The sequence below is a fragment of the Podarcis gaigeae genome (genome assembly GCF_964106915.1).
Source record: "Podarcis gaigeae genome assembly, chromosome: Z".
Classification (NCBI taxonomy): Eukaryota; Metazoa; Chordata; class Lepidosauria; order Squamata; family Lacertidae; genus Podarcis; species Podarcis gaigeae.
This window is the reverse complement of record NC_139691.1, coordinates 3202739-3345788: the sequence shown is the minus strand read 5'-3', so window position 1 is coordinate 3345788 and position 143050 is coordinate 3202739. Positions and strand designations below refer to the sequence as shown.

Genomic DNA, 143050 nt, shown 5'->3' with positions numbered 1-143050 from the left:
CTCATCTAGATAGACCCCTTTTGGCTTGATTCAGCCAGGCTGTGTTCTTAGGTGGGGGTTCACACAACTAAATAATTCTTCATATACATAAAAAATAACAAAAACATTTCGTTGTCTCCAACTAAGTTCTCGACTCAGAGTAGAACCACTGAAATTAATGAACCTCGGTTAGTCACATCCATAAACTCCAATGGGTCTACTTGGAGGACTATCACTGGACGCAATCCATTTCCTCTTAAAGGCTAATTTTCTACATGCGAGGATTCTTGTGTATGCAGTGGTGGTGGTGCTGCATGTCCCAAGAATAATTTAGCCTAAACAAAGGTTTTGTGATAAGTTGACCCCGGTGGGGAAATGCAGCTTAAGGATTTTCTCTTCCAAAACAGCGCCTCCAGCTGCCTGCCCAGTAACCCAAAACCTGAGCTGCAGCTCGGTGGTACAGCGGTAGAACATTTGCTTTGCATGCAGGAGGTTATAGCTTCAACCCCAATCATTTCCAGGCTGGGAGAGAACCCTGCCTGAAACCTTTTAAGAATCACCGGCAGTCGGTGCACACTGTAAACTATTGGTCAGACTTGGTATAAGGCAGTTTCCCCTGCTCCAGAGCCCACAAGTCAGCCCTGTGCACTGATTTCCAGTCTTCAAAACTATCCAGGAAATGTTCTCTAACCCATCTGACTACCAACTTCAGCTGAACTCAAGAAGGGTGTCACTAGCAATTTAATAAAGCAAGTTCAGTTGGAGCCCTAAGGACATTTCACAGCATACAGGACAACTCTATGGGGCTGAGGACAGCTCAGTCCATCTGCCTCCCCAGTATGTGGGGACAGGGCTGAGACCACCCCAAATTTTGAGGTGCCGGGTCCTGTCGGGCCTTCCCACTGCAGCAGAGGGACTTGTTGGGCCTTACAACCTCCTTCTGATGTGTGTGACATCACACATGTTGCATGTGTGATGTCACACACGTATGCCACACAGAAATCAGTGCCTCTATTTCACAGGGACCAAGTATCGTCACAATCAGCTCTCCAAGAGTTATGAATAAATTCCTTTGTTTGTTTTTAAAACTGCCTTCAACCTTCAGGTTCATTACCAGCAAGGGAAGTCAAACCATTCAGACGGCAATAGGGCCCAGCGCTGGTGTGACTTGCTCCTGCAATTGGGGAAGCGGGTTGCAGGGGGAAAGAGAGAGAGAATGAACCAGCTAACTGCCCCAGTTGTGCACTGACCAGAAATGGTTCGCCACTGTTTCTCCTGCTTCAAAACCCCCCACCTTTTAAATGTGGTGGTAAGGAAGTTGGCTTGTAGCTCAGTGGCAGAGCACCTGTTGTGCAAGCAGACGGTCCCTGTTTCAATTCCTGGCAACTCCAGGTAAAAAGATTGCGGGGGAGGAAGAGACCCTTCTCTGCCTGTGGTCCTGGAATGTCACAGCCAGTCAGGGTACAAAATACCAGGCTAAAGAAGTGAATTGGTTTGATCTGGTTAAAGACAGTTACTGTACATATGTTAATCCAGTGCTTTCCAAAGTGGGCAGGGGAATAATTGCGGGGGTGGGTGGTGGGTGAGGGGCTAAGAGGCAAGGTCGTACCTCGGAGGTCGAACGGAATCTGTTCCGGAAGTCCGTTCAACTTCCAAAACGTTTGGAAACCAACGTGTCAGACGTTCGGGTTCCAAAGAAAGTTCGCAAACTGGAACACTCGCTTCTGGGTTTGCGGCGTTCAGGAGCCAAAACGTTTGAGTCGCTAGGTGTTCGTCAACCAATGTACAACTTTATTCTGAACAACGCTTTTTATAAAGTAGGGGACATTAGGGATGAGTTCATGGAACCAAGAGGCTGATGGCCTGAAAAAGTTAGGGGACCAATGAATTAACCCCATATTCATCACCCTCAGATGAAACACGACTTTGCACTTGCCCCACCCGCCCCCACCTCAAACCAGAGCTTAGATTGGATGCTCCTCAGGGCAGAGAGCTGTTTCTGATGCTCGGTGTACTGAGTTAAATACTTGGCTAGTTCAGATGACAACCTTGAGCTAGGCTGAGAACTTTGAGAACTTAAAGAAAAGTCATTTGACCCAGGGCCAGTCTGCATATATATTGGCCTATTTTGACCTCTTTTTCTTAATGGTGATTGCTCTTGCTCAGGCTGCACGGAAAAAGCATTTTGGTTCCAAAAATTCATTCTGATTGTGCAGATAAAACAGAACTGATAGAATTCTACAGCATGTGTCGCTAGTGTTTGGAAACAGTCCAGATCCAATGATCCCCAGATGGTGGAGATGTCAGGCACCATCCTGACACCCAGGCATCTTCACTTTGTCGCAAATGCACCTGGCGCTGGCTAATTTCGAACACCCCTTAAATAAATAACAATTCACCAGGCAGCGACCACACAGAGGAACTCCACTTAATGGCTTCAAAGCCTCATGCTTTCGGCTTTCTGACTGGGAAGAGAGCCCACGGAACAAACACACAGTGTGCCTTTAACAACCCACACGAGCTGCCCTGGCAGAACTGGGCAGGACCCACTGCTGCAGTTACTGCTGCTTCAAGTAAAAACAAATCCACTTTTGTCCTTGCTGCCAAGCCAACTTTAGCAAACACCCGCACACACACCTTCATAAAAACAATAACCAAACAAAGGGACTCATTTCAAGCTGGTGAATACTTTCAAATCTCTACCATCTTTGCTATTTATTTCTAGAGCACTTTTCAGAGGTTGCATGCAAAATAGCAACACATAACATACATGGACGTGCAAGGGCCAAAGTGCAAGATACATGGACGTAGAAGGGCCGAAGTGCATTGTAAGAGCATACAATTTGCATGCAAAGAACCCCAGGTTTAATCCTTAAGTACGTTCAGGTAGGAAGCAAATACTTTCAAGGTAAGAAATAGTATCACCTTCTTCCACCTTGGTCAGGCCCACATGCAGTCCTGTGTCTGGTTCTGAGCACCACAGTTTAAGGAGGATATTGACAAGCTGCAAGGCGTGCAGAGGAAGGCAACCAAGATGATCAAGGGTCTGGAGAGAAAGTCTTAAGAGGAACAGTCAAGGCAGCTGGGTCTGTTTAGCCAGGAAAACGGGAGACTGAGAGGTGATATCTGAAGGGTTGTCACATGGAAGATGGAGAAAGCTAGTTTCCTGCTGCTCTGGTGGGTATGACCCGAACCAATGGATTCAAATTACAAGAAAAGAGATTCTGACTAAATGTTAGAAAGAACTTTCTGGTGCTTTGAAGGTGGTGAACTCTCCCTCATTAGAAGCTTTTGAACAGAGGTTGGGTGGGCATCTGTGAGATGCTTCCAGGGTAACTAGATGCATTGCAAATGAAAAGTGATGCCCTCTGAGACCTCTGGATTGCCCAGAGGAAGTCTGTAGACGTAACTAGTAGTTCTGGCTAAAAGAGTGACTGCGGGGCAGGGGGCCCAATCCACCACATACGGCATACTGGGTCCAGAAAATCCTCTTGGCATCTCATCAGAGTAAGCTCTGCTAGCCAGATTTTGGTTTTATCCCCCTCCCCAAAATTCAACCTATTTTTTCATCTAGACCAGCAAATGCACATTTTCAAAACCAATCTGTGTCATGGTCCTGGGTCCCAAGCTTATTAAACATCTAGCACCAGCTTACCAAACTCTGACTATTGGAATAAAAGCAGGCTTTGTAAGAACAGAAGAAGAAGGAGAACACTGAGTGGGGTGGAGGGGCTGTTTGTACCAAGACCCTGCTCTCAGCTGCCCCTATCAAAGTCAAAAGCAGATGGTGCAGAAACTCCTTAATCTTAGAGTTTCAAATACGTATCTTTTCATAGTGCCGCCCCCCACTTTAAAAGTGGGAGTGTGTGGGGCCATTGGCAAGGTCAGGGATATAGCTGATTACTATTTTTATGGAGAGAAAGGGATTTTAAGAGTCAGGAAGGCACATTTGCCATTCCTTGTAGCTCCTGTTAAAAGCTATTATTACAATTAATTTAATAATGGCTTTCTAAACTTCTCAATGTAATTAACACAGGGGTGCCCAAACTTTTTTCAAAGAGGGCCAGATTTGATGAAGTGAACATGCATGAGGGCCGACCAAAGTTCTTAAGCTTTTTTGGGGGGGGGGGGTTTTACCCCAGGAGGTAGACTGCCACGGGGGCTAGATTAAATCGACTGGCGGGCCGGATTAGGACATGCCTGAATTAACACATGGGATTATTAAAAACAGTTAAAAACACAAGAACAAATACATTTCAACCAAGGCTAAACCCATAACCAGAGGACACTCATGGTGAAGACCCATTCATGCAGCTGGGATGAAAACCTGATGGAACAAAAATCTGTCTCACTTATTCTAGAGAGTGCAGATAGTGGGCACCTGCAGTATCTCAAACAGGAATGCCGTTCCACAGGACAGGGGCTGCCACACTAAAAGCCCTGCTCCGAGTTACTGCAAATTTGGCTCCTGATGTCTTTGGAGCTTGCAGGAGAAACTCTCCCACAGACCACAGCGATTCACTGGGTGCATAAAGGGATAAGGCTCTCTCTCAAGCAACCTGGTTTGTTTAGAGCCTTGTAAGTTAGTAACAACACCCTGAACTTGGCCCGGTCGCAAATTGGCAGCCATTGAAAATCTACAAGCAATGGTTTATTATGCTGGTGATAGTAGGGCCCCACAATCAACCTTGCCTCTGTATTTTGTACCAGCTGCTACAGCCTCCAGACCAAACTGAGTGTAGCCCCACTTAGCTCCCTGAGCCTCCAGTCGCTCTCTGGTCTCCAGGGAGACCTCTCAGCACGCCCCTGCTTTTTCTGCTTGATGCTATGGACCTCTGGAGAGTAGGAACAGCGAGGGTGGGGGAGGCTTAATTACCCACTACGGTCTGGAGGTGCCCTCCCTGACTGTGCCTAAGCAGATGTCCACTCGGTGGGAAGCTGGAGAAGGGCCTTGTCTTCTGTGACACCTGCAACATAGAAAACACTCCATACTGGGATTCAGCCAGCACCAACAGCTGGGTGTTTAGCCACCCACTAAAACCTCCTCTATTCAACCAGTGTTCTTCCCCTTGACCCACTGCTGCAGGCTCCTAAAATCACAGAATCGTAACGGTGGGAGGGACCCAAAGGGCCATCTAGCCCAACCCTCTGCAATGCAGGAACCACAACTAAAGAATCCCTGGCAGATGGCCACCCAACCTCTGCCATCACCCTTGGTGTTATTAAGACCTTTTGCTTTTATTTGAACTTTTTTGCTGCTGTAATGTAAACTTCTTGGGTATTTTCTGAAACAGCAATATAAAAATTCTTTTAAAAAATATTATTTCATTGCTGCTACTACTACATCTTCTTCTTGCACTTAAATCAGGAGTCCTGACTCCCTGATTTCTCAAGTATAAGGAAACCCCTGAAAAGTCTCCAAGCTGAAGCTTTCGTGTGGCCTGGCTGTTGCTGCTGCAGCCTGTCCTGTCCTGATGCATTCAGTGCTGCACCTCGGTGCTGGAGGAGAGAGAGAGGACACGGCTGGCTGTCGCAGCTGGGTGTGTGGCTGAATTCACTGTGGAGCGAGCCCCAGGGTCCTTCTGGGAGAGGAGGCACCACAAACAGTGACAGCACAGCAAGGTCACAGCCATCTCACCTCTGGGATGCAGGGCCAGGCCAGGCCAGACCCTAGGTGCTCCCTTCAAAAGGCATCAGAAGCACAGGCTGGACTCCCCCCCCCCCCCCCGCTGCAACCAGGCGCTCTCTCAGGAGGCCCCCATCACATTCACCTGCTCTCAGGGCATACTGGCTCTTTTCCAGTGGCGGCTCCAGCATTCCATACAGTCGTGTAGAGTTGGACGGCACCCACAGAGTCATCTAGTCCAACCCCTTGCGATGCAAGAATTCACAGCCAAAGAATCACTGACGAGGCCACTAGCTTCCAAGGGAGCCCACAGTCAAACAGCTCTTACTGTAGTAAGGTTCTTCCTACTGATTAACCAGAATTGCCTTTCTTCTAACTTGAATCCACTGGTTCAGGTCCTACACTCTGTAGCAAAACAAAACAGGCTTGCTCCATCATCTATGTGACAAGTCCTTCAGGTATTTGAAGATGGCTATCCTATTGGTCTCCTCTTTTCCAGGCAAAAAAAATCCAACTCCCTCAACTGTGGGTCTTCAGGCTTGGTTTCCAGACCCTTGGTTATCCTGGCCTCCCTCCTCTGCCAGCTTGTCAATATCCTTCTTAAACTGTGGTGCCCAGAACTGGGCACAGGACTCCAGGTGTGATCTGACCAAGGCGGAATAGAGCAGTGCTATTACTTCCCTTGTCCTGGGTGCTAGACTTCTATTGATGCTGCCTTGAATAGCACTGGCTTTTTTGCTGCTGCATAACACTGTTCACTCATGCTTGGAGGACCCCTGCGAGAGGTCCCACTCCCTGGGGGTCAGTGTTGTCTCTCAGGGGGTCAGTGCGCTCTTTGAAGCAGATCCCAGGGACTCTTGCAAAAAAGGCCCCCCTGCTGGGGTGTAGCTGTTACTTGGCTAGTGCCCAACCCTGCAATGTTAACTCCACCACACGTTTACCAGCAAAAATATCTCACACAGAAATTAATTAGCACCTAAACCAAACTGCAAACACACACACACACACACACACACACACACACACACACACACACAAAATTAGCTGGATTTGTAGACATCATAGAGCTGGAAAAGGTGCAGAAAAGGGCAGCCCAAATGATATGAGGGGCAGAAATAACTCCCCGATGAGGAAAGGTTACAAAATTTGGGCCTTTTTAGCTAAGGGAAAATCAAGCAAGCAAAGCCAGGGGCAGAAAGCACGAGAGAGATGAATACAGATAAGCATTCGTATGAAAAATTGGGGAGCTAGAAAGGAGTTTTTGTCCATCTCTCCTAATGCTGGAACTCGGGGACATCCAATGAAGCAACTGAATCTTGGACAGGCAAAAGAAAGGACTTCTTCACGCAGCACATAGTTAAACGATGGAACTCCCACAGGAAGCAGTGAAGGTCACCAATTCAGATGGTTGTAAGAGAGGATCGCACAATTTCACTGAGAAGGCTAGCCATGGCTTCTAGTCACAATAGCTGTGCTCTGCCTCTGAAGTCAGAGGCAGTAGCACATGGGCAGGCAACCTAAGGCCCGGTGGCCAGATCCGGCCCAACTGCCTTCTAAATCCAGCCTGCAGATGGTCAGTGTGTTTTTACATGAGTAGAATGTGTCCTTTTATTTAAAATGCACCTCTGGGTTATTTGTGGGGCATAGGAATTCCTTCACCCCCCCCCAAATATAGTCCGGCCCCCCACAAGGTCTGAGGGACAGTGGACCACCCCCCTGCTGAAAACGTTTGCTGACCCCTGCAGTAGCGCTTCTGAATGCCAGTTCCTGGAAACCGCAGGAGGGAGGAAGAAAAGAACCACAGAACTGTAGAGTTGGAAGGTACCCTGAGGGTCATCAGTTCCAACCCCCTGCAATGCAGACTAGATCTTGCATGGCAGGTGGCCATCCAACCTCTGTTTAAAAACCTCCGCGGAAGGAGAGCGCACCACCTCTCGCGGATGCAATAACGCACCAAGTCAGCAAACAGAATAAAAACCTACCAATAGGCAGAAAACCCAATATAGCAGTAGGCCCCTGTTGCACCCACAAAGGCAATGTGTTGCACAGGAAGGCTCAATTTCTACACTGCAGCTAACGCTGGTAAATACACACACAAACACAAACACAAACACACACACACACAAATGTGGGCAAAAGGGCACCTTCACATTCTACTTTTGCAATGCTGAGCAAGTTGTAGTTATGTGTTGTGTGAAGAGGAACTTCCTCTCACCTGTCCTGAATTGACTGCTAATTGGTTTCATTGATGCCCCAGCTAGGTTTTAATATTATCCCTCTTGGCTTTCTCCACACAACGCATAGTTTTACTTACATCATGCACCTCCAGCCTTCCACCGCAGGCTTACTCAACATTCTACACCCCACACCTAAACCGAAAAGTGTCAAACATACCCCTGAATCATTTTGCTCGCTCTTTCCTACAATCTCATTTTTGATGCAGGGCAACCAGAACTGTATGCAGCATTCCAAGTGCAATTATTTAGATTTATATAATTCTGATACTGGCAGGTCTCGTTCCTGGTCAGTCACCACCAGTTCAGACCCCACAAGTGTGTAAGTGAAATTAGGGATTTTTTGTGTGTCTTAATGTGCATCACTTTACACTTGCTTACAATGAATTGCATTTGCCATTCTACGACTCATTCACCCAGTTTGGAGAGATAAGACCACCTCACAATTCCTTTTTGCTTTAACCACCACGAACTATTTGGTACCACCAGGAAACCTGGCCACTGCACTGCTCACCCCTAACTCTGGATCATTTATGAAGAAGTCAAAAATCATAAGAAATCAGATCTCTGGGCAACAAGGCCACCATGTATTCTTAGCTGAAGTAGAAACTGAACCTCTTTCGGTGATAATGCCTCTTTATCTAACAACATGGGCAAGCTTGAACATCACTGGGCAATTATGACCACTGGTTTATTCCAAGAGAATAAATTATGGGAATAGTTCAGTCAGCGGAGCATGAGACTTAGTATCAGGGTCGTGGGTTTGAGCCCCACATGGGACAAAAAGATTCCTGCATTGCTGTGGGTTGGACTAGATTGCCCTCATGGTCCCTTCCAACTCTACAATTCTATGATCAAACCCTCCTAGAAGCCGCAGTCAGACTCACAAGCACCATTTCCACATTCTAGCTGTGTGGAGTTATTCAACGACAAAACCAAGGAAGTACTCAGAACATGCTCAGAGGTACTTTCTCTGTACCACCCAGGCCCCAGCAACAGATTCCAACCCTGAGGGCCTGGCCCCAGTCTACTTTTGTTTTGTTAACAAGCTCTCCGCAGAGTTAATCACCCCAGAAGCAAAATATTGCACTGGCTACCTAGGAAGATCTGGGTTCATCCTGCAAAAGTCCTTCATTAGAATGCACATATATTAAAGAGAAGAAAGGAAAATCAATGCCCCTTGCTGCCTTGCTTCAGCAGAGGATTTCAGCGCAGTGACAAGAGAGCTGAACTAGGAAATGTGGCAATACCCCAGACTCAGGCAGGACGCAGGTAGAAACCACTGGAAGAAAGGCCAACACTGAGCTTTAGAATCTCTTTTTAAATACCAAGGCTGAGCCCTGTCCTGTTATTCAAGTGCCCAGTGCAGATGCACAGAGCTCTTCTTCCTAACCCGAGACCCCTATACTTTGGATCAAATGGAAGGTCACAGACTCTTCAGACAAATCCAGCCCCTTTAAAAGGTGTTGGTGGCGCCAACTCAGAGGTATCAACGTAAGTATGAAAAGTGGCAGGCTACTTTTGCCAGGGGGCGGTTTGAGAAGGGCTTTGTCCCTCGTCTCCCCCACCCCACTTCCCACAATCCCCCCTTCTCAAAACAGCCTTCCAGCAAATCTGGTTGCCGGCTAAAGTATTGTGGGACAAGATAGACCCCCCCCCTTCTCAAAATGAATACTTACACTTGGCGGCGTGGGGGTGAAAGGAAGGAGGAATCTAGCAAGGGTCAGGATAAAGCCCCACTCATTTCCCACCTCTCTCTCAATCTTTCTCATATCTAACATCAAGCAAAGCTGCACTGGATGGTTTGACAAAGCAGGGAAAGAAGAGACTTTAAAAAATAAATGGAAAGGGAGGGAGGGAGGGAGACCTGACCCACATAAGATTGTCACAGTCAAGGAATTTGGGGGGGGGGGGCGGCGGAGCAATGAGACCTGGCTGCTTGGGCAGGTGGCACGTGGGAGATGAGTCAGTTAAGAGGCACCCCAGAGCAGGGACCCACAGCTGGTCATTTCTCTCCAAACAACATATGGAAGAGGATGTTGATAAATCTGAGGAGGGGCACACCTGCACCATGGCTATGCACAGGTGAGAGCTGCAGGAGCTTTTTTGCAAAGGTGGTGCCCACAGCAGAGACTGGGATGGATGGATGGGTGATAGCAGCCTCCCTGCCCCCACTCTTTATCCTATATTGTTTATAAATAGACCACCTGACAGGCTTTGGAGGCCAAGCAGCCACCAGGCCGCTGTGCCGGCAGAGGGAGGGAAACAGATCGCAGCCAAAATCTCAACCAAGGCGGCCATGGCATGCCACAGGAAAATTTCCATAGCCTTGCGCTATCCTGCTCTGTCTCGGGACAGGGCAACTGCCTGGGATCTGGGCTGGTTGTGCTTCACTTTTGGAAAGGAAACCATAGAACCTATGCCTCCATATTGTTATATATTTTTATTTTTAGAAGGCCAGGCAACTCTGAGTTGTAAATGAAAGAGGGAGAATTATATATCCCTCATTAAAAAAAAGGCACTCTTAAGCCAGATCAGCAGTCCATCTGATCGGTATTCTGCCAACAGACACTGGCCAATCAAATGCCCCAGGGAGGCTCACGAGCAAAGCATGATGGGAATATCTATCCCATGCTGCTGTTGATGCCCAGCAACTAGTAACTAAAAAAATTTACTCTCTCTGGTAAAGGAGGCTGGAAGGTTATCATAACCAGCAGCTGCTGATATGACTATTCCTTTTAACCTTTATTTAAAGAGGCACATGAATTTTACAAGCAGTCAAGATTTCCTGTGGCAAGGAGTTCTGCATGCCAGCGAGTCTAAATATAGACCCAGTCTAGGGGGAAAACTGGATTTAAATCTCACCTTAGCCTCCATCCTCATAAAATGACCCAACTTTTAAAGGTGTCAGTGAAACTATCTGAATGATGCACCCTAGTATTCAATATAAGGGACCCAAAGAGCCCCATTCAGACACTGCCAGGCTCTTTAAGGAGGCAAAATGTTATAGGGCAGCCCTACAGCCTTCCTAAAAAATTAAAACTTATTCTCGCCACACACACAGGGGGTGGCACTGCCCCCAAAATAAGAAGATTCCTAGATTGGGAAGGGATGCCGAGGATCATCTAGTCCAACCCCATAATGCAGGAATATGCAGCTTTCCCATATGAAGATCAAACCTACAACCTTGGCATCATCAGCACCACGCTCTAACCAACTGAGCTAAGTAACTGGAATGCACCCATTACATGCTTCTCATACCTTTTACACAGGAGAGTGGGGTAAAAATGGTTGGATACGATGTTTTATTTTTTTTTAACCCACAAATATTTTAAGAGAGATACATTTTGAACTGTGCAGTTAGTAGATACCCCTCCCCAAAACAACCCCATCTATCCCTTCTTTTGAGCCCCGTAAGCACCACAGGGCAAGCTGTTCCACAGGTTAACAATGTGTGGTGCAAGGAAATGCCTTCTTCAGCCCTGTTCACCTTTCTGCCTCACATTTAGGAGGTGAAAAGTGTGTGTGTGGGGGGGGGGGGGAGAAGCAAGGAGAAATCACACCCCAAATGTGGATGCAATGTTGAATGACCACATTCCGAAACTGGAAGATTCAACCTCACCAACCTTTTGCAGGTTAATCCACAACAACTGCAAGAAATAACTAAAAATTAGTGGGGGGGGGGACGCAGGGTCTATTGAGGAAACAAGGAGCCCCCCTAGAACACCCAAAACAGCACTGAGCTCCTAACCACCTCCAAATTAAGGGGGGTCCTTCGACTATCACTTCACCCCTCTCATTTTAAAACAGGAGCATCCAAGGCAGCGTGGAGATAGAAGCATCATTACAAATTTCATTTCTTGTAGTCAAACCAGAATTGGGGGGGGGGAGCGGGGGGGGCGGCGGAAGGTGAGAGACCCCTGTCCCAAACACAGGCTAATCAGAAGGGGTGGCTTTCTCTCAGCACCCCATTACCCCACTTGCGGCCTTAATAGAGTTGTGGCTTTTTTAGGGGAAGGGTCTTTCCTAACCCCAGTAGAAAATTGTCTTTTTTTAAGAAAAAAAAGCAAACCATACGTGCTCACAGCCTGCCCGGTCCTCCGGGGTCCTTGCAGCCCCGGTGCTTAAAAATAAAAGGAACGGTGTTGCGGGGGGTGAGTTCCAATCCTGCCCGCCCACTCCCACCAGCATTCGAGTCCCAGGTCTTTGAAGATAACTCTTCCCCCCCCCCCAAAAAGAAAAGAAAACCCTTCAGCCAACTCCACCCGCACAACCCCCCCCGGCCCCCCCCTCTACTAACCGGACTCCGTCGCTTGAGGGTAACATTCTTCCATAGCAAGAGATACAACTGGTGCAAAAACCCCATCTTGGCTGCTCCGGCGAGGCATCAGCTGCAAAGCATTGCGGGCAGCGGAGGCAAATCGGTGGGGAGAGAAGTTGGGGGGCACAGCCCGGCCTACCGAGAGGTCTTCTGAGCCGACGCTCCCCGGCTCCCCCCGCCCGAAATTGAAATAAAAGCCGGCTTTTGATTCAGCGGCAATAGCGGCGGCCTGACGAGCTTTCGGCTTTGTCTCCTGCAGATCAGGGGTGGGAAGGAAAGCGGATATTATCAGGCACCCTTTTTAAAAAAATGGAGCGGGGCTGGGAGGACTGGGAATCAGTCTTTTGCAACCCGGTGCAAGGCAGCAGCAGCAGCAACAACAACAACCCAAACAGACGACCCCGCTAACATGCAATTGAGAAACTGCCGGTCCATTTCGCTTTGCAAGGAAGCGGGGCCCCTGGCTATCTCCCCTTTTCATTACCGAGCACACATCTGCCTGCCTGTGCCTGCCAGTCTCCGGTTTTCTGCTGCTGCTGCTGCTGCTGCTGCATTGCCTTGCGAGCCTCTTAGCCCGCCCCTATCCCAGCGCCAGGCCCCGGCCTCTTAAAGAGGCAGCAGCAGCTCCGGCTCGGCTGGGCGGGGGCACGGACTCCGGGAGAGGGATAAAGGAAGATTTGCGCTCCTGGATCACCGAATGGATTACCAGCCGGCGTCACCCCCCTCCGCCCCGACAAAGACCTGGTGGCGGGAGAGGAACAGATTGACTCTCACTCTGCAGCCCTGTTTAAAAAGCATTTCCTGCAGATACCCGCTGCTCCGCCGCCCGCTTCTCCCTCTCTCCTGAAAGATTATATGTCACAATTAATCTGCTAATTAAATAACCCATCCTGCTTCTGATGGCGTGGGATGCTGCACAAGGAAGCTTCTGCCCTAATAGGGAATGAGTTCGCATTTAAGGTGCTAGAACCTTTTTAGGTTGTTGTTGAGGTAGAACCACGGCCCCTGTATAAAGTACCAGGACTCCTCATCGCCTTCCAAATAATCCTGGGAACTCTAGTTTCTCCACCCACAGAGCTACAATTCCCAACATCCTTAACGAAGCACATACAGTGGTACCTCGGGTTACAGATGCTTCAGGTTACAAACTCCGCTAACCCATAAATAGTACCTCTGGTTAAGAACTTTGCTTCAGGATGAGAACAGAAATCGAGCTCTGGCGGCGCGGCGGCAGCGGGAGGCCCCATTAGCTGAAATGGTGCTTCAGGTTAAGAACAGTTTCAGATTAAGAACAGACCTCCAGAACGAATTAAGTTCTTAACCCGAGGTACCACTGTACAGTTTCCAGGGTTGCGGGGGGGGGAGCAGAGACTTGTGCTTTGAATTTAATGTGCAGATCCATATTTAAGCTTCTGTGCAGGTTTGGGTGTGTGGTACATGATAGTGTTGCTCAGAGTAAACCCATTGAATGGGCATGATTCACTTGGGGTTCTTAGGACAAAAGAATTTCAGAAACAGACTTGAAAGAGAAGTTGCTGAATTACAACTTTTCACTAAACTGAAAACTATGGAGAGACCTGGTCTGAATAGAGATATTGGATTCCTGTCTCATATGCTAGTCATCTGCATACGATCCCTTGTTTTTTCCTGTAGGAATAATTGCAGTCCTTAACAGTCGTCAACAGGTTTATCATAACCATTGAGTCAATCACCCATCTCCCACTACCCTCCTGAGAAAAAAACAAAACACCCACCCCACCCTCCCACTATATATAAGGGTCTGGTGACTTCCGTTTCAGTGTATCTGAAGAAGTGTGCATGCACACGAAAGCTTAGACCCAGAACAAACTTAGTTGGTGTCTAAGGTGCTACTGAATGAAGGTGAAAGAGGAGAGTGCAAAATATGGTCTGAAGCTCAACATCAAAAAAACTAAGAGCATAGCCGCTGGTCCCAACACCTCCTGGCAAATAGAATGGGAAGAAATGGAGGCAGTGAGAGATTTTACTTTCTTGGGTTCCATGGTGACAGCAGCCACGAAATTAAAAGACGCCTGCTTCTTGGGAGAAAAGCAATTACAAACCTAGACAGCATCTTAAAAAGCAGAGACATCACCTTGCCAACAAAGGTCCGTATAGTTAAAGCTATGGTTTTCCCAGTAGAGATGTATGGAAGTGAGAGCTGGACCATAAAGAAGGCTGATCGCCGAAGAATTGATGCTTTTGAATTATGGTGCTGGAGGAGACCCTTGAGAATCTCATGGACTCCATTCCGAAGGAAATCAGTCCTGAGTGCTCACTGGAAGTACAGATCCTGAAGCTGAGGCTCCAAAACTTTGGCCACCTCATCAGAAGAGAAGATTCCCTGGAAAAGACCCTGATGTTGGGAAAGATGGAGGGCACAAGGAGAAGGGGATGGCAGAGGACGAGATGGTGGGACAGTGTTCTCAAAGCTACCAGCATGAGTTTGACCAAACTGTGGGAGGCAGTGGAAGACAGGAGTGCCTGGTGTGCTCTGGTTCATGGGGTCACGAGGAGACGGACATGACTAAACGACTAAACAACAACAAGGTGCTACTGGACAATTTTTGATTTTTTAATATATATTTTCAGTGGGTTTACTTTTAAATATAGCTGGGTTGCATACACAGCTCATTCTTAATGTTGCTGTACTTTTAAATTAGAATCATGTACCGGTAACTGTTGAGTTGAATTTACCCAAGGATTATCCCGTCCAACCCCCTGTAATTGTTGTTTAATTGATAAGGATGATAATTTATATTTATAATACTGGTTAATGTTTATTTTATTAGGAATTCTAAATTAATAATACTCTAAAAGGGAGTTCTTTTTTGGGGGGGGAACCTTTTGAAAAACTGCACCCATTATAAATATTAATTTAAAACCGAAAGCAGAACCAAATCCCAGCCAGCATGAAAATAAATGTAGCATCCAAATGCCTCATAGCAACCTGCTCACACTCTGCACTGGAAGAACCAGACTAATGGAAATGTGGGAATGTCTCTGCCAGGCCCTGGGATAACGTCGCAGTGAGCATCATGCAAGCCTTCCTATCTATTAGTACATTTCATTATTTGCTTCTCACTTGTGTCTACAGATGCTTATCCTCAACGCAGCAGAGAGGAAGAACAAAATTCAGCAATAAACATTCACAAAATGATGATGATGGAGGTAAAACATGTTTTTTTTATTTGTTCCTGATATTATGGTCATTTGGGGATTTATGGACTGCCTTGCACTTCCAAAACACAGGCATTTGAGGCTCTTCACAGCTATAAGTGACGCTGGCATCCTTTTCTAAAAGTCAAACTCTCCCCCACTGCTGTAGGGGGAGAACATTCAAGCTCCGTCTGTACTACCAAAAGCAACCTGGTATTAAACCAGATTCACTGTCACAACTCTCTCCCAGTTGAGAACTGCCAGATTTGAGATGGTTACTAGTCATGACAGCAGTGTACAGCCTCTAGTTCTGTAGCCTCCAACATGGCACCCACTGGGTACCACAGTGACCTCACATATAGCTTTTGGGGACCCACCAAAACCCTCTGCCCAACACTATTTCTTCTTAATTGAGTAGGTTGGTGTGTGGTTTGGCCTGAGTCCCTCTTTTTTTGGGGGGGGGGTAGGGGAGAGGAAGGTGTTCTTGTTTCCCCCTGTGCTTGCTGCTGTCTATTTGTTTTGGACGTGTGGGGTGTTTTGCCTGCTGTAAGGGAGTTGTTCTGAGCACCATTGCATTGCATGTATATCCCACTTTCTTTTCCAACAAGCTCAAGGTGGCGCACATGGTTCTCCCCCTCCTCATTTAATCCCCATAATAACCCTGAGGCAGTGGCGCAGCGTGGGGGGTGCAGGGGGACCGGCCGCACCGGGCGCAACATCTGGGGGTTAGGGTTAGGGGGCGCAAATCCACGGGTTAGGGGGTGCAAATTACTTGCCTTGCCCCGAGTGCTGACAACCCACGCTACGCCACTGCCCTGAGGTAGGTTAGGCTGAGAGGCAATGACTGGTCCCTCAAGGTCACCCAGTAAGCTCCATGGCTGTGGGGATTTGAACCCTGGTCTCCCAGGTCATCATCTGACACTCTAACCATTTCAGCATCCTGGCCATCACCATTTTTCCTTCTGTGAAATGGGTATTTTGTGGTGCACACAACAATTCCTTCAATCCCTTCAAACAAGGACAGTTGTTTAGGTCTTCATGTCCATTATCAGAGGTACCGCAGAATGGATATTGTAGAGTTAGAAAAGGGTCAGAAATGGGTAAACAAAAATATCAAGAAGATGGAACGATACCCCTATGGACCTATGAATTTGGACCTTTTTTTAGTTTAGAGAAAAGGTGAGTAAAATGTGACCTGATAGGAGTGTATATAATTAAATGTGGCATGAAGAAAGTGAACAGAAAAAAGCTCTTCTCCCTCTCAGTGCTAGAAACCATAGTCAACCAATGAAGCTGAATAGGGGAAGTTCAGGACAGATAGAAGTCCTTCTTCACACAGTGCATATTCCAACTACAGAACTTGCTCCCACAGGTGGCAGCAGTGGCCAGCAACTTTGGATGGCTTTAAAAGAATATTAGAAAAATTCACAGAGGAGGAGGGTATCAGTGCCCACAGGCTAGCTAGTGCTATTTTTCTAGAAAAAAGAGGTGCCAGAATTCAGCATGAAGGCCTCACTCATTCTCTTGTAATGGCAACAGCCAGTGGCATAGCGTGGGTTGTCAGCACCCAGGGCAAGGCAAGTAATTTGTGCCCCTAACCCGTGGATTTGCGCCCCCTAACCCGTGGATTTGCGCCCCCTAACCCTAGCCCCCAGATGTTGCGCCCGGTGCGGCCGGGCCCCCTGCACCCCCCACACTACGCCACTGGCAACAGCACCCACCTGACAGGTGCCAGAACTGAGTTCCAGGTGAGTTCCAGCAAAATATAAAAATAAGAAAGCCCTGCCACTAGCCATGATGGCTCTGCTCTGTCTCCACTGTTAGAGACAGCAATGCTTCTGAATACAGTGGTACCTCAGGTTAAGTTCTTAATTTGTTCCGGAGGTCCGTTCTTAACCTGAAACTGTACTTAACCTGAAGCACCACTTTAGCTAATGGGGCCTCCTGCTGCTGCCGCCGTGCAATTTCTGTACTCATCCTGAAGCAAAGTTCTTAATCCGAGGTAATCTTTCTGGGTTAGCGGAGTCTGTAACCTGAAGCGTCTGTAACCCGAGGTACCACTGTATCAGGTATCCACAGGAGGAGAGAGGACTCTTGTGCCCAAGTCCTGCTTGCTGGCTTGACATTGGCCACTGTGTGGACAGGATGCTGGACTCAGTGGGCTTTTAGCCCGATTTAGTGGGGCTCTTCCTAGGTTTTTATACACTATACTCTAAACAGCAGGTGCTAGGAGGAAAGAGAGGGGATGGATGTCTCTGATTAATCCTTGACTAGGAACTTTCTGGACTGGAGATATCCAGCAGCAGCTGGAAACCAGGTGGATATTTGATCCAACCCAGGCACTTCTTAAAAATAATCTTCAGGTCATACACGACCTTCACGTGTTTCCTCCAGATCTTGGGCAGCCAATTTAGGGCAGTCACAAAACATGTCCTCCCAGCTGCTATTCCCTCTGGTGGTTCAGGCGCCCAGCTGAAGTGCTGGGTCAGGTGTAAAAGATCATGTGCAGAAGAGACTTTTCCTCCAGGGAACCAGAGAGTGGGCACCCTGGGGAGTGGCCCACCTGGGCAGAGAATGATGGATATGGCCGGGATGTTGCAGCAGGCAAGGCCAGCTGTGGTGGCTTTGCGGTGGCATTTTGCTTTTTGTGCTCTGGAGGGAGGGCTGCAGAAGGGTCAGCGTGAGCGCAGCATTTTTGTTCTCATTGGGGAATCTGATAAAGAAGAAATTGCATCTGGCAAAGATTCACCCTCATGAGATTAAACAATGGTACTACAGGATAAGGAGGGGCATATCTCAGCAAGTTTTCAAGGGTTGCCATTGCAAACATGCTTTCCTCCTTCACGCACCCCCCAGAAATGTCATTTTAAGAACTTTTGCTGTAGTGCCATCAGTACGCATGACCCTTTTAACAGAGCAAAAGGGAATAGTTCTCTGCCCCAGGAACTTACAGTTCAAAATCCGAGCGCCGAGGAAACAAGGGAAATCAGGGGTAAACAAAGCAAACGAACAAATGCAGAGCCAGTTTTTAGCACTCTTTGTGAAAAACAGGGAATTCCCCCCCCCCCCACTTCTTTCTCGCAGGTGGCGCTCTTGCCAATGAATTTGCCACTTTCGGCTTACTTTTGTTAGAGCTGAATGCCAAATTCAGGAACAAGAGCGCCTCCTGGGGGGAATGGTAGGAAACGCCGGTGACCGGCAAAAGAATCACGACACTCTACTAACTATTAAAAACCCGTCTGCTTCATCTGGACGATCTGACCAGGACCGTCATCAAGGGTCAACATTTTAAGGGCAGTTGCAGGGAGGAAATATTGCTCCAAAATGTGGAACCCGCTATTAATCTGAGGACGGTGATTCAAGTTCTCTCTCACGTCTGAAATTCATGAAACTTGCTTTATTCATGTCACAGTTATATCCCACCTTTCTCTCCAACAGGTGCAAGTTGGTGTACATGATCCCCCCCCCCACAATTTAATCTCCACAGCAACCCTGTGAGGTTGGCTAGGTTGAGAGGCAGTGACTGGCCCAAGGTCATTCAGTGAGCTTTGTGGCCAGGTGGGGATTTGAACCTTGGTAACACAGAGCCTAGGACTTGCCGATCAGAAGGTCGGCGGTTTGAATCCCTGCGATGGGGTGAGCTCCCATTGTTCAGTCCCTGCTCCTGCCAACCTAGCAGTTCGAAAGCACGTCAACGTGCAAGTAGATAAATAGGTACCGCTCTGGCGGGAAGGTAAACGGCTTTTCTATGCGCTGCTCTGGTTCACCAGAAGCAGCTTAGTCATGCTGGCCACATGACTCAGAAGCTGTCTGCTGACAAATGTCGGCTCCCTTGGCCTATAGAGCGAGGTGAGCACTGCAACCCCAGAGTCGACCGCGACTGGACCTAACGGTCAGGGGTACCTTTACCTGGCTCTCTGACACCTTTTAGTGTTCCCTGACTTCTCTCTTTTTCTTTTCACAGTGGCAACTTAGAGCTGGCTGCTATACAGTGGCGTAGCGTGGGGGATGCAGGGGGGCCCGGCCGCACCGGGCGCAACATCTGGGGGGGCGCGCTCTCACTCGCAGCTGTCTGCCCCTACTAAAATCCATGGGTTAGGGGGCGCAAATTACTTGCCTTGCCCCGGGTGCTGACAACCCACACTACGCCACTGCTGGGATACAAATCTGGTGGGGAGTTTTAAGCCTCTTTTTTTAAAAAAACAAAATAAAACCCGTTTTTTAAAAGCCTGCTATTCTTTTGCATGCACCTCTTCCAAACACCCTCATCATAATATTGGCATTAGTGGTCATGAACCTTTTAAAGAGCGGGGGTGGAGCTGGAAGTCTAAAAAACTCTTGTGGACACTACAAAATACCCATTACACAGAAGAAAGATTGGGGATGCTCAGACTCCCCTCCCAGAAGCAAGCAGAACACCTAGAACTTCAACCCTCACAAAAGCTACTCTTCCCCCACAAAACCCCCCCCCCCCCACAAATTCCAGCTGTATTGGGCATGGTCCATGGGGTCACAAAGAGTCGGACACGACTAAATGACTAAGCAACCACAATCACCATGAAGGTCTGTATTTTCTGTGCTGTCTTTATGGTATATGGTTTTATTTATGCATATATACAACCTGCATCTTGGCATTCACATCCCAAGAGGGTCCTGTTCCTCTCATCGCGGCAGCCTCAGATTTCAAGAGACCCCAAACATCATTTCTGGCCCTTTGTGCAGCAAAAAGCAGGCTGCCTTCCTCCTGCTCTGGCTTGCAAAAGCGACATTTCCTCCCTAACCATGCTCGCTTACCTCACTGCCTACTGCAATTCTAGAAACTCCCCCCCCTCCCCAACTCAGGGATTGCTTTTTGCTAATTACCCACAGCTCAGGGTGGGGTCTCCCTGCTCTGTGTCTGCCTTGTTGATGGCTTTCTTGACTGGTTAATGACTCTGCCCGTGCCAAGGTGATTCCCTGGTCAGGAAAACAAGTCCAGTCTTTATTTTTACATTGCTAAATCCATTGATTAAACCCCAACATTTACTATAGCCAGGAATTATGGAGTTTTAATGAATCCAAAGATTTTAGGGGAGTCTTGTCCCCACCCCCCAAACTTTTAACAATAATAATAATGGGGTGGCTAGCATGCCTTAACAGGCCCCACAATGTGTGTTTCTGAGTGCATTCTGCAGATACTATTGTAATAAAAAATTAAAGGTCTTATATATATAATAAATGTTCATAAATGTACCAACCAAGCACGTGCATAGATGTGTGGACCGCATGTCTGGAGCAGCACAGGAAGACCGTCCTGAAATGATTTTGACTGCCAAGCTGACCCAATGTTTTCTCTGCAAGGAGGGAGGGGGTGAGGGAACCTTCCCATTGTCTCAGGAATTGGGAAATCACCATCTCAAAGGAATGGCCAGGCTGCCAGGAAAGGCATTCAGATAAGGCATTATCAGATAACCTGGAAGACAGGAAAAACAACAACATTCAAATTTCTGTTGTAGACCACCTTTTCCGTGATGTAGGTATGATGTTTGTGGGGGGTGGTCTTGGGTTGCACCCTTCTGTGATGTATGTATGATGTATGGAGGGGTGGTATTGAGCTCCAGGGAAGGCAATTTAAAATGTAAATATAAGGGCAGGCACACCTTGGTTCGGGGTCCTCCTCCTTTCCGGCGTGTGAGGGGAGCACCCTGTTGCAAGAGCTTTAATAAAGATCAGGCTTACTAGCTGCTCTGCTTCTCAATATTCTCTGGTTGGCCTTTGTTATTTTCTCCTACCAATAGGGAACCCACTTAAGGACTCTACACGGGCTCTTGGATACCCCATTAGGGAAGAAGGGCAGATTTTGTTTACAACACTATGTTGGGGGCCCCAGTTCACATGTGTTCGACATATGGGATACTTCTATGGAATGCATAGAATCATAGAGCTGGGAGGGACCCAGTGTGTCATGTAACCCATGGGTAGGCAAACTAAGGCCTGGGGGCCGGATCCGGCCCAGTCGCCTTCTCAATCCGGCCCACGGACGGTCTGGGAATCAGCATGTTTTTACATGAGTAGAATGTGTGTTTTTATTTAAAATGCACCTCTGGGTTATTTGTGGGGCATAGAAATTCGTTCATTATTTTTTTCAAAATACAGTGGTACCTTGGGTTAAGAACTTAATTCGTTCTGGAGGTCTGTTCTTAACCTGAAACTGTTCTTAATCTGAAGCACCACTTTAGCTAATAGGGCCTCCTGCTGCCGCCACCACATGATTTCTGTTCTCATCCTGAGGTAAAGTTCTTAACCTGAGGTACTACTTCTGGGTTAGCGGAGTTTGTAACCTGAAGCGTCTGTAACCCGAGGTACCACTGTATAGTCCGGCCCCCCACAAGGTCTCAAGGTCTGAGGGACAGTGGACCGGCCCCCTGCTGAAAAAGTTTGCTGACCCCTGTTCTAGTCCAACCCCCTGCAGCGCAGGAATCTCAGCTAGCTCATCCATGACAGGTGGCCATCTAATCTCCGCTTGAAAACCTTCAAAGAAGGAGAGCCCACCACCTTCCAAGGCAGCCTGTTCCATTGCAGGGGGTTGGGCCAGATGACCTTTGGGACCCCTTTGAACGCTACAATTCTGCGAATCCATGAAGTGCCTCATCTCAGCAACCTCTACATCTGGGGTAACTGATCTGGGTTCCTGTGTTCCCTTCAGAGCTTCTCTGAACGGCCCCATCCAGTTTTAAAACCCAGAGAGATGCTGTCAGTCAGAATAGACCAGGAACAGGGCACTACAGCTTCCCATATGTTTTGGGTCTGCCAACACCTGCCCCCCCCCCCAGCCAGCCTAACCAACAGGGATGGTGGGAGTCTCCTTTCATAGACTAATCTTTTGAAGAAGTTTGGGTTGAATCTGTTCTGTTGTATGTCACAGAACTCTGGCATTATGAGAGAGTGGGTGGGTGGTTGAAGGGAAAATACACTAGGCGTTCTCTCACTCCACAAAATCTTGTGGCTTGATCTAGCACTGCTGCCCTCACCCTAAGTTTTCTTAATCAGACCCACTCCATCTTTGAGTGTTGCCTAAGTTCTCTCCCCCCCCCCCCCACCACCGCCATGTGCTGCCATGCAAGACCAGGCACTGGTTTGGGAGGGTGTCCAACCACATGAAAACGCAATGTGAAGTTTCAGGAAACCGCTGTAGAAGCAGGGTGTGAAAGACGCCAGTGATGAAATCTTACCAAGAAAAAAAGAAGAAGGAAAGGAAAGAGATTGCGATCCCCTACTCAGCTGCTGCTTCCCTCTGCTGCTCTTCCGAAGAAAAAAGGCTTCTTTAAAAAGAAAGGATCCATGAGGTTTCGAGCATCTTATGACAAGGAGGGCAACATGGTAATTAAGCTGTTGGGGGGTGAGTTATGTTGTTTGATGGGAATGCTTCTCCTGATGTTTTTGTTTAGGTGCCTTGAACCCCAACCAGACAGATTGATTGATTTATTTAAAAAATCAAATCAAATCAAAATGAATTGCAATTACTTTTTTAAAAAAGAATAACACAGTTCTAAGAGACCCCCGGGGTTGTTTGGGGTTTTTGCATTTGGTTAACCAAGGGCTAGCAGTTGTGTGCTACTTTTTTAAATATAAATTTAAAGTAGGATTTTACATGGCACTTGATTCACTGCTTTCTGCTGCTTTACTGTCTCTGACTTTTTTCATTTTATGTTGCTATGGCGGGGAGCTCCCTGGGAGAGGGGTAAGAATTTTATCAAGCTGCCTGTTTGCTTTTTTCTTAGGACATTGTTTTTTTTAAATGATAAGCTGAAAAGCTGAAGGAAGGAGAAAATAAATCTCTCCATCTAACTTCAGCTAATCTTGACTCATGAGCTTGACATTCTCAGCCATTCACTGCTTCCTGAACGCCACATATACAAGCTGCCCTCCCCTCCATGTCCTCATTAGTCTACCTCTAGAATGGGCACATTTTGCACACTTTTGAAAACCAGCATCCTTTGCCAAATTTGCAGCTAAGGCTTCAGATGGAGAAACTTTCATTTTCACATCCAAAATTGGAGAGTATTTTTTTTTAAGGTAAGGATTAAAACATTTCCAAATCTTACACATATGGGTTACTTCCGCATTGTTGCTATTTGTGAATGAGATTCATTCACATACCATCAAATTCAGGTTGTGCTATTATAGTTGATTTGGGGTTGATTTGGGGTTATAGTTGATTTGGGCAAAAAAAACCCTATTCCCCTACCCCAAAACAGCACACACCCAAACTTTCATGATAAGGAAAATGATGATGGCGAAATTGACTGGGAAAATCAGAGAACAGGAAGAGAAGAACTTTAAGAAGGAATGGGAATCATTTACAATGTATTTAAGTGAACACCGTAAACAACTAAAAACTTTGAGAGGATTTGAGTAATGCTTATAATGTACTAAAAGTTATGGTAAAAATTGACTATTTAAGAAAAATAGAGAAAATGAGAGAAGCAGGTGAAAAACGGCTGAGAGTGGTCACCGTGGAAGGGCGGAGGCGAGTCGAAGGATTTAAGGAATCCTAAATGATGATGTTGATGTTTAAGGTTTGAATGTAAAGTGGCAATGTAAAACTTACTAAAAAAGATTTGACAAAAAAACGTTAAGGAAAATGATGGGAAAATACACTGGAAAATGTGGGATAACAGCTGCTTTGTTGCAAAATCATTTTACCTCTGCATTAAAAAAAATCAGAACGGATGCTCAATAAATAGCTAAATTCATCTGATCACTCTCTGAAAAAGAATCAGGATGAATGCTCAGTTCAGTAGTACCTCAGGTTACAGACGCTTCAGGTTACAGATGCTTCAGGTTACAGACTCTGCTAACCCAGAAATAGTACCTCGGGTTAAGAACTTTGCTTCAGGATGAGAACAGAAATCGCGCGGTGGCAGCGGGAGGCCCCATTAGGTAAAGTGGTGCTTCAGGTTAAGAACAGTTTCAGGTTAAGAATAGACCTCCAGAACGAATTAAGTTCTGAACCCGAGGTACCACTGTATACAGATCATCTGGAGATGCCCTTTAAAAAGACATTAATAATTGCATTTTTGAAAATTGTGTTAATATCCCCCCTCCCTGTGAGCCTCATGGCTGACTGGGGATTTGAACCCTTGTCTCCCAGGTTCAGCACTCCTAAGCACGACACCATTCTATTATCATATCTACAAGACACCTCCTACGCCAAATTCTCTAGGTGTCATACAAACAAAAAGAGAGTGGAAACCTAACAATAAAAACCACAATCAGCTTGAGAGGCAACTGTCAGAAGAAACCCCAGTGCAGGACCTCAGGTGTAAAACTTCTGAATGTGAAAACTGATTCTTGTCCACTGAGAAATAAGTCCAACTGAGCTTAGAGGGGCTTACTTCAAGGGAAATTGCAGTCAAAACCAGAAACATCGACAGCTGGGAATGTTATTAACAGTACAAAGGAGGGTTAGAATAACTTTTGCTGTAAGGGTGTGGTTCCTTCTACTGTATATAGATTATAGCAGGTGACGGTATATTTTTGGCTGCCGCCGGTATGTTCTCATTGAGCTGTGTCAGTGTGCAATGCTCAGATTGTGCAAGCTCTGCTTTCCTCTTTAGATCTCATGCATTAAAGTGTTTTTCCGTACGATTAAGATTTTGGGTTTGTTTTTTAAAAGAGTGCCCATTAGGCAGGACACAATTATTATTATTATTTGCCAGGAAGTAGGAACTAAGTAGGACCATGGCTTGATTCAGAAGATGCACCTAAACCTTCCCATTCTACACAAAGCCTTCTGCTTGTTTTATGCCAAAATCAGCCTTCACCAAACTGGTGCCCTCCAGCTGTTTTGGGGCCTCGGCACTTAATATAGCCAACGTGTTTCATTAGAACCACCACTTCCTTCCCGCCTGGCCTTCAGAAAGGCAGCCTTCACTTGAAATGTGTTAGCAGGCTTCTGTTTAAAATCTCTGATCCTCAGAGTCTTGGTTTGCAATGGTGCTGATTGCTTGTTGCTCTTCCTTATTGGTTTTTAACCAAATCCTATTGTTTTATCTCATTTTATTGCGCTTGTGAGCTACTTTGGGGACTTGTATGGGTGGCAAGGGCTGTAGATCAGGGAAGGTTGCCGGTTTGAGCCCCGCTAGCCTCTCCAGGTGGGGCTGATACAGACCCCCTGCCGGAAATCCAGGAGAGCCTGGTGGACAATATTGAGCTACTGCCCATCAGGGTAAACAGTACTGAGAAGGATGAGGCCAATGGCCTGACTTTGTATAAGGCAGCTCTCTATAGTCCTAACTGGAAAGCAAATAGCTCAGTAGTAGCACAGTTTGCATGCAGAAGGTCCCATTTTCAATCCTTAGCATCCCAGCATCTCTAGGTTGGGTTGGCGATGCCCCCTACCTGAAATCCCAGAGAGCAGCTGCCAGTCAGTGTAGTCAATACTGAGCTCAGGTGATCAATGGTCTGATGGTATAAGGTGGCTTCTGACATTCCTATGAAGCCAATAGTTTTACAGTTGTCTTTGGAGGACACCATTTAGAAGTCAATTAAAATGGAATTCAGTAGAGATGGAGCCTTTTCTGCAGTGGCTCCCATCCTCTGGAACTCACTTCCAAACGGTCTTATAGCTTTGTATCACATTTTTATGTACTGATACCTCTTGGGTGATACCACTACAGTCTATATACCACTTTTCAGTCCAATGAGTCCCTAAATCAGGGAGAAGCAAATAATCAAGCCAAACAACCAAATGCACAAGTTTTTAAAGAATATATACTTTGCATTGTTGATTGGGGACCCTGTTAACCTGCATAGTCAGCAATGACAGCAGGCATGTCCAAAGTCTGTTTTGGGGGGCGCCCATCCGGTTTTATCCAGCCTCTGTGGCAGTTTATTTTTTGGGGTCAAATCATAAAAAAAGAACTTCAATCCTAGAAAAAGCTCACAAATCTGGCCCTCTTTGAAAAAAGTTTGGGCACCCCTGAATTATAGTACAGTGGGCGCTTGGGTTGCGAACGTGATCCGTGCGGGATGCACGTTCGCAACCCGCAGCGTTCACAACCCGCATCTGCGCATGCACGGGTTGTGATTTGGCGCTTCTGCACATGCGCAAAGCATGATTTAGCGCTTCTGCGCATGTATAACCACCGAAACCCGGAAGTAACCCATTCTGGTACCTCTGAGTTTTGGCGTGTCCGTAACCCGAAAATACGCAGCTTGAAGTGGCTGTAACCCAAGCTATGACTGTAATGCACATGGTGGGAGGAGTAAGAAGGAGGGAAACACTGTCATGTTTCTGTGCCAGCAGTTACTTTCTGAGACCCAGGCATCGTGGTAGAGAGTTGCAGCAAACAGGTCATGAGGCCCAAAGGAAAAGTGAAAGTGTCATGTGTTCTGGTGAGCCCCCACCTGAGTGTAGCAAAGTGCTGAAACAGCAGCCACTGTTCGAAATTGCTGAGACCAGTTGCTTTGCTCCACTTCCCAGTTGGAGTAGAGCTTGTGTACGATGCTCACATGGACAAGTCCAGCTCCCTGGCCAGTTCTGATCCTTATGAAAGGTGTATTCAGCAATGATGTTTTCTTAGTTCTTTTTGCGTGGGTGGAACATGCTCCTTTCTTCTTTCTGGCTTCCTGCTTGCCTTCCAATGCTTTGTTGTTGTTGTTGAGTCGTTCAGTCGTGTCCGACTCTTCGTGACCCCCTGGACCAGAGCACGCCAGGCCCTCCGGTCTTCCACTGCCTCCCGCAGTTTGGTCAAACTCATGCTGGTAGCTAATATGAATTTGAAATATGGAACAGACGGGAAGTTGGGTCTTTAGTGTTAAGACCAATAGATGTTTTATTGTTTGCGAAGAAAATTATGTGTCTATGGTTATTTTTGTAATTTGTGTGTAATTTGGTATTTGTGGTTTTTGTGTGTGTTTTTTCCCTTGTTGTATAAATAAATAAATTAAAAAAAAAAAAAACTCATGCTGGTAGCTTCGAGAACACTGTCCAACCATCTCATCCTCTGTCGTCCCTTTCTCCTTGTGCCCTCCATCGGCGATCAGCCTTCCTTATGGTCCAGCTCTTACTTCCATACATCATACTGGGAAAACCATAGCTTTAACTATATGGACTTGGACTGCTAGGTCCGCGACTCTTTCTTTGATCTAATATGTCAGAGGAAGATGGGCTGAACGCAGTCAGGAGAAGATATGTCATTTACTCAGACTGATTGTCTCATCAATGCTATTAAGTAGTTCACACCACTTTCACACCAAAGCGTTTCTCACAAACAGATGCCAACAACAATAACCATGAATTAAAACTTGAATTAATTTACACTGATTAAATCAGTTTATTTGCAAGTTGCTTTATTTTCAAATATTTCATCCCATGGAACCTGTTTTATTTCCTATCAATTCATAGGATCATAGAATTGTAGAGTTGGAATGGCCCCCAGGGTCATCTAGTCCAACCCCCTGCAATGCAGGAATCTCAACTAAAGAATCCCTGATAGAGGACCATCCAACCTCTGCTTAAGAACATCCAATGAAACAGACCCCACCACCTTTGAAAGGAGTTCATTCCTCTGTTGGGCAGCAAATGTTGTCTAAAAGATCTTCCTAGTTGGAATCTCCTAGTTCTTCCTAGTCAGAATTTCCTTTCTTGCAATTTGAACCCACTGGTTCATGCCCTCCCCTCTGGAGCAGCAGAAAACAACCTTGGTCCATCTTCCATGTGATGTCCCTTCAGATATTAGATATTCTAAACACTTCTATGAGAACTACTGCACTTTCTACACTAATAAACTGGGTGGTTTGTCCCAGTTAGTCTCGAGCCTATGGTTTTCACTGTTTCAGATCTACTCCTTCTTCCACTGAGTTGCTGCTAAACAAATTAAAACCTTGATCAGGAGATCCAGTGATTGCTAATGCATTGGTTAATCCATGGTATGGACTGGCTTTGATTGGATCTCCATATATGTATAGCATACTTGTAAAGCAAAACACTTTGCTATAATCCTTACAAAAATCTTACAGGGTAAATCAGTGCTATATTGCCACTAGGGAAACTGAGTCCTAGAGTCCATCTCTATGTCCCCTCTGGCCACCACAGGAGTGAGTTCACAGTGAGTGCAAAACCTCTGAAGACTTCTTCATTAGTCACTCAGCAAGCATGAGGGATGCACAGGACCCTATTTTTCATTGTAACAAACAAAGAATTTCAACAGTTCATTGCCCTTTCACAAGGGAAGCTGGAAAGAAGAACCAAAAACTTGTTTCTGCATGATTTGGGGGATTCTTCCATCTCCACCATCTTCATTTTCAAAACTTAGACCAGATACCAGACGTTAGGAAAGACCCTCCCCTGTGAAGCTTGCAGAGGTTTTGCCAGCCAGTGTGCGAACAATACTGGACTAGATGGGCAACTAGAGACTGCTGTGGTCTAAGGCAGCTTCTCATAACTTTCTACACAGAACTTTACAAAAACAGAAGCTTCTTTCTTGGACTTGTTTCCCTGGAGTTGACTCTCCTCTTCTCTTCTCTGTTGCAGCATTCTAACGCCCACCCTGACTGAAGGACAAGAAATGCTGACTTTTGAATTCAGGAGAATTAAGCACCTGCTTAATGAGCAAGGGGATGGTGCCCCCTGCCTGCACAATGGCCTCCTACTCCATGATCACCATGAAGAGATTTGCTGGCGCAATGTTCCTGCTTGGCGCTGTGTTCTTGAACTTGACGTTCCTTGCCCAGCCATTCCATAACCCCAGCAGAACTCAAGCACAGAACCATTCCCTGATGGTCCTGATCTGGGACTGGCCTTACGGCCATGCCTTAAATCTCACTGGTGATTCCTGTGCCACACTTTGCTCCATCAAGGGCTGCCAGCTGACCTGGAACCGCAACCTGTACAACCAAGCAGATGTGGTAGTTTTCCACCACTGGGCACTCCAGCACCGCAGATCGCGCCCCCCTGCATCTAAGCCCCACCCAGGGCAAAAGTGGGTGTGGCTCTCCCTGGAGTCCCCCTCACACAGCAAAGACCTAGCCAGGTGGGATGGAGTCTTCAACTGGACCATGACGTTCAGGCGGGACTCTGACATCTTCATCCCGTATGGGGAGCTCGTCGCCCAACCATCAGATGAGGTGGACATCCCAGAGAAATCTGGCCTTGTGTCATGGGTCATCAGCCACCACCACCATACCCAACAGAGAGCGCAACTGTTCAGGAACCTGTCCAAGTACATCAAGGTTGATGTGTATGGGAGGGCAAACAAGAAGCCTCTCTGCCCAGCCTGCCTACTGCCCACCATCTCCAAATACAAGTTCTATCTGGCCTTTGAGAACTCCATCCACCGGGACTACATCACTGAGAAGCTCTGGAGGAACTCCCTCCTGGCTGGAGCCGTGCCTGTGGTCATGGGGCCTCCACGAGCCAATTACCAGCAGTTCATTCCTGGTGATGCTTTCATCCACGTAGATGACTTTGGCTCTGTGAAGGAACTTGCAGACTTCCTGCTCACCATGAATGAGAGCCGCTACCAGAGGTTCTTTGAGTGGAAGAGGAGTTTTGCCGTGAAGCTGTATGATAGCTGGCCAGAGAGGTTCTGCACCATCTGCCAGTGTTTCCCCAGCCTGCCCCAAGGGAAGGTCTACCACAGTCTGGAGAAGTGGTTCTGGAGTTAGCAATCAGGGTGGGCTGAAGTCAGGGGCCTCGCTAGGTGCTTAAGAACCTAAGGACCTAAGAAGAGCCTTCTGGATTAGGCCACTGGCCTATCTAGTCCAGCAATTGACTAGCAAACTCAGAGGTAACTCAAAGCAAAAGTTTGCAGGAAAATGGGATGGTTATAGAAGATACATTCAAAAATACAATAATAGTTTTGACTCCGTGCTAGCGTTCAAGTGACAATGGAAGTAAAAGGAGGTGGACAACAATTAAGGATTTATTATGTTTTCTGAATGTATTGGAAAATCTATACAGAAAGGCTTATTGTTTTGTGTACGTTCAATTGTAAGATAAAATATATGTGTGGGGACTCGACAGGAAGTCAAAAATGAAGAAAAGATTTTGTAAGATAAAAGGGGGAGAAATATTTATTTTCATTATTATCACTATTTTGTGTGTTTGTGTGGGTGTATGTTTTGTATGGAATGTTTGGGAGGAAATAAGACGGTAGATAACAAATAACAAACAAAATATTGATGTATGTAATTTTTATTTCTCAATTCTGTTTTGTGGCAGTATAGTCGTAATGTTTTTTGTAACATAAAATCATTCAATAAAAATTATCATTTTTTAACAAAGAGAATCATTGTTGCCTCTGACTGTGGAGGCAGAGCTGAACCCGCATGGCTGGTAGTAGTCCTTGCAGGACTTGGGGCACATGGGCCAAATTTGCATTTGCTGATTTGTTGGTATGCATGGAAATTTAGGCTAATTGTCAGAGGGAAAGATCCCCTGTAAGCATTAAGAAAGAAAGAAAGGTTGAATGGGAGACAGCAAGGCAGCAGATCTGGAGCCCAGTGCAAAGGACCTAGGGGCCACCCACACATACCAACAAAGCCAGCTGCTGAAATCAATCAAGGAGCACCCTGGGCTTGGTCCTCCTTGTGTCGAGTCAGGATGAGCCTGCAAGAAGAGGGACTCAGGGCCCCATTATTGCTCCACTGTTCTTTTGCACAAGCTTCTTCTGACGTGGCCTGTTTCCAAATCGTTCTTCGTAGTAGCGGCCGTGAGGTCATGCCAGGCTCCTTCTTGGGCAAACCATCAGATTGCTCCACAACTTCCCTGTGCCTTTGTTCTTGCACTCCAAACCCTGCCCGAGACAGATTTCTTGACTCAGCCCTCTCTTCCCAATGCCTGCAAATTGCCTCTGCTTCTTTATTGGATCTGCATCTGGATGAACATCAGAATTCGGCTCCTGACCCAATCTTATCAGGATCCACACCTGTGTGCTTGGCTGCCTGCGGCCCAGCAGGCACAAGCAGGCAGGGGTGTTCCTAACAGTTTTCTCATCTCCGCTCATTAGCTAGCTTGAGCCTGTACAAGACACAGGGGTTTCCTTTCACCCTGTTACTTTAATAATAATAATAATAATAATAATAATAATAATAATAATAATAATAATATTTATTTATACCCCGCCCATCTGGCTGAGTTTCCCCAGCCACTCTGGGCGGCTCCCAATCAAATGTTAAAAACAGTACAGTAATTAAATATTAAAAACTTCCCTAAACAGGGCTGCCTTCAGATGTCTTTTAAAGATATGATAGCTGCTTATTTCCTTCACATCTGAAGGGAGGGTGTTCCACAGGGTACATAACTGTACATGCCTTCTCTCTGTAGGTGGGCAGAATTTTGTTTGCTTCATACCAGGTGGTGGTTGTATGTCCGGCTGGGCACCGTTTTACGTCTTTGCTGCCTAGGTGGCTGGGAGAAAGTTTAGCATTTTGACATCTGGACCATCCTATTCTTAGGGAGCGAAACAAACTCATTGAGAAGTTATTCTGCACACAAAGAGGTTAGGTGGCCATCTGAGCTGTGATTCCTGCCTTGCAAGGACTGGAGTAGATAACAAATTAGGTCTTTTCCAGCTCCACAATTCTAGGACTTGTATACCAAGGTTCAGGTCTTGTACCACCTTTTCAACAGTCACTCTGCGGCTGGCTGAGCCTCCAATGTATTAGAGTAGCCAGGATAGAAGATGAAAAAGCCTCGCTTGAAGAAGCCTCAGGCTGGCAGAGTTGAATCACAAAGTTCATAAGGGTTCAAAGATCTGATACTGAGAACTAATAATATATATATTTCCAGAAGATGACTGAGAACACAGATGGGGGGTGGGGTGGGGGAGAGTGCTGATTAAGCGCTTTATCTCTTCTTTATCTCTGCCATCCTTGTTTAATCTGAAATCACAGAGAGGATTGATCCCACACAGACACAAACTGACCATTTGACACAAATCGCCATCTGACCTAGGTCACAACATTATGATGGAAGATTGGGAAAAATTATGGAAAACTGATTTAAAATTTGAAAATTGTTCCCTACTGAAGGAGAATTAGATGAAGATGATGTACAGATGGTACACGACACCAGTGCAGTTAGGGAAAATGTACAAAACTAGTTCAAATATATGTTGGAAGGAAAAGGAGGGGACATTTTATCATATGGGGTGGGATTGTAATGTAATTTAAAAATTTTGGGAAACGATATACAACAAATTGAAGAAAATGTTCCATTTAACATTTGTTAAAAAACCTGAAGCATTTTTGTTAGGGATTGTAGGGAAAGATCTGCCAAAAAAGCTGAAAAACATCTTCATGTATGCGACAATGTCCGCGAGAATCCTAATAGCACAAGGATGGAAGACTGAAGAAACCCCAACTAAAAAATCATGGCAAGAAAAATTGATGGATTATGCAGAACTGGCAAAACTGACATATAAGCTACAGGACAAGCATAACTGTGACTTTAATGATGAATGGGAACCCTTTACAAAGTATTTGAAGATGCAACAAAGCGAACTGGACTCCTTGGCTGGCTTTGAATAAACATTCACAAACTTTTTATTGATAATAATCAGCTAAATAGTTTGAGGATCTACACAACTTTGTAACATGCAGAAAACAGCATTCTCAGAGAAACCAAAGACTGGAACTGAGGGAAGCCAGGGGGTGGGGGTGGGTGGGTTTTGTGTGGGAGGGTGGGGGAGGGAGGAAAAATGGGAAAAAAATAAGGATGATAATATATTTGGATAATATTTGGATAATACGTTTTGTTTTAATTTTGAATAATTTTTTTAAAAACAAATAGCCATCTGAACCTTTTAATTAGCTGACAATGAATTTAACAGCTCATGTCATGCAAGCAGACTCTCCAAGTGTCTCTATTTTCCAGGGACAGTCCCAGATTTATAGAAGCTGTCCCGGTTTCTGATTTGATCCCGGAATGTCCCACTTTTCCTTAGGACGTCCCTATTTTCATCAGATAAATGTTGGAGGGTACGGAGTTATCTGACTCCCCAAGCCATCTGAAGGCAGCCCTGTATAGGGAAGTTTCAAAATGTTTAATTTTTTAAAAAGGTTTTTATGTATGTTGGAAGCCGTCCAGAGTAGCTGGGACAACCTAGTCAGATGGGTGGGGTATAAATTGTAAATTTTTTTATTATGGAATGAGACACCCCTATTTTCATTGGAGGGTATGTGCAAACCTATACCTGTTGCAGCTGTAAATTTAGTTCTCTGCCACACCTCAAACCTCAGCCACCTCATTAATAGAATAAATGATAGGTAAGGCAATGATACGTACAATTTTTAATATGCAGAGAATAATATGTGCAAATAAATCAGAGAGGGGAGTTGAGGGAAGTCCCAGGTTGGAGGAGGGGGGAGAGGGAGAGATGGGGAGGAATAAAAAGGGGGGGAAATAATGTAATTGACTACTCGGATTGATAATTTGTTCTGTTGAAATTGCGTAATAAAATATTTTTTTAAAAAACAAAAAAGCTCAGCCACCTCATTGTGGCATAGTGTTGTGACTAGGCCCCACGAGCCCAGGGTTCAAATCCCTTGGGAGCCAGTTACTGCCTCTCAGCCTAATCTACCTCACAAGGTTGTTGTTGGGATTAAATGAGGAGGCGAGAGACCCATGGATGCCACCTTCAGGTTCTTGGAGAGAAAGGCGAGTTAGAAATGCAATAAAGAAATAATAAATTGGGACCTCTCCCCTCCCCCACTCTTTCACACACTTCCTCCTCTGCCAACAAACTTCTCTTAAACCCAAATCTCCCAGCTCATTCCCTCTATCCCTCCCTGAGATGTCCCATAGCTTTGGAATGGGAATACCCTCACAGCCTCTTTTGCCACTTCCTCTCCAGCTTCCTGCTGGTCTCACCTGTGCAGGTGGTATCTACACACACACACACACACACGGACCCCAAAGCAATACCCCACGGTAATACAAATGCAAAGGGACGCGGGTGGCGCTGTGGGTTAAACCACAGAGCCTAGGACTTGCCGATCAGAAGGTTGGCGGTTCGAATGCCCGCAATGGGATGAGCTCCCGTTGCTCTGTCCCTGCTCCTGCCAACCTAGCAGCTCGAAAGCACGTCAAAGTGAAAGTAGATAAATAGGTACCGCTCCGGCGGGAAGGTAAACGGTGTTTCCGTGCACAGCTCTGGTTTGCCAGAAGCGGCTTAGTCATGCTGGCCACATGACCTGGAAGCTGTACGCCGGCTCCCTCAGCCAGTAAAGCGAGATGAGCGCCACAACCCCAGAGTGGGTCACGATTGGACCTAATGGTCAGGGGTCCCTTCACCTTTAAAAATAAAAAATAAATAAAAAATAACATAGCTGCTTATTTCTTTGACGTCTGATGAGAAGGCGTTCCACAGGGCGGGACCTACACCTTCACACCTTCTCTCTCTTCCTCCTACCCCTTGCATTTTGGCTGAGCTGCTTCACCTTGGATTACGGTTTCCATGTTAGCTGAGCCCTTCTGTCACCTGGGAAGGCCAAACAGATTAAGCCCCAATCCCTCCAGCCGGTGTTTAGAGAGGAACACAACAGAGTGGCTTTGAAGTGAAGGTTTGTTTAGGGAACATCATAATGCAAGAAGAAGAACTGATTGTCCGATACAGTTTGTTTATCTCGCATAGCCTTTACCAGCCTGATGCTCATCCGCAAAGCATAAGGCTGGCAAGGTCAGTCCTTGTTCATCCAGGCAGATGAAGTTTATGAAGGTAGGAAGAGCCATTAGCTGGATCAGGCCAATGCGCTATCTAGTCCTGTTCTTACAGTGGCTGACTAGATGCTTGTGGGAAACCAGCAAGCAGGATTCTTGCACAAGAGCAGGTCTCCTCTCCTGTGTTTTCCTGCATCTGGTATTCAGAAGCCTCGCTGCCTCTTGACCACGAAGGCACAGCCCAGTAGCTGTGGCTCCTCTCCTCCTCCTCCATGGATTTGTCCAAACCTCCATCAAGGCTCTCCAAATTGGTGGCCATCATTGCCTCCTGTTGGGACGCGGGTGGCGCTGTGGGTTAAACCACAGAGCCTAGGACTTGCCGATCAGAAGGTCGGCAGTTCGAATCCCCGCGATGGGGTGAGCTCCCGTTGCTCAGTCCCTGCTCCTGCCAACCTAGCAGTTTGAAAGCACGTCAAAGTGCAAGTAGATAAATAGGTACCGCTCCGGTGGGAAGGTAAACGGTGTTTCCGTGCGCTGCTCTGGTTCGCCAGAAGCAGCTTAGTCATGCTGGCCACATGACCCAGAAAGCTGTCTGTGGACAAATGCCGGCTGCCTCATCCAGTAAAGCGAGATGAGCGCCGCAACACCAGAGTTGGACCTAATAGTCAGGGGTCCCTTTACCTTTAAAAATAAATAAGATAGCTGCTTATTTCCTTGACGTCTGATGAGAAGGCGTTCCACAGGGCGGGACCTACACCTTTACACCTGTCTCTCTCTTCCTCCTACCCCTTGCATTTTGGCTGAGCTGCTTCAGGCATCTTGGATCACGGTTTCCATGTTAGCTGAGCCTTTCTGTCACCTGGGAAGGCCAAACAGATTAAGCCCCAATCCCTCCAGCCGGTGTTTAGAGAGGAACACAACAGAGTGGCTTTGAAGTGAAGGTTTGTTTAGGGAACATCATAATCTAAGAAGAAGAACTGATTGTCCGATACAGTTTGTTTGTCTCGCATAGCCTTTACCAGCCTGATGCTCATCTGCAAAGCATAAGGCTGGCAAGGTCAGTCCTTGTTTATCCAGGCAGATGAAGCTTATGAAGGTAGGAAGAGCCATTAGCTGGATCAGGCCAATGAGCTATCTAGTCCTTAGTCATGCTGGCTTAGTCATGCTGGCCACATGACCCGGAAGCTGTACGCCGGCTCCCTTGGCCAATAAAGCGAGATGAGCGCCACAACCCCCGAGTCAGCCACGACTGGACCAAATGGGCAGGGTTCTCTTTACCTTTACCTAATACAAATGCAGCTCTTTCTTCTTCATTTGCACTGGGGGCTGTGAGCAAGGCATGGGTGGGGGTGAAGGATGGTACATAGAAGATGCTTCACAAAGTAATATAAGCAGCGCTGGCAGGTCTCTGCCCCGAGGTGCTTACAGCTTCCCAAGCTGTGCAAGTAATGCCAGATGAAGAGCAGCGAGATCCAGGGGTGTGGCCAGAAATGACTGTGAAGACGTTTCTTGGTTTCATCACTTGGACTTCGCTTAGAGGTGAGAACCGTTGAAATAAAACCAATCAAGGAAATAAATCTGATCCTCTCATTACCACAAAGCTGGGGGGGGGGGCAGGGAGGAGAGGAAGGAAGCAACCCTCCTACGCCATGCTCGAAATGAGAGAGCACCTTGCTCAGCAGTGAGACCTGTTTCCTTTCCTGTTTACCCAACATAAACTGACAGGAGCTGGGCAGGAAAAGGAGGGCAGCTGTGCCTGCCCCACTTTGAAAAAAAAACCCACAAGTCTTCTCCAGGGCAGGAGAACACAAGGGCATAAGAAGGGGCTGCTGGATCAGGCCACAGGGGCCCCATCTAGTCCAGCATCCTCTTCTCACAGTGGCCAACAAGGTGACCTACAGGGAAACCAGGAAACAGGACCTGAGCACAAGACCCTCTCCCCTTCTGTGGCACCAGCGACTGGTATTTGAAAGCATTGCTGCCTCAAACTGTGGAGGCAGAGCATAGCCATTGCGGCTGTGTTATGTACTAAGCTTGGATCCTAGAACAATAGGCAAGTAGGATCCAATAATAATAATAATAATAATAATAATAATAATATATTTATTTATTTATTTATTTATACATACCCCACCCATCTGGCTGGGTTTCCCCAGCCACTCTGGGTGGCTTCCAACCAGTGGCGTAGCGTGGGTTGTCAGCACCCGGGGCAAGGCAAGTAATTTGCGCCCCCTAACCCGTGGATTTGTGCCCCCTAACCCTAACCCCCAGATGTTGCGCCCGGCCCCTCCTGCACCCCCCACGCTACACCACTGCTTCCAATAGAACACTAAACTACAATAACCTATTAAACATTAAAAGCTTCCCTAAACAGGGCTGCTGTCAGATGTCTTCCAAAGTCTGGTAGTTGTTCTTCTCTTTGACATCTGGTGGGAGGGCGTTCCACAGGGCGGGTGCCACTACTGAGAAGGCCCTCTGCCTGGTTCCCTGTACCTTGGCTTCTCGCAGTGAGGGAACCACCAGAGGGGGTGGAGATGCTCCTTCAGATATACTGGACCGAGGCCGTTTAGAACTTTAAAGGTCAGCACCAACACTTCGAATTGTGCTCAGAAACCTACTAGAATGCAACAACTGATTGGCTTGCAGGAAAAGCTCCAATCAGGCTCCAGGAGGAAGTTAATCAGCCTATTAGGCTGGTAGGATCGTAGAATGCAACAACTGATTGGCCTACAGGAGAAGACCAATCAGGCTCCAGGAAGGAAGCAGAATCAGCCAATCAGACAGGACTCATTCTGTAAATAATGTACAGTCATACCTCATGTTATGTCTGCTTCATGTTACGTTCTTTCAGGTTACGTCCCGTGGCAAGCTGGAAGTACCGGAAATGGTTACTTCTGGGTTTCGTCGCTTGCAGATGCACAAAAGCACAAAATGACATCACGCGCATGCGCAGAAGTGGCAAATCACAACCCACGTGTGCACAGACGTGCTGCTGCGGGTTGCGCTCTTTTCATGTTGCGAATGGGCCTCCAGAACAGCATAAGATTGCACATCAAAATGTCATATGCCAACAGGAGTGTCTCTTAATCCATAGCTGTCAACTTTTCCCTTTTCTTGTGAGAATCCTATTCAGAATAAGGGAATTTCCCTTAAAAAAGGGAAACGTTGACAGCTATGGGTCTAATGCAAACGAACTGTGTTATCATGTTAACTATAACTTAAGATATCAGAAGGTAAAGTGATATAAAAACATTACATTGTGCAGAATGAAACAGGTGCCAGAAGCAGTCCTCATAGTAAATGCATGGTAAAAAAAGATCAGAGTTAAGCTGCGCTTTATTTGTCCCAAATGTCCCGAGAACTTGGAGGAAGAGACAAGCTTAAGTCTTCCTTGTTTACGTAACTAAAGTCACACTAGACTGGAGTGCTGCAGAGTCACTTTCTCTCAGAGGAGGTTCTCTGTCGCATCTCTGCATGAGTTGCCACCGCCCTGGATTTGCCTCTGTCCAGCTCAGCCTCTGTGCAGTATAGGTTGTTCCGCTCCCTTTCCTACAACTAACATTATTCAATCACTCTCCATGCAAAGATGTTGCAGCTTCAGGAAAGGGTGGCTGCTGACCTCTATGGAGTCAATATTCTGGATTTGTTTCCTTTCAACCACAGCTGTGCCCAGATGAGTATCTCCTGCAGACATGCCAAATGGGGGAGGCTCCTCATTCTTGCCCTTAAATTAATTCAGGGTAAGGAGCACCTCCTCTATTAGCTTGGGAAGTGTTTCTGGGCACAGTGCAGGCACTAGAGGGGGCTGGTGACCCACACAGTTAGCAGATTTCACACAGAAGCCTGCAAATCTAGGCAGCTGCAAGCAAGAATTTCCAGTTTAATATAAGAGCCCTTGCAGCTGGACCAGACCAAATGCATATGTAGTCTAGCTTCCCATTTGTCACAGTGGCCAAGCTGATGCCGTAGCCGAGGGATAGAGCACTTCCTTGCATGCAGAAGGTCCCAGGTTTGGTCCCCAGGTAGGGCTAGGAATCCCCCCTCCCCTCCCCTGCCCCAAGACTCTGATTAGCTGCTACAAGTCAGTGTAGACCAGGCATAGCCAAACTCGGCCCTCCAGATGTTTTTGGCCTACAACTCCCACCATCCCTAGCTAACAGGACCAGTGGTCAGGGGTGATAGGAATTGTAGTCACAAAACAGCTGGAGGGCCAAGTTTGCCTATGCCTGGTGTAGACCATGGGTAGGCAAACTAAGCCCGGGGGCCAGATCCGGCCCAATTGCCTTCTCAATCCGGTCCGTGGATGGTCTGGGAATCAGCATGTTTTTACATGAGTAGAGTGTGTCCTTTTATTTAAAATGCATTTCTGGGTTATTTGTGGATCCTGCATGGTGTTTTCATATGAGTAGAATGTGTCCTTTTATTTAAAATGCATCTCTGGGTTATTTGTGGGGCATAGGAATTCATTCATCCCCCGCCCCGCAAAAAAATATATAGTCCTGCCCCCCACAAGGTCTGAGGGACAGTGGACTGGCCCCCTGCTGAAAAGTTTGCTGACCCCTGGTGTAGACACTGCCCAGCTAGAAGGATGAATGGGCTGCATTCTTAGAGGCATCTTAGAGGCCCCTGTTGGCCAGCCAGCTGCCTCTAGGAAACCCCACAAGCAGGATCTGTGAACAAGCACTCTCTCCCCTCCCGAGGCTTATTCCATGTTATGTACTGAGTTGAATAGGATCCAAACTGCAGCAGTCTGATTGGTCCTAGAACAATAGGATCCAAATTGCAGCAGTCTGATTGGTCCTAGAACAATAGGATCCAAATTGCAGCAGTCTGATTGGTCCTAGAACAATGCAGCAATATGATTGGTTGGCAGGAACCACCCAATCATGCTCCAGATATAAGTGAATCCACAACCTGATTGGCTTACAGTAGAATTCCAGAATTAGCCAATCATGTGCAGCCCATTGTGTAAATAATGTATATAAAGCAGATACTTTGAGGGGACATTCATTCATTCCTCCTCACCACTGTGAGCTGAATAAAGAGCATGAAATCACTTTGCGACTCTGAGTATATTTCATTCCAGCAACTGGTATTCAGAAGTATTGTTGTCTCAGACAATGGAGGCAGAACGTAGCCATTGTGGCCAGGAGCCTTTGATCAATATCCCACATGACATTTGCCCAGTTCTCTTTTAAAGACACCCATCTCCATGGACACAGTTGCTTCCTGTGGGAGTGATCTCCATAGTTTAACTGTGTGGTGCATGTAAAAGGACTTTCTTTTCTCCCTTTCAAATCTTCCAACAATCAGCCCACAAGTCCTAGTGCTATGAGGGAGAAAAACTTCTATGTAGTTTCTCTATGCCATGTTGACTTGTAGCCATGGATAGATAATTTAATGAAGGAGTAAGAATGGGGATGGGACGCGGGTGGCGCTGTGGGTTAAACCACACAGCCTAGGACTTGCCGATCAGAAGGTCGGCAGTTCGAATCCCCGCGACGGGGTGAGCTCCCATTGCTCGGTCCCTGCTCCTGCCAACCTAGCAGTTTGAAAGCACATCAAAGTGCAAGTAGATAAATAGGTACCGCTCCAGCGGGAAGGTAAACGGCATTTCCGTGCGCTGCTCTGGTTCGCCAGAAGCGGCTTAGTTATGCTGGCCACATGACCCGGAAGCTGTACTCCGGCTCCCTCGGCCAATAAAGCGAGATGAGCGCCACAACCCAAGAGTCAGCCACGACTGGACCTAATGGTCAGGGGTCCCTTTACCTTTACTAAGAATGGGGAGGACGAGGGGGGAGGACACTCTTTTCAAAGCTGCACCTTATGGAAGGGAGTCCTGCAGTGTGACTAAGGTGTGGTATGAAGCGCCATCCGTAACATTCAGTTGCAGAATGCATGGTTCACTTGCTCCACCTAATGGCTGGAAATATCTTCTTAGTTCAAGCATCCATCAAAACAAATAGGGCATTTCCAGATTATTGGCAGCTTCAAAGGAGCCTGCAGCCAAATGTAAGACCCTAGTACCTGTTCCACCCTTTCCCAAAGAGATCTCCCAACCCTACAGAATTGATCTGTGTTCCTCAACATGGCACCCTACAGCTGTTTGGGGCTACAGTGTCCATCATTCCGATGAGACTGGGGCTAGTGGGAGCATACCTGTGCTGGCTGGGGCTTTATTCAGCTCTCTAGACCTTTACATCTATTTGATCAAAACAGCAGAACCCATTAGGTTGGGTTGTGGGGGTGCTGGTGGAGATTCAGGGTGTTTGGCTAGGTTAGCCAGGTTCTCATCCCTGTTCAGCTATAAAGCTTACTGGGTGACATTGGACCAGTCACTATCTCTCAGACTATCCTAACCCGGCCCCTGCATGGGTCCTTAAAATACTGGTAATTTTCCTAAGAAAACATATCTTTATGTTTTCCACAGTTTTTCATCTCTCTGAATTATCCAGGTCTTTCGTTTCTTTACAAGTTACAAGTCCAGCTAATGTTTTTATTTGTTTACAATGGCCTCCTCAGTAAATTATGAATTTTCCCCATTCTTTTTTAAAGTCATTATCTTCTTGATTCTTGAGTCTCCCAAGTCAGTTTTGCACAGTCCAACAGTTTGGCTTGCCATTCTTTCCTAGTCTGAACTGTTGGTTCTTTCCATCTTTGGGCTAGTAGCATCCTTGCAGCTGTTGTCGCATACATAAACAGTATTTTCTGGTATTTTGGGATGTCGGAACCTGTAATTCCTAGTAAAAAAGCTTTAGGTTTTTTTAGGCTTTTTGACAAATGTTATTTTAAACATTTTTTTCAATTTATTGTATATCAATTCCCCAAAAGACTTTGTTATCTTACATGACCACCACATATGATAAAAGATACCCTCTTTTTCTTTACACTTCCAACAAATATCGGAGCTTGTTCTATACATTTTAGATTACTTAGTAGGAGTCATTTTCATATAGTGGTACCTTGGGTTAAGTACTTAATTTGACCCGGAGGTCCGTTTTTAACCTGAAACTGTTCTTAACCTGAAGCACCACTTTAGCCAATGGGGCCTCCCGCTGCCGCCGTGCTGCCAGAGCACGATTTCTGTTCTCATCCTGAAGCAAAGTTCTTGACTCGAGGTACTATTTCTGGGTTAGCGGAGTCTGTAGCCTGATGCGTATGTAACCTGAAGCATATGTAACCTGAGGTACCAATGTAATTTTCCTTCTGCATACAACATGCTGTGAATTTCAGCTGTTCTCCATAGCCTCTCCCAATCTGCCATTTGTATGTTATGTCCTAAGTCCTTTGCCCAGGTTATCATAACCATTTTAACCTGTTCATTCTTTGTACGCCATTCTAGGAGCAAGTTATACATTTTTGACAGAGTTAATATTGTTTTCTAGAAGTTCTACAGTTCTTAAGGGTTGTGAAGCTGTGTGTGGTTTGGGAGCTGCACGGTCAGGGAAAAAACAATGCTGTCCAGGGTTGTAAAGACTGCAGAGCGAATAATTGGGTGCACTCTTCCCACCTTGGATCAAATCTATGCTTCCAGGTGTCATAAGAAAGCTGCAGAGACAGCGCAGGATAGTGCCCAGCCTGGAAATGATCTCTTTCAGCTTCTACCTTCTGGAAGAAGGTACAGGGTTATAAAGACTAGGACTAGCCGCCTGAGAAACAGTTTCTATCCAAATGCGATTTTGGTTTTAAACGCAGTGTAAGGTAGTCTCTTTGGGAGTATATTGTATTCAGTTATGGGGTATTTCAGTTTTTAGGGGGTTAACCAGGCTGGGATAGCTGGGATAGCAGGCTTGTTGGGTTTTGAATGTCTGATGTAGATTTTTTCAATTTCGTTGTTCTGTATGAGACAATGACAATAAAGATTATTGTATCGTATCGTATCTGCAAAGAAATATTCAAGAGAGCTTTGAAGGGAGAGTGCTTTGAAAATGCAGATTAGGGAATACCTGTGCTTTCCAGGTGAATGTCTCCCTGGAGAGCCATTGACGCATATAGTTCAGGGGCAGCTCTCCAGATGTGCGGGATTCAAACTTCCATCAGCCCCAGCAAGCAAAGTCAATTATTAGTGATGATTGGTGCTGTACTCTAAAACACGTGACTTGGTGACCCCTAGAAGAGTGGTTAGAGCATCAGACTAGGGCCTGGGAGAGACCAGGGTTCAAATGCCCACTCAGCCATGGAACTCACTGGGTGACCTTGGGGGGCCAAGTCACTGCTTCTCAGCTTAACCTGCCTCCCAGAGTTGTTGTGGGGATTAAATGAGGAATGGGGAGGAACCATGTGCATCAGCTTGAGCTCCTTGGAGAAAAAGGTGGGATAGGAAATAAACAAACAAAGAATTATTATTATTATTAGCAGCTAGCGGCATTGGAAGGGACGCAGGTGGCGCTGTGGGTTAAAGCCTCAGCGCCTAGGACTTGCCGATTGAAAGGTTGGCGGTTCGAATCCCTGCGGCGGGGTGCGCTCCCGCTGCTCGGTCCCAGCGCCTGCCAACCTAGCAGTTCGAAAGCACCTCCGGGTGCAAGTAGATAAATAGGGACCGCTTACCAGCGGGAAGGTAAACGGCGTTTCCGTGTGCGGCTCTGGCTCGCCAGAGCAGCGATGTCACGCTGGCCACGTGACCCAGAAGTGTCTCCGGACAGCGCTGGCCCCTGGCCTCTTGAGTGAGATGGGCACACAACCCCAGAGTCTGTCAAGACTGGCCCGTACGGGCAGGGGTACCTTTACCTTTACCTTTAGCGGCATTGGACAGAGAAGAAAAGGGAAATCTACATGATGGCTGGCCGTAACATTAGTCAGATATCACCGAGCAAAGCAAGTTAGGAGTTGCAGTACCACAGATAGCTTCAGGTGAACTTTGTTTCCCTCCTGTGGTTGCCTTCATCCCCCCACAATGGTGACTTTATAAAGGCCAAAGAGAAGTGGTGAAAAGCAGCTTTGCCTAAACTCCATATTCCTCATCGGAGTGGTAACTGTACAGGTGTTATATTTAAAGAATTGCAATGACTGCTGCTGTTATTTGAATGCAACATTTTTACAGCAATATTTGCATTTTGAAGCATTAATGCCCCAAACTGCAGGCTAAAAATATATGAAATCATCATCATCATCATTGCTGCCCACGTTCCCATCGGGCTACCTGGCTACCTGGGCCAGGTGTCTAACCTGCCTCATTTGATACTGAGACTCAACCTATGTCTCTGTGGCAGAAGACACAAGCAGTTTCCATCGATACCCCAAGAGCTCAAAATGGTTAGATAAAGGCATCCTGTATATTATAGTTGGCACTGGGCCTTCACATGACCCAAAAGTGCACTCTCGAAACACTTCCCAGAATCCTCTGGGCACAAAGATTACTTGGCAGTCGAAATCAAGGCAGAAGAGAGTCCAGTCCCCCCAATATGGAAATCCAACATACTTCCTTAAATACGCTCTTTAAACCAAAGACCTAGAAACCAGCTTATTTTATGAGTGCGAGTGGGTTAAGAAAGAATAAGAAGTCATGATTTGCTTTGAAATTTAGTCCTTTAATAAAACTTCCCCTTCTTTAAAGTAACACTAAGCACAGTCCATATAATGAAATTAGTTTGGAGGAGTCACATGTAACAGAATAAGAAGAGAGAAATAAATCAGAGAAATTGGATATCTCCACCCCCCACCCTGGGCATAGCCCCCCATCCCAGTAAGACTCTGTGTGTGTGTGTGTGTGTGTGTGTGTGTGTGTGTGTGTGTGTGTGTGTGCCTTTTGAAGCTCTTTGCAAATGCCAAACAAGCAAACAAGGAGCAGGTAGAATGCAGAGCCTTCTCAATAGCAGTGTTTGTGCTCAGGATATTTAATACTGTAGAGCTATAAAAAATGTTAGCATACAATCAAGGATCCCTTCCTTCTCTCACTTTATGATTTAGGAACCTGAATGCCCCACAGCTACAGTTAAGACTCTGAGCTGCACAGTCTGGGTTCATACGCCAGCGAGCTGTATAGCTTCAGGCAACTGATAACTTGGAGACAGTGCCCTACTTTGCAGGGCTGTCATGATGGAAAATAAGTTTGCTAAATTCAAAGCCAAGCAATAGAAAGCAGAAGGGACTGTCCCAAAGATGCTATGGGGGCATGGGGGGGGGGGATTTTTTAAGATTCACAAGATGGCTGACCCTCAAACTATGCCCAGGTATTTAAAGGCTTTAACCTGCTCAGTTGGGTGATTGTCCATGCTCCAGCTGTGTGATCTATGTTTCCTTGCGAAAACTGTGACTTTGGTTTTCTCATAGTTTACCACCAGCTGTTCTCTCCTGCAGTATACTGAGAAGTCTTCCATCAACCTTTTAAGGCCTATTTTTAATATAATTTTTTTATTAGTTTTTTTAACATATCATTTTCAACAGTAATTAAACATACTTTTGCCTCTTATTCAAATTTTTGACTTCCATCAATCCTGTCTGAAAATTTTCCAGTTGTATAAATAAATATTTTTTTTAAATTTAAAAAAAAAACATCCTGTCTGAAAATTTTCCAGTCTAATCTCTCAGTATGTATTTCTTATCTTCCCTATTACATTTCAAACTCATAACCAATATCTCTATCTTTTTCTACTTTGTAACACTTCGTATATTTCTCCTTACAAAACTTCTTGCAATCCTACTAGCGTAATTTATTGATTACAGGTGCTCTTCAAATAATTCATATACTTCTTCCAATCTTCTGTAAATCTCTGGTCCTGCAGGTTTCGAATCCTTCCTGTCATTTTGCTCAATTCTGCATACGAATTAAGGCCTATTTTTGTTCGGGATAGGAGGGTCGCATCATCAGCGTATAAGAGCACTGAGATTGGTTTTGTGGCCGATTTAGGAGCATGGAACTCCAGAGATGTTAAGCTTTTAACCATGTCATTGATATATAGGTTAAATAAAGCTGGGGCTAAAATGCAGCCTTGTTTAACCCCCTTGGTGGCTGGTACAGGGCCTATGAGTTGGCCATTTGTGGAGGATCTTACGTACAACACAGTATCTTTATATAGGCCATTAATCAAAAATAATCATCTTTTATCTATACTGGATGTATTCAATTTGGCCCAGAGTCTTACTCGTGAAATTGAATCAAAGGCAGCCTTCAAATCAATGAAGGCTGCATATAAGACCCCACGGGTTTTCTTGGTGTATTACCTTCAGATAACTTTATACTAACCCCCCACACCTTCATCAATACATTTCCATGACAATTTCCAATCCCTTCTGCAGTTTAACAGTGTGGCTCTCTTACACTGTACAAGGGATAACCAGCAATGGTATATTTAAACATCTGAATTAAAAATGAGTCCAGCAGCTACAGAAGGAGCTGTGGATTTTCTCGTGTCAGGGGCTTCCAAGGTAAGAGGGTGCGGAACATCAGATCTCTTCCAATTTTGTGCATTTAAAATTGTATAAAGTTGCCATCTCTTTTCCCCGTAGATCTTGTCTGTCATTCCACGGGCCCAGAGTAAGACGATATTCAAGGTTCCTTGGGTCAGCGTTGTAGAGGTACACTCCTGTTTCAAGCATTACTTCCTTCCCCATGCCAACCAGCTAAACATTAAAAGAAAATGAAGAAACCCAAGTTTCTAGACCTCATGACTGGGGCAAAACTTTAAAGGACCATAGGTTTCTGATGTTGTTGTTCAGGAATGCCTTCGGACCAGGGGAAATAAAACATAAAACAGGTGTGGATATATGAGACTCTCTTTATCCCATGTTTGATTTTAAGAATCTATCCAGGCTCAACTCTTTATAAAGACAGCTTTTGTTAACCAGCTAACTTCTTGATGCATTGGACTACAACTCCCATGTTCCCCAGCCCACATAGCCATGCTGCCTGGGGCTGATGGGAGGTCACAGAATCATAGAATTGTACGGGACAATGAGGGTCATCTAGTCCAACCTCCTGCAATGAAGGAATATTTTACCCCATGCTGGGGCTGGAACCTACAACCATGAGATTAAGAGTCTCATGCTCTACCAACTGAGCCATCCCAGCATGTAGTCCAATGCATCTGGTTTACAAAGGCTGCTTTATGAACTGAGGTCTCTCTCACCCCAGTCTTCTCTTAATTTCAAAACAACGGAGTTACCCCAAAGTTAGAAACCTCATCCTTCCTCTGTTCAGCAAATTAGGAGAGGGAAAACTTTCAAAAATCGTGTTTTCAATTGTTTTGGTTTTTTTGAGTGTCTCAGAATCAGCATTAGAAAATCCCCTCCCCCCCAAAAAAAAATCAGGGTTTGAGGTTTGAACTTTTAGAAGCACTTGGCTCCATCTCAAACACATGAGGAATAGTCCCATTTTGTTTCTTGTGCAACCCAGGGGCATGATTGTCAGAAACAGTTGACTCAGCACCTTATTCCATCTAGCTCAGAACTGCCTACACTGACTGGCAGCAGGGGCTGTCCAGCATGTGGGTCATTCCCAGCCTTACTGGACCCACAATGCTATGCGTTTTTAACCTGGAGCCCTCTGCGTAGAAAAAAAAGGGGTCTCCAGCTGCTTCAGAAGTCACAGTGGACCTGCTCTAGGCAGAACTAGCTGCAAAAGTGATTTTACCAAGGACACACACACACACCCAGCCCCCTGCCAATAATCTCTCACTTATCACAAAGAATGACAGGGGTACCCATCGTCAGTTAGATTCCCTGGCGGTACTGGGGGTTAGTGGGGTAGAAGAAAAGCAATAGAACAGAAGTTGTCGCCCCTGTTGTCAACTAGGGTAGAAACAGGTAGGTCAGCACTACTGTGTGGTGAAAGAGGGGGAAAGAAGCCAATGTTTGGGGCAGCAAATTTGCACTGCTGTCAGGGCCAGCCTGCTCATGAGGTTCAGTGGGGCAGGCGCCTCAGGCAGCAGGGTGGGGACAGCTTGGATGGGTGGCAGATCAGGGCTCCTGAGGAGCGCTCATCTCACCTCCCCCTCTGCTTGTTGCCCAACCACCCCACATCCACGTTCCCACCTGCTCCTCTCTGGAGCAGATTTTCTGTCTTGCCTCAGAACATCCTGGTCCAGGCCTGACAGCTGCACACCCAGCACACAGACACCCAGCACTTTCCAGCTTGGCAACCCCCTCCAGTCTTTCTCAACCTGTGGCTCCCCAGATGTTGTTGAACTACAACTCCCATCACCCCTAGCTAGCAAGGCCAGAGCTCAGGGATGATGGGAGTTGTAGTCCAACATCATATGGGGACCCACAGGCTGAGAACCACTGCGCCTTAACTCAAGGAACCCACTGTGATCACCAATATATTTTATTTGGTTCCTGCTAAAGCCCATAGGCTGGATCACTCCTACCCCCGGCAGTCTGAAATGGCCGGTCAGCCACCTTTGAACTGGGCCTTTAACTTTTTCCTCTTGCTAGCTGGGTGGGTTCTCTAGACTCTAAAGGGGAAGCATCTTTGCCACCGCCACTCCCTGCCCCCTTGCAGACCAGGTGGGGCAATCTGTGAAGACCAGATGCAGTGTTCTCCCCGCACCCAGTGTTGCAATTAATGCACAGTGATTTGATGACTTTAAGGGCACAGTCCCAAGCTTGGGAGAAAGTCCCATCAGTGCAGCAAAGCTTACTTTTGGGTAAATGCACCCAGGATTGCACTGTTATGTTTTAAAGCTGTTCCACTTGCGTTAACTCTCCCTTTCGTCCACAATTTTCTTTATCCCACAACATGGCCATGATAATGAACGAAATCTTGTGAACCACAGTTCTGCACAGAAGAGCTGGAACCTCTGGAGTTCTCAGCAGTCTTAAAACTACAATTCCCAGTTTTATTTGGAAGGGAGACATCCTGAGTGTTAAAGGGGAATTTATTTTTGGCATGTAGATAGGCTTCTCAAAGGGACCATAACTCATCCTAGGATGGGTTTGGACCTTGCTGTAGATCCAACAGCTGAGGACCCAACTGCCTGGCAGATAAAAGCCCAGAAGTGATTTGAAATTGTTTCACTACCATGAATGTCGTTATCCTTCTACATTAGTTTGTCCCCCTTCCCACCTTTAAAATGGGCATTTTAATTTCCTAGGAGTACTATTGGGTAGGAAGGTCAACCTTCCCTTTCAGTCTTCATAAAATACAGAAAGTTGGGGTGGAGGGCCACGATCCCCCAACCATACTGCTCAAATAAAGAACTACAAGGTATATGCGCATGTATTTTTATATATTACAAATTGGAGGGATGACACCACTGGATTCAAAATAGATTTATAGCATTTTATGTTGGGTGGATTCTCATTTCAGGCTTTTGCTCTGAGGGCTGACAAGACGACTTGGCCTCCAGGACAAGGGCCTCTTTCAGGAGCTGGGGGTGGGTGAAAAAGTCAGGGAACTCCCCTTCCTTCTCTCACACTCCGCCTCCACCCCAGTCAACAAAACAGCAAATAGGCATTTCCTCCCACCCACCCCACCCCAATTCACGTGCCCAATCATCTAAATAGTGCTAGGTTGTTGTATCTAAGAGGAGTTGGGGGTTGCAGTGGTAGGAATGAAGAGCTGAAGAGTGAAGCCCCCCCACCCGCCCTCCCCAGAAGCCAATAATGTGCATTCATTTCAGAGATTCATTTGTTGGCGTGGGGAGGGGGGAGGGGAGATGCACATTCGGGCATCTGGAGGTGCTGCAAAGGAGACTCTTTCTTTAGGTAGTGAGGATGTCGGCAGGTTGGGACATTCCTACACATAAGGCTCGGCAGACACAGTCCACAACATGCTCGGCCGGAGGTCATGGGTGCAACTTGGTGGGTGGGGAGTGCAGCGAGGAGTCATCAAACAGAGGGTTCTTCACTTCCATTTCGCCAGTCTGCATGGAGTCCAGGGTGGCGCAGGTGGGGGGGGGGGGAAGAGAAGAGAGAAGATGTGAAAAGCAGGAAAAATTAATTGCCTCAAGAATTGTCATCTTCTCCCCCAACCCCCAGTTTTTTCAGCATTTCCTTTTAAAAATCTACTGCCCCACACTGTTCAGCTGGAAGAGCTCAAGAGTTCTTACACACAACTGAAATGCTCTCTCACAATAGTGCAAGACTTGGCATTTCCCTTCAAGAGCCAGCGTGGTTAGAAGACCAGACCAGGGAGCCAAGGGTTCAAATTCCCTTTTCTGAGGCCATTCCCCTTCACCAATCCTGCTCTCCACTCTCCGCAAGGACTTCTGCCTGGGTGGAAGCTGTCCTTAAACTGCAATCTATAGTGCCACTGTATTCTGCTCTGGTCAGACCTCACCTGGAGTACTGTGTCCAGTTCTGGGCACCACAGTTCAAGAAGGACACTGACAAACTGGAACGTGTCCAGAGGAGGGCAACCAAAATGGTCAAAGGCCTGGAAACGATGCCTTATGAGGAACGGCTAAGGGAGCTGGGCATGTTTAGCCTGGAGAAGAGGAGGTTAAGGGGTGATATGATAGCCATGTTCAGATATATAAAAGGATGTCACATAGAGGAGGGAGAAAGGTTGTTTTCTGCTGCTCCAGAGAAGCGGACACGGAGCAATGGATCCAAACTACAAGAAAAAAGATTCCACCTAAACATTAGGAAGAACTTCCTGACAGTAAGAGCTGTTCGACAGTGGAATTTGCTGCCAAGGAGTGTGGTGGAGTCTCCTTCTTTGGAGGTCTTTAAGCAGAGGCTTGACAACCATATGTCAGGAGTGCTCTGATGGTATTTCCTGCTTGGCAGGGGGTTGGACTCGATGGCCCTTGTGGTCTCTTCCAACTCTATGATTCTATGATTCTATGATTCTATGATTCTATGATTCTATGATTCTAATCCTGGCTCTGGCTTGCCTGGATGGAAGACTGAGGGTTTATGATGGAAGCCTGGAACACAACCCTCATATAATTGAGGAATCACCTGGATTAATAATTAGTAGTCTGTGAATTTAGTCTGGAGGATACCATGGGTTCCTTCCCAGACCTGCAATCCTGTATCTGTGAAGCTATGTTCTGCAAGAGAGAAACTGCCAAATCAGTTTCTTTTTCATGGTGATGGCCTTAGCAGGTCAGCTCAGTACTACTCATCATTCACATCTTGAAAGAGTGAGCTCTGTTGCCATACAGACAAATGGGTGTGCCTTTTCTGAGGACGACAGGCCAAGTGTGAGGGGTTGAGAGTTGTGTGAGTGAGTTTGGGTAGATGCTGGAAGCTGGGGAGACTGAGGCACATCTACTCTGCGCTGGACCCCAAAGCTGTGACTTGGAAACCTAATGAAGTAGCAAGATCAGCTGGGGCACCGATACTGTGAGCCCCTCCATCCTATGCTCAAGTTGTAAAGGTAAAGGGTCCCCTGACCATTAGGTCCAGTTGTGGCTGACTCTGGGGTTGCGGCACTCATCTCGCTTTATTGGCCGAGGGAGCCGGAGTACAGCTTCCGGGTCATGTGGCCAGCATAACTAAGCCGCTTCTGGCGAACCAGAGCAGCGCACGGAAATGCCGTTTACCTTCCCGCTGGAGCGGTACCTATTGATCTACTTGCACTTTGACGTGCTTTCGAACTGCTAGGTTGGCAGGAGCAGGGACCGAGCAACGGGAGCTCACCCCGTTGCAGGGATTCGAACCACCGACCATCTGATTGGCAAGTCCTAGGCTCTGTGGTTTAACCCACAGCGCCACCTGCGTCCCAGGTTGTATGTACCCATAAATAAAACCATGTTTCCTAAAGACACCAATGTTTCTGTTGATTCTCCTTCCACGGAAACTGAACTCTGGGTAAGTGCAGGAACCTCCGGCCACTTCCAACTCTGATTGGAGGTGTGGGTTAAGTGCAACAACAATAATCTATCCTAATTTGAGTGTGTGAACCATTACTCAATAAAACAAGCAGAACTTAGTTATCAAGAAGCACACAGAAAGAGTAAGAAAAGCTGTCAGAGGGCCAAGGGCACTCTGGTGCATGGAAGAGGAAACACTCACAGGAGCAAGGCCTGGGCACTCATAGACGGTGAAGTCTCCATCTTCGTTTTCTTCATCCGATGATGCAGATTCTGGAACTTTGGCCTCCTCTTTATTCCTATTGATGGGGTGGAGGAGGTGAGATGGTGGCAGGGCAGGAAGGGAGAGAGTGCAGCACACACAGACCAGCACACCGCTGCCTTTCACCCCGTTCAGAACACCCAACCCACTCTCCCCACAGAGTTTGGCTACAGGGTCCCTTCTGACCCAGTCCTATGATTCTATGACTCAACACACAGAGAGCCAAAATGTCTTTGGGGGGTTGTGGTGGTGGTGGTGGTTCAGAAGCTCCAGGGGTTAGCTGGAGCCACTCCCAGGTTTTAAAAAAGTCCTGTGTTGAAACCCTGGAGTATCAAAAGCTGCATTTCCAAGCTTAGCCATCTGCAGAACTCTGGCACTCTGACGTGACACGTTTCTGAAACTTGGCTAGGTTTGTTGGGGAAACTCAACTGGCCTTTCTGGGTCAGCCCACAGGGCACCTGGTCCAGTGTTTCACTTCTAACGGGAGCCACCAAGGATAAAGTTTGGCAAGCAGGTAATAAAGTGAGACTGCTCCCCGCTCCCCCTGTCCCCCGCCCTCCTTGACCTTGGCACCTGGTACTCAAAAGTGCCCTGTCTCTGAACACAGAAGACGGCACTTGGCAATTTTCAGGTGTATACACAGACCTTCCATCAATTTAACTATACCTTTCCAAAAGCTGTCATATCAGAACCCAAGATGAGCCCTGCTGGATCAGGCCAAAGGGGGCCCACCTAGGCCAGCATTCTGTCCTCCCATTGGTTACCCAAATGCCTGTGGGAATCCCGCAAGCCAGACCTAAACACAAGAGCCCTCTGCCCCTTCTGTGGCTTCCAGCAACTGTTATTCAGGAGCATTGCTATTATTATTATTATTATTATTATTATTATTATTATTATTATTTGTAAACCACCCTGTGATCTTTGGATGAAGGACAGCATGGAAATATTATTATTATTATTATTATTAATTTCCATGCTGTCCTTCATCCAACGATTACAGGGTGGTTTACAATGCAAAAAGACAAAGCATAATAACAAAAACAATACCCTCCCCCATTAAAAAAACAAACATATTGTTTAATTGGTTAAAGGTCTGCAAGAAGATAAATGTTTTTGCCTGGTGCCCAAAGCTGGTGGCCATCCCTTCCTCCTGTGGGAGTTCCATAATTTAACTATGTGATGTGTAAATAAGCACTTTCTTTTGTCCTGAATCTTCCCAAAATCCAACCAGCCTTCCCCAACCTAGCACCTTTCAGGTGTTTTAACTGCACCTCCTACCCAGCATGGCTGTGCTAGCTAGCAGGAGTTGGTGCAAGCTGCAGTTTGGAGGCTTGCTGGGTTGGGGAGAGGCTGACCTAAGCTTTTAAAAAGGCTATCTGAGCCAGAGGCCACATCACATAGGCCAAAGGAATGTAGAGAGCCAGTGTGGTGTAGTGGTTAAGAGCAGTGGACTCGTAATCTAGTGAACCGGGTTTGCGTCTCCGTTCCTCCACATGCAGCTGCTGGGTGACCTTGGGCCAGTCACACTTCTCTGAAGTCTCTCAGCCCCACTCACCTCACAGAGTGTTTGTTGTGGGGGAGGAAGGGAAAGGAGAATGTGAGCCGCTTTGAGACTCCTAGGGTAGTGATAAAGCGGGATATCAAATCCAAACTCCTCCTCCTCCTCTTCTTCTCCCAAGTGAGTCCACATTAAAAAGACGCTAAAGATGTGGATGCAATGTTGTGGACTGGCTGTTCCAGTTCTCTCGGGCAGAAGTTTTTGAAATGCACCCTCCACAGGAACCCAGACCCAGAACCATGCATGGAAAGGAAGAGGCCTAACTGAGTTTGCTTTTTCCTACTTCATCCAAATGCATGTCTTATATCATGCCTTTTTTTTAAGATTGTAAGCCCGAGGGGCAGGGAATTGTCTCATCAACGACATTGGGGAGCTGCTCTAAGAGGACTTCCCTCTTTTTTTAGGGTGAAGAGTGGGATAAAAGTATTTTAATAAAGCAGACTTCTTGCCACGAGGTGCGTGGAAGCCGCAGTCTGAAGAAAATGCTAAAAATATGGGTGAATAATGGTGCTACTCACTTCTCCATGGAGAGCATCTGTTGTTTCTGGTGCTGGTAGTGGTACATCTGGGCACTCTGTGCCAACTTCTTATCGCCGGGCTTTGGGGAGAGAAAAACAGGCACAGTGTACACAGCATTGCAAGTTAGCCCAAGTTGCAGTGAGTTTGGAAGAAAAGAGCATGCAAAAATCACCACAGTCCAGGCAAGTATTTCCTATTGTGAAGGAGCCAAGTCCAGAGCAGTTACTCACAAAGGGAAGCAATGTGCAGACTCCTCCCTAGGGAAGGTAATTCTTATGCCCCAGGAGCAATTGTATTAACTGCATCCAGTGCAGAAACAGGCAGAATGACTTGCCCCTGCTAGCAGAGATGTATTTGGAAGGTTGTGAGGCCAGAACAGTATAGGATACAGAGATGCAAAGGCAACCCCCTGCTATGGCTAGACAACTGGGGCTCATTATTGCCTGGAATTAGGCATACAGTTCCCCCCCCCATTCCCTTTAAACAGCAAAGAGCATCAAGTTTAGTGCATAGCCAGCAATCAAAGAGGAAAGGACATACTGAGATCTTGTCATACGACGGAGGACCCGGGAGCTTCTGAACTGGGTAGTCTGCTTTCTGAGCAAGGCGTATTTCCTTTTGCAGCCTAGGAAGAAGAGCGAATAATTAGACACACCAGCAGCTTGCTGGATCAGGTGAGAAATCCATCTAGTGCCAGCGGTTCTCAACCTGTGGGTCCCCAGATGCTGTTGGACTACAACTCCCATCATCCCTGGGCTCTGGCCTTGCTAGCTAGGGGTGATGGGAGTTGTAGTTCAACAACATGTGGGGACCCACAGGTTGAGAAAGGCTGAGCCTGTTACCAACAGTGGCCTGCTTTGGAAAAGCCCATAAGAAGGGTTTGAGAGCAACATTCCGCGGTGATACTACAGCACAGCATGGTACCCAGGGCTGCCTTGTTTAGTGCTTAGAGTGCAAGACTTGAACCTGGGAGAGACCAGGGTTCAAATCCCTACATGGCCACTCGTTCACTCTCAGCCCAACCTACCTCACAGGGTTGTTGTAGCGAATAAATGAAGAAGGGGAGAACCGTGGGTGACGCCTTGAGCTCCATGGAGAAAATGGTGGGATGCAAATGCAATGAACAATTGCAGTTGTTGCTGCTCTTAAGCAGCTCCTCATTCTAGCATTGTTATACCTGCATCCCCACCCCTCCTGGTGGTTCCCAAGAATGGTGTTTTGGGGTGGGGGTGGGGGGAAGCACGAAATAAAACTGCTGGCCTCTCGCCAAGTAAAGGTTTTGCATGGGCCTACCTGCACCAGCACACAGCTGCCACCACCAGAGCTGCGATTCCTGCAGCTGTACACACGACTATCATCCCTGCAGAGACACACAGGTGGAAAGTTTGTATAGAGACACACCAGGCAAGGAAGGAAGCAGGGAAGGAACCAGCAGTAACCTCCTGGGATGATGGCAGGTGAAGCATTGTCAAAGAACTTCCAGCATTTTATTTGTTTGCTTGAACACTGTCCTTGTTATAAGTGTTCATACACTGCCCCTCATTGCAGGTGGAAGCATAAAATCCCTACCGGCAAATCAGCAACCAGTGGTGCATTCAGCATTGTGGGACAGTTCTGTGGAACTCTCTCGTGGTTGAGATCAACCAGAGCCAGGGCTTTTTCGGCTGTGGCCCCGATCTGGTGGAACACTCTGTCACAAGAGACTAGGGCCCTGCGGGACTTGACATCTGTCCACAGGGCCTGCAAGACAGAGCTGTTCCACCAGGCCTTTGGCCAAGGCACAGTCTGACCTCCTCTCTCCTTCTGTAATCCTCATAGAACTCTAGCCCAATGGTTGCCATTAATTTGATTCTGAATTGATTTAGAATGAATTGATTTTAGAATGCTGTATTACTTTTATTGTTGTTAGCCGCGCTGAGCCCGGCTTCGGCTGGGGAGGGCGGGATAGAAATAAAAATATATTATTATTATTATCAGAGGAGTCCCCTCCCTATTAGACTTCTGGCAGCTGGAGATGCCCTTTCCACCTCAGCAGACAATTTAAGCAAGTTTTGTAACTCTGTGGTTGAGTTTAAATTGATTTATCTTCATTGTGTCTTTTCAGCTTTACTGTATACCAATTAAAAGCAGCAACATCATCATCATCGTCATTATTATTATTAAACATTTTTCTTTACAAACTTCATTACAATTAAAACCACCAACCAAACAAACAAAGTGCTGTCTTCCAAGACAAATGCACATCCAGCTGTTAAGTTTTAAATGTAGTCACCCACATGACATCAAAACAAACTTGGAAAATATTTTACTTTTCAGGTTAAGCTCGCATCTACAGGCTTTGGCTTCAATCTCAAGAGTTAAGATAATGTCTCCATAGTGGCTCCTGCGACTGAAGTGGAAGAGGCTCTCCTATTGTTAATAAAGGATATAAACTGAGACCCTACCAAGTCAAACCCGTCTTTCTTTGTTATTCCTCTTATCCACCTCCGGTGGTGAGCCAAGCACTCCGGAGGTGCTAAGTTCCACACGGATTGGGTCCAAAACTCTGTGGTGGGAGGGTGAGCCCTCCCCCCCAAGTGGAAACAACTATTTGCCTCACTGCTGTGTGTTTGAAATTTGGATTGATATAGTCTTCCATTGTTATATTATATTCTGCCATATACGGAACACCCAGTTGCCTTGCTGAACCGCTTACCCAGTATGAGAGCGTCATTTGACGAGAGTGAGGTTTTCACTGGAGTACTTTTGACTGCTTCTGTGCGAAGGGGAGGTGTTTCAGGAGGGCGTCTTGCCTGTCCCTTTGGCGAGGACACTGACTTCGACGCACCGATCCTGGGGTGCTTGCCTGTGGGGGCTGGGGTTTCTGTGTAAGGCAAAAACATGTCCACAAAGGTTGCGGTGAGGGCAAAAGATTTTCTTTTCTTCTTTCTTTTTTTGAGTTTTATTTATTTATTAACATTCTTATGTCACATCGGCAAACATTTTCATATTACATCACAAGGCTTATTATAATATAATTTTCAGCATGTATACAAAGCTTATATACCTAAATAAAAGAAACAAGGACAAAAAACTATTCCAAAATCATATATCTACAAACACTTTGGACTTCCTGTCTATCCCGTTCTATATTCCTTTTTTACCAATGAATGTACAGGTGAAGCTTGAAAAATTTGAATATTGTGGAAAAGTTCCTTTATTTCACTAATTCAACTTAAAAAGGTGAAACTAATATATGAGATCGACTCATGACATGCAAAGCGAGATATGTCAAGCCGTGATTTGTTCTACAGGTGAAACCTGAAAAATTAGAATATCGTGGAAAAGTTCATTTATTTCAGTCATTCAACTTGAAAGGTGAAACTCATATATGAGATAGACTCGTGACATGCAAAGCGAAATATGTCAAGCCTTTATTTGTTATAATTGTGATGATGAAAACACCAAATTAACAATCTCAGGAAATGAGAATATTCAATAAAATCAGGAAAACAAGGATTGCAAATAGAGCAAGATTGGACCTCTGAGAAGTAGAAGCACATCTCGCTTTGCATGTCCTGAGTCGATCTCTAACATTAGTTTCACCTTTCAAGTTGAATTCCTGAAATAAATGAACTTTTCCACAATTTTCTAATTTTTCGAGTTTCACCTGTACTCTTATTATTGTATATTTCCTTACAAATTAATTCATGCAGAAGGACAACCCACACGCACCCCTGGATGGTCTCGCCCTATGTGAGAAGAAAGAAAATATCAACCCTAATCTTTCATCCAAGATGTGTGGCGTGGAAACTGGTCCGCAGGAGAGACTTACCATCCTGGAGAGCATTATTCTGTTTGGACAGCGCATCCGCCACTAAATCAACTTCTTCCTCTAGGTTGGGAACACTGGCTCGCCCTAAGAAGGAAGACAGAAGGTATTTGGGGGGCGGGGACAACAAATCCAAAGAAAAGTTATCAACAGATTATTTCATAAATTTATAGACCAAACAACTGCTTAAAAGAAACCCTCACAGTGGTTTACCGATAATCACCAGTAAAAATAGTTTTAAAAGATGCAAAACCTTCAAAAATAATAATTAAAACCAACAAAAAGCTTGACATCCCTTGTAGGGTTGAAAGAAGTTTCGTAAGGAGCAATTTATAAATTATTGTGAAGAGAATTAAGAATAGATGTACTGGGAATTTGAGTTTATAGCAATAACTACAGCAGTAACCAAATGCATAATTAGAAAGACTTTAGAAAACCATCAGTCGAGGTTGAAGGAAGTCTCAGGCTGTGATAGCCGAAAATTTCGAAATGATGTTTAAAAGGATGTTATGCTGGGAAATTATGTGTAAAAAATAATAATAAATTGTTTATAAAATCAACAATAGCCTAAAGGTAAGATTGGCTGTGTTTCTTCCCCAATCGAACAGCCGTTGGACTTGTGGCTGACATGTTTGCATCCTGTTCTCTCCCCCCTCCCCGAGCTAGTGGCATTTCACCCTCGCAAGAACCCTGTGAGGTAGGCTGAGGGCAGAGGTTTGGGGATGTGAACTGGATTTTCTCCCATACTGAAGTCTAGTCTGCTTGCTTCTGGAAGACAGTGGCACATCTAAATGTGAATATGATTAAATATCCAGGCAAAGTTGTGTGTGTTACTTCACCTGGGTTTTTTTGGCATAGGTTCGATCACCACTCAATAAGATCATTAAGGTGGGAGTCTTCACTTATGTGAGGACAAAATTCCAAACCAAGATGGCGGACCAAAACATGACTGGCGTGACTTTTTGCCGTGGTGGGTCCAAACTCACAAATCACACTATCCACACTATCCAATGCAACATTTTTCAGTTTCTAAAAAATCCCGGGCAACACTGGACACACTCTGCTAGGCGGGGGGGGGGGGGGACTTGAGTAAAATATGGGGGAGGGGAGGGCAGGTAAGCTCTGCCCTGCATAATTGATCACATGAAGCAGTGCACATACACCATTTCCAATGGCAATGCCTGTCAACTCGGGGGGGGGCATGGCCCCCTCAAATGTTTTATGGGGGGAAAGACCCCCCAGCCCCTAGGGACTTTTCTCCTATGTTGCTAGGAATTATATAAAGCCAGGCTTCTTTGAAAGGATGGAATTGTAAATCTCTCTCTCCCACCCTCCCTCCCCTCCAGGTCACTTCTTCAAATTCAGTTAGATGCAGTTCCCTGAGTGGCAATTATGATGTTTGCCGGAGGAGCTAAGCGTCCTCAGATCAGAGTGAATGATTGCCAGGGTTTCTTGTACGCAGGGTGTGGGAGGGGGCTGGCATGGTGGAGGAAGGGTCAAGGAGCACCGTGCGCAGTCAGCTGGCTTTGGCATCACATTCCCAGCAGTATTCTTTAACAAAAAACAAGAAAACACCACCTTAATAGTGTAGATGGGACACGGGTGGCGCTGTGGGTTGAACCACAGAGCCTAGGACTTGCCAATCAGAAGGTCGGCGGTTTGAATCCCCGCAATGGGGTGAGCTCCCGTTGCTCGGTCCCTGCTCCTGCCAACCTAGCAGTTCAAAAGCACGTCAAAGTGCATGTAGATAAATAGGTATCACTCCAGCAGGAAGGTAAACAGCATTTCCGTGCGCTGCTCTGGTCCACCAGAAGCGGCTTAGTCATGCTGGCCACATGACCCGGAAGCTGTACGCCGGCTCCCTCGGCCAGTAAAGCGAGATGAGCGCCACAACCCCAGAGTCCCTCATGACTGGACCTAATGGTTAGGAGTCCCTTTACCTTTAATAGTGTAGATGAGAAAAGCCTATATATGCCAGGCTACTCCTAGTAGTAGAGCAAGAAAACTGCTACCTCATTTTCAAAGCTAAGTCAGGGTCTGGTAGTTTCAGATTAGATGGGCCATGTGTTGAGATTCCTGCATTGCAGGGGGTTAGACTAGATGACCCCTGGCATTCCTTTTAACTCTACAATGCTATGATTCCTTCAATCTGCCCTTCAGATATGGTAGGCCACTAATATTATTCCTGGTGGAGAGGATGAGAGATAGCAGCCTGCCTCCTGGTGCGAGAGGTGCCCTGAAGCAGAGCGTGCCTCGCGCCGGGCAGACATCCGCAGCGTCGGGAGCCCTGCAGAAGACTTTTCTTATGTTCTTATGTACTTTCCCACTCTCAAGAGCCCAAAATTCTGGATACCAGCATCCCTTTGCGGGGTGTGTGTGTGGGAGGGTGTCCACTACCCAGGGTACACCTTGTGTCCCATGTAGTCCCCGTGTTACTATTTTTAGAACTCTGTGAATATTTCATGACTCCGGCAAGCTTTCCCAGCTTTTTATTGCTTGGGACATGAAAAAGTGTCTTTAATAATGCAAGCACATAGCACAGAGCACACACAACCGAGGAGACCTGCACTCTTTCTCTCTCTGCCTACAGCTCTAGGGTTGGCGGAGTTAACAGGCCTCTTTGCTCTGAACAACCAGTAGAAACAGACTCGCCAGCCAACCCAGCCCTCGCTCAGTTCACATCCTCAACCCTTGAGGCAACTTCCATCAAAACATCACCAGGATCTCATGTTAAGATTTATTTGCTTGGAAGCGTCCATAAACAGTTTCACAAAAAAATAATAATCTTTTAGCAGTGTACATAAGCACAGTATAAAACAATCACTGGTAGTACACAAATAAGATCAGCCACAATTAAAAAATAAGTGTTGCCAGCTAGATGGTGCGCCCTGGTAAGGTTTGCTGAGACAAGACTTCCAGGCATGTGAAATCATGCAAGGAGGGCCAAATCTGAAGTGTCCCACTCAACCTTGGCTTTATTATTATAATTATTATTAGTAGTATTAGTAGTAGTATTCTGGGTCAGCACTGATCCATGGACCACCACTTTTTAAGAGCTTGCTCTGTTTCATCTCTCTTCCCTGTCCCCCAGTCAGCCACTAGGCTGTTTTGTGAATACGTGTTATGTTCCCACCCCTTAAATGTCTTTTAGACTTCCGCAAACTGCTACCTCCTCCTCGTGCACTTGTGGTGATGAACTTGTTATTATTGTTAGTTCATTTATTATCTGCCCTTCACCTATGTGTTGCAGCATTGAAATCAATATTAAAAATATATAAAACAACTTAAAACCATAAAAACAAGGTGAGGCCTAAAACCATGCCCCTCATGTATTAAAAGAAAGGATACAGAGGTGAGCCTCAGGCATTCTCCGAAAGCATTTGGGACTGAAATGTGGGTCCACCTTCAGATAATCCATTTTGTTTTTCATTTGTGCAATGAGTAAGGGGGAATGAGTTGTCTAGGGCAAGCTGTTTCTCTTGAGACTCCATTAGAAGTTAACCCACTGCATGAGTGTTAAAGGAAATTACAAACAGCGCAGGAACAGAGAAGCCCCAAATCTCCAGCGTTTTAAAGAGAAAAGGATGTGCCACTTGCAGTACATAATCTCCCCGGGTAACTGAAATGCAGTCCGAACACCAATCCGTTAACAACCAAGCTCTTATGTAAGCTCCCATCTGTCGCTGAGAATCATCATTTTGCATGAAGTCATGTTTCAGGCAGGAGATTGAAGACAACAGTGTACAAACTGCATTCCTTTCCAACACTGTTCCTCACTTTTCAAAAGGTGGGTAGGTGGAAGACAACTGTACCCACATGGATCCAGTACATTCACCTGGGACAAATAGGTTCCTTGTGCAACAGATGGCAAGATCTTCAAACTCAATACGCCTTACATTTACAAAACCAGCTTTTGCATTAGGCTAGAATGAATAGCACCAAAGTGCACTGAAGACCTTTTTTTAGTTATCATAATCATCTGCCTAGAGATGGCACTATTACTTAACATGAACCACTGAGTTACAAAACTGGGGGGGGGGGGGACCCTGAGAAAATTAACACTTTCTGCTCTCCCTGGGAGGGCCTATCTAAATGTGTGCCATATCACTGGAGCTGCTGAGGTCCAAAGGAATAAGAAACAGGTCAAATACTGACGCAACAAATGTGTTACTGCAAGGATTTGGACCTCCTCCCCATACATTTTCTAGGTGGAAAGTTTCAGCAAGTTTCTCCATCCTGCAGGAATCCTGGTTTTATGTTGTCATGAGTTACAATTGTTTTATTTGTGTTCACACAAAAACAACAACTCCTTTTTAACACTCAAATGATTCATCTGAGTTTAACGGCTTTCACCTTTCACACCAAAGCATGGAAGCTGCCTAAATGTCTCCCATGGGAATGCAGCTCTGATGAAATACTATGCAGGACAGTGTGGCAGCAGAGGATGGGGGCCTCTCCTCCAAACAGAAAACGAAACAGTAGAGGGCAACATGGACACCAGACTTCTGATTCTGGCATGGATGATCCAGAAACAGCTTTACTGGGTTGAAGCTGCGGAAAGAGAACTGGCAATATTGTTCTGGCTGAGGCTTTCTGCACCCAGCCCTACCTACCGCTGGCTGCCCGTGCCTTGGGGATGCATTGGCCGTCTTCATCCTCAATGAACTGAGAGAGACACGGGCCACAGGAATAAGATCCGGGGAGGCAGAACTCACGCCGCAGCAAAGCGCATTCCAGACTTCGAGGACAAGACTCTGTGTGTGAGAAAGAGAACCCATTAGTAATCTGTATGCATTTTGCACAAAGTTGTCACCCCCAATGCCACTGCTATATAAGACAAAAGCACCACCGTGACCTACAGGTGAAACTCGAAAAATTAGAATATCGTGGAAAAGTTACTTTATTTCACTAATTCAACTTGAAAGGTGAAACTAATATAAGAGATAGACTCATGACATGCAAAGCGAGATATGTCAAGCCTTGATTTGTTCTACAGGTGAAACTCGAAAAATTAGAATATCGTGGAAAAGTTCCTTTATTCCCATAATTCAACTTGAAAGGTGAAACTAATATATGAGACTCATGACATGCAAAGCGAGATATGTCAAGCCTTGATTTGTTATCATTGCGATGATCATGGCGTACAGCTTATGAAAACCCCAAATTAACCATCTCAGAAAATTAGAATATTCAAGGAAATCAGCAAAACAAGGACTGCAAATCAAGCAGGATTAGACCTCTGAGAAGTAGAAGCACATCTCGCTTTGCATGTCCTGAGTCGATCTTATATATTAGTTTCATCTTTTAAGTTGAATTACTGAAATAATTGAACTTTCCCACAATATTCTAATTTTTCGAGTTTCACCTGTAGTGGAGCTAAGGTTACCAGATTCTTTTCAATGAATCCTGAGTTGTTGGTTCTTCAGTGGTGGTGGTGGGGAAGTGGTGCATGATGGTCAGGCATGGAAGGTGGAGAAGGAGGGCTGAGAGTGGCGGCGGTGGCAAGGCTCGGGCAGAGCAATGCCTCTCTTCCCATAGGAGCAGCCCCAATCCCATTCCTACTTCCGTGCAGGCAGGAGGGGGCGGGGATCCCTCAGCTGGGAAGGGAGGCTTCCCGTTGCCTAACTGAGAGATCCCTTCCCCTTCCCCCGCTTGCATGCAAGTAGGAGTTGAGATCAGGGCTGCTCCGATAGGCAGCATGAAGCCTCCCGTCACATCTTAGTTGCTGGGGTCAGGGAAGGTGGAGGCAGCCTGGAAGTTGCATCTTCAAACCCCTGCACTACCATCATATGGTGACTTCTGAGCAGCTCCTGAAGCCAGCAAGACCCAGCTGCTCTGGGCTGCTGAGACTGCCACTGCTGCATTTCCCAGGGACATTAGATGAAATCCGGGGACATTCCGGGGATGGAATTTGTCCAGGGACTTATTTGCAAATCCAGGGACTGTTCCTGGGAAACAGGGACATCTGGTAACCCTAAGCTAAGCCAAACAGAGGCCACAGTGGCTCCAGCCCTCCCACTCCCCCAGCAGATGCAACGCAACTACATATCACTGCTAAACAAGGACAACATCACCAACAGCCCTGGACTGAACTTCATGGAGACTCCATTTAAGAAATCGCCTTAGTTAGTGGCCATCCCGCTGTTGCATAAATTAATGCAACACTGTGGCAGTGAAATGTTGCGTTCCTTTATTTAGCCTGAATCTACCACCCACTTTTTGGCAGACACACCGGCCTCCCAAGTTCTAGTATTGGGGGGGGAGGGGACTAAACCCACTTCCTGCACATCCTGCATTGTATTATAAGTCTCTATCACACACACACACACCATGGATGTCTGCAGGTTTTCCCCAGGAGCAAAGCAAAGCACTGAAAAGGCTGCGGGGAGCAGGTTAATTTCTCAGAAGGAAAATATTAATACCACCAGTACATTTCACCCCATATCTCAGATTCTACAGATCTACAGATACAGTGGTACCTCGGGATACAAATGGGATCCGTTCCGGAGCCCTGTTCACATCCCGAACAGAACGTAAGATGCAACTGAGCGTCTGCATGTGCACGGGTCGCATTTTGCCGCGTCTGCGCATGCACAAGAGGAAAAACCAGGAAGTAACGTGCTCCATTACTTCCAGGTTGCCGTGGAGCGCAACCCGAAAGCACTCAACCTGAAGCGTATTTATCCTGAGGTATGGCTGTATGTATATTTTTCAAAAAATGAAAGCTGGGAATCTGGGGATTTGGGATCGCCTAAGTGGAGGACTTACCCCTCCACTGCCCTGTGTGGATGCCCATTCCTCTTTCCCCAACTAGAATGTAGAGCTTTGCACAACTGGCCTATTCAAAATCAACTTACCCCATGTATATTGGAGGGAAATAGCATGCAATTTTTGTGTGTAGGTGTAACTTAAAAAAAAAGCAAACAATGCAGATTTGGGGGTTGGGGACTTAAGACTGGAAAAATGAAAAAGTGACAGCAACCAAGACTGATGGGATTTGCCATCCTTACACACAGTCACTTGCCACACACCAGCTTAAAAATGCTCCAGAGTCTTCCAGGAGAAGGCGCAACTCACAGGACGCTGGAGCCTGCCCTGACATCCTGCTCCCTTCCAGGAACTGTTTGCTTAAATGGGTGTGTGTGTGTGTGTGTGTGTGTGTGTGTGTACTGAAACTCCCCCCACCTGAAAAGCAAACAACCCATGCCCAGCCTGCCAGCAGAGGGAGACTGTGATGTGATGGTGTTGCCTCAGGTGACTATATTCTTCATGCTGTGGGTTATTGGTGGTGGTGGAGAGAAGAGTAAAGCAAGGAGGGTTTACTATGTACTTCTTGCAAATCAAGGATGAGCATGGGGGTGGGGAGGGAATGTTGAGAATTTGCTGATTGAAAAGAATCAAGCAGCTTTTAAAAAAAATAAAAAAAGGTCACAAGGTGGTAATGCGAGGGGAGGCAACGACACAGGAGCAGTTTCCATCCACCGCAGACACAACCTGGCTGCACATGGTGACTTTGAGCTAGATCTCAGGACCATTGGCTGCTTGTCCACAGGGATGGAAGGTTGGCAGAGGAGAGAAGGGTTTTGCAAAGGAAACCCAATGATTGCTCTTGTTGGCTTAGGTGCTGGGCCGGCATAATGCTGGTGGCAGAGAGATGAAGTTTCCAGTGGGGTGGGCAGGTAGCTCCTTTAGCTGTACACACACACACACACACACACACACACACACACACACACACCCTGGACATCCATTTCACATATCTCCTAGCTGTTTTAAAGCATTCTTTTAAAATTAAAGTGTACAACTGAATAATGTGATAAGTGACTGCCTTTCCTGCCCTGTCTAGAATTTGATTTTATAATGCTGGCCTCTCTCCTTTGATACTGCTATTAAAGAGCAACAGCAGCAAATCCCTTGTTGAGAAGCCTTCAGGGCCAGGAAGCTGCCCAGCCAGAGCACCAAAGAAGTGCTGGTTTCTGTGCTGGAAACCACAGGAGGAGAAAGTTGCTACTGTGCTTGAGAGGTCCTGCTTCTGAGCTTCCCATTGGGACACCTGGTTGGCCACTTTGAGTACAGGATGCTGTACCAGGTGGGTGCCCTTTGGCCTGGTCCAGCCAGTTCATCTTAGGTGAACAGGAGAGAATCCTCACACCCTTCCTCCAGACAGAAGGGATTCTCCAAGCAAAGCTCTCAGGACCCTGCAGCTGGCGCCAGCTTCCTGCTAACAACAAACCTATCTTGCCTCTGCTTTGCCCTCTGGGAGGTTTTGGCGCAGTTCTGCTTTGGCTCCCTCTCCCTCCTTCCAACAAGGATTAAGCAGCAAGAGAGATACTTCTCAATCTAATTAAAGCTCCAATAAGGTTATCGGCTGCCATTTACAGTCTCCGGTTGCAACAGCTACTTACGATGCAATTAAACTCCCATTTGTTGGTGGTTAACAGTGCTGGAAATTTCTAGAAGGGCAGCGGGTAGGAAGGAAGGCTGGCCTCATTTACCAGCACTTGAGGTTTTCGTAAACATGAACTGCTCTGCACATCCTTGGAAAAGAATTAGACACATTTGCCAAGAATTGTTTCCATCAGGTGCCATTAGTCATGTTTGCTATAATGGAATCAGAGCCTGCCTGGCACGGGGGGGGGGGGGGTGACGCAAGATGCCAGGCAGATCTGAGGGTCTAGTCTAGGACCAGCTTGGAACCCCACAAAAACTGCCTTGAGTTCCATACAAGGCAACATTGAAATAAGCAAAGCCTCCACGCTCAGAGGCAGCCCACCTGCAAACATGTCACACTGACTCTCAGCATGGGGGTAAGAACAGGAAACAGGGAAACTTTTTCACATTTCCTCATGGAGAGTCTACTGGGAGAGGCTTGCCAGAGGTGAGAGTGGGCTGAGCAAAGGTTGCGAATCTCACTTTCAGGTAAGGCATAGATTTCTGTGCATGTATGTGTGAGTGTGTATATGTGTGTATATACATACAAATGCACGCCTCCCACCCCTCTATCCTAGCAAACAAGAGGATTAGGTTGACCAGGTTAAGGACACATTCTGTTCGGCCAACAGAACTCAAGGAGGGTGCAGAGCAGGAATTGGTAAGGAGGGATGTGTGGGCCTACACCAGTCCCAAAAGATTAAACAGAGGCAAGGGGACCCAGGTTCAAAACCCAGCTCCAACCCTGAAGCTCACTGGGTAATCACTGGGCCAGTCACTATCCCTCAGCCTGATCTACCTTATAAAGTTGTTGTGGAGATAATAGAAGAGAGGAACAACCATGAACCCTGGTTTTCTTTTGGAGACATGGGCGTACAGGGGAGCAGAACATTAGGAGTATATCCAAGCCTCTGAGTTTCAAATCTCCAACACTGCCGCCTCCTCCTCCTCCTCCTTCTCAGAGCAGAGGTGGTGTGGGAGGCACCTTGCAAAGCATCAGTCACCCTTCATCTTCATTTGCCCAGTGGCACCCAAACACATACAAATTCCTCTATGCGGATTTGTGCACCCCTAAGGAACTAGCGCCCCTATTTGTGCACCCCTAAGGACCTAGACGCGGGTGGCACTGTGGGTAAAACCTCAGTGCCTAGGACTTGCCGATCGTATGGTCGGCGGTTTGAATCCCCACGACGGGGTGAGTTCCCGTCTTTCGGTCCCAGCTCCTGCCCACCTAACAGTTCGAAAGCACCCCTAAGTGCAAGTAGATAAATAGGTACCGCTTTATAGCGGGAAGGTAACGGCGTTTCCGTGCGCTGCGCTGGTGCCGGTTCTCTGGAGCAGCTTCGTCACGCTGGCCATGTGACCCGGAAGTGTCTTCGGACAGCGCTGGCTCCCGGCCTCTTAAGCGAGATGGGCGCGCAACCCCAGAGTCGGTCACAACTGGCCCGTACGGGCAGGGGTACCTTTGCCTTTACCTTAAGGACCTAGAAGGGACGTGGGTTGCATTGTAGGTTAAACCACAGAGCCTAGGGCTTGCCGATCAGAAGGTCAGCGGTTCGAATCCCCACAATGGGGTGAGCTCCCGTTCCTCGGTCCCTGCTCCTGCCCACCTAGCAGTTCGAAAGCACGTCAAAGTGCAAGTAGATCAATAGGTACCGCTCCGGCGGGAAGGTAAACGGCATTTCCGTGCGCTGCTCTGGTTCACCAGAAGCGGCTTAGTCCTGCTGGCCACATGACCCGGAAGCTTTATGCCGGCTCCCTCGGCCAATAAAGCGAGATGAGCGCCGCAACCCCAGAGTCGGCCACGACTGGACCTAATGGTCAGGGGTCCCTTTACCTTTACCTAAGAACCTAGCAGCACCGGTGCAGAGAGGAGGGCTGCTGTCCTGTTTGAAGGCTTCCCATAAGCAACTTGCTTCTGAACATGGTCAGGAACATTACCTGCTAGACTAAATGAAGCCTTGGCCTGTTCCAGCTGAGTTCTTTGAAAACAGAGTTTTTTTGGGGGGTGTTGATGAGTCAAAGCTGCACAGCAGCTCTTTCAGTCGCACAGGATATCCTCCGCACTGCTCTTTGGCTTCAGTACAGCCCAACAACTCTATGAAGCAAGCATGAAACATGCCCATTTCACAGATGGGAAAGGGGTGCCAAGAGATAACTGGCTGGCCAATGGCCAATACAAATCTTACAAACCAGCACAAATTTGAGCTTGGGTCTTCCATGCCTTCATTTATAACAGCCTCCAAATAATTTATAATTCATTGAGCACTATTTTATCAGCCTTGCGTTTTAATCATTTTATTGTCAATTTTCAAACTGGAAGAAAGAAACCCACAACCTTTCAGCAGAGACTGCTAAAAAAAAAAATGGAAAAAAAAATCCCACAAGGACACATGGTCAAGAGGCTTTCAAAAATTTGGCCAGGCAGACTGGACAGCAAGCTCAGGAGCAGTAGGATCGATGTGCAGCACATAGTTAAACTATGGAACCCATTGGAGAGAGTGATAGTGACCAACTGCGAAAGCTTTAAAAGAGGATTAGATTAATTCATAGAGGAGGAAAGGGCAATTGATGGCTCCTAGCAATCTCATCTAATGGTTATGTTGCTGTTCACTACTTGCTCAGGAGTCAAGCCGCACGAACACTAAGGAAAATCAGAACTCCCCCTTCTGCTGCAAATGAATAAAAGAAAACAGTTCTAAAAATTGTCTGCCTGCCTTCCAGAAGGCCTTATATAATGGCTGCTACAAGCAAGCCGAACTCCTGGTAGCAAGGGAGGGCAGGAGGAAGAAACACTAAGAGCTTTAACACAGTCCGGAAAGCCAGGGAGAGGCTGTGACGTCCTTCTGAGGGTTGCAACAGCTAAGAGGGAAGGAGGCAGAGCCAATCCTCCCATCCTGCCATTGTCCCAGGCAAGCTATGTCCCCCGGCTCACAGACAGCAGGTTATCGTCAAAGGTGAAGCCTTGCTAGCACTGCTGTCTTCAAGCGAAGAAGCAAACAAGCTTTACAAAGTGTCTGCCTTCTAAGAAAGAAGCAAGCAAAAAACAGGGGAAACTGACTGAGCTCTGGAAGGCAGGTGGGATGGAAATGTGCCATGCACTTGTTACAAAATATCCGACTGTAATAGTACCACTCTATTCTGCCCTGGTCAGACCCCACCTGGAGTCCTGTGTCCAGTTTAAGAAGGGTATTGACAAGCTGGAAGGTGGGGAGAGGAGGACGACCAAGATGATGGAGGGTCTGGAAACCAAGCCTTATGAGGAGCTGGGTATGTTTAGACTGGAAAAGACGAGACTGAGAGGAAAGATGACAGATCTTCCAGTATCTGAAGGAGCGTCTCCACCCCCATTCTTCTACACGGACACTGAGGTCCAGCTCCGAGGGACTTCTGGCAGTTCCCTCACTGCGAGAAGCCAAGTTACAGGGAACCAGGCAGAGGGCCTTCTCGGTAGTGGCACCCGCCCTGTGGAACGCCCTCCCACCGGATGTCAAAGAGAAGAACAACTACCAGACTTTTAGAAGACATCTGAAGGCAGCCCTGTTTAGGGAAGCTTTTATTGTTTGATGCATTACTGTATTTTAATATTTGGTTGGAAGCTGCCCAGAGTGGCTGGGGAAGCCCAGCCAGATGGGCGGGGTATAAATAAATAAATAAATAAATAAATAAATAATAATAATAATAATAACTGACTCTCTCAGAAGGTGGTGGGCTCTCATTCATTGAGCATTTTTAAGGTTGGGTGGCCATCTGTCATGGATGTTTTAGTTGAGATTCCTCTATTGCAGGAGACTGGACTACATGACCCTCTAGGAGGTCTCTTCCAACTCTACAATTCTGTAAAATTGCTGCAAGCTTGGATTATTGGAATTAGCTAAAAGTGGATTTGAGGTCTACAAATGGCTACTAGTCTGGGTAGCTGAATAGAACCTCAGTTTTCCAAAGCAGTCCACCTGCAAGCCTCTGGCACATAGAGCCTTCTCTATTTTCTTTTTTCAAAAGTAAATGCTGGAGCAAACAAGGCTGTTCTTGCACTGCTATGTCAAACACAGAACTGAAGTGGAGGAACATGAGAGTCTTCTTTCTGAAAAACTCCTACTATACAAATGCACACTTACAAATTTTGTGACAAGTATCCGCCCTTACCCCACCCCAAAGAAGGTAAAGTGGATGCTAATCTTTTAGATATTTATCAAGTGCACACACAAATTAACAAGAATAAAAACTAGGACTCTCCACAGTAAGTTGGAACACATCTACTATAGCAGGGGCCACGCCTCCAGTTCTGCACTAAAACAACAGTTGCACCCCAACTTTGTTTTAAAAAGACATGGCCGCTCCATTTTTCAAAGAATTAAAAATGTGTGTGCAATGTTTAAACACCACTTGCGACGCCTCAGCCGGCTGCAAAGAGGCTGTGAGCTTAAAACCCAGGGAACTGAGAAATTAAACAACAGGTTTGCAGGTTCTCACAGAGGGTGTTCTCAGCTGTGCGGCAGCAGTTGGACACGTCAGCCGAGTCTGTTTTACACACACAGGGGAGTAAACAAGGGCCCGCCAACCACGGCAAGGAAGAAAGAGCTTTCATCAGATGGCAAGTAGAAGGGGTGGTATTTGAGATCGGAACACAAATAACAGTTTTGGTAACTGTGACACAAGGCTAGGTCTCTTCGGCCCTCAAAGTCAGAATCTGGGCATTGTAGGTATTTAGTTGTATGTCGAGATTGATATATGAAAGTTGTACAACTGGGGGCTGGAGGGAAGGGGATGTGGGATGTGTCCCCCCCCTTATTAAAAATGCTCTTTTTTTAAGAATCTGGGCAATGGGGAGCTGAATTTTGCAGAGAAACTTGGGTGCATTATTTCTGCCTTCATCAACTATGTCCCAAACATCTGGAGGGAACCAGGCTGGGGAAGCCTGGTATATTTTATACACTTTGCTCGGTTGCCAAGTCAGAACAGGCTTTGAAAGCACATATTGGCAGTACAGTGGTATCTCTGGTTGCGAATGGGATCCATTCCGGAGCCCCGTTCGCAACCTGAGCGGAATGCAACCTGCTTCTGCGCATGTGCGTGATGTCATTTTGCCGTGCGAGTGGCATAACCCTTTCTGGTAGTTCTGGGTCGTTGCGGGACGCAACCTGAAAAGACGTAACCCGCAGTGTTTGCAACATGAAGTATGACTGTACAGTGGTACCTCAGGTTACATACGCTTCAGGTTACAGACTCCGCTAACCCAGAAATAGTGCTTCAGGTTAAGAACTTTGCTTCAGGATGAGAACAGAAATTGTGCTCTGGTGGCGCGACAGCGGCAGCAGGAGGCCCCATTAGCTAAAGTGGTGCTTCAGGTAAAGCACAGTTTCAGTTTAAGAACAGACCTCCAGAACAAATCAAGTTCTTAACCCGAGGTACCACTGTACTTAAGACAGCCCCAGAAATATTTGGCGGTGCAATAGGAAGCACCAGTACTTACTTCCAACAACCAACTTGGGTTGGATTGCATACCTCAGAGGGTTGTGTGAGTGGCGGCCCTCCTCCAGGTGCCTCTGCCATCAGAGGAACAAAAGCTGCAAAGCCAGAAGCAGGCCTTCTCTGGGGGGGGGTGATACTCCAGTTGTGGTGCACCCTCCCCAGAACAGATCCTACCATTAGGTAAAGAGATGTGACTGCCTTGGGCACCTGATATCGAGTGTCATAAAGGACAGTCAGTTTGCGGAGGGGGCGCCATTTAATTTATTATGTTTTTAAGTCAGGGAGAACAGCCTCGGGTGCAAAAAAATCACTTGACCGAGCCTTGGACACTCTCTGCTTGAGGTTGTTCCATTTGCTATCCTGCGTCAAGCAATAACATAACCTTGTACCAGCTGCACCCCGGGACATTTTGCCTGGTGGGACAGTTTTTGTTACCTCTCAACACCAGGGAACCCTCTTTTTCATTTTACCAGGACTTCCAAGTTCAGTTTCAGTGAGATCATAAAACCATGTGAAACTGTTTAGGAGCGCAGCTTCTGTTTGGCATGCCAGTTTTTAGTGTTGCTGTAATTTGTACCTAAAGGGACATGGGTGGCGCTGTGGGTTAAATCACAGAGCCAGGGACTTGCCGATCAGAGGGTCGGTGGTTTGAATCCCCGCGATGGGGTGAGCTCCGGTTTCTTGGTCCCAGCTCCTGCCAACCTAGCAGTTTGAAAGCACAAAGTGCAAGTAGATAAATACCGTAGGTACAGCTCCGGCGGGAAGGTAAACAGCATTTCCGTAAGTTGCTCTGATTCGCCAGAAGCGGCTCAGTCATGCTGGCAACATGACTCGGAAGCTGTACACCACCTCCATCGGCCAATAAAGCGAGATGAGCGCCGCAACCCCAGAGTCGGTCACAACTGGACCTATTGGTCAGGGGTCCCTTTACCTTTAATTTGTACCTATTTGTATTCCCTCCTCCATTTGATAACCGTGCCTACACCCTCTAGCCCCCTTCCCCCACACCTGGCCAACCCCTCCTCCCTCTGCACCTGACCTGCCAAGCCACTCTCTGAAATGCCTACCCCCCTCCATTAAACCTCGCTGCAGCGACATTTAATGGAGGGGCTGCTGTGAAATGCCTTACCCTCTGTTAGACAGATTGCCTGGGCTGCCTGTCACCCACGCTGCTTGCTCACGCGCTGCCCGTAGGTGGCCATGCAAACTGTGGCATGACGACAGTGTTACATTTTTATCTTATGTATGAAGAAGTGATGAAAGCAGGCTTGGGGAACAGCAGAAAAGGGTGTTCTGTTCTGAAGTGGAGGACAACCTAAACTGGAAAATAAACTTGGAACACTGATTGCACCACTGAGAAAAACAAGGACATAAACAGATCACACTCAGGGTGTGAATGTGGGTGTGCAAAACTCCCTTCATCCCTACTGCTCTCAAGTTCCATATGCACTCACAACGCCAGCAGTCTCTGCACACTCATGTAAGCACTGCCACTTGCTTCAAGCAGTGAAATCCCCAGCCTCTTGAATAATTGATCCGGACACAATTTGTACTCAAGTGTCCCCATTTCAGCACAGTTCAGGGTACACAGAATCCACGGATCAAACCAGACTGTTTTAGGAAAACCCTTAAGGTAACATCCAAATAACTTTCACTCAGGCGCTCTGTTGCACAATTTTATCACTTCTGGACCTGGGATCAGGGAAGGAATCTCACATTTATCTTCACTTATTTATTTCATTTATGTACTTACAATGTTTGTATACCAACCAATAAATTAACCATCTCTATGGGAAGATTCGATGTGTTGTTCTTTTTTAATGGATTTTATTTTTCTGATTTTTCTTTTTCTTTCTTTTTTCTTTTTCTCTTTATTGTGAAGTGTTGTTTTGTTTTTGTTTAATATGGTGTTCTTACTTTTTCCTTTTGTAACCTTTAAAACCTTAGTAAATATTTTTTTAAAAAAAATAACCATCTCTAGGTGCTGATCAATACAATTCACAAAATCAACCTCCCTCCCTCCCTCCCTCCCTCCCTAATGAACAAAGCAAGCAAATCACCACAGAATAAGCAGAAGAAATAAAACCAACAAGCCATACAAAGAAAGTACTAGAAGACTAACCCCAAACAGCTGGGAAAATATAAAGTTCTTCCCCTGATGCCCAAAGAATGACAATGTGGGTGCCAGTCCACATTAGGGCATGACCAATAAAGTCCTCTCTCCAGGAACCCATCAGTCATTCCATTTAAAACACTGTGGTGCCACTTCAAACCGTCATGGCTTCCCCCAAAGCACCCTGGGAGATGCTAAGGGTTGTTTCTCAGCTCTGCTGAGATGCAATTGCAAAGAGATGCCATTCCCAGAGGGGTTTAACATTCAACAATCCTCTTTCCAGGAAACTCTGGGAATTCAGGTAAGGGAACAGGAGTCATCCTAACAAGTCACAGGTGTGAATGTGGCCTCAGTGGGACTTTGGTCTGATTCCGCAGCCAAGTTCCTCTTCTGCTAAGCTCTCTTAAAATAGGGCCTGGGAACACCTGTGACTGAGAAGGCACTGCTGCACTCATTGCCCCCGACCACCACCAATGACACAAAGCAGGAAGGGTGACCTTTTCCATTTGGCTCAGCCACCCGTTTCTTTGTTCTTTTGCAAGGCCCTGAGCAGCTCCCATTATAAGCCCTGCTCTGCCAACGGCAACAGTCCCACTCTCTCTCTGCCATGTAAGCAGTGTTGAATTATTGATGGTGTTCTCCACAACTCTGAAGAGCAGCAAAAGAGCAAAACAGAAATAACCCCCATCAAGGTAACCTTCAGAGCTATCAAAGCACTCTTTGAAAGGGAGAAAGCAGCCTAGCCTTTGACACTCATTGTAGTAGCTGAGTAGCTGCATTTGTTGTTGGTTTTTTGTTTTTAAAGGTTCTATCTCACTTGCATTTTCAAAATAGGAAGCAGCCTGTGAATTCATAGGGCTTTGGGATGCCTCCAGAGAAATCCACGGTCAGGGAATGACAGCAACAGTCCTCACCTGGGGTGGGGCTCCCCAGCCAGCTGGAATTCAGGGCTATGCTACCTCTGAATGTAGAGACGTGGGTGGCGCTGTGGGTTAAACCACAGAGCCTAAGACTTATGCCGATCAGAAGGTTGGCAGTTCGAAACCCTGCGACAGGGTGAGCTCCTGTTGCTCCTGCCTACCTAGCAGTTCGAAAGCACACAGTGCAAGTAGATTAAGAGGTACCACTCTGGCGGGAATGTAAACGGCATTTCCATGTGCTACTCTGGTTCTCCAGAAGCAGCTTAGTCATGCTGGCCACATGACCCGGAAGCTGTATGCCGGCTCCCTCGGCCAATAAAACGAGATGAGTGCTGCAACCCCAGAGTCGGTCACGACTGGACCTAACAGTCAGGGGTCCCTTTACCTTTACCTCTGAATGTGGAGGTTCCATTTAGATGTCATTCTGATGCTCAAGAGGGAAGAATCAGAAGGTTTGGTGGAGCCCCGAGGTTCACAGAAGTGAGAATCTTTAAAGGTGTGGGTAGGAACTAGAGGAATCCCCACCCCACCCCAAAAAGTACAATGGTTAGTAAGTGCACAAAAGAAACTCTTTCACGCAGTGCATAGTTATACATTTGAACTCACTCCAACAGGAGTTAGTGGTGGCTGCCCATCTAGATGGCTTTAAAAGAAGATGGGGCAAATTTGTGGAGGAGATATGGCTGTCAAAGGCTGCTAGCTAGGATGGCTCTGCTCTGCCTCCACAGTCCAAGGCAGTAGTGCTTCTGAATGCCAGTGTCTGGAGTGCACAGGAGGAGAGGGAGCCCTTGTGCTTAAGTCCTGTTTGCAGGTTTCCCACAGGCATGTGGTTGGCCAACGTGAGAACAGGATGCTAGACCAGGTGGGCCACTGGCCTGATCCACCACCCAGGCCTCTAATGAATGAGATGTTGTGCCTCGGGGGGGGGAGGGGGAGGGCACTGCTGCCTAACCAGAACCCTAAATAAGAGTGCTCTATGCTGCATCATTTTGTTGCAAATCCCACTCCTTATGACTAGTAAAGCACTGATGAGTAGGCAAGGATAACAGTTCACTATGGCTATTCCTTACTTCCCTTCAATACACAAGGATATATTGCTCCTGAACATGGAAGCCCCATTTGGGTCAACCTGTTTGCAGGCTCAACTCCAGCCACTGGAGAACGAAATGAGCCGCTGGTTTCCAAGCTAGCCCAGCTGCAGCTGCTCTGGTGAAGGTCATGCTTCTGGATCCCAATATCTCTTTTGACTCAGCTGCTCCAATATTTGCTCAGGCTCATGAAATCTGCTCATGATTTCATGAAATTCATGAATACACATGAAGCTTTGCACAACATTTCCTCCGTTGCAACAGGAACTGTTCCTACCCAGGAATGAAATATACTCCTGTTCCTTCCAATTACGGGAAGTGAGACAGGGAGAAAGTTACTAATTGCAATCCTGCTGCCTCCCATTAAGGAACCTTTATCACATTAGCCACCCGCTCTTGTAATAATATGGAGCTGGCAGCCCATCATATAACAGCCTGGGAAGCATCTTTGTCTGCCTGCAGCCACAGAAGGAAAGAAGTCGCCCTCACGCCCAGGACAGGCCAATGGACCTTCCTGATCCAGGAGCCCCTCCTTCTGCGATCCCATAGCAGCTGAATCACCCACTCTCCAGTCATCCACCAACTGCATGTGCATTTATTTTATTACTCATTTGAAAACACTGACACACAGTTTCCCCAGAAGTTTCAGCATGGCTGTTCCAGCCACCAGCCACACAAGCACAACACAACAGCAGCACTAGTACAGCAGCACTTCAGGAAGCAGCTGTCTACCAGGCTGAGACCCTCCCTGCCCACAGACTGTCTCACCAGAGTGGTGCATGCTCTGGTTATCTCTCACTTGGACTACTGCAATGCGCTCTACATGGGGCTACCTTTGAAGGTGACCCGGAAACTACAACTAATCCAGAATGCGGCAGCTACACTGGTGACTGGGAGCGGACGCCGAGACCATATAACACCAGTCCTGAAAGACCTACATTGGCTCCCAGTACGCTTCTGAGCACAATTCAAAGTCTTGGTGTTGACCTTTAAAGCCCTAAACAGACCTGGCCCAGTATACCTGAAGGAGCATCTCCACCTCCATCGTTCTGGGCTTGTTTTCACTTCAGGTCAGGGAGATGAAAATTTTAAATTACGAAGCCGTGCATGCACACTGCATGACATGTTCGTGTCATGTGCACAAGCCACACAGCATGCCCTGCAGTGTGCGCAAGTGATGTCAGCACATCACATGGCATGTGCGCATGGCAAGTGCATGTCACATGGTCACAGCCCCCTCAACTGCAGGGACAAGCTGGTACACTTGGTTCAGATCCCAGTTTCTCTAGGAAAGGTTTGGCTTTACAATTATATGTTAGTTGGTAAAGCACAGGGGCACCAGCTCCTGGGGACCGAGCTGTTTTGGGCCCCCTCAATGTCTTTTTTTTGGGGGGGACACCCTCCCAATGATGGAGGAGGTTGACTGCAGAACCAAGCGTGGCACAGCTTCAGCGACCGGCTCCTCCTCCTGCCACAAGGAGAAGGAGGGTGGAATCAGCCTCCCACCAGTGGCAGAATCAGGAGAGGGGGTGGCAGAGCCACTGGCCACTGAAGTCGCCCGTCCCCTGTGTCCGGCTCCGTCCCCAGCTCCTCCTAACACCCTGACATCACCCACCCCCAGTCGCCCTCACAATTGGGTGCCTCTGGTAAAGCTTGAGACTCATCTCAGCGATGTGGGTTCCCATGTTGGACAAAAAGATTTCTGCATTACAGGAGGTTGGGATAGATGACCGCAGGGATTCCTTCCCAGCCTAGAATTCTAAGATTCTATGAATTCTGTAGGCAGCCTTTCTCCTCCTTCACCCTCTGCCAGCCAGCGTATGCAAAGCAATCCATGCATCACAGGCAAGCGGCTGCACCCTTTCCTCTATCCCAGGTGCCTGGGCATCGCTGGAGCGAAGCCACAACTCACAGCAAAAGAGTTATTACTATTATTATTATTACAGTTTATATCCTGCGCTTCCTCTCAAAAGGAGCCCAGAGTGGCAGGCACGGCAATAACAATTCTTTTTTAAAAAAGAGAGTTGTAAAACATTCTTTAAAAAGTTAAAATATAAATGCAATGTGGTAGAGGGTCTGCAGCAATGGTTCACACACTGTTTTGGCCCCTCCCCCTCCCACCCCTGGTTCCATAAACTCTCTCTCAGTGCCCGCTACCCTATACAAAGCTTAATTCAGAATAGCAGTTTGCAGCATCCACAACACAATCAAATTCAAAACAGTAACATCTGCACATGTATTTGTTCTGGAAAACAGCATTTTATGCTTCGACACTGTTTTGAAAATTTGTTTTGAAACCAGTAACCTTTAATTGCACGTTTATTCAAAATCCAATTTAAATGATTTTCTTTGATCAATACCTGATGAACTTGATCCAGTGATGCCAGTGTGATAGTCATTTGCACCTCCAGTGCCCCCTGCTACCCGCTTGCTTCTTAGAGCCCCACTTGAGGATCCCAGGGGGAGGGACCACGCGCTTTGGAAACCACCCTAAGGTTGGCTGGGGGGAAAGGCTGAGCTTCCATAACCATCATCAGGCAAATAAGACAGCAGTTTATTTTTCTATATATTTCATTGCATTTATATACAGCTTCACTGTACAGTGGTACCTCAGGTTAAGAACTTAATTCGTTCTGGTGGACCATTCTTAACCTGAAACTGTTCTTAACCTGAAGCACCACTTTAGCTAATGGGGCCTCCCACTCCTGCCACGCAATTTCTGTTCTCATCCTGAAGCAAAGTTCTAAACCCGAGGTACTATTTCTGGATTAGCAGAGTCTGTAACCTGAAGCGTTATAACCTGAAGCATATGTAGCCTGAGGTACCACTGGGGGGGGGGGGGAACAAGCTACACAGAGCAGTTTATGAAAAGACAGCTGTTGTAGTTAGGTAAGTGTCTTCAAGTATCACTTTGGTCAATGACTAGTTTTTTTAATTCAAAGGGGTTATGATTATAAACTCATTTCAGCTATGCTGAATAGCTTTGGCTTTGTTATTTGCCCATAACAAAAAGTACTGAAAAGTACAGCTGCTATCATGGCCTGACTGCCTGGAGTATCCTCCACACACTTTAAAAATGAATGTTATCACTATGGCAATTAATTTTATCCACTCTGCACAGCAAACCCATAGCCTGGGCAGACAACTTGTGATCACTGTGCGAAAGAAAGAAAGAAAGAAAGAAAGAAAGAAAGAAAGAAAGAAAGAGAAGAAGAAGGGGAGGGGGAAAAACATAGATAGGAAACTGAATTGTGCACCAAATGCTACGCATTACACAATATGGGCAGAAACACAATGATTACTGTTAGCAGTAATTTCATTTAATAATACACACCTTTCTGAACTCAGAACATTTTGAACTCAGAGCAAGCAAATCAGCAACGTTCATGTAATTAAAAACAAATTAGGTAACACACCAAGCCCTGATCCTGGTACCATTAGCTCAAAAACATTAGCCCCACTCCCTGCCACTACCGCCAAGCCTCTGCATTAAATAACTTAATCTCTCCTCTTCAAATATTATATCCAGTTCATGTAAGGGGGGTGGTGGAGGGGGAAAATATGAGCTCTGTAGTGCTCCTAAAGCTGGAGATTTACAGTAGCTGGGAATAAACACTAAATCTCTTTCTTCCTCAGCCGAAAAAGGCACCTATAGCTAAATTCACACAAGGCAGATTTAGAAGCAGATTATACTCTAATGCTCCAAAACAGGCAGGAAGAGGAGGCCCTTCCACAGATTCCCTCTTAATGAACAAGGCAAGACTGTACCCCCCCTTCATCTTTCCTGCCAGGAAAAGCCCACACCACCCCACAAAAAAATCAGGCACTGATGTTTCCCTAAAAGCAAGGGAATCCCCTCCTACATAGTCCTGGGGGGGGGGGGCAGGGATTTGAGATCCTTTGCAGCTTTCTGACAGTACAGCACTGCACATTCTCACACCAGTCATGCAGGTTGCTGGGTGACCTTGGCCTAGCCTACCTTGAAGGGCCGTTGTGAGGATTAGATCGGGAGGAAGGAGAACTGCTTGGCAGGAAACATGCGGGTTGCAAATAAATCTTTGTATGCTTGTGTTGTAAAATCGATCCACAGTGCCTCATCAAAAGAAATCCCTAAATTGAATCCCTACTTGTGTGGGGGTTACATTCTAGGCCCCTGTGCGCATAACTGAAATTGTGTAAAATGGGGAGCTCCCTCTAAACACCCTCTCTGCCACTCTCTCTTCAAGCAATACCAAAACCACTGTGTCCAAAATAACTAGAATTGAAGCTCTGGGGCCTGCAAAAGGCTGGAGGACAGGCAGGAACCTTGAGACTGCTGCTGCTGCTGCTGCTATTAGCTGGGAAGGCTGAAAAGTGTTAAAAAAGGTTCTGCTCTGCCTCCAGTCTGGTTGGGGCTTCCTCCACCCGCACCAACATCCTCTCCGGGCTCCAGGGAGAGTCTCCTTGTGAGCCACGATGACTCTCTGAATCTCTCCCTCCCTTTCTGGGTTTGAATTATTTATTTTCTGGCGCTGTGCATACACAAAGTCACACGTAAGCTGATTGCACCTAAGTGGGTGAGGAGATGCCTGTAAATAAAGCAGGGCTTGCCAGAACAAGGAAAATCAATGTTTTAAAGGAGAGAAAAAAATAGGTTGGGTCTTATAGTAATGAGGTCAGTTTACAGATTACATGAAGTCAAGATAGGGCCGCAGCCCAGTTGCAGAGTCTCTGCTTTGCATGCAAAAGCTCCCAGGTTCAGACCCTAATGGGAGTGTTGCCTGTCTGAAACCCCAGAGAGCCCCTGCTGTTCCGTGTAGTGGGTTGGGACGTCCTGGTGGTCTGCAGGCTGACCCAGGTGGGTTATTATAACAAGAGCACTACCGCCATGCAAACATATGGTAAAAGTGTATGTTTCAAGGCTGAGTCCAAGATGGAAATGTTTGGCAAAGTTACTCCCTGGTGCTGAGAAATCAAGGTAAAAAAACGACTGCTGCACAGTTCTATGATTGTCTGACTTAAAACAGATTCCAGGGGTTGTTGTTTTTTTTTTTTTTAAAAAAAACCAACTGGTTTACTCTTGTGCCTATTTATTACATATGGTACCCAATGGTGTATGTAATAAATAGGCACAAGAGAAAACCAATGCTGTGTGGGACAAGGGTGGTGCTGTGGGTTAAACCACAGAGCCTAGGGCTTGTCGATCAGAAGGTTGGCGGTTTGAATCCCCGCGACGGGGTGAGCAGCCATTGTTCGGTCCCTGCTCCTGCCAACCTAGCAGTTTGAAAGCACGTCAAAATACAGTTAGATAAATAGGTACTGCTCCGGCGGGATGGTAAACGGCGTTTCCGTGTGCTGCTCTAGTTCGCCATAAGCAGCTTAGTCATGCTGGCCACATGACCCAGAACCTGTCTGCAGACAAACGCCGGCTCCCTCGGCCAGTAAAGCGAGATGAGCGCTGCAACCCCAGAGTCATTTGTGACTGGACCTAACGGTCAGGGATCCCTTTTCCTTTACCTTTACCCAATGCTGTAACCTGCTCCTGTGACCTTAGGGTGAAGCACAAGACATAAATTTAAATAGGCACATAAAATTAATCATCATTACATCCAGCCCAGTGGACGGGTCAGTGCTCATATACCCATTTTTTAGTCTGAATCCCCACCCCTTGCACTACACACACAAAAAGAACAGACAGTTTCCCCTTCACAGTTCAAACCAGGTGCCCTCAAACTGAAAGCCAAGTCATACACATTGTGGTTTCGCAAAGGTGCCTTCACCTTCGGCACAGCACAGATCTCCCAAGGCTCAAAAACATCTTCCCCCAACCTGGTGTCCTGTCGTCGTCCCCGTCCCCATACTGTTTCAGGCTACAACTCCCACCAGCCTCTGCTGGCTGAGACTGATGGGAGTCGCAGCACAAAATATCTAGCCTGGAGCACCAGCCTGGGAAAAGGCTGAGCTAAGATGCATGAGCCATGCAGAATCAGAAGATGCTTTCAGGAGGCAAACGGTGCTCAGAGGCAGCTCAGGAGCCAGGCTACAGATGCTCGCCTTCCACACACAATGAGCTGTTCTTGCGTGATTCATGCAGCCATAAACCCTGGTTCCCACCGCCACATGGGGTATCAGCAAGAGACCTAGTGCAGCCTTCTCCTCCCGTGCCAGGCCACCCAGCCCACTTCCCTCCCCACAGCAGATGCTCCTGCTGCCCAGCTCCACCCACCTGTGCCTCCCTCTGGCAGGTGCTCTTGCAGAAGCCAGGCTCCTCTTCTGCGTGCAAGACAGATAGATGCTCTATGAGGCAATCCCAGAGGCTGGAGAAAGAGCAGGGGAGAGGACAGGCAGAGAGGAAGGAGCAGCAGAAGAGAAGGTTTTAAGAAAGAGAGAGAGACCGGGAGCCTACACCTCTGTCAGCTTCCATTTGACTTGTCTTAGAAGGGTTTATTGTGGCACAGGCCTCAGAAGCACAACAGGAACAAGGATGAGTGAGAGACAGGTGGTGTGGTCTAACCAGGAGCATAACATGGGGTGGTGCTGCCAGGAGGCTGTGGCCCCAGATGCACAATTTTTGAGGGCGCATGAACCAGGAACCCCTATGCAGGCGCCCCCAGTGCAGCCCAGCCCGGTGCCCCTCTCCATCCACCAAAGTCTGCATCGGCTATATGGGCTCCACCCTGTGCGTGTGGGCAGCTCAGTGCAGCTCCACTTTGTTCCAGCAGGGGTGGGGTTGCTCCAGTGGCATCAGGCGTGAGGGCTTGGCTGGCACCTGCCCTGCACCCAGCATGCATGCGCATGCCCAACTCAGGCACCGGCAATCAGCACTACGCCACTGGGTCTATCAAGGAGCCTGGGTTAAAGTCTGCACTCATTACTAATGGGGAAAGAAAAACAAATGTGCAAGGCCAACAGCGAGTGAGACCAATGGCTTACCTAGCTCAAAATTAGGAAGTTTGCAGGCTAGTACTGTTGTGGGCTCATTTGCAAGGCTGGAAGGCAAAACCTTGAGGTTTTCCAAGGGTTGCTTCAAAAGCTTGATTACTGAAATCATCTTTTTTGCTTTTTGTATCAAAGCTAACACCACCATCGCCATAGGATGTAGGAAGCTGCCTCATCCTAAGTGAGGCTAGCTCAGTGTTGTCTACACTGATGGGCAGCAGAGGCGGAGCAAGGTGAGTGTGGCGGGTGTGGTGTGCTCTGGGTGCCATCTTGACGGGGGTGACATTCTGCCCCCCCCCACCCGCCCACAACTCCAAGCCTACAGTGAGCTGGGGAAAGGCGGGAGCTGCAAAGCGGTACGCAAGGCAAGCCTTAAGGTCCACAAATGACAACAATTGAGGTCCCAAGCCTCAAGGAGGTTAGATTGGTCTCAACTAGGGCCAGGGCCTTTTCAGTACTGGCCCCAACTTGGTGGAACGCTCTGTCACAAGAGACTAGGGCCCTGCGGGACTTGACATCTTTCCGCAGGGCCTGCAAGACAGAGCTGTTCTGCCTGGCCTTTGGTTTGGACTCAGTCTGACCCTTATGTCTTCCCTCCCCTTACGGTTTTGATCTATGGGCTACTTTTAAAATGAGGCTGCATTTTTAAATTGCATTTTAACCTGTATTTTAAATTGGGTCACCTCCACATTATGTTTCTATGGTAATTTTACTGGTGTTGGTCGCCCTGCATGGAGAGGCCATTGGGGACTGAATCTGGAACCTCCTCTACCCACTGAACTGTGGCTGTTCCATTAAACTCCCCACCTACTTTACATGGTTGTTACATGCCTTACATCAGGGGTCAGCAAACTTACTGCGCCTCAGGCCGGTGTCTCCAGCGCCGATTGAGCAGCGGGCCAGAGGGTGGGAGAGCACGTGCCCATACGCGTGCGCACATGCTATTTCCAGCGCACTTCCGGGTCGGAGGAGCACCGGAAATAGCTTGTGCGCATGTGCATGGGCCTCCTCCACCCCGGATGTGCACCAGAAATAACGCTTGTGCATGTGCAAATAACGCTTGCGCATGTGGACAAGCTATTTCTGGTGCTCCTCCGACCCGGAAGTGGGAAGCCATGCAGTGCCAGTAAGAGCGGGTGGCGGGGGTCACCGCAGACCAGATAAAAAAGTCCCTCAGACCTTATCCGGCCTGCAGGCCTTAGTTTGGGGACCCCTACCTTACATGGTTGTTACAAGGATCAAGTAGGATAACCCTCATGTTTACAACCCTGAGCTGTTTGAAAGGGAGGGTACGATACAAAATACAATGGGTGAAGAAGGAAAACATAAGGAGAACCCTGCCGGATGAGGCCAATGTCCCATCTAGCCTGGATGCAAGCCCCACACTGCTGTTTTGGGCAGCACGGAGCCTGCAGGTTCCCGAGCAACCACGTCACACCCAGTAGAGACACGTGGCTCAGGAGTGGTAAGTGTCAAGCCCCGCAGTGTGGTGCACAATGCCCCCTGCTCCCCCCTAGCTACACCTCTGAAGCCTGCAAGCAGAATTTTAGCACAAGAGCAACACTCTCTCTTCCTACGGCTTTCGGCAATTGGAAGCATTTGGTTGGTCAGTGTGAGAGCAGGATTCTGTTTCCAACGAATTGGAGCATCAAGAAAAAGAATCCAGGAAAAAACATTAGTGAAGAAAGTCAGCCATAAAGTATACATTCAAAGCAGCATAATTAATGGGGAAAGGGGAACACTGTTGAAGAACGGCACATGCCTTAAAAATAAAAATACATTGATTGCCCCTTAAAAGGAAAGGTCTCAGGAGGAATGAATTTGCGCCCCCCCCCCGAAAAAAAATCTTCTCCAGATGCCAAGTATTTGAAGATGCTTCTGCTCAATTGGGTCATATAACCACCCATTCCCAAAAGCTCCCCCCTTCCTCGCCCCCTGGGATTACAGGCCTGCCCTTGAAGCACAGATGTCCAGGATGCAGAGTGCTTACAGCTCTAGCTCCAGATTAGAAACTGGGTTTTCGAAGCAGCCTTGGGAGTACTTCCAGGAAAGGCAACTCCTTAGGGCAGCTTAAGGGATTATTCGAGCAGAGCCAGCCATCACCAGGTGCTATTAAGGTGGTGCTTATTTGGGGGTAAGAAGAAGGGAATCTCGGACGCAGAAGGCCTTGGGCTCCCCAAGCACAAATTTGTCAGAACAGAGCAATCTGCAGAATGCTACTGGGTATGAAGACCTTCTCTGCAAAATAAGGGGTTTCTGCTTGCTCTAGGTTTTTAGCAACAGGGAGTGTTAAATTTTCAACAGCCTTATCAGCGTTTCACCTTGGATGGCTACAAAAATGTCAAAATCATCATCACCACCACCACACATGGAGGTACTTGACACAAAGTTTTCAAAAGGCTGGGGAAGTCCAACATCCAGGCAACTATAAGCAGTTGCTCCTCCATCCCAAATAGATGTCCCAATACTGTACCTCAATGGAAGTGGGAAGGAAAAGGAAGAGAATTTAGGGGAGAATGACCTACACAAGGTGCTCATGGTTTGTCAAATATATGACACAGGAACAGCAGAGGCTGCCCTATGCCAATAGTCCGTCTACACTGACTGGTTCCCAGATATTGTTGACCTTGGGTCCCCAGATATTGTTGGACTACAACTTCTATCATCCCTAGCTAGCAAGACCAGTGGTAAGGGATGGTGGGAACTGTATTCCAACAACAGCTGGGGACCCAGGGTTGAGAAAGGCTGCTAAAGAAAATCTTATCGTTTGAAACCTCAAGTGGGGTGTAAGCACTATGAAGGTGGGATAAAAATATTTACTTAAATCAGTCACAACCAGCCCCCAGAAGGGTAGATCAGCATGGTTATCATTATATTACTAATGAAGATTGTAATATGTCAGGACACCTCCTGTGCTAGTATACTGAGTTTGTAGCCCACGACTTCCCACTCACTGCTCTCAACCACCATGTCAAATCAGCTCACCTAATCAAATGAGGCAGCTGCACGGGGGAAAGGGGAACAGATAGGGGAACAGATATTTTAAGAGACATTAATTAGGCCATCCAGCTTGCACCAACCTGGTGCCTTCCAGCTGTTTTAGACTACAATTCCCATCAGCCACAGCATCATACAACCACTCTGGCTGAGGCCTTTGGGAGTTGTAGTCAAAAACATCCAGAAGGCACCAGGTTGATGGAGGCTGGGTTAGGCCTGGAATCCCCAACCTTCGTCCCTCCAGATGTTTTGGAATACAATTCCCATCATCCCAGACCACTGGTCCTGTTAGCTAGGGATCATGGGTATTGTAGGCCAAAACATCTGGAGGGCCGCAGGTTGGGGATGCCTGGGCTAGGCTATCCTGACCAGGGTTGGGAGATGCTGCAAATTTCAAGTTTCCCCCAGGTTCTCATTTTTCCAATTTAAAGTTCAATTCTCCAGTTTATTTATTAAATTTATAAACTTCATTTACAGCAGAGCTTCCCAAACTGTATGTCACGACACACTAGTGTGCCAGCTGCAGTGTGTAGGTGTGTCGTGCGAATGCTCCCCACGCTCCTTCCGGGGCTGAAAAGGGGTTAGTTTAACCTCTGGTTTGCTAGTAAAACTGAATTACTGTGTAGCAATATGGTGCATGTCTACAAAAGCATTGTAACCAACACGAAGAGTTTGGAAAGCTCTGGTTTACAACATAAAAGTTACATAGTTTGTGATTTTTTGAAAAAAAGTGCTCATGAAAATCTATAAGCATTTTAGTGCAAATTTATTTTTATTATTATTAGGGAAGTTCTTATTATTTAATGCTGTACTGTTTTTAACACTTGATTGGGAGCCGCCCAGAGTGGCTGGGGAGACTCAGCCAGATGAGCGGGGTATAAATAATAAATTATTTATTATTATTATTATTATTATTATTATTATTATTATTATTATTATTATCTCACTAATGCACACATTTGTAAAGAAACTTCCTCTAAAATAATGCATCTGCACATGATATTTACAATAAAATATGCATTTTATGGATATTTCTCTATGTGTAATTCTTTTCATGTTACTTGGCTGCAGAATAGCAGTGCAAAAATTGGAGAAGGGTGAACTTTGTTTCATTCTCATATCATTTCAGAATGCGTGATTTAGGTAGGGTCACCTTTCAATGTGAACCTAATTGAATTTCTCCCCGTTCTTAATCCTGGCCACCCCCCACCCTGGCCATGCTGGTTCATAATAGGTTCAGGATTTTCCCCCTCCTTCCTTCCTACAGCCAGGGGTAGCAGAAGCAAACACACTGCAGAAATTTAGATTAAAGGTGCTTCACTGGTCTGTATCTTTGCCCCCAAAATTTTGCATTCAGTTAACAGGAAAAAAAGTCTGGAGGAGGAAAATGAGGATCTGGCACACTTGAAAGGTAAAGCCCCACAGCTCAACAGCAGAGCCTGCCAGAAAGTATTGGGTTCAAATTCCTGGTGCCAAATGGCTGGCTGAAACACAGAGACAGTGACAGGCCAGAGACCTGGGCTGATGGGCCCGTAATCCTGTTTGCCTGCAGATGCCCAGCTCAATCCTCTGCTTAAAATATCCATTTCATTTCACTGTAATATTGCAGACCCATTGTCCTATCCAAAACGAACCCAGTTTTTAAATATAATACAACAAAATCAATAAAACCAAACATCCATTAAAACACAATGATACAGCAGAATGCAAAACGTCATTGAAGGAACAACAAATGCAGCAGGTCACTTATTTAAAGCTAGCTTGGCTTTAAAATGAAAGACTTCATCATCCAGCTGAAGGTGGAAAGAGGGAGACAGCTTGGAAGACCTCCAAGAACAAGTTCCACAACCGCGGAGCCAACACTGAAAAGCCATGCTACTTTCCCCCTGCTCACCTGATGTCAGAGCAAGGACCGCAAGGGTCATCTCAAAGTCCAGGAATAAAAGAGACACCAGAACGATTAAGAAGCTGCAACAACTCCCCAATGAGGAAAGGTCACAACATTTGAAGCTTTTTAGCTAGGGCAGTGTTGGCGAGCCTTAGAGAGCGAGTGCCCAAGCTGCAACTCAACACCCACTTATATATCGCAAAGTGCCAACATAACCATTTAACCTGCATACTGAGATTTTAGTTTAGAAGGGGAGCCAAACGTGCTCTGTTCTGAGTATAACTTCCATTGTGAGTGCCACACATCACCGACACTTCATTTAATCAAACTTACCTTTGTTGATATCTACAGGAACCTGGCTTAAGGAACTTTAAAGACTGAATCTTCCTTTTGGGCACAATTTGAATGAGTTTTCTGTTTGTGGCTTCTGTAGTAGATCTTGTACATAGCTCTCTCGGTTTTTGGATTATTAATATAAGATTTATAACGTAGAATGGCTTGGTAGCGTTTTGTGTGCCGCTTATGTGCTGCTTACTTTATACTGGTCTGCTCTTACTTGCAGGCAAGTAGGAGTGGGATTAGGCTGTTATGTTAGGCAACGTTGCTGCTTGCATGGGAACAGGAGTTGGATTGGGGCTGCTCAGCTGGGGAAGTGCAGGCTCCGTCACACTTTCCATTGAGGGGTTCGTGGCTGCACTCCCCTCAAGGGAGAAGTTTAAAGGAGCCCCCACCTCCTCATCAGATCCCCTGCAGCCCCTTGAAGGCAGCCAGGCTAAATAGTTTCTGGGGTTGGGGAAGGTAGAGGCAGCTTGGAAGCCGCATCTGAGAGCCCCTGAACCACCTAAGGGCAGCCAGGCGCTCCTCAGCTGAGCTCCCTGATCCCGCTCCTACTTGCGTGCAAGCAGGAGTGGAGGTGGAGATCTCTCAGAAGTGGAGGCTTGGTGCTTCCCAGCTGAGAGATCCCTGCTTTGCTCCTGCTTGCACACAAGTAGGAGTGGCATGCGGCAGCTCAGCTGGGGAGCGCGAAGCCTCCACTCCACTTCTCACTCCTCTCCCATTGGCCCCTCAATGGACTTAGCAAAGAGATTATGTTTCTGCAAGGTCTGGGCCCCTTCCTCCCCATCACCCTGAACCAGGTGATCAGGATACTGCAGACCAGGGCGAAGCACAGAGGCAGCACTTGAACCACAGCCATTAATAATAACAACAACACATGTTCCTTGTCCTCAAATCGTGTCACTCACATGCAAGCCCTGGACGCATTTCTCTGGCTGCAAACCTTTGGCCTCCTGTGAAATGCTTCAGGAAAAGCAGGTTTGGCAACCCGGAATGTTCAAGTCCAGATAAGCGTAAAGAAACATCTGCCCCTGTTTCCTTATTCACAGGGAGGACTCTAAGTTATCTAGGCCAGTACCATCAAAGCAGCAGCCTGATTAAACATATATGTATATATACATATATGTATATGTATATCTAGGTTTTACGCAAAGGGCTTTAAACACTCAGAGTCATAATAATTCTTTGAAAATCACATTTCTCTGAATGTTGCAGTGATGTCCTCCAAACAAAAAATGGGTGCAAACATGCTAAGATGACGTACCTAAAAATGGATACATTGGTGAAAAGAACATGCAGAAATGCATTATTTTACAGGAAACTGCTTGCAAAGATGTGTATATTTGTCAGCACTAAATACAAAAATGTGTTTATTAGGAGAAAGCTGCAGTAAAATGCTGGTGGATGTTCACCAGGATCAGAATTTGTGAACTGCTGGGCCCTAACCCTCTTCTCGCTGGAAATGTATGAATTTACTTTATATGGTGTCCAACCACTAGTCCACCTAGTTCAGTTCTGCCCATATGAACTGGCAGTGGCTCCCCGTGGGACTCCAACAAGAATCTTCCCTCAGCATAGAAGGATCACGCCAGGGAGCGAACCTGGGACATTCTGCATGCCAAGCAGGCACTCTGCTGCTGAGCTACAGCCCTGAAACATATTTCCCTTCCATCCAAAATTCAACTGTTTTGAGAGCCCATTCAGTCCGCCCACAAGACTCAGGCTTCATAAATCTTGTTTGCTTCCTGCTCAGACCCGAGAGGATGCTAGCTGGGAGATCAGGAAACAAGCAAAGAGTGCTAAAAATCAAAACACTCTTTTGAAAACTAAACTGAACATGCAGCTTATCCATCCAGTGGAGACCACAATCAAGCAACATATCGTACAGTTGGGAAATAAATTATTACAGGGTAGCCTGTTTATGGGAAATGGTCTCCCCAACCCCCTTTCTTCTGATATTATCCGAAGTTCTGGGTCAGGGTCAGCAAACTTTTTCAGTAGGGGGCTTGTCCACTGTCCCTCAGATCTTGTGGGGGGCCAGAATATATTTTTGCTGGGGGGGGGGAAGAGAATGAACAAATTCCTATGCCCCGCAAATAAACCAGAGATGCATTTTAAATAAAAGGACACATTCTACTCATGTCAAAACATAGTGATTCCCGGACTGTCTGCAGGCCAGATTTAGAAGGTGATTGGGCCGGATCCGGCCCCTGGGCCTTAGTTTGCCTACCCTTGTTCTAGGTCAGCCTTTCTCAACCTGTGGGTCCCCCGATGTTGTTGAACTACAACTCCCATCACCCCTAGCTAGCAAGGCCAGAGCTCAGGGATGATGGGCGTTGTAGTCCAAAAACATCTGGGGACCCACAGATTGAGAACCACTGTTCTAGGTGCTCATTTGCACAGCATCACCATATGTCAGCCTGGTGACCTCCTAATGTTTTGGACTACGCTGGTCCTCCCTGCAAGGGGAAGTATCCTGGGAGCTGATCCTGACAGGGCAGTGCATCACTATAGCTGTTCAGAAGGTTCAGAAGCATTCTATTTGCTACAGCTGCACTCGGTGCCACCCTTGCCTACAGCCATGGCACCTTGACTCAATGGGCTGTGCCACCCAGGAATGGACAGCAAAAAGACTTTCCCCACAACACCACCACACCCCTCTTAGCAGACGCCTGTGGCACAGCCCCAAAATACTGACAATACCACCTCCAGGCACACAACCTTTGTTGCACCGCCCAGTGCGGCACTAATGCAGCTGCAAGGGAAGCAGTGCTGGCAGGGAGGCGGGTGGGGAACTGACAGAAGACAACTGCAGTGCCTGGATGGACAGACCACCTAGGACAGGGATGGGGAACTCTCATATCCCTGACCATTGGCCATCTTGGCTTCTGGGGCTGATGGGTCCAGCAACATCTGGAAACTTCCCATCCATGGCCCAGGAGATGCTTTTGAATTCTGGTGCTGGAGGAGACTCTTGAGAGTCCCATGGACTGCAAGAAGATCAAACCTCTCCATTCTGAAGGAAATCAGCCCTGAGTGCTCACTGGAAGGACAGATCCTGAAGCTGAGGCTCCAAGACTTTGGCCACCTCATGAGAAGAGAAGACTCCCTGGAAAAGACCCTGGTGTTTGGAAAGATGGAGGGCACAAGGAGAAGGGGACGACAGAGGACGAGATGGTTGGACAGTGTTCTCAAAGCTACAAACATGAGTTTGACCAAACTGCAGGAGGCAGTGGAAGACAGGAGTGCCTGGTGTGCTCTGGTTCATGGGGTAACGAAGAATCGGACACGACTAAACGACTCAACAAGAACAACATGGCCCAGGAGAAAGGCAAGTTCAACCCTCCCACTCAGCCATGAAGCTCACTGGCTGAAACTGGGCCAATCACTCTCTGCCAGCATAAACTACCTCGCAGGGTTGCTGAGAATATGAAATTGAGATTGAGAGAAGATGAAAAACCACGCACTTTGCCCTGAGAATCGGGGGGGGGGGGACTGGGAATAAATGAATCAAAACACATATCAAAAGCAAATGTACTAAAAATAAACAAACCAGTAAGGCATGTCATCAGCTGTGATGTTAAAACTAATATCTCAACTCCTTTACCCAAATCATGGTTACCAGAGTGTCCTTTCACAGGAAGTAGGATACTAATAGGCAAAATGGTTTCAAACCAGCTCAGGTTTCAAATAGTGACCTGTATATGGACGCCATTCAAATGGCCCCTTATGGGCATACCTAAAATAATGCATGCATTATTGATTAGTATTTGCAAAGTTTCCCCTCAATAAAATGTAAACAGGAGGGTCCTTTCTAAATTATCACTTTACACTGCAGCAACATGCACTTCCTGCATGTAGAAATATCACATAAAGGAGTGGGAAAGAAATATTATCTTCCCTGATGAATTAGCTTTCTATAAGTATGGACTTTTTTAAAAAGGAACGAACACAATTGCTCTTCTGAAGTGGTTCAGGCCATTAAAGACTCTTATTCTGAATGTGTGATTTAGTACATGGACACAGGTGTAAAACCGAGCCATTAAGCTACAGTCTTATCAATTACTGTGCAATGGAATGGAAGTGGGTGGAGAATAGATGCGTCCCAGATATGCTCCGCCAAACGCCTTCAAGCTAAGGAAGGCTATACCTATTTAGCTGCCCAAGAATAATTATGTTAATAACTCTAACTCGTCATTTTCAAAACTGATTTAGGGCTGGCAAAGTGTCATCAAGATATGACCAGCTCTGCATGCATTTTGCTCCACTGAATCTGAGTGACTTCTGAGACTAATTTTGCTTGGAACCTGGAATTAGAACAGCAAATCTGCACAATGCTTAACTTGGGGCTAAATTCTCCAGAGCGTTTTCATAATAATAATATAATAATAATTTATTATTTATACCCCGCCCATCTGGCTGAGTTTCCCCAGCCACTCTGGGCGGCTCCCAATCAGTCTTAAAAACAGTACAGCATTACATATTAAAAACTTCCCTGAACAGGGCTGCCTTAAGATGTCTTCTGAATGTCAGGTAATTCTTTATCTCTTTGACATCTGATGGGAGGGCGTTCCACAGGGCGGGCGCCACTCCCGAGAAGGCCCTCTGTCTGGTTCCCTGTAGCCTCACTTCTCGCAATGAGGGAACCACCAGAAGGCCCTCGGCGCTGGACCTCAGTGTCCGGGCTGAACGATGGGGGTGGAGACGCTCCTTCAGGTATACAGGACCGAGGCCGTTTAGGGCTTTAAAGGTCAGCACCAACACTTTGAATCGTGCTCGGAAACGTACTGGGAGCCAGTGCAGATCTCTCAGAACCGGTGTTATGTGGTCCCGGCGGCCACTCCCAGTCACCAGTCTAGCTGCCGCATTCTGGATTAATTTCACAATGACAAACCCCCACAGCTGAGGTCTCAGTGGACATCTGCGCAGCCCTGTTCAGCTGGGGCTCCACTTCCCCCTGCTCCTGCATTGCAGAGTTGGACCCTCTGCGTGCCTTCCACTATCATGATTCTAAGGACCCTTTAATTAGTCAATTCCCATATAGCACCTGGCCACAATCTGGCTCTTAATTGATGGTTTGAAATCCCACCAATTCCTTGCTTGCTTGTTTTTTAATTGCATTTTCAGCTTTCACTTTTAAAAGACAAATAAAGTGGCAAGGTCCTGTCCCTCATCACCAGCAAATATAATAATGAAAAATATGTGGAGGTACCTGGCAAAACCTCAAGAGCAAGAGGGGAGCTGAGCAGGGCTACCTGTGTGTGTGTGTGTGTGTGTGTGTGTGTGAGAGAGAGAGAGAGAGAGAGAGAGAGAGAGAGACTTATTCCATCTCTCTCTTCCCTGTGACAGTCAATAAATTAGGCAAAACAAATTTGCATAATTTTTGCCAATCACAGAATTCAGTTTCTCTTGCAACATAATTCTTTGCGTAGAGGATAGGCAGCCCTGGATGCATGCCAACAAGTCAATGATTCCCGCCCCCCCCTCACTTTTTGCCAAACTGTCAGTTAAAGCAATTTAATTCCTGCTTGCAAAGCGTGTTTAAAATAGCAAAGTGGGGGACAATCCCCCCTCCCCCATTTCCCTTATGGTGTAAGCCAGCAGTGACTATGGGAAGAGGGATTGTTTGCTAAATCACTTTAAGAATTCTAGTTCAGTGAGGGGAATATAGTGGGCGCCTAACAATCTTCAGCACCTTTAAACTACACTTTCAATAATTCTTTGCAGGAAGCCATGACTCTTTAATGTAGTATCGTATTTATTTATTATTTATTGCATGCGCATACTCACTCCACCTTTACTCCAAGGAGCTCAGGTTGGTGTACATGGTTCTCCCCTTTCTCATGGTGCAGCTGAGAGGAACTGACTGGCCCAAGGTCATCCACTAAGCTTCATGGTTGAGTCACAGTCCAGCGGTCTAACCACTACTCCGCACTGCTTTAAATGCCTTGACTGTATGGTGTGACTGGGGCCAGAGTTGCAAGAGAGCAACCCCACATTTTAGCACAGCAGCTCTTCTTAATTTTGCACTATTCCAGGCCAACAACAGCTTTGTCCAAAATTACGTGCTTCAATGATGCAAAGATGGCCTCAGCATTATTATGAAGGCCAAACACCCAAGAGGACACCTAAAACATTTGCTCTAAACTGTCTTCCACATGCACTGCCTGAATGCCTCACAGAGTTGAGCAGTACACCCACAATTTAGGGGATGTCCTGAAGTAGAGGACCTTATGCAATACATCTTGCGCTGCCCCTTATATAATGAAGCAAGAGAACGATTTTTAGCCAGTGTGGTGTAGTGGTTAAGAGCGGTAGTCTCGTGATCTGGGGAACCGGGTTCGCGCCTCCGCTCCTCCACCTGCAGCTGCTGGGTGACCTTGGGCCAGTCACACTTCTTTGAAGTCTCTCAGCCCCACTCACCCCACAGAGTGTTTGTTGTGGGGGAGGAAGGGAAAGGAGAATGTGAGCCGCTTTGAGACTCCTTAAACGGAGTGAAAGGCGGGATATCAAATCCAAACTCTTCTTCTTCTCTTCTTCACCTATAAGGACAAGGTCTCCTGGCCAGAATCTCTCTGACATGATTTTATATCTCCTCGCAGACACAGATATGTATGTGACCTGGCGTGTAGAACTCTTTGCAACTGCCGCTAGGAAAATTAGAGCAAATTATATAGCCAAGGTAGCCACCAACTGTAAAGGAGATGAATTTATTTGACCCTGTCTACATCAAGCTATATTCTATCTTTATCACCAAACTCCGAATATAATTGCACATTGTATGAATTAACATTCTTTTTTAATATGTTAGTGGCCATGTGATACCTTTAGCTTATAAATTTTATTGTTTAATGTCTTAACTTGTATATTAAAGTACTTTTATAGCTCTGTTTAGAGTAGGTAATGTCTTGATAATATAAATGTTTTAAGTTTTTTGTATCAATCCAGTATATTTTCTTTTAATTGTTGAATGATTCTGTGTATATTGTGGCAGACTTTGGCTATGTGCAATAAAACTGAATGACTGAATGACTCACTGGCCTGAATGCCTCATAGAGTTGAGCAGTACATCCACAATTTCTATCACAGAGAAGGGCCGCTGCAAGATTCTAGCATCCTGCCGCCCCTCTTGAGATAATGCTTTCTAGCCACTTCAGGTAAAAGTCAAGATGTGTCAATCCATTGACTGAGGAAAGTCAAGAGCTGTGCAGCTATCTGAAGAGAGCGGCAGCTTCCTCGAGTAAAGGTAGCAGACAGTTCACAAAGTCCACACACCCAAACAGCTGAAGGGTGGAAGTTTATTGCATCTCTTACACAACAACTTCCACACAGTGAGAAAGGAATTCATTAAATTTTCACACTCAAGAACAATCAGTCACCCACCAAAGAGGATGCAGACTGCAACCCTGGCCGATTTACTGCTCTGACTCCACCTCCTTCCAATCACGCCAAGTCTCTTCAAGGGGTCTAAATGGCTGATTCTGCCACACCAGTGCAATGATGGTGACAGTGAGCCTCCCTTAGAGGATGCTGCCCTCTGTCTCTCTGCAGGAGCCTTTGCTGCGGATCAGTAACTCATGCAGATGAACAGCATGCAGCATCTTACAAAGGTTGGGCAACCCTAATCCTGACACACTACTGGGAAGTAGTGCTGCCCAGCACTACGCAGGAAGCATCTCTGTTATCGGGGCATCTGGGCAATCAATCAATCAATCAATCAATGAGCTTTGTGACTTATGTGATGTGTCCAAGGTTGTATTCATGAGAGTCAGAAGTTGCAAAACAAGCTCAGGTGCCAGGAGGCTGAATGTGCAGGTGGTGCCTTTGCCAATCTAGTGCTCTATGGGTCTGTTGGACAACAACTCCCGTCAGGCTTATGCTGGTTTGTGGTGCAAAACATCTGGAGGTGCCCCAGATTAGAAAGGACTGCTATGCTGCAGCATTTGCAGCACAGACAAAGGGGTCTGATTCCTTACCAAGATGAAATGGTAAATTAGCAACAAAAAAATCTACCTGCCCATTATGCACAACAAGAAAAGAGGCCCTCTTTTCCAGAATCTATTTCTTTACTGGATGACACATGGGTTTAGGCACTCCGTCCATCAGAGTGGGAAGGAATGAAGCCTTTCTCCTTTAGTGAACACCAACGGGTGGGGTGGGGGCAGGGTGTGAAATCCACCACTAAGCAGGAGCTTATGCTCCAAGGCCACACATGCAAGTCACATCAATCGAGAAGTAAGGCACAATAAGAGAACTCACGTTAAAAACAACACCAAACAGCCTTGAGGCCACATATCAGTACAGTGGTACCTCGGGTTACATACCCTTCAAGTTACAGACTCTGCTAACCTAGAAATGGGACCTCGGGTTAAGAACTTTGCTTCAGGATGAGAACAGAAATCGCGTGGCAGCAGCAGGAGGCCCCATTAGCTAAAGCGATACCTCAGGTTAAGAACAGTTTCAGGTTAAGAATGGACCTCCGGAACAAATTAAGTACGTAACCAGAGGTACGACTGTACTGTACTTTATAACTTTGGCAGGAGCTATCCAGTCCTGCAGCTAAACTCCCAGCCCCCTATATAAGCCAGTCCACCTCAGAAAGAACTGCCAACGGTGGAATACACCCCCAAGCCACCACTAACAACAAAGTGCATAAATGGCAGCACATAACTAAGAGGAAATTATTCGGACAGGGTGGGGTCTGCCAGACAGAATCAGGGTTGAATAGAAGGGAGGGGGAGAGAATTAAAGCTTCAGAATAGAATCATTAGGAAAATAAAGCGGGGGGGGGGGTCATGAAGGAAATGCGGGGAGGAATGGGATTGAACCCTAGTAAGAGAAATGTTAATTAAGGAAAGGACGGGTGGGGGTGGGGCGTATCTAAAGGAGAACAAGGGGTGTGGAGGGGGGCGAAGGACAAAGTGAACTGGGGCGAAGAGGAAGGTTGGGGGGGTTATTCTGGCTAGGGGAAAAAGTAATGGTGGGGGAGATTAGGACTGAAGAGAAAATCCAGGAGGGGATGGGTGCAGGGGGGGGGCACAGCGACCGGGAGGAGAGAAAGCCCGCAGGCGGGGGAGGCCCAGAGAGAGAGAGAGAGAGAGAGAGAGACCCCCAGAGGGGGAGGGGGCTTACTGAGGAGGCCCCAGGCGAGGGGCGTCAGGAGCAGCAGGCGGAGGAAGGGAGCGGCGCTCATCCTTCAGCGGCTGGCCCGGCGGAGCATCGCGGCGACGGTGGCGGCGGCTGCTTGGCGATGCGGCACAGGGGAGCCGAGGGAGCAGCGCTGCGCTGGCATGAGCAAAGCAGAGCCCGGGCGGGGCCAGCCGGCGGGGAGGGGGCGGGCGCGCGCGAGGGACCAATGGCAGCCCTCCTTTGGTCAGCAGGCTTCGCCCCGCGCCGCCCACCTGGCCGTAGCCGCGAGTGGCCGCAGGTGCAACCGGGCTTCGCAATCGCCCCGGGACGCAGGAGGGAAAGGGCGAGGCGGGTGCCGGGCGCAGCGCGCAAAGCTCCGCCCCCGCCGCCTCTACCTGGCCGCGCCGGTGGCGCTTAAGCCCCGGGACATGTTTTTTTTATTAATGTTTGGCCAATAATATCAAAGCATGCTCTAGTAGTACTGATGAAAAAAAGAAATACTCTCGCCGTTATTTCATAGTTATTGATGATGGTCAATTGCGTAATACTAAAGCATAATCTGTTATTATTTTTATTAGTAGTAGTAGTCATTAATACTATATACTAAATACCCGCACGACTTTTTTATTGCTATTAATGCTGATGGGTTTATTTAATACTAAAACATCTTTTTAATTATTATTAGCCATAAATAATAAAAATGAAATACTCTCCTTACCATTTTACAGTTAATTATTAATTGGTTGGTTAATATTCATACTCTCTTATTATTATTATTAGTCACTGATAATAAAAAAAGAAATACTCCCCAAACTTACAGTGATTAATAATTATTGCTGCTGTTATTAACCATGAATAATAAGAAGCAATATTCTGCTTATTATTTTATTGTTATTAATGATTATTGGTTTTTTATAATACTACAGCATGCACTGTTATTATTATTAGTCATTAGCAATAAAAATGAAATACTCTAATTATTATTCTGTTGTTATTAATGATTATTGGTTGATTAATATTGAAGCATGTCCCATAATTATTATTAATCATTGTTATTAATGATTCAGAAGTTTAAAAATTAGTATATTGCAAAGTACCTAATAACGCAATTCTATTCATGTCCACTGAGAAATAAGTTTGTTCAGTGGATTTAATTCCTTCTAGGTGTGTGTCTATATAGGATGGGGGCCTAAAAGTGCTAGGAACTGTACTACAATTTAAAATAATACTGTTTAAAATTGTGGTTGTGTGTGTGCCAACTTGAATAAAATATTGGGGGGGACAGGTAAGACCTACCCTGCATAATTAGTCATGTGATGCAGTGCACACACACTATTTGAATGGCAGTGCCCATTACCTTTGGGAGGGGCTTTTATTGGGGTGGGCATGAAAACCCCTCTGCCCTAAAAGTTGGCTCCTGTGCTCTGGCTTAAGGTTACCAGATTTTTTTCAAAGAATCTGGGGACACTTTTTTTCTCTTTTCAAAAAAAAAGTGTCCCCAGATTCTTTGAAAAAAATCTGGTAACCTTAAGCCAGAGCACAGGAGCCAACTTTTAGGGCAGAGGGGTTTTAAAAGTTATTAAAAAGACTTGTGTTTTTTTTTAAAAAAGAAGTACTATCTTCTCTTCTGTGGTCTCCTCTGTCGCGCGGCTTCCTCTGGCCCCCAGTCTGCTCTCTTAGAGTGCTAGCCGCCATGGAGTAGGCTCGGATCAGGCCTGGGCTTGGCCACATGTCCTTGCCCTCCCAGAGCTCTCCTACATCTCCTCAGTGGCATTAATAGCTCCCCTCTTTTTTCTCCTTCCTCTTTCTCTCTCTTCCTTCTCCTTCTCCTCTCCTCCTTCTCCCTGCATCAGCTCCAGGGTTTTCCTGGCCCTGGAGCACTGCTGGGCAGTCTGCTGGGTGGCCAGATGCTCTCACTCCCAGCTCGATTTGGGTCATGAGGAGTGTTCAGTGGTTTCCCCAGTTGACGCACTGGGCGTCCCCGGTTTCCCCTTGGCAATGGCAGCAGCGGTCTCAGCAGCCCAGAGCCAGCCCGGGAGCGCAGGAGCTGCCCGCTGCCGTGGCGCCCACCATTTTGCCTCGCTGGAAGTCTCCATATGATGTGTCTTGGGCCACTGAACCATTCCCTACTATTAAATCTACAACACTTAAAATATACTGTATTTTTCGCTCTATAAGATGCACCAGACCACAAGACGCACCTACCGTATTTTTCGCCCTATAGGACACACCGTCCCAAAAGGCGCACCTAGTTTTTTTGGGGGGAAATAAAGGGGGGGAAATTGTTATTTTTCCCCCAGGCAAGGGGCTGGGGCGGGGGAAGCCCGAGCTTCCCCCGACCCCAGCCCCCAGAACAGGCAACTCTCCGCAAGCCGTGGGAGCCCAGTACTGGGCTCCCGTGCTTTGCGGAGAGCTGCGCGAAGTCTGGGTGCGCTGAGCTTAGCGCGCCCAGGCGTCAGCATTCAGGCAACTCTCTGGAAGCCATGGGAGCTGCGCGAAGCCTGGAGAGCGAGAGGGGTCGGTGCGCACTGACCCCTCTCGCTCTCCAGGCTTCAGCGAAAGCCTGCATTCGCCCCATAGGACGCAAACACACTTCCCCTTCATTTTTGGAGGGGAAAAAGTCTGTCCTATAGGGCGAAAAATGCGGTATTTTTTGGAGGAGGAAAACAGAAAAAAAATATTCTGAATCCCTCTTGCTGTTCTGGCTTCTGGGATGGCTGCGCATCCTGCATTCGATCTATAGGATGCACACACATTTCCCCTTACCTTTTAGGAGGGAAAAAGTGAGTCTTATAGAGCAAAAAATACGTTAAATCTGGGAACATTAAATGAAATCTGGGGACATTCCAGGGACAGATTTTGTCCAGGGACAGATTTGTAAATCCGAGGACTTTCCCCGGGAAACAGGGACGTCTGGTAACCATACTCTGGCTAGTCTCATTGACTAGGCCTGTGGCCATCTAGATCCAAAACCCCATGCAGCTGCAGAGCTCACTGGGTGACCTTAGACCAGCCACTGTTACCCTAAGGGACCTACTTCACAGGGTTGTTGTGATGATGAAATGGAGGGGTGAGGGTGAGCCAGTCTCACTGTCCTGTGTTCATTGGAAGGGCCAGATAAAAACAAATTCAGTAATAAGAAAAGGAATGCATTGTTTTTTATTTACAAAAGTGGTACCATTCTGCTATCAAAGGCAAGCTGGGACATTGCTTCACCATCATGGTTACTCACAATGCACCCCACTCCTAAAACAAGAATACCTGCTACATATGAGCTGGCAGCAACTCGAAAACCGCTAGATTGTAGAGCCCGCCCATTCTTAAATCACAGTTCATTTTCCTACAGCATAACATAACAATGCCATCTTATGGCCAAAAACCTCCACACCAGCTTCAGATCTAGAGGTACCTAAAGCCCAACTGGACAAATCCTTCACTACATCTTAACTGTAAGTTTCAAATTTGCCTGAAAGCAATTGCCGCACTGCCCAGAGGTCCTGAGACATCCTTCCCCCACTTTTTTGTTTTGTTTAATTTTATTTATTCAAAGCATTTATACTGTGCACTTCAATTAGGAAAGTCACCCAGAGCAGCTTATAGGTAAGTGGAGATAAAACAGTCCCTGTCTCTCAGGCTTACGGTCTAAAAAAATGAAACATAAAAGGAAAAGTGGATAGCTGCAGCTCCAATCTGGTGGAACGCTCTATCCCAAGAGACTAGGGCCCTGCGGGACTTGACATCTGTCCGCAGGGCCTGCAAGACGGAGCTGTTCCACCAGGCCTTTGGCCAAGGCACAGGCTGACCCCCTCCTTCGGTAATCCTCATAGAACTCTAGCCCAATGGTTGCCATTAATTTGATTTAAATTAATTTTTATAATGAAATGTTTTTAGAATGTTGCACTATTTTATTGTTGTTAGCCACCCTGAGCCCGGCTTTGGCTGGGGAGGGCAGGATATAAATAAAATTTATTATTATTATTGTTATTATTATTAGGGAGGGAAGAGGAAAACAAGTGAACCTGGACACCCCAACTAGACCCACAGAAATGGACCTGTGTTAGTCATGCCCAGCAGCATAGCATGGTTTGCTGGTGCTCGGGGTGGATGCATGCTGTGGCATGAAGGATGAATGGAGTCATCCTTGTGGCAGTGCAGCCCTCACCACCAACACTGCCAGAGCAACTCTAGCTCTGAGCCGCTTTGTGAGGCTGGGATCCGATCTGAATTATTTGCCATTAGGCCAGAAGATGAGTAAGTAAGCCAAGATTTTCCATTGTCCTACCTCCACTGTCTCTTAGCAACAGCCATTCCGTAAGGGTACCTGAACTGGTTAATGTAAGAACAGATGCACAAGTTTGATTTTTGTTTCCAACCCTTCTCCCTCCTCATCCCCTTTTCCTTGTGTGTTGTGTCTTTCAGAATTGCAAGCCATTGGGTGGCCTTCAGCTGAGGAGTGGGGTTTAATAAACCCACATAATTCCCGCCCAGTTTGAGGAGAGGAGGAGGAATCCATTGAAGTTTAACCCTTTTGGAGGACATTTCACACACACACACACACACACACACACACACACACACAAATGTGTTAGATTCATTGTGGGGTTTGGCACATGCAGTGTGCTGGGCCCTGAAAATCCCGCAGCCACCCCGTAGCTCAGAGGAAACCCTGGCTGCAAAAGCCACAGTTTGCATTCCCCTCCACCTCTGCCCACCTTCAGCCTGAATTTGACAATTTGTGTCCTGGGCCTGTGGCCCAAGATGTCTGAGTACCTAGCAGTACTCCTGGCCAGAGGTGTGAGGGGACTCAGGTCCAGGGGTGGGGGAAGCAACCCCTCCAGGTCTATTTGCCTGGCAGGAATGTGCCTTTGAGAGATCCCTACATGTGTAAAAGCCTCTTGGAATGTTAGCATACCACCCAGGGGCAAAAGTCACATCCGTTGCTCCTCCTACTTTTGTCTTTGGCCCTGCCCACCATTGGCATGTGGTGTCACAGGAGGTTGGTGGCTCTGCCCACCATTGGCATGTGGTGTCACGGGACTGTGGAGGAATTGTGGCTCTTGGCGTCTCAGAAAAGGTTCCCCACTGTGAAATTGTAACCTGATTTGTTGGGAAGGATCTGTGGTTGAGAACCTGCTTTGCAGGTGCAAAGTTTCCAGGTTCAACCTCTAGCACCACCAGCTTACATAATAATACCCTAACCCAAATCCCTACTTGGACTTTGCATTTCTTCCTTCAGCCATTCCATCAACAGCATTCTGAGGATTTTAGAAGCGCATTCTTGGAGCAAACCCCAAATCAGGGCATGTCCCCCCACTACACATATGCAAAATGCAAAAGGTATCTGCTTAGGGGAGGATGGCGAAATACGTTTCAGTTCACAGTTGAAATAATTCCTGAACCAATTCATGGGCACAAACTGAAACAGCTGCTGCTGTTGCTGCCCAGGAGGACTCAGAACAGCGCAGAGTTCTTTTAAAAATGTTTTTTAAAATTCTTTTTTCCCCTTTAAAATTTTTGGTTTTGGTGTGGGGGGTGGGATGGATGTTTAGTCGGGTTTGGGAATGTGTTTAATTTTGGTATGTTTGTAATTTTTACTGTTTTTGGTTTGTATTGTTTTATTTTGTGTGTGTGTGTGTGGTGGTGTTGTTGTTTTAGGTTTTATTTTGTTCTTAAGGGGAGGGGTCAGGGCTGCCTGGGAGTGGGTCCCAGCCAACAAAATGGCTGGGGCAGGTTCCACAGGGGGGGATACATTGGGATAACCGATCTCAGTGATCACAGGTAGGAGGAGGAGTTACGCTAAGACCAGACCATGTCATTACTGAGGAGGCAGGTTTAGTCATAGTTTGAGGACTAATCATGCCAACATGACCTTACAATGGGCCGCTCGGGACTTCGTGGAAAGCATGGCCTCCATGGGGCTGTCCCTGAATAAGTCTGGCCCAACTCATAACCGCGGACATGCCTTAGACCTGGTGTTCACCTCTAGTGACGTGGGTGATCTGACACTAAATAAAAATGAAACTAAAGAAGTGCCATGGTCAGATCACTTCCTGGTGCAACTGGACTTCTCCGCGACCCTTCCCCTCTGCAGGGAGGTGGGACCAATTCGGATGGTCCGCCCCTGCCACTTAATGGATCCAAATGGTTTCCAGAGAGTAGTAGGGGATGCTTTATCCCATGTTGATGGCCTTTCAGCTGATTCCTGGTGGCCCGCTGGAATGTGGAGTTAACCAAGGCTACTGACTGTTTAGCTCCAAAGCGCCCTCTCTGATTGCATGGAGCCCGGACAGCCCTGTGGTTTTTCATGGATCTGAGGGCAATGAAACAATCACTGAGACAGCTAGAGCGCTGGTGGCAGATAACTCATTCTGAAGCTGACCGGACATGGGTTAGAGCTCAGTGTCAAGCCTACCAATTGGCGATAGCGACAGTGAAGAGGACTTTCTTCACCGCCTCTATTGCATCTGCAGAAAACAGCAGCAGGAGACTTTTTCAGGTGGTCCGCAATTTAGTGGAACCACCTGCTACATCGGGGCCCAGTATGGGCCACATGATCTCCTGCAATGATTTTACAAATTTTTTTGCACATAAAGTCGCTCAGATTTGGGAAGAGGTAGACTCCACCGTGGGAGCAGGGCTGGGAGTTGTTCAGCAACCACTCAGCAGAGGACTAGAGTCCTGTCTAGTCAAGTTGCGTGGGATCAATTCCAATCTGTTACCTCCAAGGATGTGAACAGGCTGCTTGGATGAGTGAAACCAACCAATGCTAGGGACAAAGGTGAGAGCTAGTTCTGCTGGATCTCTCAGCAGCTTTTGACACCATCGACCATAACATCCTTCTGGACCGTCTAGAGGGGGCACTGTTATACAGTGGTTCCGCTCCTTCCTCCTGGGCCATGTTCAGAAAGTGGTGTTGGGGGATGAGTGTTCAGACCCCTGGGCTCTCACTTCTGGGGTGCCTTAGGGTTCTGTTCTCTCCCCCAAGCTTTTCAACATCTACATGCAGCAACTGGGAGAGATCATCAGGGGGGTTGGCCTGGGCGTTCATCAGTATGCGGATGATATCCAGTCCTACCTTTCTTTCAAATCAGAACCAGTGAAGGTGGTGAAGGTCCTGTGTGAGTGTCTGGAGGTGGTTGGAGCATGGATGGTGGCTAACAGATTGAGGTTGAGTCTTGACAAGACAGAAGTACTGTTTTGGGGGGACAGGAGGTGGGCAGGTGTGGAGGACTCCCTGGTCCTGAATGGGGTAACTGTGCCCCTGAAGGACCAGGTGCACAGCTTGGGAGTCATTCTGGACTCACAGCTGTCCATGGAGGCGCAGATCAATTCTGTTTCCAGGACAGCTGTTTATTAGCTCCATCTGGTACGCAGGCTGAGGCCCTACCTGCCCACGGACTGTCTTGCCAGAGTGGTGCATGCTCTAGTTATCTCTCGCTTGAACTACTGCAATGCACTCTATGTGGGGCTACCTTTGAAGGTGACCCAGAAACTACAACTAATCCAGAATGTGGCAGCTAGACTGGTGACTGGGAACGGTTGCCTAGACCACATAACATTGGTCCTGAGAGATCTGCATTGGCTCCGAGTACGTTTCCGAGCACAATTCAAAGTGTTGGTGCTGACCTTTAAAGCCTAAATGGCCTCAGTCCAGTATCCCTGAAGCAGCGTTTCCACCGCCATGTTCTGCCAGGACACTGAGGTCCAGTGCTGAGGGCCTTCTGGCGGTTCCTTCGCTGCAAGAAGCCAAGTTACAGGGAACCAGGCAGAGGGCCTTCTCGGTAGTGGCACCCACCCTGTGGAACACCCTCCCTCCAGATGTCAAAAAGAAAAACAACTTCCAGACTTTTAGAAGACATCTGAAGGCAGTCCTGTTTAGGGAAGCTTTTAATATTTACCATAATAGACTACAGTTAAGGTTAAGAACTTAGTTTGTTCTGGAGATCTGTTCTTAACCTGAAACTGTTCTTAACCTGAGATACCACTTTAGGTAATGGGGCCTCCCACTGCTGCTGTTGCAGCTGCCGCACAATTTCTGTTCTCATCCTGAAGCAAAGTTCTTAACCCGAGGTACTATTTTCTGGGTTAGTGGAGTCTGTAACCTGAAGCATCTGTATCTCAAGGAACCACTGTATTGTATTTTAATATTCTGTTGGAAGCTGCCCAGAGTGGCTGGGGAAACCCAGCCAGATGGGCGAGGTATAAATAAATCATCATCATCATCATCATCATCAGGGAAATGTCTGGAGTAGTAGCATGCAGCAGTGCATTTTATTAGGCAAGATTGTGTTCAAAAATCTCTATGTTAGGAGAAACGAAACACAAATGCATATGAATTTTTAATGTGTTTTTTAATAAACAAATCACAAACATGCAAAAATGGAGCAAATTCAACATAATGAAGGGAATGAGAAATGGGGAGCAACTGAAATTGACAGGCTCCTTCTTCCACAACACCAGTGAATCTGTCTGGAAACCAGCCCTAAAAGCAATGGATTCTAATGGTAGAAAATATTTTGTCACTCTCCTGATGCTGAAGTTGCTGCTTGGAGGCAAACCAGGGGCTCACAATGATCAATAACTAACTCCTCAGCTAAGCACGCCAAATGTTGGTATCTATGAGATGTTTTTATTTGCTTTTTTTAAAGACGTGCAGTGTTTTTCTTTAAAAGGAAAACAGATGGAATATATCACACACATACATATAGCTGCGTTTTGTTTTAAGAGTGCAGAATATGCCAAGGAGTATTGGGGTGAGGAAGAAACCACTGCAAGCTTGTCTGTTTTGCACCAAGGTCCAGTTAGCCACTGTGAGAACAGGATCCTGGAATAAATGAGCCACATGTGGGGGTGTATTTGATGTAAAAACAGCCAAAATTTGTGAAGGGGTGGGGTGATGTTTTCTCTCTCCACCCCTCATCAAATTATTTCAAATCAAGTTAGTACAGTATATTTAAATGCAGTTTCCCAGCTGCCCCACCTGGAATTTTTCATGAAAAAAATAGTGATTTCCTTATCCTGGAATTGCAGCTCCTCCTTCAGAGACCTTCAACCCACTTTCACCTCCACCTGCACAGTTCAGAGTTTCCAGGAAAGCAAGCAAATACCAATAATAATAATAATAGTTGTTTTAAAAAATCAGTGGTGCATTCCTGCTACCCACATTTACACAGAAGCATGTCCCACTGAGTTCAGTGGAGCTTATGCCCAGGTAAGTGAGTGCTGTTCAGGATTGAAGACTAAACCAGTTTGAAGTCTTTACGATGGGTAGGCTTCAAATTCAAGATTTGTCTTTGGTGTTTTAATTTTGGATGACACTCTTGAATGCAATGTTAGCAGACTACCATAAGAAGCTTTAGGAAGTCAGTTGGGGGCATACATATTGCTGCCTGAGGTAAAAGGCAAGAGATCCCACTCCTGGATAGTTGACTAGAGTGGCTGTCCCATCTTACTTCAACCATGGCAGCATTCTCCAAAGCTCCCATGGGCAGCAAGTTGGCTCAGGGGCCAATAACTTAGAAAGCGACCTTCCATTGAGTCAGGTCACTGATCCACTTAGCTCAGCCCTGTCCGACAGCAGGGGTTCATGCAGGGGACATTCCCAGTCCTATATGGAGGTGTAGCCAAGGACTGAACCTTCTGCATGTAAAGCAGGAGCTCTACCGCTGAGCTGCACACAGGTCTCTCTGCCGCCTCTCAGCAACCCACACCTGCTGCCTCACTTTGCTCAATGGTTGGGTGGCCCTGGGGGAGCTCAAAGAAAGCAGAACCACAGGTGCCCACATCTCTGGTGCAATTTGTGCCACACCTGGTGCTTATCTACAGTGCCAGATTTCAGCCACACTGGTCTGTTTGTAATGCAAAAAGTTGAGCTCCCCCCCAATTCCCCCCCCCCAATATTTCTTCCCAGGGCTGGAGTCTTGCCAAGAACAAAGCATTCATGGTAGATTCAATAAGTCCCTGAGCTTCAATAAGTAACAGATATGCAAGCAGAGCAGAGGAGTGGGTGGAAGTCCAGAAAAACCTTGCTTTCAGCTGGAGTCCTTATTAAAAGAAAACAAGAACAACCACAACCACTCCTTGTGATTTTCACTGGCTCTTCAACAATGGAAGAAAATGAAGGAAGTCGATTGTTCAGACTGCAGCACTCTTGGATGCAAACAAGGGCTTCATCACAAGCCTCAGATGAACAGTTTTTGTGTCCAGAATCAGTCACCATCTCCTCTCCCTCTAGGCTGTAGTTGTGGTTTGGGGTATGGGGCACGTGAGGAATGGGTTCTGATCTCCACAGGGGATCCAAGCCAACAAGCCGTATGGTCAGGCTGGACATTGGATGTGGCCCAGGAAGACCCGCCATCTTCACATAAACCCCACCGTACTGGGCTCCCACCTGCTCAGGACTGCCCTTTACATCATTCCCCGTCCCCTGGTGGATCTCAGCAGACAGAAGATGCTTGCCACAGTGACCAGGATGATGGCAACGAAGAGGAGGACCACGCCAACCCAGGGGCCGTACGCTGTGCCCTTCCAGAAGCTGGTCTCCTCGGCCGGAATCATGTTGGTGAGGTTCAGCATGTATCCCAGGGCCCAGCCGATGGATGTGTCCCCAGCCTGCATGTAAGAACAAAGAAAATGTTGTAAAAAGACTCACACAACTGGCAATGCTTCTCCTGTAGCTACTTCCACTACAAAGCACTCCCTCACTCAAGCACCACAGCGATCAGCAGGTCACCTCTCAAAGCTCCCTGCATCACCATCAAACAACAGGGCTGTGCATGTTTCAGAAGAATTCATGTTGCTAAGAACATAACTGCTTTTTTGCGGTCAGTATACAGGTTACCAAAAGCACAACTGGGTTTTTTTTGGGGGGTGGGGGTGGGGAGGCTCATATTGGTTATTGAAACACGTTGGTTGGAATCTGAGACAGATAGCAAGCAGCAAAAGATAAACTTAGGAGGAAACAGAATGACCATGTTTAATTTAAATATAGATCATTCTCTACCTAGGTCTACATCTAAATTCAATTTATGTGCTTAGGCACACTTTGTGTATGTATTATAGACTTGGGCCACATTCACACCATATATTCAAAGAGGCACGATACTCCTCTAAACAGTGCTGGTTTCTCCCAAAGAATTATTTGGGAGCTGTAGTTCATTAAGGGTGCTGGAAGTTTTTAGGAGACCCCTCCATTCCCCTCAGAGAGCTGCAATTCCCAGTGTTCCACTACCTTCAAGTCCCACTCTGGGAATTGTAGATCTGAGACGGGGAATAGAGGCCTCCTAACAGCTCTCAGCACCCTTAGCAAACTACAGTTCCCGGGGTTCTTTTGGGGAAGCCAGCACTGTTTAAAGTGGGATCATAGAGTTTTAATGGCATGGTGGCCCAGGACTCTTTAGTTTAGAGGAAAGCCTAGTAAGGGGGGACATGATAGAAGTAGATGGGGAAAAGCTTTTATTCCTCTCACTTAACGCCAGAACCCATGGACATCCAATGAACCTGAAAGTTGGAAGATCCAGCACCGATATAAGGAAGTCCTTTTTCACACAGAGCCTAGTTAAACTAGGGAACTCTCTCCCACAGGAGGAAGTGATGGCCACCAATTTGGATGGCTCTGCTCTGCATTGTCAGAGGTAGAAATGCTCCTGAATGCCAGCTTCTGGCAACCTCATGAGGGGAGAGGACTCGTGCTGGGGGCCTGCTTCAGGCTTCTCAGGAGAGGCACCTGACTGGTACCTGTGAGAACAGAATGCTGGACCTGATGGTCCCTTGGCCTGATCCATGAGCCTTTTCTCAGGTTCTTACCTTTTTTTGGAAGGCGATGTTGGGGAAGGTGCTGTTGTCAAATTTGTAGCCCCGCGTGAGGATGAGGTAGATGAAGGTGGTCGCTGAACAGTAATCGGGAAGCCTCTTCTCTAGCCCTGGTGCTTTCTCAAGAAGCTAGATTTACAGAAGCATGGCAGGAAGAGAGGAGGGAAGGGAAAGGGCTTGAAATTCTTCTCAAATGCAAAGCACAGCTCTGCAGGCCACCTCCCAACCTTCTTGGGTCCTGTCCCGCCTGAGGGGAGGGTGTTCCTAGCTCTCACAGGCTACTCCTCCTGTTCAACCCATTCTCCTACCCCAGACTCACTGGCCTGCGGGGTTTCCTGTGAGGAAATGCAGCCATCTGGCTGAAAAAGGTCCCTCATTGCTGTGTTAAGAGCTGCCGTCTAATCTCAGTTATGTCACCCACATAATTAACCTCCCAGCTTCCAGGACATCTCCAGTTATCCAAAAAGGGGCATTGCAGAGCCCTCTGCCCTTTCCTCAATTTTGCATGGCTGTATCTTTTCTTTGTCCCTGTTTTTGCCTCTTTCCTGGTCCTGAAGGAAATCACAGAATTGAAGAGATGGAAGGGAGACAAAGGGCCACCTACATCAACCCCCTGTGATGAAGGAATCACAACAGGTATGGTCCTTGATCCACTTACACTCTGCCTTTCCCCCAAGAAACACTAGGTGGTACACAAGGTTCTTTCTCCATCTCCCTCTCCCTCTCCCTCCCCTTCCCATACCCACACCATTTTGTCTCAACAGCCCTGCAAAGTAGGTTAGGCTAAGTGAGAGAGAGAGAGAGTGAGTCACTCAATGTGAGCTTCGCAGCTCAGGATCCTGCCCCAACGCTATCCCACTGGTCTTCAACTGGTGGGCTGGGACCTGCCAGTGGGTCACAGCCTGACCCAAGGAGGGTCACAGCAGAAATATAAGATAAAAGATTAAGATATGGGTCCCCCAAATGCATGTTTGGGTGAAATTGGGTCCTGGGTCTAAGAAGGTATCTGCACTATACACCATGCTACCCTACAGCTGAAAGTGAAATCTTTTGAAATATCAGATTTCTTCTTAAACTGCCAGGACCTAAATGTCTGGAGCATGCTTCAGTTTGCATTGTAAAAGCCCCCCTTATGAGGAAACCCACCTCGGACCAAGTTGCGTTGCATATTTCGTTAGCAGCCTGCTCCAGGTCGCTTGGGGTGGCCACATGTCTCTTCATTTGCGACTGGATGAAATCCACAGTGTAGAAGAAGGCAGAAAAGGCCTGTTGAGGAGGAGGAGGAAGGAGAAGAAGGTGAGAAGGGTGTGGCATACCACTGGTCGCACTTCCTGGTCATTATAATAATCAATTTCATTTTATTGTTTATTTTTTTTATTAAAAAAGGGACTGATTTACATAGCACCAAGCTAAACCATGGAACTCCTTCCCACAGGAGACTGCAACTTGGATGGCCTTAAAGGAGGCCAAATTCATGTAGGGGCGGGGCTATCAGTGGCCCCTATCCATGATGACTATGCTCTGACTCCACAGTCAGAGGCAGAAATGCTTCTGAATACCAGTTGTGTCAGGGCCGGAGTCAGGTGTAGGTCAGCAACAGTACCATAAATGCTATGAGACCAGTGAAGTTAATTCTTCATTCAAGGAGACAGACCACAGCTCCAGCCCAGTGGTCTCAGCAACGCTTTCTAGGAGGTCTTACCCTGTTGAAGCAGTTGAGAGGCCTAAAGGTCCCCCCCACTTCCCAGGGGCCCACTAGGACTCCTCCTCTCCAGGAACTTTCCCACACAGTCTCAGGCCGCGTCTCCGCACATTGCATTTCTCTGTGTGACCAGTGGTGCAAGCAAATAACATCCCAAATTGTTTAGGGGAAAATGGGGTGTTATTCAAACATTCCCCAGTAGGGGGCAGTAGTTTACAAAATCCCTGAAACTAGAAAACAGAGAGGCAGGTATTCATTTAAGAAATCCAAATGAATGAATTGTTCATACAGCCACAGACCAATAAAAGTAGACACACAAAACAAAGCATGGTAGGAGCCAACTCCTAGGGGCCAAGGTCCCTTCAGCCCCCCAGTAAAATATTTGAGAGGGCCACCACTACCCCCAAAGTTGATGGGGGTTGCCATTCAAATGTGTGCGCTGCATTTTGTTATTTATTGTGTGGATCAGGGTCTCCGCCCCACCCCTGAAATATTTTATTCAAGTTGGCCCCCTGCAAAGCGTGCAGCTATGGTTTAATCTAATAACTGCAGTGTTCGGGTTCACAGAATTTGAAGGAGATTAGAAACTAGGAAAAATATGAATAGTCATGGAAGTTTTGGCCAGATCAGGGTGGAGGGCTGAAGGCTGAACTATGACTTGGAGGTCACTGTTTTCCCTTCCTCTAATGAAAACAGGAAAATGCCTTATACCAAGTCAGACCAGTTAATCTTGCGCAGCATCACCTACACTGAGTGGCAGCAGTTCTCCAGGGTTTCAGACAAGGCGTCTTTCCCAGTCCTACCTGGAGATCCCACTGGGGACTGAACCTGAGACCTGCTGCATGCAAAGCAAGTGCTCTAAGCTGCAGCCCTTCCCCTTAAATCCTTTGCAAGACCCTGATTAATTGGCGGCAAATGCAATGTACTCTGAACATGCCCAGAGGCACCCTTTTCCATCTGCATTTTGTGTATTCTGAATACTGGTCCTGCTATTTGAGCCAAGGCTCAAAGTAGGCCTCCCTTCTCCCATGACATTCCGCCGCCTCGAGCTACTCACAATAAAGTTCCCTGTGACACTTGGCTGGAAGACGTGGTCAAAGGAGCAGTGGGAATAGGGGCACAGAGTAAACTGGAAGAGGCTCTCCACGTGCTGCTGGCACTTGGCTGCGTTTCCAGAGCCACTCATGTTGACGATAGCGGTGGGGAAGTAGCTGGTCGGCTTCTCCGCTTCAGTGCATGGTGAGTCATAGATGGTTGCCGCTGTGAAGTTCTTCCAGTATCCTGTGGGCCAGCAGGGGTTGCTCACCTGGAGAACATACCTTTCGGCCTGTTGTGGGTGAAAATAACCAGTCTGAGTCAACCAACCAAAAACCAGGCCCTTTGGGATTCTCTGGAGTTTGCAAAAAGTAAAGGTAAAGGGACCCCCTGACCATTAGGTCCAGTCATGGATGACTCTGGGGTTGCAGAGCTCATCTCGCTTTATTGGCTGATGGAGCCGGCATACAGCTTCCGGGTCATGTGGCCAGCATGACTAAGCCGCTTCTGGCGAACCAGCACAGCACACGGAAACGCCGTTTACCTTCCCGCTGCAGTGGTACCTATTTATCTACTTGCACTGGCGTGCTTTCGAACTGCTAGGTTGGCAGGAGCTGGGACCGAGCAACAGGAGCTCACCCCGTTGTGGGGATTTGAACCGCCGACCTTCTGATCGGCAAGCCGTAGGCTCTGTGGTTTAGACCACAGTGCCACCCACGTCCCCTGGAGTTTGTACTATCATTGAATTGTGGAGTTGGAAGGGACCCCAAGAGTCACCCAGTCCAACCCTCTGCAATGCAGGAATCTCAACTAAAGAATCCCTGGCAGACAGCCAATGAAGGAAAGTCCAGAGGGAGCCTCTTACCACTGGAAATTTTGTGTTAGGATGGCAGCCTCCAGATGTCTCACCTCCAACCCTACTCCCTTACCTTCAGCACCTTGGACAGAAGCCTCTTCAGGATCTGGTCCCTGCCGTAGCAGAGGAAACTGTGTGTGTAGACCTTGTAGGTCTGCCCGTACAGCCGCAGCACCACCTCGTTGGCAGGTGTCTCGATAGTCTCTTTTGTCTCAAAGGTGATTTGGGTGGAAGCTCCTCCCAGGTCCATGGCGCCCACGGTCTTCTTCTTGGGCTGGACCCACTGTCCAATCCATCCATACTGAATTAAAAGGAACAGGAATGGTTATCTTAAAGGAGCTGCCTTCAAAGCACAGAACTAGCCTGCTGGCTCTTGACTTAGTTTGCCAGAGCACCCGAATGCTCATCTTTTCTACAAGGCATGCTTTTTTCTCTGCATGGTGAGTTTCTCTTATGGGGAACCTGTGCCCTGGCAGATGTTGGTGGACCAACTCCCTTCACCCCTGAGCACTGGGCCTGCAGGCAGGAGCTTATGTGAGTTGGAGTCCAGCAGAACCCAGAGGGAACCCCTCTGGCTTTAACCATTGTATGCAAAGCCTTTGGGGCAGAAACTGTACTGTCGCAATGTTCTGTTCCACACCTGGCAGTGAATGACTTTGGTTCACGTTTAATATAGTAAAAAGGGGTCGAGGAAAGAAAGAAAGACTCTCCTACCTTGATGAAGTTCTCCAGGAGGTAGTTTGCTGTGACCCAGCCAAACACACCCTCATCCTCTCCACTCAGGATCTTCGCTCCACGGAAGTCAAAGGGGTACTGCTTCATAGTGGAGCTCACAGCTGCAAGCACCCTGTCCGAAGCCTCGGGGTCAGTGAGACTGCTCAAAAAACAAGAACATTTGTTTGGATCAGGCTGGAAGTTGGACACCAGTGACCCAAGCAGCCAGCTAGATTCATGGGTGCAGAAACATGGGAACGTAGGAAGCTGCCTTATACTGAGTCCAACCATAGGTCCACCTCGCTCAGTGCTGTCTGCACTAACTGGCAGCAGCTGTCCATGGTTTCAGGCAGGGGGTGTCTCACAACCCTACCTGGAGATGACAGGGATTGAACCCAGAACTTTCTGATTGCAGGGAGGTCCTTCCTTCAACTCCCCCTAGGTAAAGGCAAAGGGACCCCTGACCATTAGGTCCAGTCATGACCGACTCTGGGGTTGTGGCGCTCAACTCGCTTTATTGGCCGAGGGAGACAGCATACAGCTTCCGGGTCAAGACTAAGCCACTTCTGGCGAACCAGAGCAGCGCATGGAAACATCGTTTACCTTTCCACCGGAGCGGTACCTATTTATCTACTTGCACCTTGACGTGCTTTCGAACTGCTAGGTTGGCAGGAGCTGGGACAGAGCAATGGGAGATCACCCTGTGGCGGGGATTCGAACCGCTAACCTTCTGATTGGCAAGCCCTAGGCTCTGTGGTTTAACCCACAGCACCACTTGCGTCTCTCCCTACTCAACAGCAAATAGTGCAAAGCAGGCAAAACTGAACTGGATGGCCAGTGTTGTCTTGTTGCTGCTGCTGCTGTTGTTGTTCATTCATTGCATTTCTATGTTGTTTTATATTTTTAAGGGGGGGGAACCTCAGTGCTGTTTACCACACTGAAGCATCAAATAAAACAATCCAGAATAAAACACTGCTGAAGAAACATTCAGAGCAACATTCAAAGCAAAAGGAAACTAAAATATAATCTAAAAGATTCAGAGTGAAAGGAAGTCAAATATAAAATGAACCTTCGAAACAGCATAATTAACAAGAGAATAAAATATTATCATAAGCATCTTGTTAACAGTTTTGGGGGTCTGCTAGAACCCCAATGCACACACACTGATTGCTCATGTGCACACGGCTTACTCACTGGGCACTGGTGATGGTCAACACCCTTCAAAGAAACTGTGGGCATGAGAAATTGTGATCAGAGCTACGTGTGCAAATGTAACAATTGGATCTTTTAGTGTGGCAGCACCTACAATTTGGAATTCCCTGCCTCTCGATATCTGGCAGGAACTTTGGCTGTGCTTTTCTAAAAACACAGCTACGCCTACCCAGATGTTTACAGAGTTGGTGCAAAGTTTTGATTTGTTTTTTGTCTATTGTTATTTTAACTATTCGAAAGTCTTAAATTGTTGTTAATTTTTCTTATTGACAATTTTATTGATTTATCTTTTTTTGTGAACTGTTTTGCAGTGTTTGTGTGTGTGTGTGTTTTACAATCAAGCAGGGTAAAATTTTCTGAAACAAGATAAATAAAATAAATGTGTAATCCTATGTGGCAGAGATAAATCATGCTCCAAAATAATAAAGTGGGTTATAATTGCAAAATTTAAACACACATGCAAACACACAAGCATGCACGTGATATTCAAAAGTTAAAATGCATGAAAGGGGTGTGTGTGTGAGAGAGAGAGAGAGAGAGAGAGAGAGAGGGAGAGAGAGAGAGAGAGGGAGAGAGAGAGAGAGAGAGGGAGAGAGATACTACTCAGCTGGGCACCTTTTGGTCTAGGACCTGTCCAGAGAGGAAGGAAACAGCTCCCTCAGGGAGTCTAATTTTGATGCTGTGAAGTAGAGCCAAGTGGGAAATAGATCTGATCCATGGAGTACAAACAAAGGATTAGAGCACCTTCAGTATTCAAAGCTTTGGGGCTCAGAAAAAAGGTTTCTAAGATAGTGGGAGGGCCCAAGTGGGGTTTATAAAAATGTGTGTGTGTGTGTGAGAGAGAGAGAGAGAGAGAGAGAGAGAGAGGGAGGGAGGGAGGGAGGGAGAGAAGTTCCTCCCCCGCCTTGTAATACTAGAATTGAGGATCATCTAATTAAGTTGATGGGCAGCAAACGATGGAACTCACTGCCACAAGATACCACTGGCTTAGGTGGCTTCAGAAAGAGACTAGACAAATTCAAGGGAGAAGGAGCAGCCAGTCATGATGGCTGTCTGGAGCCCCCAGCTTTAGAGGCAGTCTACCTCTGAAAGCCAGTTCCTGGGGAGCTGCAGCCATGACAACCAGTGATGAGGATGACATGGCAATGATAGATAGAAGCATGAAAAAATGCCCCGAGATGCCAGGCTAGGCTACGGAGTTCTCACTTGAGCAGTCGCATGCCGGCCGTGGCTCCCAGGTACAGAGGGGTGGCTGCATGCCTCTCCTTCGGGACATCATCCTGGGCCTGGTCAAGACATGCCTCCAAGCTCCGTCCAGCTGCTGAGGGGTCTGCAACGTAGCTGGAGATGCCACCACCTGCGGATTCAACCAGAGACAAAGCCATCATTCCCACTCTAGGGGCACAGCAGGGGATGGGCATTCAAAGGAGAAGGTGGTACTGGTCATGCCAGTTCGCCATTGGTCACAGGGAGCCTCTCTGCAAGTGCATTACCAGCAGCAATCAGCCAACGGCACAGAAAGTCCATCTTCAGAGGAGGCTTCCGTCACCTCCAATCACACAGTGATCGCCACTGAACTCCACAGTGTCAATCGTCTGGTGCCATGGTGACATCAAGTGGTTGGTTGGGTGGTGTGTTGTGGTGGGTGGCCGTATTGACGTAGGCATAAGCAGGAACATAGGAATCTGCTTTGTATCAGCTCAGGCCTTTGGTCTATTTAGTTCAGTATTGTCTACACTGACTGATAGCAATGGGTCTCCAGGATTTCAGACAGGGAGCCTGGAGATGCCACTGAGGAGTGAACACCTGGGACTTCTGCTTGCAAGGAAGATGCTCTACCATTGAGCCATGGCCATCCCCTTGAGATAGTGTTCCAAAGAACATCTGAAATTAGACTTTCTGTGTTAGGGTTCACCCACACTTCCTTTGGTCCCTGGCCTAGAAAGCACATGTCCAAGCAGTTTTCTGCTTGTTCCGCCACTTTCCCTGGGAAAACTCACTATTTGGAGCTGAATTGGAGCAAACGTTCATCTGTGGGGAAATCTGATTGATGTTTGCTCCAATTCAGTGGTAAAGAATGAGTTTTCCCTGGGGGAAAGCAGCGGGACAAGGGGAAGTGTGGATGAGACCTTAGTTTCCTGTTTAGATATATAGATTGCCATAGAACATGGAAAGCTGCCTTATACAGAGTCAGACTATTGGTCTTGTCTACACTCAGTATTGTCTACACTCACTGCCAATAGCTCTCAAGGGTTTCAGGCAGGGAGTCTCTCCTAGCCCTACTTTGAGATGCTAACAAACCACATTCTATGGTGTAAATCTTATATTAATAATCCAAAAATTGAGAGAGCTATGTACAAGATCTACTACAGAAGCCAAAAACAGAAAACTCATTCAAATTGTGTCCAAAAGCAAGATTCAGTCTTTAAAGTTCCTTTAGCCAGGCTCCTGTACATATCAACAAAGGTAAGTTTGATCAAACGTTGATATCTTCGTTGATATCTTATCTTCGTTGATATCTAACCCTTGAACGCAACATCGCCAACACTTCCTTTGATCAAACTTATCTTTGTTGATATCTAACAGGAGCCTGGCTGAAGGAACTTTAAAGACTGAATATTCCTTTTGGACACAATTTGAATGAGTTTTCTACCTTGTCCTCTCAATTTTTGGATTATTAATATAAGATTTAGAACGTAGAATGGTTTGGTAGTGTTTTGTGTGTCGCCTATGTCCTGCTTGCTTCATACTGGTCTACTACGAGAATTGGCAGCATAGGTTCATTTTTTCACTACTTTGAGATGCTGGCAGGGATAGAACCTGCAACCTTCCGCTTGCAAGGCAGGTGCTCTGTCAGCTGAACTATGACTCTTCCATAGGTCACATTGATAGGGAGCCTACATGTGAGAAGATGTAAGCAGAGTGTGTGCAATGATATCGTTAGGAGAATCTGCATGGCCCCAACGCTGGCGGGTGGCCGTTCAGAGAGGGGGCAGGAGGGCACAGCAGCAAGGCCAGGCCAGGCTTCAGGGCCCAGGGACCCCTGGCAGCAGGCAGGGCGGGGATCCATGTGTGGGGTAGCCTGGCTCGCACCCCCTCAAAATCATGTGCCCAGGGCTACAGCACCCCTGGCCCTCCCCACCATATGGAGGGAATGTCTCTGTATAAGCCTGTGTAATTTAGGGGGCTGGGGGCTTCACTTTTGTGGTAAAAGTAAAGGGACCCCTGACCATTAGGTCCAGTCGCAGACGACTCTGGGGTTGTGGTGCTTATCTTGCTCTACAGGCCGAGAGAGCCGGCGTACAGCTTCCGGGTCATGTGGCCAGCAGGACTAAGCCACTTCTGGCGAACCAGAGCAGCGCATGGAAACGCCGTTTACTTTCCCGCCGGAGTCGTACCTATTTATCTACTTGCACTTTGATGTGCTTTTGAACTGCTAGGTTGGCAGGAGCAGGGACCGAGTAGCGGGAGCTCACCCCATTGCGGGGATTCGAACCGCCGACCTTCTGATCGGCAAGCCCTTGGCTCTGTGGTTTAACCCACAGCGCCACCCATGTCCCAAAGTCCTCCTAGCTTTCCCCAAAGCTGTGTAGAGCCAGCATGAAATGGCCAAGAGATTAACTTGTGCCCTTTACATTGCCGAATCACGCCCTGTTGAGCCACCCTCTGGGTCCCAAAACCATTTGTTGGTTTGGCATGGGCAGAGCACCCACCTGGCTCTCTGCCTGGCCTCCCATTGTGACATATTTTATGTTTTGAAAACAAGCACCTGGGCCTTTTGTGCCATTTGCCCAACCGATGCCAGCTCTGGAACAGAAACCACATTGCCTTAAAAAAAGAAAAGGAAGTTGGCACTAAAGATTTCAAAGCAGGTGGGCGAGGCTGGTTCTTTGTCTGGCGCTCCGTGGGAAAAGGGATAGGGAGAAAATAGTTGACTGGCCAACCTAGCCTCTCCTGTGGCATGCCCACTGTACAAAAGCCAGATTGGAAAGCTCAGACAATGGCCAGATCAGAGCCAGCCGCCACAACGCACTCCCAAGGCAGGCGCCACCAGTTTGACCCAACAAGGAACAAGTGCCATATTGCGCAAGATGGAATCCCAGAGTTGTGCTCTTAATAATAATTATAATTTTTTATTTATACCCCGCCCTTCCCGGTTCAGAAAACCGGGCTCAGGGCAGCCAACAACAAATTCAAAATACTTAATTGATGCAACAAAAAATAGCATAAAATACAGTACAAAACATGAATTACAATAAATTCAGAATTCAAAAATCAATTTAGGGGGGAAAATCCATCCAATAAACATTTAGATGATCACCAGGGCTAGCTGGCCAAATTAGTCCCATTTGGGCCAGCGAGGAGACCAGGGGAGAATTAGCTGTGGGATCCCAGAGCGGGTAATCTCCATAAAAAGGGGAGGGGGAGGGAAGAGAAGGGAAATAAAAGATCAGGCTGAATTCGAATTGAAAGCCAGGCGGAATTGCTCTGTCTTACACGTCCTGTGGAAGGAGGTTAAATCCTGCAGGGCCCTGGTCTCCTGGGACAGAGCATTCCACCAGGTTGGAGCTATCACTGAGAAGGCCCTGGCCCTGGTGGAGGATAGTCTGACTTCCTTAGGACCCGGGACCTCTAAACTATGATTATTCATGGACCTTAAGGTCCTCTGCGGGGCAGACCAGGAGAGGCCGTTGTCTACTGCATCTTTGCAAGTGTCTTCCAATCAGGGTTGCAGATAATTCTGCCACATCACTAACTCAGAGGCAATTTGAGCCCTGTTAAGAAGAATAATGATTTCTGACTAGAGTTCCCATTGCCCCTCCATGAGTCACTGCTTTCTCCTATCTTCCCTCAGGTAGAAATGCAGGAGTTTGCTTTCTCCTGGGGCAGGTCATTTTCTGTCACTGCGCCAGAGAGCTTTTCAAGGACAAGAGCAGACCATCGCTTCAATTTTAATTGCGTAATTAAAGTGAGACTTAATTCTGCTTTGAGAAAATAGGTTTCCTTGGTGCAGAAACGATACAGGTGGGTCTGAGCTAAAGGAGGATCCTGTAACTTCCAGGCTGTGGCAACAAGCAGAGTCGACTACAGATCTTTCGTAAGCCTAACCAGCTGACCAGCTAAGATTTAAGGTAATCTGCTTGTAGCTTGCAAAGCCTAGGACCTGCGGTACCTTAACTTGCCAACAAACTGTGACATCCGTTGAGGAACTGAGTGCTGTTGTCTCCAATTACAGACAGAACCCTCTAATTTCAAAATGATTTTTAAAGGTAAGCCTTCAGTCAGATGCCCCAACTCCCCAATTCTACAATACATTCCCATTCTGTTAACAGAATGAGGGGAGCTGCAGTAGGGGTAGAGCGCCCCCTGAAGGCTGGGATGCCTAACTGCACACAAGCCACACTTACCTTCTACATCGCACATGCTGTGCTGACTAACGATCCCAGTGTCATTCTCCTTGTCTGCAGGCCACTTGTACACGAACATGGCAGTGTGGGAAGATCCGGCATCCAAAACAATTCCATACTGGGCACAAACAGAGAAGGGGGGGATGTTAGCTTCAGAAGGAACTCTGGTTTACAGATGGCCAAGCCTTGAAACTCAAAAGGTGACTCTTGACAAGAGGCTTCTCTGCCTCACAAAACCACCTCACAGGGCTGTTGTGAAGATCCAGCAAGAGGAAAAACCCACCTGTCCAACCCAACCAAGAGGTAGCAGGCATGGGGATCAATGGCTAAGTATTATATTTAAACACCTGACAAGAGGAGACAGGATTGGAGTTTATAAAACAATGCATAGCATGGGGAAAGCGCAAAGTTTCCCTCTCTCTTTCGTAATGCTAGAACTGGTGGGCATCTGATGAAGCTGAATGCTGGAAGGTTCAGGACAGATAAAAGAAAGTTCTTTTTCACACAGTGCAAAGTCCAACTGTGGAAAGCCACTTCTGCCCTTCGGAGGAGGTGGAGTTGCGGGCTTCATGGCCCCTCTGGGCGATTGGGGGGATTCCCAGTCGCGGTATCTCCTGGCCAACCAATCGGCTGGCTCTGGGGGTGTGGCTTGCCTTATTTAAAGCTAGACGCAGCCGGGGATCTCCCTCTTTGCCGCTTACCAGCTGTTCCTGCTTTCCCCACCCTATAAAGTTTTCATTCTTAGGAATTTTCCCACTTGGCAAATTGGCACCAGCCACTTGGTTTTCGCCTACCTCGTAGCAAATTGTCACAACTTCCTTGGTATTGGCGGTTAGGCATTGGTATTGCTCTGTAGATGGAAGAGGGGAGGTAGTGCCATCACCTGCCCTGCATATTGAAGGGTAGTCCGATAAAGGATTCCGGGGGGCATGGCCCTGTCCGAAGCCTATGGAGGTGAGGGCCTAAGGCACGCCCCCTATTGATGACCCCGGGGGAGTTCCTAGTTGATGTGCATCAGCAGGACTCCCCCTACTGGTGGTTAACCCTTCCCGGACTTCAAGCAGACAGGCTGAAGTCGGATATAGTCAGTTAGGACCAATGCCTAAGCCAATACCGCTCATCACCTGTAACCAACAAAAATTGTGGCCTTATTTAACCCATTAACCTTAATAATTGTGTCATGTGTCGTTATTTCCACTGGGGGGGGGGACTCGCCACGCAACTCCCTCCTGCAGGAGGCAGTGGGGGCTACCAACCTGGGTGGCTTTAAAAAAAGGAGCAGTCAAATTCATGGAGGAGGAGAAGAGGACTATCAAAGGCTACAAGACACCATGTCTCTACTCTGCCTCCACCGTCAGAGGCAGGAATGCTTCTGAATAATGCCAATTGCTGGGGGACACAGAAGGGGAGGGGGCTTTGGCGCTCAGGTTTTTCCATTGGGGCATCTGGTTGGCCACTGAGAACAGGATGCTGGCCCAGCAGGCTCTCCTTCTCATAATTATTACCGTATTTTTTCGCTCTATAAGACGCACCCGACCATAAGACGCGCCTAGTTTTTAGAGGAGGAAAACAAGAAAGCAGTGCAAAACCTCTTGAGCGAAGAGGAAGGAGGGATCCCTCTTCACTCAAGAGGCTTCAGCGATAGCTGTGCAGCCTGCATTCGCTCCATGAGACGCACACACATTTCCCCTTACTTTTTAGGAGGGGAAAGGTGCGTCTTATAGAGCGAAAAATACGGTACATTTTTAACCACAGTGGAAGAGCAATCTCTGGGTTCAGTCCTACTCCCTGCCTTGCAGAGCCTCTTTCACTTCCAGTTTAGGAGCAAATGGTGAGATAAAATAAAAATTAAGGAAGTTGTGGGGGAGGGGTAAGTATAATTCCTGGGTGGTGGTTATCCCCTAAAAGCCCCCACCCTTACTGTTACGGTCCCTCCCTCAATCATGAAACTCACTGGGTGACATTTAGGACAGTCACTCATTTTCTCTCTCGCCTCCTACCTTGCAGGGCTGATGTGAGGAAATGAAGTGGGTATCTGATGACCTCCTGGGCTCTCCTTCACTGGAGGCTTTTAAACAGAGGTTGGATGGCCGTCTGTCATGAATAGTTTAGCTGTGGTTCCTGCATTGCAGGGGGTTGGACTAGATGACCCCTGGGATCCCTTCCAACATTATGGTTCTATGAAAACTATGCATGCGGCCCCAAGAGCGATGGTAGGATTAAAAATAATAATGAATACATAAAATAAATATAATTTATTTAATTAAATTTGAATTAATTAATTGAATTTGAATTAATTAATTAAATTTGAATTAATTTTATTTTATTTTATTTTATTTAAGGAGGCCATAGGTAAAGGCTTTCCAAATGCACACACAGAAAGGAACCAGGACTTAATGTGGATTCCCTGTGGGCTGGATCCCATTGTGTTTCTCTGAGCAAGGGGAGTAGCCTCTGAGCACATGCAAAGTGCCACCGTCCCTCTTCTGAATACCCGCAGGCAGCTCTCATATACCTTGGTTTAAGCAACCCCTGTCTTTTAAAATGCAAACTGAGCTTTGCCCACACTTAACTGTGCTTCAAGTGCAGGATTTCCATACAGGGATTACAAGGCAGTTACTCACTTCAGAGCTGATATCCCGGACTTTGCTTTTGCCAGAGAGCGTCAGGAAAGATTCAGCTGTCACCTGAGCGGAGAGACCCACAGCTCCTTCTCAAAACAGACCATGGCAAGAGAACGGCAGGGTTCTCAACGGTTCCTGTCCTTTTGACCATCTATGGACTGAACAGCCATTCTATAAATAGGTCCTTTCTTCTCCCTCCTGCTTGCCAAGGCAAACCCCACCAAATGCCCATGAAGAACAGGGAACTGAAACACACAAGGCTTCTGCCGGGGATGGAGAAGGGGAACACCCATCACCAATGAGAGATGCATGAGGAATTCGGTCCTCATGTAAATGCAAACCTGCCCAATTCACATTTCCCGAAGCAAGAAGGGAACTGAAACAGAGCTGAGCATCAGAACCTCTGTTTCCCCAAAGCTTGCAGTGCAGCCTTTTGGCCAATCAAAAAGGCCAAAGTGAAAACCATGCACAAATATGCATATATCAGGGGAAAGTGCACATTAATTCATATTGTAACGTACAAAACAAAATGCATTGTATTAGGAAAACTATATACAGAAATGTATATATTATGGAGAAAGGTGCACTAAGACACTGTTGAGTTTTCATGAGGGCATAAAAAAATTATGCTGCACTGTCAATAATTAACCAATGCAGTCCATACAGCTCAGTATTGCTTACACTGACTGGCAGGGACTCATCAGGCAGGGAGATTCTCCTGGCACTGCCTAGAGAGGCCACTGGAGGCTGAACTTGTGAGCTTTTTATGCAAAGCAGGAGCTGCACCACTAAAGGGATGAAGGGGCAAGAGATCCAGTGCCCACTGCAAAAGAGGGCAGGGCAACAATGCCCCTGAATTGATCCAAACACCTATATTACAGGTGAGGAATCCTGAAGCTAAGAGAGAAGTGATGAGCACAAGAACAGCAAGGGAATAATTGATTATTACTACGACTTGGTGTTAAACTGTTTGGGAGCTGGAGAGCGTTTGCCCAGAGATTGCAGTGCACAGGCCTTTGACACACCAATGCCATGCAACCAGAATGTGGTGCTGAACTTTGATGCATTACTGTGTTTTGATATTTTGTTGAGTGCCGCCCAGAGTGGCTGGGTAAGCCCAGCCAGATGGGCGAGGTATAAATAATAAATGATGATGATGATGATGATAAGAAGCTTGGAGGGGGTAGGAGAGATTCCATTTGTCAGGCAATCTCAGATCCATTCCCAGATGGCAAAGTTCAGCAATGTCTGCCAAAAGGCCGGGTAGAAAGAAGGCAGTGAGACTAGATGACCCTTTGGGTCCCTTCCAACTCTACAATTCTATCATCAAGTGCATTTGCATCAAATCGTTCTCCCTGATTAGAAGAATACATAATGAAATGCACTTGCTTCAAATTGCCCTCCCCACTTAAAAGAACAGCCCTCAGGATTTTGCCACAATTGCATTATTGGCAACTTAAAGACTTACACAGAAAGATAAACTATTATTTATTTAAAAAGCTACCATCAAAGGAACACAGCGCTTAAAAAAAGAGGGGCATGCTAGGGAGCAACCGGAAGCATCTGAACATTTTCTTCCCAGTTAACCCTTCTGCTTCCCCCTTCTCAGAAATTCAGATTATCTGTCCTGTGGGGCATATGGGAATGCAGGAAGAGACCCACTGGGTCAATTTTGCTGCAGTTGTATCAGCTGAACTTTATAAGGCACAGGCAGCAGAATGCTGTTGGCAACTCAAAGTAACCGAAAATTTTAAAAAGGCCAATGCAATTCTAGGCTGCATCAATAGAAGTGTCCAAATCAAGGGAAGTACCAGTTCTGCTCTATTCTGCCTTGGTCAGACCACACCTGGAGTCCTGCGTTCAGATCTGGGTACCACAATTTAAGAAGGATATTGGCAAACTGGAAGTTGTGTAGATGAGGGCAACCGAGATGATCAAGGGTCTGGAAACTAAGCCTTAAGAGGAGTGGCTGAAGGTGCTGTGTATGTTTAGCTTGGAAAAGAAGAGACTGAGAGGTGACAAGATAGCCATCTTGAAATATCTACAGGGAGGATGGAGCAAGCTTGTTTTCTGCTGCTCCCAAGGGTAAGACCCAAACCAATGGATTTAAACAACAAAAAAGGAGATGTCGACTAACCATCAGGAAGAGCTTTCTGGCAATGGAACAGGCTCTCTTGAAAGGTGGTAGACTCTCCTTCAGCTGAGATGTTCAAAGAAAGTTTGGATAGCCACCTGTCAGGGATTCTTTAGTTGTGATTCCTGCATTGCGGGGGGAGGGACTAGACCCTTGCAGTCCTTTCCAGCTCTAAGATCCTATTATTTTATTTAGCCATCCATCAATAAACATTTCTTGGGAATCTTACAGCATAAGATCAGAAACGCAATACTTCACTACTTGGCTGCTCTTCTGTATTCGGGCTTGCTCCCGCGTCCAATGGGCAGGTTTCTTCCAGCCTTTGCCAACTTGGAGTCCCCACCCACCCACACACCGCCACTTTGGACTACATCTCCCATCAGCCCCTGCCAACACAGCCACCAGGCTTTTGTTCATGGAACCACAGAAAACTGCCCTGGCCCATTAAGAAAACAACAACAACCCATACCATCAGCACAAATGTAATACTTGGACACATATTCCTTCCTCCTCTCCCTCAGCCTTCCCCTAGGGGCAGCCATTCCCTCCCTCCCCCTTCTTCTTTCTCTTCTTTTTTCTTTCTTTCTGTTTCCCTTCTTGGTCTTTCTCTTTTTGATATGTTAAGAAAGAGATAAAAGTGTAATATGAAAACCTCAGTAAGTTAAAAGTGATGTTATGTATTTTTTTTTATTACTCTTTATATATTGTTAAAATTGGTTAATTGTAAAGGAATTGATGTAGCAACTACTGTGTTTTTTCCCCCCTTTGTTAATGTTGAATTCTAAATAAAGTATCATATCACAAAAAGAAACAGAAAAGCAAAGAGCCTTTCTGGCCAGCAAGCACAAGCACTTGAGACATAAGTGCTCTACATGAAAGAAACAAAAAGCATTATTAAATGGGAGGGAGATAAGCCTTCACGTTCCAACAAGTAACAGTGCACAATGGAATGAAATAGCAGCTTGTGCTTTGCCACTGAAGGATGGTGTGTCCAGCTCCAAAAGGCAATGAGCCTGCCCCACGGAACCCAAGGGTGCAAAGAGGGCTCTTCTCTGTCAACTAGCGATAAGGAGACCGAAGCCTTGCAAAGCCATCTGGAAAACTCCCTCTCTTGACCTCTCAGGCTAAACCCACACTGCGGAGGCACCTAGAACCAGCTCCATTAGCGGGATTTGGGACAGGGCCAGCTCCAGATTTTGAGATGGGTGGGCTCTTCCTAGGTGAACCTCCCCCCCCCCACTGATGCTGTCCAGTCCACAAAAAAGCTCAGAGATGGCAAGGGTCCTCCTCATCTTCTGGGTCCTCCTATGGTACTTCAGAATAAGAAACAGGCAGTATCAACGAGGCAGTGGCCCCCCCTTTGGAGGCGTGTGCATTGGAAAGTGCCCAGTGGTGCCAGCTCATGATTGCCAGCCCTCATTTGGGGCTGGCACTCAGTGGCAGATGGCATGCTTTGCAAGCAGAAGAGGTCCCACGTTCAATGTCTGCTCTCTCTGCCCACCGCCCTGGAGAACCACTGCCAGGCAGAGCAGGGACAATGGTTGGCTGGGTGGAACGGTAGTCTGACTCAGAAACATGAGGACGTCCGAAGATGAACCCTCATGGATCAGGCCAAAGGCTCATCCGAGCCAGCATCCTCTTGTCACAGTGGCCAGCCAAATGGGAAGCCCACAAGTAGGACCTGGGCACAACAGCAGCCTCCCTACCTGCAAGTCCCAGGATTTGGAGACATGCAGACACTGGCAGTGGAGGTAGAACACAGCCATTGTGGCTGGTTGCCTCTGAGAGTGTGATCCTCCATGAATTTGTGCACACACCCCTTTTAAAGCCATCCTCCTCCTTCTGGGAGGGAAGTTCAGAGTTTAAGTTTAACTTTGCCCTGAGTGAACTACTCTCTTTTGTCTGTCTATAATCTTCCAACATTCACTTTCATTGGATCCCCCAGTTTATTTATCCAAAAGAAAAACAATAAAATAGAAATTAAAAAGGGGGGAAATGCAAGAAAAGGACGAGGCACACCGTGACCTCAAAGAATAAAAGATTAAACAGTTCCAGAGTTCACATTAAGTATATTAAAGTTGCCAAATGTTCATAACTGCTATTGTTGTGTGTTTGACTTACAAAACAGGCAAAATTATTGTGGTTTTCCTTTTCCTTGCATAAAGCTGATATGCTGCATCATTTTCTCTGCTGTTGCTAAAGTCCAGATCCTTCTGTACCAGGATGGAAGTTTAGGTTATCAAAATCTTACCTGTGTCAAGTGCTGGCTCCTCCAGCTGAAATTAACAAATGCAGAATCAAGTCCTTAGACCTGATATCCTTGTTATGCCCCATAAACATAGACAGCAAAAATAATTCTGTATTATCACCTGTAGCACCAGTATCAGTTCCTTATGCGCATCAGACCAAAACCCTCATATTGGAATGCATTCCCACCAGGGGTGGTAAAATGTTTCTTTATAGTAGGATGAGCAAAAAACCTCTCAGTCTGCTTTCCCTACACCAGAAGATTGAACTAACAGAGAGACAGCTGAACTGCCATTCCTTCGTCTCAGAAGTCATCCACAATAATACTGTACAATTCTATGATTCTCTGGTTCCCAAATGACCTCCTTTCAGAAGAGCCCATCTGTTGATGGAACATGCTTCCATGTCAAAAGGCAGGACAGCTGAACACCGTCTCAGAACCAGCAAGATAATCCCTAGAGGTCTTCCTTGTTCTGTAAACCCTCTCCTGGTGAACAAAACACAGCCAAGAATCACAGGACTATAAGGGACCCCTCAGATTACATCCAAACTAAACCCATCATTGTTATTGTAGGCAGTACCAGTTGCATGGAATTGCAAGTGGGGAGTGAGCTGCTGTTGCATTCAGGCCCTGCTTGCAGGCATCCCATAATGAGCCTCTGGTTGGCCACTGTGAGAAGAGGATGCTGGACTAGATGGGCCCCTCTGGTCCAATCCAGCTGCTGCAGGGCTCTTCTGAGGTTACGTCCTCAAATTTGCAACAATGCACACACAGCACCAGCCTTTCATCCTCCACTTTGCAGAGAACCTGAACGATCCAGTTCTGTGTCAAAAATCTGGTGGAGATTCTTGCAAATGGGTTTTTTTTCCTTAATGCCTTCTGATGACTTAATACACACCTCAAGGGCAGTTAATTTTCTAGGGCAAGTCTCGCCGATTTGCATTCAAGCAATAACTTGATTGTCCTAAAGAGGCTGCCCAGACAACATGACAGTATCCAGAGCAAGCAAAAAATGCCTTGTAACTGGTAACGCTGCTTCAGTTTCCTTCCAAACAAGTCCTGGCACCTCACTTACCCTAGTAGTGCCTGGCTCTGTCTTGACAACTATTCAGGATGGGGGAGAAATTCCATCCAGATCACCTTTAAAGGTAAGCCTGCCTAATTTTTGCTTTCTCGAAAAATATGCAGACAAAAACACAGCCATCCTCCAAAATTTATGTTCCTCTGAATTTTGCAATGCCATTCTCCTCCAGTCCAGCAACATGCACAAAATTACATAAGACTGGGTAAAGTGTGTGGAACAGTGTACTTATGCTTTGCAATAAAAAAATATAAAAGGTTGGGCAAAGCTGTGTAAAAAGATGAATAATATTAGCAGAAATTTGCATTAAAATACCAATAAATTTTCATGAGAACTTAAAGAACAAATAGCAGGCTGATGTGGAATTGAACTTAAGATCCAATTCAGATTTAAGATTCATGACAGCTATATCCAGACTCACAGATGCAGGCTCCAGTTGGCCAACATTCTATGACAGACACCATACACCTGAGAGGAATGTTTGCAAACACTCCGGGGCATTTGTGTAAAATGTGCACATGCAAATGGTGATGGTTTCATGCAGGAGGTTGGACTTCTTCATTTTTTTTGGTACCTGCATTGCAGGGGTTTGTACTAGATGACCGATATCTTCCAACTCTACAGCTCTATGATTTCCAAAGCAGTTTGGCTGGAGTCAGGGAATTAAAAACTCAGAGCAGCTCGCTTGCTTTGCCTCCACGGTTTGTACATTGGTTCCGCCTATTGCAGGACCAGCATCCGCCTCTTGAAATCTCTTTCCCATAACCTCTGACCACTCCAAGCCAAAAGGGGACATTGAGACTGACAGCCAGCCCATGTTCCCTTCTACATCTGATAGTCATCTATGCCTCCCGCCTTGTTCCACAGTCCAGCCTCTCCTCCAGTTTTTAAGCAAGGCTCTCCTGGAGCTTATTTAGCTACAAGATTCACAAGGCCAATTTTTCCGTAAACAGCGTATTGTGAGCTCAGCAACAGAGAGCAGCCCATTTCCCAGCCTGCACATCTGTAGGTCAAACCTCAGCCAGGAACATCCCCCCTCCAACCCCCCAACCCCCCGCTTCCTTGACAGGCCCCTGCAAAAGAGCCTGGAGAGAAGTCTGTTTTTTTATCACCCTCCTTTAGGTGGAAAAATCTAGAGTTGGGACTTGGACTCTTGCAAATTCCAAAACAATACATCCTTCAGACTGCCAGATGCATGACTTGTAAAGATCGCAGAGTTCTTGGAAAGCTGATGCATTCAGGAGAGGGGTGTGTTGTGCAAAGAACAACAACATATCCTAAGAAGAGCCTTGCTGGATCTGGCCAAAGAACCATCTAAACCAATACCTCCAGCAACCAATCACAATGCCTTTACGAGCAGGGCGTAAAGGCAAGAGCCTCCTTTCGCTGGTTATCCAGCATCTGCTTTCAGAGGCAGACTGCCTCTGCAAATGGAGGCTCCATTTAACAAGCATAAGGGTGTAAGACGAGCCTTGCTGAATCGGACTCTGGTCCATCTAGACCAGTATCCTGTTTTTGTACAATGGCCAACCACTTTGCCTCAGAAAATCCTCCTAGGTTTAATCCTGGGTATTTCCACAAGCTGGAACTCTGGAGAGTGTCAGTGCAGACAACAGTGAGCATGGTGGATCAATGATCTGGCCCCTGCAGTAGTTGTTCAAAAGGCATACTGCCTGGAGGCTCCACCTGCCAATGGCTGTTAGCCATGATGGCTAGACCTCTGCTCCATGCATCTGCCTCCCCTAGTACATGACCCTGTCTGCCCTTAGTTGCATTTGTGATCTCCCATCGCTTAATTGCTGGAGGGAATGCAAGATACAGGGTGGGGAGGGGACATGTATGTACATGTGGTGGTGGGAATGCCAATATGCCCTTAGATTTTTGAAGGGTATCTTTTAAATAATGTCTTCTTATAGTAAAGTTGGAAATGCAGAAGTGTCCACGATTAGCATTGCTACCTTTCTTTTGCGCTGAGAATGTCCAAATCTAAGGAAATGCTGCTTCCCCGTCACTGCACAAAAAGCATTTATTAGTTGTGATCTATCCTTAGAATGTGGAGTATGTTAGACATGTCTCCCCACTTCCTGGAAGCTTCCACTTCCTGGAGGAGAGCAACTGAACGGATGCCAACTCAGAGCTGCAACTTTCGCAGAGCCACAGGGGAGGCAACTTCCCACATGGTTTGGTATTGAATTGTGCGTAACAGTGGCCCCAGGAGGTTTTGGTTTTCCTTGAATTGCTGTACTCTAATCATTGGGGGGCTTGGGTTGTAAAACAGCAGCAGAAGGATCTCAGGAGACCCCCCAAGAAGAGAAAACAATCAGAGAGAGAGAGAGAGAGAGACCCAAAGCCAGATTCTGAATTTCTTTACACCACCAAGAAAATGTTTCCCTTCATCTTCACAACGTATCTAAAACTGAAAGCTGGAGGAGGCAGAGTGGGTTTGTGTTTCCGCTTCAGAGAATGCCCTTATATAGCAAATTTTGCAAGGTGCTTGCATGAACTCCAAGTTCAAGCTTTTATCCATTTACCCACACCCAGTGACCAAGCCATTGCAATGCATTGTCATGGCAGGATAGACAATGGGCCGTCAAGGCTAATTAGCTGGCTCTAAGAATGGAACTGGGGTGAAAGACACCCCAACATTATATGGGTCACCTGAACTACCCTCTTGACCAGCCTTCACTAACTTGGTGCCCTCCTGCTGTTTTAGACTACAGCTCCCATCAGCCCCAGTAAAAGAGTATTGGGAAGTGATCTATAATGAATTGGGGGGGGATGTTTAAAGGTTCATTCCCCCCCCCCAAAAAAAAACCAGAGTTCTTTCTGTTGGGGATAATTCAGACTGGAATCCCCAGGTGTCAAAAAAGGTTATTTATGTATGCTACAACTGCAGCTTGTGTTTTGTTAGCCCCCAAATGGAAAACGAGCAAAGTCCCAACCAAAGAAGAATGGCAACTTAAGTTGACAGAATATACACAACTTGCAGACTTAACATATAGAATAATATGTTTAAATAATGTGTTTAAAGAAGATTGGAAAACGTTTAGTTAATATATGGAAAATAATTATGTACAGATGAAAACGCTGGAAGCATTAAGATAAATTCAACAGTACAAATAAGTTTTGATGGATTCAATAAAGGGATACTGATTGGTATAGTTTTTGTAAAATATAGCCAATCCTCTTCCTCAAATTTTGAAAAGACGTCTATCCATATTGTGCCAAAAAAGAAGAAGCCCTATTTTGATACTACGCTATACCCCATATAAGCCCCACCCCATATAATCAATCACAAGATGTGGAACATGCACACCATTTGACTGGCAATGCCCATCAATGGGGGGTGGGGGTGGGCTCCCTCAAATATTTTATGGGGGGGGGGAGCGAAGTTCCCTTGGCCCCTAGGAGTTTGCACCTATTTCATGGTGCAACCAGAACTCTGAGCAGAAAACATTATCTGAAGCTCTGAGAAAGGAAATAGCCACAGAGGGAGGGAGGGAGGGAGGGAGGGAGGGAGGGAGGGAGGGAGAGAGGGAGAGAGAGAGAGAGAGAGAGAGAGAGAGAGACACCAGTGAGAGAGAATGAATTCAAGAGATCCTCATTAAAACAGCCCCCGCTGCATTGCAAAAAGCCCAAGACAAGCCCAATAGTCTCTTGGAGAAGTCCTGGCACTCAATCTGCCGAACACAGAAGAATTTTTCTAAGCGCACAGGGGCTCATTCTGGCAGCGGCTGAATGACCTTTGCAAAGAACATCTCTGGGATTCCCAGAAAGAAGAACAACAACAAGAAGAAGAATTGACTGCAGCTTCACTGTGTCCTGATTTGAAATAAAGAAGGGAAAGACCTGGAGTCTCTTGCAAGCCCTCCAAAATGCTGCTTGACTCTTGCAGCTCGTAGATCATAAACTGTAGATTTGGAAGGGACTGCAAGGGTCATCTACTCCAGCCCCCTGCAATGCAGAAATATGCTGAGACTTGTTGCAAGGCAGCATCTAGAGGGCCACATTTATTCCTCGGAACCCAGGAGCATAAACATGAAATTGATATTACTATTTCATTTGTGTGTGTACAGTGAATTGCACCTGCTGTTTTACCACCCACTCAGGCAGTTTGGAGAGGTCCTATCAGAGCTCTTCTCAAACTCTTTTTGTTTTAAACAATTTAGTAGCACCAGGAAACCTGGCTGCCTCACTGCTCATCCCTACATATAGATAGTTTGTGATCAAGTTAAAAAGCAGAGGTCACAACACCAATTCTTGGGGGGGTCTCCATTTCCTACATCTCTTTATTTAGAGAACTGTCCATCTATTCCCACTCTTTGCTTCCTGTTTTCCCTGTTTCTTAATAGGCTCCTGGTTCACAAAAAAGACCCCACCTTTCATTCCGTGACAACTAAGCTCACTCAGGAGTCCTGGGTGAGGTGCTTAGATTTTCAAAAATCTTTTGACAAAGTACACCATTTCAGCTGGGTCACCTCTATGTGCCTGTAGATTCTCTCAGAGAACTTTAAAAGGTTAATGAGACATGGCTTGCCTTTGCAGAAGCCATGCTATTCCTGCTTTCCACTTTTGAAGTCAAATATGAATGTTACTGGAAGTTGTCCATTTACATATGTGAAGTTATGGCTCTGTGATCACTGTTGCTAATCGGTCCAGCAACAGTTAACATATTGCACCAGGCCCTGGGGGCCACTTAAGGCTCAGTCCAGGGTCATCCCCCACCCTCTGCTTCGCTCTATGGCCAACTGTTCTGGGGTGTAGTCATTTAAGTGCCTTATACCATCAGACCACAGGATGCATCTTGCTCAGTATTACTACACTGACTGCCAGCAGCTCTACAGCGTTTCACCGTACCTGGAGATGCCATTAGGGGAACCTGAGACCTTCTTCAGGCAAAGCAGGTGCCCTAGTACTGCGCTACAGCCCTTCCCTGACCCAGCTCTTCCTTGTATTCCTAAGATATCATGTCAGTTTGTGACAGCACATTTTGTCACTTCCCAAATGCTTCCAAGTGAGAGATATTGAGAAACAGGGCTTCAGGATTGCTCATTGTCTCACTTGGGAGGCTGCAGATGAAGTCACACTTTGGCAAAGTTACAGGAGAGTCAGGGAGAGTTCCAGCTGGAAAGTAGGAACGAAAGCAGGGAAAGAGCACAGCATTTATATAACTCCTGAGTGACTTGAATGCTAATCAGGAGGAAGGAAGAAGAAACGCCAGAGGAGGCGTCATCAAACTTGAAGGAAGGAATGAGCAGAAGGGAATGGGAGGAGATCAGTCCTGGGAGGTCACAGAACAAAGTTCCAAATCATTCCTTTGACTGATAGATTCAGGCTATGAGAGTCAAGGTTTAGGTAGCCAAAAGAACATCACCCTCCCCCCCCACAAGAAGGAGATCAAGAGGCTTGGGGCTACCCCAAAGTTTGGAGAAGTACAAAAATACCCAGGGGGGGGGGGAACCCAGTGCAGTCAGCGTGGTGGAAAGAGAAAACCCTAAAAACTGCTGAATAAAGACTGAATGTGGTCAGTAGTCAAAGGATACTGACTGACAGAGTGGGGATGGAAAAGAGGGGCATGGCTGACTGGAATGGCTCAGATCCTGATCAAGTAGCACTCCATATGGCAACCTGTGGCCCTCCAGATGTTTATAAAAATATTTACATATGATGATTCATAAAATCATAGACTTGTAGAGTCATCTAGGGTCACCTTGTCCAACTCCCTGCAATTCAGGAATCTCAGCTCAAGCATCCCTGGCAGGTGGCCAGCCAACCTCTGCTTCAAAACCTCCAAGGAAGGAGAGTCCACCACCTCCCAAGGGAGAACATTCCACTGTTGAACAGCTCTTACCCTTAGTTGCTTCTTCCTAAATATACCAAGAGCCGTTTACAACAATTGTGCGTAAAGGCATGCAGTAAAAACCATACCAAAAGGTTAAAATCAGAAATCAGCTAACTATTGTGGAAATATGTATTCCAAGCCTGAAGGAATAGAAATTTTCAACAGACATTTAAAAGTTGAAATGGAAGGAATTTTCTGGTTCTCTGGTGGTAGAGTGTTCCACAGGACTGGCTCAGTTTCTTGATGCTTTCATATGAACTTCACCAACCCGGAGAATGACCAGCAGTGCTGCTGCAGATGATCTCAGTGACTGAGATAAGATACAAATATTCAGGTGGTGCCTTAAGTACCCTGGAGCAAAGCTATTCAAGGTTCTGTACATAGATATAAGGGCCTAAAACCTTGTTGGACTCCAACTCCCATCAGCCCCAGCCAGTGTGGCCAATGATCAGGCATGATGGGAGCTGGAGTCTGATAATATCTGGAGGGAACCATGCTGAAAAAGAATGGATATGGGGTTCATGGTTAATGCAAACCCCACATCCTTTTACTGTTGATTTAGACTTTGCAAATGACTTGGAAGTGTCTCTAGCAAATGCAGTCCATGAATTAGCCCCAAGGCTTTCCTGATCTCCCCTCCAGCAAAGTCAAGGTGCCAAAAGGCTTCTGTGCAGGCAGGGCAGGCTTCTGGATGCAGGCCTCAGCAAAATTGTGCAAGATTGTTCCCAGGCTTCTTAAAAGGCTCTCTCCTGCCCTGGCAAAGCAGCAGTCTCAGACTTGGCTGGGGTGCCAAGGGATTTAAAGAGATTTACATACCAAGCATGGAAGGCAGGATGCCCATGCGGAGACCATACCTCTCCCCCCCCCCCCCGCCCCACCAGGAGACTCTCCAAATGCAATGCTCCCACAGCAACCCAGCCTATGCATGTAACCAAAAGCAGAAACTCCCCTGAACAATCTCTATATTATTTCACTTTTCTCAAACAGCTTTCCAGTGACTGCATAACATAGGTCAGCGTGACTCTTCCCATGGTGCAGATTCATAGCTGTCAACGTTTCCCATTTTTTAAGGGCAATTCCCTTATTCCGAATAGGATTCCTCGCAAGAAAAGGGAAAAGTTAACAGCTATGTGCAGATTAAAGGGGATGATGAGCGAGAATGCTTGAAGCAAGATATGAACCCACAATTCTCCCTCTCTGTCATTCATCCCCCTTCTATGGACCCACAGATCCCATGTTCACAGATGGGAAATCTTGACTACCTTTAAATAGAAATAATAATAAAAAGTGAGCCTATGTCGTGGCAGTGCAACCTCAGAAATCAGCAGGAGATGTCAGCCTGCCAGAGGCAGGAAGTGGGTAAACCACAAACAGGAGCAGAAAGCAATGATCTCACTTAGCCAGCACTGTAGGTCCCAAAAGGGGCAAGCAGGGAGTGGCAGTTGATGGCGATCTACTGTTTGTCTGCCCTATCTGTCCTCGAGGTAGACTGCCCCTGCATGTGGAAGTTCTATTTACCTTTCAACCCTCTGTGGAATCCATTTTGCCTTGGCCTCAACATAGCAGTGGGTGGGGAACAGCGAAGCTGCAATCCAGCAACATCTGGAAGGTCCGCTTCATTTTACAGGGTCCCTTCCAACTCTACAATACTTTTATTCTATGGAAGAAAGGTTGGCTATGAATGCAAAGATCCATAGAATCTTTCTTTCATAGAATCATAAAACTGTAGAGGGTCATTTAGACCAATTCCCTGCAAGGTAGGGATCTCAACATTTTCCCATCCAGTTTGAAACCATACTGGACGCTACTATCATAGAAGCCAAGGTGGATGTGGCTTTCAGGTGGTCACCCACCCAGTCCAAGACCAGACCTAGATCCCATCAGCACCAGCTAAAGTGGCCAATGATCAGGAACACTGGGACCTCCAGCCCAGCAATGTCATCTAACCATCTCTCTCTCTCTCTCTACATCGAAAGCCACCTAAATGGCCTCCATCACGATGCAGGGCAGTGAAATAAACAAGAGGAAATGCTAGCAGATCTGCTTACATTTATGCATGTCTGGTATGTGCCCTACAAGGAAGATACAGTATGAGATTTCCATGGGGCAAAAATGTGGTCAAAGAAGAAAACGACGACTACAAGGAAGTCTCTTTCGCAATCTCTCCACACAGCCTCGCTCCATTTGCAAACTGCACCAGCAAGCATATATATTCTTAATGTTTAACCTGACCTTGCCTAAATGTGCCACTTCATTTCCTAAGCTCACATTGCCATTTCACAATAGATCCTCATTGCCAAATAGCTGGGATACCTTTCTCTCTTGCCTCCTTTCCTCTGGGGAGGGCATAAGGAGCAGTGCCCCAAACAATTTAAACAAAAACCAGGAGAGTAGGCGGAGAACTCCTACACTGCCCTGTGTTTATTTATGGCAGGAATGCACGTGGAATGAGGCATGTTTGGCAACAGTTTCCACAGTGTGGATGACACAGGAGGGCTTCCCCGCTCTAACCTCACCTCATCTTCCCTGACAGCAGATATTGCACCTGCCCTGCTGATGGGAACACAGATAGGCCCTAAACGTAACTGGAAATTTGTGATCATATGGAAGGCATCTTGCCTGTCTGGCATGGTGCTCAGCACCCAAAAAAGGGCCAACCCAGATGCCTAGATGGAAAAGGTTTCAAGGAAGAGGTTCCCAAGGAGCAAGACCAACTCTGTGAGGAAAGATTAATGCAATCTTGTAGTATTTATAGTATTGAAATGCTACTGTTGTTGCTTATGTTGTTATATTTGCTATTGTGTTGTTGTTGATAGATATGAAAGGAGCAAGCAGAACCTTGATGAGTGTACAGTGGTACCTCGGGTTACATACGCTTCAGGTTATAGACTTCGCTAACCCAGAAATAGTACTTTGGGTTAAGAACTTTGCTTCAGGATAAGAACAGAAATCATGCTCCGGCGGTACAGCAGCAGCGGGAGGCCCCATTAGCTAAAGTGGTGCTTCAGGTTAAGAACAGTTTCAGGCTAAGTACGGACCTCTGGAACAAATTAAGTACTTAACACGAGGTACCACTGTATACAGTGTATACAGTGGTACCTCAGGTTAAGCACTTAATTCGTTCTGGAGGTATGTTCCTAACCTGAGGTACCACTTTAGCTAATGGGGCCTGCCGCCGCGCGATTTCTGTTCTCATTCTGAAGCAAAGTTCTTAACCCGAGGTACTATTTATTGGTAGTGGAGTCTGTAACCTGAAGCGTATGTAACCTGAAGCATATGTAACCCGAAGTACCACTGTATTGTGAAAGGAGAGGGGTGGAGCTATGGATAAGGGGCTAAGATCATGGATCTAGTACAACCCTCACCCCTTTAATGCAGGAAATCTCCTCATACAACAACCCTGAGAGGAGGCCGTCTAGCCTCGGCTTTAAAACCTCCAGTGAGGAGAAACCACATTCTGTTCCACTGCCTACCACTTTGTTCAAAGCCTTTTTTCTTGCAATGTGCACCTACTAATCTGGGTTCTTATCCTCTGGAACAGGAGGCAAGAGAGAACAGCATTCCAAATATTTGAAGATGGTTCCTATTGCATTTTTTAAAAAAACCGGGCATCTCTCCAAAGCAGAAACTACAAACTGCCCAAGAAGATACCTCACACGAATCCAATAAACCACCATAAAAAGGGAGGCACGGAAACTGGGATTATTTCCAGCAAACAGATTGCTTCTTCTAAACATCTGACGCTGCCTTGTATCAGGTTAGACCTTTTGTCCATCCAGCCTCCTCCGACTGTTAGCAGCTTCCCAGGGTGGTCTTAGGCCTTAGACCTGGGCTCTTCTGCACGCCAGGCAGTTGTTCTATGTCAGCAAAGTCCTTGCCCTCCCTGATCTAAACAGATGACCCTTGCATTCTTAAAGTGTTTTGGAGCGCTGACTGATTGCCTTTCTCTCCAGGGAGGTATAAAGGAAGAAAGATTGTGACCGTTACTCCCTGCCAGTATTGGGAGGGTGTTGGTTTCTGAGATGGGCAGGTCAGGTACAAAGCCTGGTCCACTGAAAGATCTTGAAAGTGCTGCTGTGTGATAAACTGGGATTTTTCTACCACAGGGCGAAGCTGCCCACTAGGCCAGGTGTGAGGAACACCTGAGGCCATTCAGACTACAACTCCATCATTCCTGACCATTGGCAGTTCTGGCTGATGGGAGCTGGAGGCCAATGGTACTGGGTTCCCCAAAAACAGGACATTAAATTTTCCTAGCAGGCTTTGCAACTAAATGAGTTGACCTGTGTCTCCCTCGCCTGGTGCCAAAGGCCCCGAAGGCCTTGCAGGGATAGCAAGAAAGTGCATTGTCATCCAGTCCATTAATATTTCTTAGCAGATTCCCCCCTTCAAATTGTTGATAATTGATTTCAAAAGGGGTGGGTGGACAAGGTCAGGGGGTCCTTAAGCCCACCCAGCAATCCCTTTTTATTCCTTCTACTGTTTCTTAAAAGAACACTCACTCTGAAGTTGTTCTTGTTAATATCTCTGCATGTTAATATTAACCAGGAGATGTAAAGATGGGTAATATCCAATGGTAGATTAATGGGCACATTCAGTGGCACTTTGATGGAGACAATGCGTGGCCTTTTACTTCATTTTAACCCATTCTGCTTTGAAAAGGTGTGGTGTGTAATCTGAAAGATTTGTACCATGGGGTTTTTTTGTGTGTTATAGGTGCTGATAAATAAGGTACCAATTCAGAGTTCCTGTCACTGAAGATGATTTGCTCCCTGGACATACCCCCGTTTTAGCACCCAGGAAAGCCACCCAGGACCCTCCCCCTCCCCCACACACATAACACAAAGTATTTAATACAACAGAGAGATTATAGGCATTCAATCCTGTACTCAAATTATTCTGTCACACTCAGAAATATTAGCCTCTGATTTTAGACGGTTGCAGGTTGGGTGTGGTTATTCAGCAACAACTTTATTGGTCAGCCAAATACAGGTTATATCCAAAAAGCTGAAAATGAAAGATGTAAGCAAACAATCTCAAAATATTTTCCCTCCCCCCATTTAATTATATTTATTGAAACTTGCCCAAAGATATGCAAAAGTTCATACCCAGTACAGAATATCTTTTTTATAATACACTGAAATAAATGTTTAATCTAAAAAGGAATAAAGGCAGAAAGAAGAAGAATAAAGGGAAATAAATGAAAGAAGAAAGGGAGAAAGTGGAAAGGAAAAGAAATACTCTAGGAAAAAAACTCCCGGTTCTCTGTCCTGCAGGTAAATATAGTTTTTACTCATTAATTTCCAACCATTCTATCTTCTATAAACCATTTTTAAAAATCTTCAAATCCAGATACTACAAGTTTATTTTCTTTTTCATACAAAAAGTCCATAAGAAGTTTCCAGTTCTGAATAAATGTCAGTAAATATTTTTCTCTAATTAAACACGTTAACTTTGTCATCTCAGCTAAGCATATTAAAACATATTAAAGCATATTAAAACACAGGTGATTAAAAAAAATTAATAAGCAGAGCATGAGTAAGTAGGGTGGCACTTTGGATATGCTCAGAGCTACTGTTACATTTTTAGCCACCACTTCTCAGCTATGGTGGCTGGCCACCCAGAAAAATTGCCTGCCACTTGACAACCAAATCTCAAAACAGCTTACAAAAAATACAATATTATAAAATCATCAATAAGAAAAACTAACAACAGCAGTTTAAAACTTTCAGAACGGAAGAAAGCAGAGAGACCAACAATAGGTGGCGCCAGAGCCAAGAACAGACAGGGCCTTAATGGACCATCCTTCGTTGCGCTCCATGAAGAGAGATTGGATTCAGCCCTGGGTTCCGACGAAACCCCTAAAGAATTGCTACCACTGAATTACAGTGCAAAGAGCTGGAGTATCCCACTTGTTCACCAGAAAGCTAAACTTTAAACTGCCCAGGAAGCGCCTGCCCTTCCTCCACCACCCGTTCAAGAACAAAATCAATGACAATTTTCGGGAGTGGGGATGAACTTCCAATTGCACCAGGCAGATGCTAAGTCAGTGATCCCCTCTCCCTAGCGACCCATTTCCCTCCTCAACCCCATTAACCCTGCCCGCCCCCAATCAAACCACCTGGAAAACGCATCTAAATCGACAAACCCTTAAGCGCCGCGACAAAAGAACGCAAAGCAAGGAGATGTCCCCACGCCTATGAAAGACCAACGCTTTTAACGCTCGAGGCGCGTGTTTTTAGGACCCAACATATTTTTACGGTTGCAAGTTGCTTTAAGAGTTTAAGTTGTTTTAAATATTGGTTTTAATGCTGTAACCCGCCAACCTTAGCATGAGGGGTTGGCTAATAAATAGCAATAAGGACAACAGAAAATTTGAGCGTTGGTCCCCAATGAATCTCAACGCGCGCGCGCGCACACACATACCCCAAACGAAAAACAAACTGGAGATACTTCTCCACAACTTTTGGACAGAAAGATGAAGAGGTTCCTATGGAAACTGTGTAATACACTGAGCTCTCTCCCAATTTTGCATCCTAGATGGGGCCCTTTTATTTCATCTTCAATTGGATAAAACATTTAAGTTGGTTTGCTTTCAGCTCAAGAGTTCGGACTTGAACTGGAGATCATTAAATGGGTTCGGAAACTCGAGGCGGGAGAAGCGCTGCCACCACCCGCAGAAAAGTGGAAGTTAGAAACAACATTCCATCCCATCTCCCTGTTTGAGGCACTGGTCCTCTGACACTGACAGACAGAAGCCCCGTGTGACTCCCGTTGGAAACGCCAAGGACCGGACGAGGAACTTCCTGCGCGCAAAGCGAGCGCTCTGAGGCTGAGCTACAGCCCTTCCCCGACTAAAATAAGGCTCCGGTCCCCATTGTTCTGAATGAAGAGCTGGATCAGAATGGAACCCTAGGAAGCCGCCTTATACTGGGGTCAGGCCACTGGTCCGCCGCGCTTAGCGCTGCCAGTGCCAGCTCTGGCTGGCGGAAGCTCTCCAAGTTCTTAGACGAGGGAGGCTGCCAGCCCTGTTGGAAGATGCCAATAACCGCGCCTGCGACCTGCCGCGCATAAGGCAGATGCTCTGCTGCAGAACGCTGCCCCAAGCCCGCTCAGTTTGCAAAGCTGAGTGCCTCTGCACATGCTCTTTTTCCTGGAGGAGACAGAGCTGTGCCCCGATTCAGGTATCTTCATCCCAACACCTCCACGCCAGCTGCAGCGGAGGCTACGCCGGGCGTCTGGATTATGCCGGGCGCTGCACGCGCGCTACCTACCTTGAAAGCGGGAGGCTCCCGCAGGTCCTTGGTTGGCAGGCAGAGGAGCAGGAGGCCCACCAACGCCGCCAAGCCCAGACCGCCTAGAAGCACCACCACCTTCTTGGTCCCGCCGCTGCCCATCTCGCGGCTTTGGAAAACCGAAAACCGGAGCTGCAAACCGAAAACCGGAGCTGATGCGCCTCGCCTGCTCTCCGCCGCTGCTCCGAAGCTCAGCTCCTCCTCCTTCCTGACCGGGCGGCTTAAGAGGCCGGCGCAGCCAAAGAAGGAAGGCGGGGCGGGACCTGACTGGGCAGGTAGGGAAGAGTCTCCTCCTCCTCCTCCTCCTCCTCCTCCTCCTCCTCCTCCTCCTCCTCCTAGCAAAGCTGCCAAGTCAGCTTGGACCGGGCTTCCTGGGAAGTATCAGCGCCCCGTGCGTGGGGATGGCAGGTCGGTGGAACCTCTCTGTGCAGGCGCAGGCTACCGCCGATTTATGTGCTAATGTGTCTGTTTCATAAAATTTGACTGTTAAAACAGCAACAACAGCACACAAACATCGAAGCAACTTACAAAAAAAGATAAATCAACAATAAGGAAAAACCAACAACAGCAATTTAAAACTTTCAGAAAGTTACATTTTCTAAAACATTCTGCTAAAAGCATTCTTGTTTAAACAAGGCTGCCCAGATGTTTTAATCTGTTTTAGACTATTGTTTATTGTTTTAAACAAGTATGTTTTTAGCAGGCGCCACAAAGAGTAAGGTGAAAGCACCATCAACAGGCAGGGAGTTCCAAAGTGTACAGGTGCTGCCACACTAAAAGACTGAGTACTTACAGTACGGAATGGGTACAGCAGGTATAACAGTGCCCATTCTGGCAATCAAAGCAGTCAAGTGGGCATATATGGGGTAAAGAAATCCGATAGATACCATTCATTTCCATCCTACCCTTTCTTCAAGGAGCTCAGGATGGCACACAATGGTTAGGATTGGTGGAGGTTGTCTTCTTCTTCTTCTTCTTCCTTGTAGCCAAGTAATATTGTCTTCCATGAACACGGTCTTAATGGTGAGTCCATAAGTGACTGTGGAGGCCAATTCTAGATCCACACCTCCTTCCACAGTGGGGACATAGGTTTCTGTGTGGGAGTTGATCATGGTGAGAGTCTGCCAAACATGCCTTCCTCTTAGCATGGCTTGGGAAACCCAGCCAGATGGGCACAGTGGTGTAGCGTGGGTTGTCAGCACCCGGGGCAAGGCAAGTAATTTGCGCCCCCTAACCCGTGGATTTGCGCCCCCTAACCCGTGGATTTGCGCCCCCTAACCCTACCCCCCAGATGTTGCGGCTGGTGCGGCCGGCCCCCCCTGCACCCCCCACGCTACGCCACTGGATGGGCAGGGTGTAATTATTATTATTATCATCGTCATCATCATCATCATCATCATCATCTCGTTTCTTCCTTTCGTCCTGAGTTTGTGCTTCTTCAAAGTGCAATACACATTGGTAAAGGATATCCCCCAACTGGAGTGCTTGCAGGCCAGTGTTTCCCAATTCTCCATGCTTATACGGGCATACCTCGGGTTACAGACACTTCAGGTTGTGTTTTTTCAGGTTACGGATGAACTTAAACCCGGAAGTATCGGAATGGGTTACTTCCGGGTTTCAGTGGTCGCGCATGCACAGAACTAAATTGTGCTTTGTGCATGTGCAGAAGCGCTGAATCGCAACCCACGCATGCACACACATGGCACTGTGGGTTTCAAACACTGCGGGTTGCAAACGTTCCTCCTGCATGGATCACGTTTGCCACCCGAGCGTCCACTGTACTGCATTTTTTAAAGATTTGCCTTGAGAGCGTCTTTAAACCTCTTTTGTTGTCCACCTGCGTTTCGCTTTCCATTTTTAAGTTGGGAATAGAGTAGTTGCTTTGGAAGATGATAATTGGGCATCTGAACAACATGACCAGTCCAACAAAGTTGATGGAGGTTGTATGTATTCCCAGGTTAG

The 143050-nt window shown here is 46.8% G+C and overlaps 4 protein-coding genes across 9 annotated transcripts in view; 1 reads left to right on the top strand and 3 right to left on the bottom strand.

Annotated features, from left to right (window-relative positions):
• The window catches only part of ABCA2 (ATP binding cassette subfamily A member 2), a 105546-nt gene extending 92784 nt beyond the window's left edge, over positions 1–12762 (bottom strand). For 2 of the 3 annotated variants that reach the window (XR_014560085.1, XM_083721545.1), the window contains exon 1: positions 12140–12692. Coding sequence is in view for 2 of the 3 variants with exons in the window: in XM_083721545.1 (XP_083577671.1) it covers positions 12140–12205 (66 nt within the window). In the remaining variant the exon portion in view is untranslated. Of the gene's footprint in view, positions 1–12139 lie in introns of all 3 variants that reach the window. The other variant, XM_083721543.1, reaches the window with a different exon arrangement.
• Positions 12763–22495: 9733 nt separating this feature from the next.
• On the top strand, positions 22496–31346 carry FUT7 (fucosyltransferase 7). The gene is made up of 2 exons (XM_083721868.1): positions 22496–22696; positions 28857–31346. The coding sequence occupies exon 2, from the start codon at positions 28931–28933 to the stop codon at positions 29987–29989; it is 1059 nt and encodes a 352-aa protein (XP_083577994.1). The 5' UTR covers positions 22496–22696; positions 28857–28930; the 3' UTR covers positions 29990–31346.
• A 13145-nt stretch (positions 31347–44491) lies between these two features.
• NPDC1 (neural proliferation, differentiation and control 1) lies at positions 44492–97306 on the bottom strand. Of its 3 annotated transcripts, none has more exons than XM_083721890.1 (11): positions 97130–97306; positions 62449–62589; positions 57839–57922; positions 56720–56887; positions 55318–55384; positions 54565–54649; positions 54024–54103; positions 51888–51984; positions 46897–49786; positions 45747–46739; positions 44492–45305 (listed from the first exon to the last, which is right to left on the bottom strand). In XM_083721890.1, exons 1-9 carry the CDS (start codon positions 97188–97190, stop codon positions 49709–49711), a joined length of 861 nt encoding a protein of 286 aa, XP_083578016.1. In that variant the 5' UTR covers positions 97191–97306; the 3' UTR covers positions 44492–45305; positions 45747–46739; positions 46897–49708. The 3 variants fall into 3 exon arrangements, with proteins under 3 accessions (XP_083578016.1, XP_083578017.1, XP_083578015.1); XM_083721891.1 differs by having other exon boundaries at positions 44492–45315; positions 45757–46739; XM_083721889.1 differs by having other exon boundaries at positions 45747–49786.
• An 8152-nt stretch (positions 97307–105458) lies between these two features.
• Positions 105459–141323, bottom strand: ENTPD2 (ectonucleoside triphosphate diphosphohydrolase 2). 2 transcript variants are annotated; one of them, XM_083721816.1, is made up of 9 exons: positions 141068–141323; positions 119865–119982; positions 115663–115813; positions 113245–113404; positions 112604–112831; positions 111697–111966; positions 110084–110203; positions 108932–109066; positions 105459–107737 (listed from the first exon to the last, which is right to left on the bottom strand). In XM_083721816.1, the coding sequence occupies exons 1-9, from the start codon at positions 141188–141190 to the stop codon at positions 107534–107536; spliced, it is 1509 nt and encodes a 502-aa protein (XP_083577942.1). In that variant the 5' UTR covers positions 141191–141323; the 3' UTR covers positions 105459–107533. The 2 variants fall into 2 exon arrangements, with proteins under 2 accessions (XP_083577942.1, XP_083577943.1); XM_083721817.1 differs by having other exon boundaries at positions 113245–113682; positions 114020–115813; positions 141068–141285.
• Positions 141324–143050: the final 1727 nt, after the last annotated feature.

What these genes read in the sequence shown, in the direction of transcription:
- FUT7 (XM_083721868.1), top strand. Translation starts at nt 28,931, where the DNA reads ATGAGCAAGGGGATGGTGCCCCCTGCCTGCACAATGGCCTCCTACTCC.
- NPDC1 (XM_083721889.1), bottom strand. Translation starts at nt 97,190, where the DNA reads ATGAGCGCCGCTCCCTTCCTCCGCCTGCTGCTCCTGACGCCCCTCGCC. An exon ending in CAAGGCACGGGCAGCCAGCG is followed by an intron (nt 57,923 to 62,448) that starts GTAGGTAGGGCT and finishes CTTCCTTCTTAG; the next exon opens with GGCGAGCCAGTGTTCCCAAC. An exon ending in GAATAATGCTCTCCAGGATG is followed by an intron (nt 56,888 to 57,838) that starts GTAAGTCTCTCC and finishes TGCCTTACACAG; the next exon opens with AAACCCCAGCCCCCACAGGC.
- ENTPD2 (XM_083721816.1), bottom strand. Translation starts at nt 141,190, where the DNA reads ATGGGCAGCGGCGGGACCAAGAAGGTGGTGGTGCTTCTAGGCGGTCTG. An exon ending in CAGCATGTGCGATGTAGAAG is followed by an intron (nt 115,814 to 119,864) that starts GTAAGTGTGGCT and finishes TTGAATCCGCAG; the next exon opens with GTGGTGGCATCTCCAGCTAC. An exon ending in TTCTGTCCAAGGTGCTGAAG is followed by an intron (nt 111,967 to 112,603) that starts GTAAGGGAGTAG and finishes CACCCACAACAG; the next exon opens with GCCGAAAGGTATGTTCTCCA.